This window comes from Boleophthalmus pectinirostris, unplaced genomic scaffold (assembly GCF_026225935.1).
Source record: "Boleophthalmus pectinirostris isolate CB_2022bp ecotype Guang Dong unplaced genomic scaffold, ASM2622593v1 HiC_scaffold_6, whole genome shotgun sequence".
NCBI lineage: Eukaryota > Metazoa > Chordata > Actinopteri > Gobiiformes > Gobiidae > Boleophthalmus > Boleophthalmus pectinirostris.
In genome coordinates, this window is record NW_026571447.1 from 2,519,825 (window position 1) to 2,650,937 (window position 131,113).

The window sequence follows — 131,113 nt, forward strand, 5'->3', positions numbered from 1 at the left end:
TACTCATTTTAAAGAACTGATAACACCCATCTCCTCTCAGTCACCTTTTGGAGAACAACTGGTGAGTACTGACCTCAACTTTATCTGCATAAACTTTCAGTAAGAGAATTATTTAGTCAAGGCAAAGCAATGCTATTTTCAGATTTGATCAAGACTAAACCTTGGTCATGTTTAGTCTGAGCAGCGCTGGTCTAGAGCAGCTCCTCAACTTCTGTTCAGTTTATGGTGAGGAGCATGACAGTAATAATGCACTAAAAAGGACACATGTATGAAAAGACCTTTTGCCTGTTCAATGTTGTGTTGAGTTACAACTAAAATAAAAAATAATCTCATATCATGACTGTGGACGTGACAGACCATGAGGAGACTTATAGACAATGTAGCATGTTGTATGGTCAGGCAAATGCACATATGCATGAGTTTGTTTCTTGTACTGATGGTGTAAATTTGACATTAAATTAAATTGTAAAAGTAAATTGGACATGTTGGACATGTTGTACTCAACTCACCTCTGGACTAATGACAGAGAAGCCAGTCTGCAAAGGCTGACCTATAATGATGCTGTGTGATTGCTCTTGATGAGGTTGTGGTGGACTAGACCAGGGGTGTCAAACTCATTTTGGTCCAACCGACTTTGATCTCAAAGGGGCCAGATCAGAAAACTCATGTCATATAAACCCCAAAAATAATAATAAGTTCAAATATTTGTGCAGAGAAACACAAATCTATTACAGAAATCTTTTTTAATTGATGAACTCTTTCTTTTCCAAAATATTATAATATTATGAACAACCTGAAACTTTAAGAAAAATACAATTTCAACACAATGTTTAACATGAACTTGTATGTAAATAGGAATAAGTCAATTTTTGTTGGAAAATCCTGCACTCGGCTCCACTTTTCTCATGTTGGACATTTTTCTGATGAGGGTGTCACGGTCAACAGTCAAAACGATCGTCCTTTAAGAGCGTTTGGAAAGAGACAAGTCTTCATTTGTGCTGCTCTGGTGGGAGGGGCCACGTACAGAGACGCTGGAGACGCTGCTGTGATAAACACCACAGAAAATTAACAATATTTTAATAGAAAATATAATTCAAATATTTTGGTAGAAAATCGTCCGAGGGCCAGATTAAAGGTCTTGGAGGGCCGGATCTGGCCCCCGGGCCGTATGTTTGACACCCCAGGACTAGAGCAAACAAGAAGTTGGTCACTGCACGACTGAACACAGCTGTATCAACTCTCATGAACAGTTTTATCTGCAGGCTGAGTATGTCAGACAATGACATCATCTCACAAATATAAGATTCAGTGTGATATACTATCAGTCTAAGGCTGCGTTCACACTGCAGCCTGAAGTGACCCAAATCCGATTTTTTGGCTTCTATGTGACCTGTATCTGATCTTTTAATGACAGTCTGAACGGCACAGATCCAAATTTTTCAAATGCGACCCAGGCCACTTGGATATGTGCTCCTGAAACCGATACATATCTGATCTTTTGACATGCGACTTCAGTGTGAACGGCCAAAGCGCATCCATCCGACCTACACGTCATTAACAAGCGACAAACGTCACTATTCTGCACTGAAGCAGGCGGAAACCGAAACTGTAAAATCGCCAAGTGCTCAATGCTCGCGACCATGTTTGGACAACTTCCATAAACACAGAGCACGCTCACTGCGGTTGAGGCATGGGGTTGACATCATCGTGTCTCCAGTGCGCATGCGGGACACATTCGGGCCGTTTACCGTTCACACTGAAGTCACAGACAAGTCGCATTTAATTGGAAATGTGAACGACCTCGCAAAAACATCGGATTTCACAAAAAAATTGGAATTGAGCATTAAGCCCTGCAGTCTGAACGTAGCCTAAGACAAGGCTCTCAAACCTGTAGGTCAGGAGCTGCCAATAGCTCTCCAACCCTTCCACCCCCTTCCAAGAAGCTGAATGACTCAAATTTGATGAACGACCATTGTACATGTATCATTTTGATGCCTAACTTTGTGCACTGATAAATGGAGAAAGGTTTCTGTTTTATTGGTATCCAACTGTCCCACATCTAAGGTTTTCCTGTGCTAAATTTTTTGTGTCCGCAAATATTTAGTAGCTCTTTGGAATTTTGTTTGTAAAAATAGCTCAACAGAAGAAAAAGGTTGGAGACACCTGGTGTAAGATGTGGAGACACTGGTGTGGATATCTTTAAAAATCACATTATTAAATCCTTTATTAGCACTTACAATGGCATGCCGGGAAGATGGCTGCGTGAATGAACTACGAGAGCTTAATGTCAAATGCAGACCAACATGGACTGCATGCACTTCAAATGGAAACACAAATGGATGTAAAAATAGACACTTTGCCTCGACTCTTTTGTTTTGTCCTCTTGTTTGTTTAGTGTTTTATTTTGTTTTGCTTTAATTTACTTTAATATGATGAAATAAAAACCCTCTAAATGATAGAACCTGAACCTGATTCTCTCACTTCATATACTTACCTGTGCGCATTTATATTTAGGTTAATTTCCCCAAGCTAGATTTGGGGTGGTGTTAGGCCAATGATGTTCATTATGTCTTCTTATATACTTTAACTTCTTCGGTTCTTTTTAAAGACAATGCAGTAAAGTGTATTTACCTTGTTGACATGTTTCCGCTGCTAGCTGCAAGCCATCTTCAGAAGTGTCACCGGTGTTGGTGGTGACGTGTCGTATATCAGCTGTTGTTACTTCCATTAACCGTGATGACGGAGCGTTCCTCCTTTCACACACCTGGGACACCCTCCTCCAGAGACACCGAGCGACGGGAGGCGTGGTCAGTCTGAGCGACCTGCAGGTCCATCAGGTCTGACCACGCCTACAGGAAGTAACAACAGCTGATATACGACACGTCACCACCAACACCGGTGACAGTTCTGAAGATGCAGCAGCAGCCAAAACATGTCAACAAGGTAAATACACTTTACTGCATAGTCTTTAAAAAGAACCTAAGAAGTTAAAGTTGGGGTGGTGTTGTTGCAACACTTAAATTTCTGTTAATATATCAAATTGTTAACCCCTCAATTGCCACAGGGGTGAAGAAAGAGCTGACTCCAAAGGCAAAGCTCTTGATTGGTCAATGGTCATGATACACAATTACATGAGGATTTCTAACAAGTTACTTTTTACTCCTGTTTATAGGTTTAATTCGTTCGTACATCTTATTGCATAATTTTTGTTGAAGTCATTTGAAGTACAGAGCTGTTTCTTGAGTATGATTTTGTCAACTTGACTCTTGTGTTTCTTTGGGTCTTACAGGAACTGGGGGCAGGATGTGGCCTGCGAGCACTTCTCTTCTCTCACTTCTGTTTCTGCTGCTTCTGTCTCGGCCTTCACTGTTTTACTCTTTAAGAAACTGCACCATAGACTTCCATGACAGCAGTAAAGTCAAGTGTGACTTTAGTAGGTTACACACAATTCCCAGAGGCATTCCCAAAACTGTAACTTATCTGTCAGCCTTCCGTAATCGCATTGTAACAATTAGAGAGTCAGATTTTAAAGGCTTTACAAAACTTGAGGCATTATTTCTTGGACAAAATGATATGGAACACATTGAAAATGGAGCCTTTTCAGATTTGTCTGCTTTAACTCAACTAAATTTGAAATCCAACTCACTTACAGAACTGACTGACAACATGTTTGAGGGACTGACCAATTTGAGGATTTTAAATTTATACAACAACAAAATTGATCATATTTCCCCGCTGGCCTTCAAGCCCTTAGGAAAGCTGCAGGAGCTTTATCTGGCATCAAATGAGCTGGTAAACAGTAGTAATGTTGTTAACATAGTTTCACATTGTCCATCGTTAAAGATTTTAGATCTGACAGACATTCGTTTGACTGTTTTTGAAACTGACTTTTTTCCTTTTCCACTACAGAACCTCACTAAGCTGCACCTGGGCTCAGATACTTTGACCAAATTTCGTGTTCACTCCGATGTTTTCCCTCAGTTAGAATCCCTCACTGTAGCCAGTAGAAAACGTGGATTTGAATGGGATGTTATTGACAAAGTTTTGACCAATCTGAAGACTTTCGGGATACAATTATCTGAATTAAAATTTGAAACATGCAAAAAGATTTTCCAAAGTTTTGCTTCACTTGAGAATCTTCATTTAAGTAGCTTTGACGAGATTTTTGATGAAAGAGTGTTTGATTTTGTTTGTGGAATTCCATCTTTACAGAAGTTTCATGTATCGCAAATACACATTTTTGTAATAAATGACACTCTTCTGCAGTCCTGTTCTCGCCTCACTGACCTGAAGCTCATCTACATTGTACTGGGTAACTTATCAGAGTCCGCACTCCAAACGATGACGCGACTCAGAAATTTAAACATAGAGCAGAATGTATTGAGCAGAATCCCACCAGCCATCCAAAACATGTCCACCCTCACACATCTGTCGTTTCAGTCCAACCTAATCCTAAAACTCCAGTGTTCTGACTTTTTAAATTTACAATCATTAACAGAACTCAACCTAAACCACAATCAAATTTCCACATTTAAGAGTTGTGTATTTAAGGATCTTACAAACTTAAAGGTACTTTTTATAGAACACAATCTTATTTCACAGTTAGATCATACCAGTGCCATCAGTTTGCCCAGTTTGAAAATGTTAAGCGTTAGTGAGAATAACCTTATATTAATTGAGAAAGACACGTTTTCTAATGTATCGTCTCTAACCGAATTAAACTTGAAATCCAAATCGGCCACAGAAGTAAAGAATGGGGCCTTTGAGGGACTTGTGGGTCTGAAGAGGATGACCTTCTCACTAAACTACCACAGCGGGAGTGTATTTGAAGGTCTACCACAACTGCAGCATCTCGTTGTGTATGTTTGGAATAACATGGAAATAACCGAACTCTCTGAGCACAGACCTTTACATTTAGAGGCTTTGCAGGAGTTATCCATTCAAGTTGACAAAAACGCATGTGTTTATCATGCACTCTATATACTTCATGGTTTGAAAAAATTGCAAGTGTTTTCGCTGGACACAGTCTGCTGTTCCACGCCTTCTGGCATATTCTGGGAAACTCCTAATTTAGTAAATCTTAAAATTATCAACTGTGCCGAGTTTAGTCCTAACCCTGAACTTTTCCAACCAATCGCAGGTTTAAAAATTCTCAATTTGTCCAATAACAAAATGAAATATTTAGATTTTCTCACTGAAGCCAATTTGACTAAACTAGAAATGATGATCTTAACAAACAATGATCTAACAGTTATAAATGAAACTGTGTTTGAGGCTCTCCCTTCACTTAAATACCTTGATTTATATGAAAATCCCTTTGTGTGTGACTGTTCAAATGCCGGGTTTATAGACTGGGTGATCAGAAACAAACAAGTTCAAGTGGTCCGAGCATATCAATACAGATGTTCCTCTCCTCCATCTGAACAAGGCCACTTTCTGCTGGACTTCAATGTGCAGTCGTGTTGGGAGTCTACTGGCTTCCTCTGCTTCATCTCCAGCTCTGCTTTGGTCCTTGTCACTCTTCTGTCTTCCTTTATTTATCACTTTCTGCGATGGCAGCTGGTCTACGGCTTCCATCTCTTCCTGGCATTTCTCTACGACAGTAAAAAGAGGAGACAGGGCTGTCCTCACATCTACGACGCATTTGTGTCCTACAACGTTCACGATGAGGACTGGGTTTACGGAGAGCTCCTGCCTGAACTGGAAGAAGTTCAGGGATGGAGACTGTGTCTGCACCACCGTGACTTCCAGCTAGGTACTGCGTCTCTTCACTCTCTGCTTCTGTCAGTCGCCCCTGATGGATTCTGACCATGTTTTCCTCTGGAGCTGTGCTAACCTCACATATTGTGCTGTGTTCAGGGAAACCCATCATTGAGAACATCACAGATGCCATCTACAGCAGCAGGAAGACTCTGTGTGTGATCAGCCGCCGCTACCTGCAGAGCGAGTGGTGTTCACGGGAGATACAGATGGCCAGGTACACACTCACTCGGGTTTAGTCCTAATCTAGTCTTGGTTTAGTTCAGATTTAGCCAAGGTTTAGTCCTCATTTAGTCCATGTCTAGTCTATGTCTCGTGCTGGTTCAGTCCTGGACTCTCACATGTCTCTCCTGTGTGCAGTTACCGTCTGTTCGATGAGCAGAAGGACGTGCTGATCCTGCTGTTTCTGGAGGAGATCTCGTCCAATCACCTGAGTCCGTTCTACCGCATGAGGAAGCTGGTGAAGAGCCGCACGTATCTGAGCTGGACCCAGGCCCGGAGCCACAAGGGTCTGTTCTGGGAGAACGTTCGCAGAGCGTTAGAGTGTGACAACAAACCTGCAGACAGCCACAACCCACTAACTGTTAATGTTTAACTGCAACCTGGTCACCGTAAAAGTTTGTGTGTCTATATGTGGTGTAAAACTCTGGAACAGTCTGGATACATGTCTCAAGCAATGCCAAAATATCCATACATTCAGGTGACATATATAAACATATGGTCTGGTCACAGGAAATAGAGAGTGGGTCATAATATTAGAACATACTTCCTTCTGTAGTGCTGCTTTATGCTTGTTGTTTCCTTACCTTTTCTGGTTTGTGCCGTCCATTACATTATTTGTATTTGTTGTCTGTTACCACATTTGGTATGTTTATGTACTATTATAATATGATGACAGTTATGTGACTGAGCAATAACAGTGATTATTTGTCTGCACTTGTAAATACTTCATATAGTTTAATGTAAAATGTCTGAAAAATGCAAAAGAAAGCTTATTGTGTTAGATTAGAAAAGGGGGGGGGGGGGGGGGGCTTCTTCTCACTTCTTTTTGGGCAGTTTTGTTGTTGTTGTTGTTATTTCTGCTATAATTTCATTAATGTTATATGTTCCATTGCAAAATAATGTAAATGTCTTACTTGCCCAAAATAAATACATAAATAATAATAATAAAAACTCACTGCTCATGAGTTTGATGTCATTGATGTCATTTGTTGGTTAAAAGGGGGCGTGGTGTGGATCGGTTAGTGTCAAACTTGATCTTGTTTAATTCTTACAAAAATAATCAATATCTTAACTTTAAACATAATAATGATCTTAATTTATGATTTACGCTGTGGGGACCGGATGTTTCTCCCCATAAAGGTTGAGGATAGGTACCACTGGTTCACACTCACATTATGGGGACCTCATTGTGCTGGACTTTTGCTTGGGGGAGATCTAAGGGTCTTAACATGTTCATTTAGAACCTTTTCACAGCATTGCTTTTGTCAGTCTTATTGAGAAGAGGGAGACTTTTTTTTTTAATAGAATAAATCACATTTCCAAGAACCTGATGCACTTTTGGAGTGTCCCATGTGGCTATGGCAATTTTGGTAATTATAGTCAAGTTTTAATGATGACTGAAAATGTGTGAAGAATTATCAGGCCATTCAGCTCATTGTTATGTAAAAACTGTAAAGCTCTTTTCAGATATCAGGCAATCGACTTTCAGCACCACCGGCTGTTATTTAAAGTTTAAAGACTTCTAAAAACTAATGGTGGTACGATGATGTGTACAGAGTTTAGGCCCCACTATGTTATAAACACCCACACACCACCAGGGCCAATGCAACTCTGCGTAAATTTGCTAATTTTCTTTCAGTTGATCTTTTATTAGTCTGTAAAATATTTGTAAACTAAATAAAAGAACTATGCAACTATATTCATGTTGTAGAAGGGGAAAAAGGGGGGTCTTCACTTTCATATATAATTAATTATAACAGAGGTAAGTCTGGCTAAAACATAGGACAAAGGCAGTAACTAGTGGAAAATACAATTCTTTATTTAATTAATAATATTAAAAAGAGTTCATTTACACATTTAAAAAGTATTTAACATAACAATTTGGAGCTAAAATCTGGGGCTCAACTAAACCACACAACAAACAAAATTAGCCCTGACCTTTGAACAAAATGTGAACAAAAAAAAAAAAAAGAAAACTTTGACCATTTTAGAAATAAAAAATGTATCTTATTAGATACGTTAGGCCTTTATGGCTGCGTTCAGACTGCAGCCTGAAGTGACCCAAATTCGATTTTTTGGCCTTTATGTGACCTGTATCCGATCTTTTAATGACAGTCTGAACCACACAGATTTTTTCAAATGTGACCCAGGACACTTGGATATGTGCTCCTAAAACCGATACATATCTGATCTTTTGACTTCAGTGTGAACAGCCAAAGTGCATTCATCCATCTACACGTTATCAACAAGACACAAACGTCACTATTCTGCACTGAAGTAGGAGAAAATTGTTAATGAACTCCGTGTCACTGAAGTGAAGCACATCACCACTCAACACTCTTGGCTCCGTCCACACGTTCCTTTCAACGGACGTCGCTGCCGCTGCCCCACAAAACACCACGACCAAAAACCTCGTCCTTCTCCTTCTCAGTCTCCTCCTTAAAACAAGTAAGTTGTTCATGTTCTGGCTCCGGTACGAGAGGAACTTTAAAATCTCCAGGTGCTCAATGCTGCGTCCATGTTTGGACAACTTCTGTAAACACAGAGACGCTCGCTGCGGTTGACGTCATCATGTCTCCAGTGCAAATGCGGGACATTTTCGGGCCGTTTATTGTTCACACTGGAGATCACATACAAGTCACATTTAATTGGAAATGTGAATGACGTCGAAAAAACATCGGATTTCACAAAAAAATCGGAATTGAGCATTAAGCCCTGCAGTCTGAACGTAGCCTATGTCAAATTTATTGAAACCAACCATGTTTATATTTAAAAATGTGTCTTCTGAGCCTGTTATTTACTGACAACCATGGAAAGCCCACTAAGGGGCAGCTGACAAGTATTTCATTGTATACAACAGGTTTTTCAGGAAAAATATTGATTATGTGTGTAGGCAGAGGTCTCAGAATGTTGTGTATCAAATATGATACAAATGGCTTTATAGGGTTAGTAATGCAAAAAAAAAGTTGCAAGGTGCTACTACATTGCACTATCCTCTATTGCACTACTCCCCCAATACCCCAATATTGCACTACTACCCCAATACCCCAATATTGCACTACTACCCCAGCCTATAAATATAAACACACTATAGCAACTACTACACTAGCTCTATAGATAAAGGAATTTATGGGTGAACTCTGAGATCAGACTTTGCAAGAGAATTTCTAAGGATTTAAGAGAATTTGAGAGCAGAAAAATACAGCAGCAGCGTAATCTGGATTCTAAAAGAAGAGTACCCTACATGGGGCCAGGAGCATGTTAGGAGCAGCCAGACAACACACGCACTGCGTTCATGAGCCACCGAAAGCCCTGACTGCCTCCACACGGCACGTGCAGCCTTTTCTAATCACTAATCAGTCACGCTGGGAGTCACACACAGCGACACACCGAAGGATGCATTCACGGACACCTTACGGTAGGACAAAAACTAGCGTCTGCTAACCACCCGGTTACATTCATAATAACTGAAATTCTACAGGGCCCTTTTTCTACAGTCATTCATTAACATTTTTGGTAAAACTGTGTTTTTGTGTTGTGCAAAACTGATCAAATCTGTGTATCAGTCATTCTAAAATGCTGTTGACACTAAAACTTGCATGTCTGCTTCCTGTTCTGTTTTCTAACTAAACGTATTTTATTTTTTATGAAAAGCAGTGAGGTGTTTCTCTCAGTTCCTCAAGACCGAACGGACAGCTCTGTTTTCTGAAACACTCCAGTGTGGTTAAAAGTCATAGACACTTTATGTCACTAACCTGTTAAGTGTACATTTTTTACTCCCACTCCCGGCCTGAGTGTGTGGAGGCCAGCGCACTGTATTTGGCTGTGCTCTGCTTTGGGCAGATTGACAAACTGATCTGTAAAGCTGCTCACATGATCAGTTGTGAGCTGGAGACATTTGTCACAGTGAGTGACACGGGGACACTGGACAAACTGCTGTCCATCATGGACACTCTGCTCATAGGCTCCGATTAGTTTTTTCAAGTCTGTGCTCAGAGCACACACACTCCAGGGGCACACACACATTTCACTTTTTCCTCGTGTTTCTCGTGAGCTCCCCTTCCGTATAGTAGCGGACACACCCTGTTCACTGACCCGCAGGTGCATGGAGTTTTACAGCTCTGTTAGAGTTTGTCACTGTGCTGACTCTTCACTTTCTCTGGTGTTCTCACTCTTCATGTCCCCAGTAGACTGTGCTGGTTCGTGTTTGAGTGAATAGTGTTTGGTGTGGCCTATAGGCTACTGAGTTCAGTTTTGTTAGTGATCCTGCACAGTGCTTTGTGGAAGATCTAATAATTATCACATGAAGGGAAACTCTAGTCCTCAGATCAGACTTACCACACAGAGAGAGACTAAGTGCTCCTATACATACATATATATATATATATATATATATATATATATATATATATATATATATATATATATATATATATATATATATATATATATATATATATATATATATATATATATATGTGTGTGTGTGTGTGTGTGTGTGTGTGTGTGATAAATAAAATTGACCTTTGACCCTTATTTGGGAGTTCCTGTTCTCTGTCTTTATATTATGAGCCAAAAATACGTTTTTGTGCAAAGGCCAAAGCAGAAACTGACATGATCATTATTTGCTTGATTTTGCCCAGACTTCCATCTATTATAAGAAAAACACTTCACCAAGCTCCAGTCATCATGGTGAGCTGTGAAACATATTTGACCAAATAAACTTTTGTTCAATTGACAAACTGAATTTCTCCTTTTGCTTTTCTGTCAGGTGAGCACCTCTCTCCTCGAGTATGTCTGGGTGGGAGTGGACGTGATTGTGAGGGTTAATTAAAAATAAACCAAAACCAAAAACAAACAAACAAAAAAGAACATACAAAATACAAGCTACGTACACTTAGATTTTATTTTATTAAGCCACAAGGAAACTTATTTGGACACACAATACAATACAATACAATATCCCAGTTGTTTTTGTCTTTTGTTCAGTGTTTATTAAAGGTGACAGCAATGCATTCCACTCTTCTGTTGCTTTGTAAATAAAAATGAATTTGAGATTGTTAGTATTTGAGAATAAATAGCACAAGATACAAACTGCATGAATCATAATAAAATCCAAAAACGTGATCTCAGCCCTAAAAGATTGTGGGATTGAGAGACAAAATGATACCCCTACCCCTGATACCAAAGATTAAAAAATTTACTTTATAGATACTTTGCAGTGATTTCATGCTGGGGGTGTTCTACATGTAAGTCTATGGTGGCATGTTCAGTAGTTACTATGGTGACTTAATACATGCATTAGGAACAGTGTCAAAAAAAGTGTTCAGGTTGTCTGCAAGATGGATTTAAACAACACATTTTCAGAAGCCTGTGATCAATACAAATGTTCATGGTTCTGTTTAGGGTTTATTTTATTTTATTTTATTTTTTTGAGTGATTAAGGTGAGTCTGACTAAACTGAAAAAGAGATGGCTGATGATAGTTTGTGAGTGCACCATATTTTTCAGACTATAAGTATCCGGAGTATAAGTTGCACCAAAAAATGAGTAATGAATACAAAAAAAACCCCAAAAAACAAAAGAACAATTCTGCAATTTTTTTGTATATCCAAGTAGCACTCCTGCCCCCAAAGCTTTGCAAAAAACATATATAAATCACACTGGACTATAAGTCACCCTTTGTGGGAGAAATTAATTTGATAAAATCAGAGACCAAGAACCGACATTTCATGTAGAAAGGCAAGTTACAGTAATAAAGAGAACAACAGACTGTTAACATCACATATGAACAGTTCTTCAGATAAACTATAACATAAACAACAGAACAGAACAAGTTTAACAAACTCTCCATCTCACTCCAAATCACTAAATCCATTCAATTCTTCATCCTCGGTGTCACTTCTGAACAACTCAACCTCGACCTCCGGAAGTAAACAGAGCGACCGCTTCCTCTTCTGTGTCGCTGTCGTCAGACTCAGCATCAGTTCCAGTTAGAATTATTCGGGTCTTTCTGAATCCCGACAGGATGGTTTCAGTGTCACTGAAGTCCAGACTTTGTCCATCCATCCAGTGAGTCCAGAAGAAGTCACATGGTGCATCCTCCCGATGTCACAAGTTTCTCGCTCACTCCAAGCTTTCTTTCTGCTGCTTGTTTACTGTTTTCTGCTGCAAACTTCACTACTTGAAGTTTGTAATCTGCAAAACATGATTTTTTTTTTGGGAGCATTTGTGTTCAGTCTTCTCAGTCATCTTTATAAAGGGTGAAGTATAGTTCTGCATCAACTCAACGCGCACTGCCGCCGTCGCCTTGTCGCTGTCGTTTTTGATTTATGGATCTGCATTGAGGTTTATGTACCGCTAAGTAATTCACCACCAAAACGCTAGGGGCTAGGATATATACCCATTCATATGTACGGTCTATGTGTATGACCAGCAGACGTATAATCTCTGAAAAGTTTAACATGAACTATCTCCAATGTGATAAAAGCACAGAACAGACTCAGCATTAGTACAACATCCCTCTATCACAGAAAGAACACACATATTACACTGAGTCGTGTCCTTTTTAAGTCCGACAGAAGCTGAACCGCATCAGCGCACAATAGCGAGCTGTTTTTTGAGCACTTTGTTTATGCAAGTTAGCCATGTGATTTTAAGTTTAGTTTTTGTAAAAAGTAAACAAATATGTGCAAATCTGCATTAAACACTACTATTTCTCAATGTATATGAAAGAAAAGAAAGCAAAGTACAGGAAATGTATGTAGTGCGGTGGTAGGGAGGACCAATCACAGCTCTTATTGTCTACGCCGCTTCCCCTGCTGTCTGCATCATTTCAACACATAGTTAGAAATAGTTAGTCGATGCAGACCCTCTGCGTCGTGACGCAGACGATTTGACGCTGGACCGTAAATTGGCCTTTAGTTTGTTTAAATGTTAAATTGTTCAGTGGTGCAGAAGTAATGGTTTAATCGACTGACATGATACAGACAGAACAGAGGCTCTTTCTGCAGGAGACATGCACAGTAGAGTGAAGTGACAGTGGTGCAGGAGGAACAGGAGCAGCAGATACTCACACACAAGACTAGAGCCTCTCGTGGCTTCAGTTTGAAATTTTTAATATATAAATTGCACTGAAGTTTAAATCACAGGAAACACCCAAACCGTGAAAAAAAGTGTGACTTATAGTCTGAAACATGATAATTTTATGTGTGAGAGACATAAATCAGTTCTTTCTGGTCAGATTATGTTCAAATAAAAACTCAGATTAAAGTGTAACTTGAGTATCAGAGCTTCAGAGCTGTTAGAGCCTCCAGTTAGATCCACACCCCCAGAGAATGTTGATGACATCAGCTGCAAAGTAAATAAAAGCAAAATAAAAAAGCGTTGTCTCTTTTACTTTGCTCTTTTATTTTGTTGTTTCCAGTTTGTAGACTTCCTCTTCTTCCCATCGTCTGTCCTTTTTCCATGTGTCTGTGCGAAGTTGAGCAGAGCACGGTAATCCTCTCCACTGCACAAGTTCCCCAGTCGCCCTGTCTTCATTTTGTGAAGCAGAACATGAAGCAGCGTTCCACTGTACAACCTGCACACAACAGAAGAAAGGGTGAAAAATGTGGAATTGGTATACTAGTATGTGGGATTAGGGTGGTGGAATAAAGTAAACATAACTAAATTAGAATAAGCGAAGGAGAAATTCAATTCTGTCAACTGGACAAAAGTTTATGATCAAAGATGTTTAGTAGCTCATCCAAGCTGCAAAACATATTCCTAAAGTTGACGTCATGGATTTCACCTATTGTGGGTTATTTTTAGAACGTAACCCCTGCGATAAACAAGGGACCACTGTAATTCTATCTTATCTTACTCTGCAATGGTCGGCTGTGGGAGAGGCTCTCCGAGCAGCTGATTCAGGAGAAAACTCTCTCTGAAACATGACTGCCATTCATTCAGCCAGTGACACCAGTCCAAGTCCAACCTCTGCCTCGAATCTGGGTCCTCGGCTGCAACAGAAAAAACAACACAGTAACACAGAGATCAGGAGTCTAACCCACAACCTCCTAACTCCTAGTAACTCTCCACTCAGAGAAATCAGTTATTTACCTGCTTTTGATCTGAGGTCACCACCTTTGCACCAGCCAATCAGCAGGGCCTTCAGCAGTGACAGGTGCGGAGGGGGCGTGGCCTCCTTTAGCCAATAGCAGGTGGCGGCCATCGGGAGTGTCAGGTGAGACAGGTGAGAGGGCAGTGACGTGTGGAACTGTGGGTCCAGTCCCAGGGCGTCCAGTAGCACCTGACGCCGCTGCTCCTCTGTTTTCTGTGGAACAGAGGATTTAATGTTGAACTATTTTGAGCTTTTTGACTTAAAAACATGAAAAACAGAATTAGTTCATTTTAAATGATTTGATGGTCTAAAGATCTTCCTCACTTCAGACTGATGTGTGTGCCACTCTGAACTGAGTTCTACACATTATTAATCTGGAGCAGCTCTTTCTGAAAGTGTTCGGAAAACACAGAACATCATGAAGACTGAATCTGATTGGTCGAAGCATCACAACAGCAGAACAAGCTGAAAAGTCAAACTTGTAACATCCAGTTAAGAGAAAGGCACAGACATCTTCCCTGTACACAAATGCACAAGTGCTTAACTTGTGCACATTTTTCACAAACTAAATATTCTATATTGAGCCTAAAATAGTTTGTTTTGTTTGGGAGCTTCAGCTTTTGACTAGTGGTCACTCCAGGTCCTGCAGCTCCCAGGAGCTTGGGCCCAGAAAGAATTATCCATCTGACACGACCTGCACTGCTCTCACAATGGTTGGATTTTGTAGTTCTTCTCTATTTTCATAACATGAACTCAAAACCTCTAAAAGTTCTAACAATGTTGTGTTATATTGACTCCACTAGGGGCAACCACGTGTTACTGTTACTTGTTACAATCACAGCATGTTGGGTGGTGCTAGCCCATGTTGAAGAAGTCATGTGAAAAAGAAAATTATTTTTAGGCCCACACAAAGCAGTGTTCACTCACCAATTCACTTCCCGAGGACAGAGTGCCGGTGCAGAGAAGAGCCAAAGTGGAGAGGTGGAGGGCTCTGAGGCCCCGTTTACACATACACGGGTATTTTTAAAAACGGACACATTTCCCTTCGTTTGTTTCCATTTTTTACACGCAAACGGCAAACTCACCTCTCAAAACAAATCTTTCTAAAAACTCCGGAGAGTGGAGATTCTGGAAAACTCCAGTTGCACGTTTGTAGGTAAAGTGAAATAAAGGGAGTTTTAGGAGCTGATGCACCGAAAGTGTGACCAATGTTTACCTTTTGCTATGATGATGACAGTGTGTGAAATACAGAGTATGCGGGGGTCCGACACCCCCGATTAACCCATCACACCCCCTAAAAAGCTTCAAAAGGAAAATTTTGAGGGGGCTAAAATTTTGTAAAAAAAAAAAATATATATATATATATATATATATATATATATATATATATATGTGTGTGTGTGTGTGTGTGTGTATGTATGTATGTATATTCCAGACACCGTCCCATACGGACCTGGACAGGGTCAGACCGATGTTCCCAATGTTCCTCCAGTTGCGAAAGGAATCCATGTTCCCCATTAACACCGCGGGTCATCCCCATCTCAAGTTTTCACCATAAACTCATAAAACAGCAGCATGTAGCCTAGAACTTTGTACGCAACTCACCGCACATCAGCGGAGCAGAAGCTCTGACTTTGGGCAACAGCGCTAAACACATGGGAGCAGTCAGCGTGCAGTCCCTCAAGACGGGGCTGCGGGTGCAGTGTTGGTCAGATCAGTCCGGAGGCTCCATCCTCCATGTCCTGGTTCCAGACGGGGGCAAACAAGACCAGCGCGCAAAGGACTGGGTCCGAGTGCTTCAGTGCCGTCATCTGCACCCTGGTTCCGTGTGAGGAAAGTGAGAATGCTCTGTGGTCTACAGGTCTGGGCGGGCTGCTCTGGTCCTCCGCACCTGACCGCGGCTGGTTCAAGGTGGTGCAAAGCATCTGGACAGAAGCGTGAATCATGAAGAGTTTGGTTCTTCATATGTTCTGAGCGGTCCGTCCGTGCACTTGTTGTTTTTCCGAGGGAAAGCGCTTCTCAGGTGGAGACACTGGACACTACTCCCCACTTCAACTCATCTCTTTCTTCTGGTGCAAACACGTTTCATGTGTTTGCATTTGCACACACAACTGATGGATCATATCCATGAGCAGAGATGAACAAGGGCTCAGAGGTCAGTGATTTTGCCACTTCTTTAACATATTTGTGGAGAGGCGAGCCCACTCACTAATGCATGTTTTTTAAGGTATTTTTGAGTAATCCTTACAACTGTAATGAAATAAATGCTACAGGTTTGAATCTAATCCAGAGGCTCGGTGTAGTTATGATGGCGCTCGATGGAGGATTTATGTGGATTGATGTAAAAGAAAACTTTTTTGAAAACGATGCTGTGTGCACGATGTTATTTTGGAAAATGGACGGAGGGAAATATTTATTTCTCAAAATACCTGAGTGTGAGTTTGTTTACCCTCTTTTGAGACTGAGCAGTCAGCGAGATAATCACTGTTCAGTTCTCCAGAACACTGCACTCCCTCAGTGGGGCTGAGGACCACCCTCACCAGCCTCTACTCTCTACTCGACCTTGAAGCTGTTGCTTTACCTGCTGTACACTGTGTGACTGGGCATTACCTGCTCTAGAGACTTGATGCAGAATGGGACCTCCTCTGGTTGGACGTTCTTGTATTGGACGTCCAGTCCATCTCTGTCACGTTCCTCCACAGTTGGGGGTCTGTCCGTCCCCAGCAGCAGCCCGTACATCACCCTCCTCAGGGGCAGAGAGACCAGGTTAACACTGGGTTTGTCCTTATGGTCCACCACCACGCTCAGACCCACTCGCTGTGAGGTCACCACATCCAGGAAGTCTGAGCTGAACTGGGCATTAGTCACTGGGACTCTCATCCAATCAGGAATCTTCCCCTCCATCTGTGAAAAGTAATCGTGCCTTTTAACCAGAGACTTACACTGGCTTTATTTTGAAAAACTGAAAAAATTTAATAAAAAATGATGCAGTGCTTGTCTGTTGCAGCTCTACGTTCAAACACAGAAAACCAGTATACTGGTGTATAGAGACATGCACATCCAACAAAAACTGTGACTGTGTGCTGGATCCAAAGACAAAAACTGTGCAAAAGAAGAAAAAGATCCACAACACAACGCCTCAGGTCAAGTCCCTCTTCAGACATGAAAAGGGGCAGGTCACTTTCTTCTTTTGCACAAACTTTTATTAATCCCAAAGAAAAAGTAATGTTCTGGTTGTGTAGCCCCCTGAGTGTAAAGTTGTCTCTGACCTGTGGGGGCAGTGGTGGGGTGATGCCCTCACTGAAGAACTCGATCAGAGGACTTGGGTCAGATGGAAGTTTGTAGTGATCGTTTGCCTCCTGGAGAGTCTTCAGCTTCTCCTCTGCCTGTGGTTGGCCCCTCAGAGCGGCCTTCATCACCTCCACAGGATCATCCTCACTCAGACCTCTGCTCAAACAAAACATTGAATACTTTTTATGGTATTTAGTGATCATCTATCATGTGGTGCAGTTCCAGTTCCAGCAAAAGTTGAGGTAGTTTTTCCACATGGTCATTCATGGTCATTGAAAGAGACTTGTTCTGCAAGGAGAAACAATCTTTAACTTCTCCACAAAGATTCTCCAAAAGCGCTACAAGATCTACAGAACAGAGTATTCCACAGAACATTCAAACAGACAGAGTTCCCTTTTTATGAGTTCTTAATCTATTACCTGATCCACTCAAGTAAAGCATGTAGTTTGGACTCCTTTTGTCTGGAGGCACCAGTCGGCAGTGGGATGTTTATGTAGTCATTTCCCGCCAAAACAGCAAAGACGGACAACAGCTGAGGGTGGATTTTATTGACGTCACAGAAGTGAGAGGAGTAGTATCTCTTACAGGGAATGCACTTCTTTCCATCACGCTGCTCCACCGCCTTCCACCTACAGGACACACCCAAAAATCTATAATAAGAACCAGATAAGACACTCCACAAGTGAGATCGATAAGTGACTGCTCTACATGTACTGCAGCTCCCTGCAGCTCTGGCCCAGAAAGAATATTCCCATAGAACACTGTTCATTTTTGTGAAATCAACCTGCCCCTGTGCGGCTGATAGGGCATCGACAGCTTTCATAAAAGCTCAGATTTTGTAGGGATTCTTCTGTATTTTTTTTTGTATTTTTACAATATAAACCAAAGTGCCCAAAAGTTTGTAAGATTTAGCCTGGCCCGGCTCTGAACCCGTGCTACCTCCGGTCTAGTAGCTAATGCTCTGATTGGTCAGAACTGCATGTTTTTCACGTTTAGTGACTGACCTTCAGTGGTGTAAGGCCAGTATTCATAAAGTAATGAAGAAGTAAGTTTAAAGAAATAGTTTGTACCATACAGCACCATCTTGGATTCATCATCCAGATCTTCTTATACTTCCCTGGACACAGCACACAGTTCACCTCTGTCACCGGTGGTCCTCCTCTCTTTTGGGATTGGATTTAGGTTCCACAATAGGATAAATTCCCAGTGGTTCAAGCCAGTTTCATAAACTGAAAATGATGTTTTGATGGAAGCTGAAACATCTTGACCACTGTTGAAACCTTCTATACATTCATGAAGCATGTGTTTATGCTTCTTTAAAGCTTGACCAGATCTCAGAAGCTAAGCCGCCCTGGGCCTGGTTAGTAGGTTTGGAACAATATTCAATATAATATTGAATCATTTGCTACTGATCTCATGATTCGATACACATGTTCATGTCCATGCACGTTGTGTTTCATTTCATGTGTGTCATTTCTTTTGGTCCGAAAGGAAGTTAATGTAGTGTCCTCCTCAGATGCAGCAGAAAACAGCTCCATAGAGACTTACAGCTGAAATATTCTAACAGAGGAGGGTTTGATCTTTCACTTCCTTTTTATTTTACGTTGATAGACTCAGGAATGACAAAGATATGAATTTTTAATACTTTAGAATTGCTTTTAGCTTCACATCAGCTTTAACCAAATGCACTCATACACACATCCACGACGCCACTCGCAATATACACGATCTATTTCTCATAAGTTTGAAAGAGGATGGGAGAGCGCAGTGTGTCTGTAATAGCACAGACTGCAGCAGGGCATTGTGGGAGGAGCTACGTACTGTCGCTGCTGGAGGAGGCAGAGCAGCTCCAACACAGACATGAGACGTGTGCACACAGAGGACTCAGGACAGAAATCATCACCTCATCATCAAAAAAGGAAACGTCTGATAGTGTAGCTCCCCTACACTCTATATTAAGAATCGATTGGCTATATTATAAAATATTAAATAGTCTGACAAAGCTCTGTTCTTATTTTCACTGAATAAAAATTCTGAGCTGTAAATCACTGAACCAAATCAACTAAAACAGATATAAAATACAACTGTTCTACTGTAATACATTGTATGTGTGTGTTTGTGGTATGTATCGTTTCATTAACATCAGTGTTATTATATTCAACTCATTAGCAGAAAAAAATAACATGAGTTTTTTTTCTGTGTGTCATAAAACGTAACGAATCAATATCAAGATACGTATCGAATCGTGGAAAAACTGTATCGTTGCATCTTTAGTTGTTACTTTAGATGGTGTCACAGCAGCACACCAGTGGCAAAAAGTTGTTTTGTCCTTAGGCAAGACACTTCAACCACATTGTCTAGTATGAATACGATGTGTGTAAGTGTCCCAGGGCAGCTGTGGCTACAATAGTAACACCACCATAGTCTGTATATATAAATGGACACAGCTAATGTGCTAGCCTCTTTGTTCCAAATGATAAATGATGATGGACGCACTTCCGACTCAGTCGACTCTGGCTCCACTACACTTCACAATGAAAAACTGTCAGCCTTCTGTCTGTAACTGCAGCAGTGAGTTTCATCATTCTGGTCTTAAAATGTTCATATTCATCTGTTCTACATGATCCTGTCTTTTTTGTGTGTGTTCATCAAGATATGAACATTAATAACAGACAAATCTGACACAGAGGTCTTACGCTCTACATATTATCAATCTGGAAAGGCTCTCACTGAAAGTGTTCAGAAACAGCGGAACGTCATGACGACTATTTGAATCTGATTGGTCAAAGCGTCACAACAGAGAGATGAGGCGAAAAATCTAACTTTTGTTCCATCCAGTTGTGAGAAAAGCACAGACCTCATCCCTGTCCACAAATGCACAAAGTACTTACATTCTGCATGTTTTTCACAAACTAAATAGTCTGTACTGACGCTAAAAGAGGCTAAAGTACGTCTGTCGGCGTTGTCATGTTTATTTTGGTTCATTTTGGCGCTTTGCCTTTTGGCTTCTGCACAAACCTCACTGCTGCTCTGTGATGATCCACCCTCCTGATTAACTGTACAGCAGGTGCACTCCAAGATGGATTCTTGTGAGTTTGTGAACTCACAAACATTGGAAGAATCCTTGCTATGCCAGGTTAGCTCGCACTAGCAACAAGTTTGATTGCAACGTTGCCAAGCATCCGCTCAATATTAAACCAGCGGTGCATGTGGGAAGGGGCGTTTCCTTCAACAGCCTCATTCTGGATTGGCTCTGGTTGTTGTCATACTCACAGTTGGAAATCCAAATATGGAGATTGGCTCCAGATTCTCCCCTATAACTGTAGCCTCGATGAGCTTCATTTGACTGGAGTTGAACACTATGGGTGATGTCACACTCATTTAGTCCACTTCTTTAACAGTCTATGATGAATGATTAATGCTGTAAAGCACTTTGGGTGTCTTGAAAAGCACTTTATAAATGTATAATTACTGTAACACATTATATTGTTCTATTCTAAAACAAAACACAATGTACTTGTATATTTCTAAGTTTTGTAAAAGGGAACTCCAGAGAAGCTGCCTTATCTTATAAAAGAGGCGCCTGACACAATAACAAATACATCGACATGGTTTACAATTTAATCTACTAATAATACTTACAAGTTTTTACAAAGTATTACTCTATACCTAACATCACCAACATCTACGGTGAACAGAGTGGTACAAATAACTCGAATAACTGGCCCTATGTTCCCCTGACCTAAGGCCAAAAGGACACCTCTGATGTTTGTCCTTCTGGTGCTACAGGTCAGACCTCAGAATGTCCAGGAGCTCAGTGATGTTCTGGTCCAAATTTGGTAGGACACACGTGTGTACAGAAGCACAGGGATTCATGTAAACTGTGATACCAGGTCCATAGATCTGTGTTCATTTAATCTCAAACTAAATTAGTGCATCTTTACTCCTTCTTTCCTGGAATGTAAAACTCTCTAAAGTGACTGACTAGTCCCTTTAAAAAGAAACACTGGTGCAGAGGAAGTGTTACCTGAAGTGTTCAGTGGGCAGCATTCCTCCTGTAAGGGGGAAGATGAAGAAGTCACTGTCGACGGAGAGCACAGGACAGGCCCACTCTTGAGCCAGTGCTGCCACCTAGAGGTGAGATTATCATTGTGAAAAAACATGTCAAATACATTAGTGGCACAAATCAGTCATTTTAAGACCGTAAAGTGCAAATTTAAGCAGAGAAAAGAACTGGTTTGAAAGAGAAGTAAAGGAAGCTATTTTTATGAAGATAGAGAATCCCTCTTGAACTCCTTTACGGATGACAGTGGCAGAAGTCCTCAGAGGTCAGAGTCCTTGCTTAGACTTTTTAAGTAAGTGTGCCTTGCTACACTGACATTTGAGGAGTGCGGGTGTGGGAGAGGCACAGGCCTCTGGAAAGAATGAGCATGAAGTCTATTTTTGCTGAAATTATAACGGCTTGAGGGTAAAAACTCTTCCGGAGTCTGGTGGTCCTGGCCTGTAGGTGGCGCAGTCTTCTGCCTGATGGAACAGCAGTATAAATGTCCTGTGCTGGATGAGTGGAGTCCTCCAGATGTTCTCTACAGAGCTTTCTTCTCTGCCACGGTGCTGCTGAAGCACACAGTCATGTTGTCATGTTGGAGGTGAGGATGTTCTCCACCACACAGACCGTCAGGACGGAGGGGCCGCTGTGACTGAACTATCAGTGTGGGTCTGCAGTGTGAATATGAACTTTGGGGTATATTTTGTTTTTGTACAAAGTTAAAAAGTTACACTGGCAGTGTTTCACACAATTTATGTATTTTGCTTTTTAAATTTATAAAAAATTGCAAAATGTTATTTATTAACTTTTCATTCTTTCCATTGACATGCTGAGTCCATTACCTCAGATAATTAACCCAGTCAGCCAGTGCATTCTCAATGCCACATACTGAAAATCTGAATATATGTGATCATTCAATAATTATATATTTTTTACTCTGATTATTATTTGTGTCACTGTCACTATCAGTGTGGATATATAATGGGAAGACTGACTTTGGTGCATTTTTTGGTTTTTTTTCACAAAGCTGGATTGTCCATAGACTCCCATTATAAAATGCCCATTTTGACAGTCCCCTTTTATTAAAAACCTAAAAAAGTTTAAGGAAACAAGTGTGGCGGGGTATTCTATTTGATTTTTTACTTTTTATAATTAAGACACTGCCATTAGATGCGCTGATAACATGGTATAAATTGTGACACTGAATAGACATTTGTTTGAGCCTCACCTAAATTATTGCAGTGTGCTATGATATAACACCTATCCTACAGAGACTCAAAACACCAAGTATTACAAAAGAAAGCCACGAGAGCAATCACCTGGTCCTGGTGAAATGTTTAAGTTTAATCCCATATTGTAAAACATTCCAGGCAAAGTGTAACATCTCCATGGAGATTATGCAGAGAACGTTGAAAACAATTTCATTTGTAGGGTGAACAAACAGTTTTACTGCAGCCTTTTATTATACCTGTGCCTAATAATAATCATGGCAATGAAAGCACATGATATTGTCAATACTAATCCCCCACCTGTTGATCGGCCTCGGTGTAGCAGCGAGCCAAAGGGATACGCAGGTCCTCCAGTGTCTGTCTGAACACCTCCCAGATGAGGGTTGGCAGGATGCCCGTGGCCTTCCCCGTCTCCACAGCGTTGTGGGCTCTCTCAATGCGCTGTTTCCCTCGCTCTCTCTCCGTGTCACATTTCTGTTTGTCCGAGCAGCCATCGAACACCACGTACGGAGAGATGTCGCACTCTTTCAGTGCCCCAAAAAACTGCTCCACCAGTTCCTTGAAGGCACCGTATTCCCCCCCATGGTTCTGATCCAAGCCTGAGCAAAGACACAGGACTGTTACATTAAGTAGGATATAGAATGCATATATAACATAAGATATTTAATGCATATATATTGTAGATTGCTCAAGAAAAAAAACCAAAAAAACTGGGACCCACAGGCGCTCGATGGCACGCATCTGGAGACCAGACCTTCCCTGAAGGGACCTCGCCAGGCACAGCCCAAACGAGTGACGTGGAGTTGGCCTATCATGGACTCACCACCTGTAGGAGGATCCGTAAGGGGCCACTGCAAGGAGATCTGTGTGACATTGGAAGGCAAGGGCCTCGGCAACCAGCTTTCCAGACTTGGAAACTATCTCTGGGGACATGGAATGTCACCTCACTGGGAGGGAAGGAGCGTCCAGCTTGAGTTCTGGAACCCAACTCCCTGAGAGGGGCTGGACTCTCCATTTCTCTGGCATTACCCGCGGGAAGTGGTGGAAAGCTGGCTCATTCCCTCTACAGCTCAGGCGCCATGTGTCTGAGTTGAGAGCCCAGTGAATGAGAGGGTCGGGGACAGGTCTCTTACTGTTGTGTCAGCGAGTCCACCTGGAGAGGGGTGAACGGCGTCCCTGATCTAAACCCAAGCCGTTACTGAACTTCTGTGCTCGTCACGGTTTGTCCATAACGAACACCCTGTTCAAGCAAAAGGGCGTCCATCAGTGTACGTGACACCAGGACACCTTTGACTGGAGACTGATTACTGACTTGGTCATCATATCATCTGGACTTCGGCAGCGTGTCTCGGGTGAAGAAAGGGGCAGAACTGTCAACCAATCACCACCTGGTGGTGAGTTAGGTCCACTGGCGGAGGAGGAAGATGGAAAGACCTGGCAGGCCCATGTGTATAATAAGGGTCTGTTGGGAACGTCTGGCAGAGCCCTCTGTCAGGGCGACCACAGCTCTCTCCCAGATTCTGGGGGAGTCCGAGTGAACTATTGCTGATGTGGCCTTTCGTAGCTCTGGTCGTAAGGTGCCTGTCGCAGTGGTGGTGGCTGCTGGAAGTAAGTGATGCAATCAGTCGAAGAAGAAGTCCTAGAAGAGAAGAAGGAGCCAAGCGTGCTGCGGCCCGTGTGGGCTGGGAGGAGTGCGAAGAGGTCGTGGAGGACTAGTAGTCGGCCTCAAAGGAGGCTGACGCCTCAGGAAGGGGAAGCAATGCTTCACCAACACTGTTCAACACAGTACAGTGCGGGGGCAGAGCTGTTGACTTCGACTGAGGATGTTGTCAGACAGTGAAAGGAATACTCAATCCTACTGTCACATCTTCTGAAGAGGAAGCAGAGGCTGGATTTGTCCATCACCTCTGGACTCACAGATTGGGGTGGTGGTCCCTCTGTATAAGAAGGGGACCGGAGGGTGTGTTCCAATTACAGGAGAATCACACTCCTCAGCCTTCCCGGTAAGGTCTATCCCAGGGTACTGGAAAGGAGAATCAGACCGACAGTCAAACCTCGGATTCAGGAGGAGCAGTGTGGTTTTTGTCCTGGCTGTGGAACACTGGAGCAGCTCTACACTCTCCATCGGGTGCTCGAGGGTTCATGGGAGTTTGCCCAACCAGTCCACATGTGCTTTGTGGATCTGGAGAAGGCATTCGACCGTGTCCCTCGTGGTGTCCTGTGGGGGGCGCTCTGGGAGTATGGGGTTGGGGCCCTTTGTTAAGAGCTGTCTGGTCCCTGTATGACCAAAGCAGGAGCTGTGTTCGCATTGCCGGCAGTAAGTCAGACCTGTTCCTGGTGCATGTTGGACTCCGCCAGGGCTGCCCTTTGTCACCGGTTCTGGTCATTGTATTTATGGACAGAATTTCTAGGTGCAGTCAGGGGCTGGAGGGGGTCCAGTTTGGGGACCACAGCATCTCATCTCTGCTGTTTGCAGATGTCATGATTGCTCTATCAAACCAGGACCTGCAGCATGCGCTGAGGAAGTTTGCAGCCAAATGTGAAGCGGCTGGGATGAAGATCAGCTCTTCCAAATCCAGGGCCATGGTTCTTGACCAGAAAAAGGTGTCTTGCCCTCTGCAGGTGGGTGGAGAGTCTTTGCCTCAAGTGGAGGAGTTCAAGTATCTCGGGGTCTTGTTCATGAGTGAGGGGAGGATGAAGCGGGAGATTGACAGGCGGATCGGTGCAGCATCTGCAGTGATGTGGTCGCTGTATCGGACCATTGTGGTGAAGAGGGAGCTGAGCCGAAAGGCAAAGCTCTTGATTTAACGCTCAATCTATGTTCCTCCCCTCGCCTATGGTCATGAGCTCTGGGTAATGACTGAAAGGACGAGATCGCTGATACAAGCCCTCAAAATGAGTTTCCTCTGCAGGGTGGCTGGGTGCTTCCTTAGAGACAGAGTGAGGAGCTCAGTCACACAGGAGGAGCTTCTCCACATCAAGAGGAGCAGCTGAGGTGCCTCAGGCATCTGCCCCCTCTTTTAATGGAAATAACATTTTCAGTTTACAGACGGCTTAATTTTATAGACACCCTGATGATCCAGTGTCCTGACTCTTGACTCATTACGAAACGATGAGAAGAACAAACAGCACAGAACTAAAGTCTAAAGTCTCGTTTCTGATCCAAACCAACTCTACTCTGTCCCAGCGAAGGACCAGCAGGTTTCATGTTTGCTTCATAAATTGTGCTGAGAGACACATGGGGTGTAGGCTGACCTGAGGAGCTCTGTGGAGATTCTCTGAATGTGGTCATGTCTATTAATGGGTGTGATTGGCACAAAAACAACAAATATGATTCTGCGTTAAGAACAAGTGGTTCTTAAAGTGTGAGTCAGGTCCCAGAGGAGAGTGAGTTAAACTCAAAATATATATTTTTCTTTGTTTGTTTTTGGCTCAAATAAAACTAAAATTTCATAGAACAGATGAAATGTGGAGAATTTTATAAAATGGCAGCCCCGATGGTGCAACATATTAATGTTGCGGCAGAGCGCAGTCTCCTGTGTGTGCGTGCGTGTGCGCGTGTGTGCGTGTGCGTGTGCGTGCGCGCGTGTGCGCGCGCGTGTGCGCGTGCGTGCGTCCTCTGCTCTGCTCCTCTGGTTCTGTCAGTCCTGCACCTGCGCCTTTCTTTTTATTTTCGCAAATAAACTCGCACCTGAGAACACACACTGTGCCACACACACACACACACACACACACACACACACACACACACACACACACACACACACACACCTGCATCCCTGACATTTTCACATCTCATCAAATGATCTTAAATGTAGCCTATTTATTATTACTTCTTTTTCTCTAAATAAACATTATTGTTTGTGCTGTGTATTTTTAGCTGAGAGTTTTAGTCAGTAATAGTTTTTTTGTTTTATTACCTCTGTGCTAAACATTCCTTCAGTACATCATTTCTCCCGAACCACCATCTCCATGAATCAAACATTTAACAGAATTAGCCACAAATCTCACACGCGCTCACCTGAAGTAAAATAAAGGTGATAAACCAGATTGGATCCGTCTATCACCAAACGTCCTGCGCAGAACCATTCCTCCTTGTAAATGTTCTGACTTTTTATCAATCCTGTCATGTTTCTGACCCCCATCTTCTCTTCTGTGGCCCGGGGATGAAGTGCCTGTAGTGCGTCTGATATCACATATTTATTAACACTGCCAACTTTAGGGCGCGTCTTTTCCTTCAGTTTCGTTTTTGAGAAACAGAGAGAGAGAGAGAGAGAGAGAGAGAGAGAGAGAGAGAGAGAGAGAGAGAGAGAGAGAGAGAGAGTTTCCAAATTATCTATTTAATAAACCAGGAAAAATACAAACAATCATGAGATTCTGTTTAGTGCAGGTTTGCGCACATTTGTCATTTATTGAAGTCAGCTACTGTTGATGAAAAGACTGAGAGGAGTAAATCAGTCAGCGCTGTAGTGGAGGATGGTGCGCTTGTTGTAGTCCTGTAGTCTTTTTGTAGTTTTCTGGGAGTTGTAGTTCTGACTGTTTGAGGAGGATCCGGGTTGATCTAGAGCAGCTCTTGAGCTCTTTCTCCTCACTGCTCCTTCCTCCTCCTCGGTCCCTAGACTTGACCTCACGTTGCTCTCAGAGGTCAGCGATAAGGAGAAGTAAGGACAAGGAAGAAGGAATTTTTGCACTTTTTCGGCTGGAGCTCGAGTTTTGCCGAAGCCTTTTTATTTTTATTTTTTTTTGGACGCATGCGCACTCAACTGTGTTGTGTTATGTTGTTGCACTCGGGACACTGCGTGTACACGCCACAGTATCCCGGTTACTATTGAATATCCCAGCTACAATCAGTGTTGGGAAGGCGACTTTTAAAATATATTCCCCTACAGATTACAGATTACATACCCCCAAATGTAGTTTGTAACGTAATCCATTAAATTACTTAAAGTGAGTAATGTAATCTGAATACTTTGGATTACTTGATTTGCTGTAGAGAAGCAAAGACTAGGATATCGTAACATAAGATGTTTTGTCTGATAAAAGAAAATAAAAAGCCCGAACTTTATTTAACCAAATTAAAAATATTATTGATAGAAGAAGAGGAGACACAACCACGCAGCATGATTTAATCCTGTTAAATCCTGGTTTAGTCCTGGTTTAGACCTGGTTTGAGATCTGGTTTTAGACCTGTTTTAGATCTGGTTTAGATCTAGTTTAGACCTGGTTTAGTTTGCGGCAATGAATGGAATTACCGAAAAAAGAAAAGGGAGATATAACCCAAAATGTGAAAACAGGAAAATACTGCATTGTAATCCATTTATTTCAACCAAGTAACTGTAATCCAATTACCACTCACTGAAACAGTAACTGTAACTGAATACAGTTACTCATAATTTGTACTCTGACTCCGGTACATGTAATCTGTTACTCCCCAACACTGGCTACAATATCCCAGTTTGTCATAACCGAGATACTGACTTATTCAGGATACTGTGTTTACATGCACCATGACGAAACCAGGATACTGAAAAAACAGGATCATAACCCAGATACTGATCGATGTGCATGTAAATACACAATGAGCCCAAATGAGCTGACAGACTGGACTTCAGATGGACCTGTTCAAACAGCTGTGTTTAGTCTGTTCAAACTGCACTCGTTCTAATAATGGAAATTCTAATTCAAGGGGAGAATAAAAAGAAGCAAAGTTAAGTGAGACACCGTTTTTATTTTGAAAATGTTTCTCAGCTGAGCAGATTCTGTTTGTCTTTTCATTTCCGCAGTGTTGAAGGTGTGAGATGAAAGCAGATACTGACACATGAACATCAGTATGGAGCCTGATGTAAAGAAGAAAAGCAGGTGATGTACAGGAAGTGATGCGTGCTCTGTCACACTCCTTTGAGTTGGACGAGTCAGCACGATGGAGTGGACAGTCTGGACTTTTTATGTAAACTTTTAGTGTGTTTCTCACTTGTGCTTTACCTGAGAAATGTTAAATGGTCAAATCTTGTTTTCTTTATATTCATGACATATTTTCATATTTTCAGAGCAACTCCAGAGGTAAGTGCCATTTCTGAATCAGCCTGAGCCGAGGTCCAGAGAAGTGTCCAGAGTAAACTGTGGATCGAGTACAACTTGTACTGCAGTATTTATTCATCAGGGCACATTCAAAATGAACCTGTTTGTTTAATACTTTGGTCTTTGTTGTAAAATGTATTTAGTTTAAAATAAAGTGAATTTATTTTTGTATCTGCCATAAGTGTTTGGCAATATTAGTATGACATTTAATAAAATACACAAAATAACCTAAAACACACAAGAGCCTGACTGTACTTCTAGGCTCACTTTCTCTTGGAGCCAATACACTGATCATTGACATTCAGTAAAACTAAAGTTGTACTTTTTATTCATCATGTAATGGTCGATAATACTGAGTGAGATTCAACTGAACAGATCTGATAGATTTTATAAACAGATTCTGTGATGTTTTATCTCACTACAGTCCATATAAACATACAGAGGAATATGTTTGTGTCTTCTTTGCACCACATTTGAGATGGATCACTGTTGAATTGTACTATAGTTTAACAATACAATAAGGTGAAAAAACACTGCAATGTTCTGGTGTTTTTAACTCAAATAAAAATTCAATATTGTAAAAAAAAAAAAATTGCTGCAATTTTCTGTCATTTGCTGTATAGTACTACTGTCAAATATTATAGTAACACCACTGTAATCGTTAGAGCTGAGGAATGGCTCTCGCACTGTGCCTGTATAAGACTCATGCTGCCTCTGGATCAGTCCACTCCCAGCCCTGCACCTGCATGCCCTCACATGACCTGACAGATACAAGTCATCTCTGTTCAAATAGCATGAAATAGTAACTGATGGAACATTCTAGACAATAAACATGATAGCAAATGAAATATTTAATGTTAGGTTAGGTCGCTTTATTCATACCCGTTGGTAAATTTATTTTGCAGATTCAAGAGGCAGGCTCCACATTTCACATTCATTCATCCACATTATGTACAATAAATATGTATAAAAAACACAATTCCAAAATAAAGTGTTACAGAGCTCCAGTGCAGAATGGTTTGTTCCATAAACAATTAGTTAAATTCATCCATCACGCTTGGCTAAAATGACAATAAATATGAAATATATTAAGAACACACAATCTTTAGATAAATAGATTACAATTTATTCTTAAGTATGATAGCAGCTGGAACAAATCAAATCATCTTTTAAAGCGATTCGTTCTAGATCTTGGGACTCTGACCAGAGGGAAGCAGCTGAAACTCTTGAGTTTAGTGGATGTTGCACGGCTTTTAAAATCCTCTGGGACATTCTCTGTAAGTGTCTTGAGAACAGAGAGTCCAGCGGCTCTGAGGATGAACAATCACTGAACTCGCCCATTTAACCAACTGATTCAGGGAGTTCTTGTTTTTAGCAGAAATGCTGCCAAACCACGAGACCAATGAAAACGTTAAAATTGATTGCATAAATGTTTTATAAAACAGTGTCATTATGGTTCTGTTTACACGGTAAAAGGAAATCGTTCTCAGACAATGAAGACGCTGGTGCCTCTTTTACATACAGCAGCAAAATTATCGTCAAAACTCAAGTTTGAATCAAAGATGTTCCAAGATATGAGTCCACACACTCAACTGACTGCCCCTTTATATGTGTGACATCACACTGAGGCGCTTGCTTTTGATGACACCATCTGGTCAGAAAGGACACCATTCACTCTTACTCTTTGTATCCCAGTGAGGTGCAATAAATAGAAGCAAAGAGTTAAAAAGAAGCAACAAAGAAAGAGAATTGAACTGAATGAATGAACTGAGCACCTTTTTGCTTAACCTTAATCCAAATGGAAATATAAGTATGAAATGTTCCTCTCCTCATGATCTGGATGTGTTAGATTGTTAGATGTTACATTTACAATGTGTCTCCATGTACTGGTGTTTCCAGTGCCTGTAGGAGTCTATGTTTTTGTTAAATGACACAACTGACATCTACGTACTTCCTGTTCTATTTGAGCATGTACAGCGGCCTCGTCTTTCATATGTACTTTTGCCTTATATGCATATTGTTTGTATGAAGTGTTCATGTGTACAGTCCCATTCTGCTCATCATAAACTATAAATGCTGATGGTCTCTTTTGTCTGTATGTATGTAACATGGAACATCATGATATTAAACTTCTTTCACACAACTATTCATCTGGCTATGGCGTCAGTTGTGATCAACCATATTCTCTCGATATCAGAAAATCCAGATTCATACTATCATAATATACTGATAATTAAGGCAGGTGTGTCAAACTCAAATTCACAGAGGCCAAAATTAAAAACTGTCGTGGGCCAAACTAAATATTTATTGAACATTTTCAACATCTGCATGTTTTCTCTTCTTTTGAGATATGTGATGTTAAACCTTTTCTTATTCAAACAAATGTTTAATAATAGTTTTGCTTAAACACTGAATCCAGAACAATCAGAATATAAAATAATAACATTTTAAATTAATAATATTTCTATAGTCGATATATCTGTAGCCAGCAGCCAGCTCTAATACATATTTGATATGATCTTATGGACCAAATATAGTGGGCAAAATTTGGCCCCCGGGCCTGAGTCTGACATGTCTGGCTTAAGGAGTATTCATAAGGTCACAACCAACCAGCTCTGAAAAGAGTACTGCACATTTGTACTAAAAGTATAGTTACACGACTAAAAATGTACTCATTTACAAGTTGGACTAAACCAGGACTAAACCAGGACTACACCAGGACTAAACCAAGACTTAAACCAGGACTACACCAGGACTACACCAGGACTAAACCAGGACTACACCAGGACTACACCAGGACTAACCAGGACTAGGACTAAACCAGGACTACACCAGGACTAAACTAGGACTAAACAGGACTACACCAGGACTAAACAGGACTACACACTAGGACTAAACCAGGACTACACCAGGACTAAACCAGGACTAAACCAGGACTACACCACCAGGACTAAACCAGGACTACACCAGGACTACACCAGGACTAAACAGGACTACAGGACTACACCAGGACTAAACCAGGACTACACCAGGACTACACCAGGACTAAACCAGGGACTACACCAGGACTAAACCAGGACTACACCAGGACTAAACCAGGACTAAACCAGGACTACACCAGGACTAAACCAGAGGCCTGTCGCTAGAATCTGGTTTAATTTACTCACAGTTGTGGAGTAACTTTTGAGTTATAAAGCCAAACTAAAGTCACTGGTGCGTGCAGCTGCTGCAGCACGGATCAGGAAGAGACGGGCAGGGCTCAGCCAATAGGAGTCATGCTCGAGGGAAGGAGGCGGAGCTATGTCAGAGGCACAGGTGGAGGTGAGTGCAGCAGCAGTATAACAAAAAAAAAAAAAAAGTGGTAGCATTTTTTTTTTATAAGTTCACACAAAATGAACATTACGTTATAGGTGCATTGTGTAATTTTTCTGGTGGAGGGTTCGTCACCTGCTTGTTTCCATGGAGATGTCATTGCTCTGTCTGGAATGTTCCACAGTATCACATTAAGCTGTTCTATGTTACATTTAATCAATTCCAGGTGGTTTTATAACTCAAAAATACCTAGAAAAACAAACATTCTGACTGTGAGCGAGGTCTCCTCTCCACAGATCTGACCTGTAACTCAGTCTGGTTTATTCTCCCTGAAGATAGAAAGGTTTAATGCCAGACTGTGAAACATTCCAGACAAAGCAATAACATCTCCATGGAGAAAAGGATTTGACCTATTTTGACTGTCTGCTCTATAGTTATAAAAGTTACACCCATGGATCATCATGTTATAGTTTGGACATTTTATATTGTCATATTGATCTTAAACAACTTCATCAAAAAAACAAAAAAACAAGTCCATGTATATTTCTGCAGAATCAACAATCAAAGCACCAAACTATAACTCTTCTGTCAGGTAGAAGATGTTGTATATTTTGATCTGAATGTTACAAGAGTTTGAGAGATTAAGAGACGTGTGATACAAACAAGCGGCTGTGGTTGGATCGTCCCAAGTTAGGACAAAGATTTTTATGCTCTATGGTTTGATTCCAGAGCACCAGAGCATCGGGGCGACCACACAGATCACAGAGCAGAAGGTGGATTGGAAAGTCGTCTGTGCTTTTGTTTGTGTTGTGACTCTTGGCCCAGTCGTCTTTATGTTTTCACTCACATGTTCCCAGTGTTTTTTAGGGAGAGATTACAGATTTATAAAATCTAGAACTCCTCTTCTGTAGGTGCTGTTGGTGATCACAATAAATGCACTGCACAATTTTTATCTAGATCTTTAATCTAGATTTATATACATCCAATTTTGTAGCATTATCTAAGGATCATCTTGACTTGACACAGTGAAACAGTTTGACACACGAGTGACTTTGCAGTATAGTGTGTACAGTATGAAGAAATACATGAAATACTTTCACTTTAAACATCATTGAAGTATAATTGAATACAAAGGTATGCAGTTACAGCATTCTGCCTTTAGAGGGCAGTATTGTGAAGGACTGGAAAACAACATCTGCACCGACCTTTACAAACTGACTGATGAACCTGTAAAATATCGATGGAAAAACAAATACCCTTAAACTCAGGAAATTTACTTCAATGAGAAAATCTTCTATTGGACTTTATAAACTTAAAAACATGAAACAGTGGATTTGGACTGAAATGTTCAATCTTTTTATTTTATTATCCTTTCTTTTTCTTTTTCTTGAGTTATTATTGCATTGATGTTGGTGGTGGGGGTGGTAACAGTTATTGCTGTTGTGGTTGGTCTGATCATTGTTTTATTTATCTATTTTATTTATTTGGGAATAAGAATAAGAATGTTGTTATTATTGTTATTAATCCTGTTGTCGTCATTATTATTTTATATGTATGTGTGTGTATGTATATGTATGTGTGCATATGTATATGTACATGTGTGTGTATATATACGTGTGTGTGTATTTGTGTATATGTACATGTGTGTATGCATGTATGTATATGTACGATATGTATGTGTGTGTGTGTATGTATGTATGTGTACATGTGTGTGTATATGTATGTATATGTTTGTGTGTGTGTGTGTGTGTTTATTTTCTTCTAAATTATTATGGATTTATTCATTAAGTGTCTTTTGTTTTAATGTTCTGTGTCATGTAGAAAAAAGATCTTGAAGCTTTACTTTTCTGTCCAGGTAGAATCGACGGCAAAAGGAGAAATTCACTTTGTCGACTGAACTAAAGCAAAACTGAAGAAGCAGCTTTGATGAGCTGCGAAACGTATTCGACCAAATAAACTCTCCTTTCTCCTTTTGCTTTTCTGTCAGGTGAGCACCTCTGTCCTCGAGTATGTCTGGGTGGGAGTGACCGTGAGGATGAACAAAAAAATAAAATAGAAAAAACATACAAAATATTATATAGACTTAGATTTTATTTTATTGGTCCACAAGGGAACTTATTTGGACACACAATGTAATATATAATATAATTGAACATAAGAACAAAGAGCAAAGATATAAATGGAAATAATAAATTCAAAGTAGCAAAACAAGTGACTGGAGTGATGATTGTATAAATGCATGTGTACAAGTCCAACTAAAATATAGAAATATAGTTGTAATACAAATATATATGTATGTGTGGCTGTTTACAAGAGGAGGGTAAATAGAAAAGACCAAACAGAGACTGACATGACATGAGTGAGTATTTAGAAATATCATATCATTTCAGTTGTTTTTGTCTTTTGTTCAGTGTTTATTAAAGGTGACAGCAATGCATTCCACTCTTCTGTTGCTTTGTAAATAAAAATGAATTTGAGATTGTTAGTATTTGAGAATAAATAGCACAAGATACAAACTGCATGAATCATAATAAAATCCAAAACTTGATCTCAGCCCTAAAAGATTGTGGGATTGACGACAAAACGATACCCCTACCCCTGATACCAAAGATTTAAAAACTGACTCTGTAGATACTTTGCAGTGATATTCATGCTGGGGGTGTTCTACATGTAAGTCTATAGTGGCATGTTCAGTAGTTACTATGGTGACTTAATACATGCATTAGGAACAGTGTCAAAAAAAGTGTTCAAGTTGTGTCATTTTCAGAAGCCTGTGATCAATCCATTATTTATTTATTTATTTATTTAATTTTATTTTTGAGTGATTGAGGTGAGTCTGACTAAACTGAAAAAGAGTTGGCTGTTGATAGTTTGTGAGTGCACCGTATTTTTCAGACTATAAATATCCGGAGTATAAGTCGGCCAAAAAATGAGTAATGAAGAAAAGAATAAATAAAAACCACTGGGACTTTGGCTTTGGAGCGCAGTATTGACAACATCTCTGAGAGACTTGAAGCTTTACAAAGGCTGGTGTGTAGACCTTGAGACCAAGAAACAATCAGATCTGCTGTGAAAAGAGCAGCTGCTCCTCCCAAAACCAAAACATGATGAATCTGATCTGTTGGCCTCCCCCAGCCAACACTGGCCTGGTCAAGATCTGGTCTGGTCTTCAACTCATCTGGGAGAGACTGGAGCAGGAGGGGGGGGGTTTCCTCCTCCCCAACTTTCTCTACGCCCTCGCAGCTTTTGTCTCACCCAGAATTGGCGGGTGGGTCTGTTGTATCCAGCGCCCCCTGGCTGCAGGATCTAGAGGCTGCCTGTCTAGATTTTGGGGTCGACTCCACTTCCCTCTCCTCCTGCTGCTTTAGTCTTCTCCTTATGTCTGTACTGTGTTTTTGTTGTATGTGCTGATGTTGCAGAGGGGTTTCTTTTTTCTTCATGTACTGGTTCCAGAGAGTTAGTGTCCCAGATTCCAGACAGTTAGTGTAAGTTTCCAGATTCCAGGTAGTTGTAAAAAAAAGATAATTATGTCACAGAAAGTCAAACTGTTCATCTTAGCTTTGTGTGGGGGGTGGAAGGAAATGTGGGATTATGTTTAATCACTGTAAAGCACTTTGTGTTGCATTTTTTTGTATGAAAAAGTGCTCTATACATAAAGTTTGATTGAGTGATTCATTGATATAAGTCACACTGGAGTATAAGTCGCAGGAGCATCCACACCATGAAAAAAGTGTGATTTATAATCTGAAAAATAAGGTAATTTTATGTGTGAGAGACATAAATCAACTCACCTGTTGTAGTTCCAACTAAGTCGGTTCTTTCTGTCAGATAGTGTCAAAATAAAACTCAGATTAAAGTGTAACTTGAGTATCAGAGCTTCAGAGCTGTTAGAGCCTCCAGTTAGATTCACACCCCCAGAGAATGTTGATGACATCAGCTGCAAAGTATCAATAAAAGCAAAATAAAAGAGCCTTATTCCACATCTTTCTCATTGTCTGGCCTTTCTGCATGTATCTGTGCGATGGCGAGCAGAGCACGGTGATCCTCTCCACTGTACGAGTCAAGTCTGACAAACTTCTCCAGTCGCCCTGTCTTCATTTTGTGAAGCAGAACATGAAGCAGTGTTCCACTGTACAACCTGCACACAACAGAAGAAAGGGTGAAAAATGTGGAATTGTTACACTTGGCATTAGAGTGGTGGATTAAAGTAAATATAACTAAATTGGAATAAGCTAAAAAAAAAAGAAAAAATCCATTAAATCCATTGGCATTTATTATGTTCCAAAATGTTTTGAAGTTGCTTCTGTTTCAGTTTGTTTATGGTTAAAAAATAGTTTCAGCTTCAGTTGGTCCCAACAGATTTCATATAAATCAGGGTCTGTGACATATTTCCTTTGTTACATCAATATCAAAAGAAAAACATAATTTAAAGAGCCCATCTCATGCAAAATCCACTTTTCAGAGCTTTCTACCTTCTAAGAGTGATGTGTGGGTCTTGTATTTGTCGCCCAAGTGTTTTTTAGATTGATTCTGCTTTTTTTTTTTTAAACAAATTGCAGCGTATTTCCCACCCTCCCACGTGACAACAAACTAAAGCTGCTACAACAGTAACGCGGCAGATTCACCTATGACGCGTCTGACGTAGCAGAAAACCCTTCGCACACGACCCCCTCCCCCGCTCCACCGCCTCGCCCCGCCTCCACCCACTCACACACCGTCCTACGTCTGCACCGTACAGGTCTGCTCTTCTGTGTTATTTATCTTTATTTTACACTTCAAACACGCTTTGTGTAACCATGTCCTCGTGGAGAAAATGTGTATTTGGCATGCTGACAAAAGCAGCAAGGTGTGCTACGTGTCTGGATTTTTTTCTGGGAACACAGACAAAAAGGTCCCCAAGAATATTTTTGTTTGCGAGAGACACTTCACCAAAGATGCTTCGAAAACTACGGGTATTTTAAAATTGGACTTACAACGAAGCAGAAGCGACACTTTGGAAAAGGATGCTGTTCCCACGATACCAGGGTCCAGTGATGGAGATCCTAGATCTGTAAGTTTACCGCTAGTAAACCTCTGAAGAGAACTAAAAGCAAACTGTAGTGTTTATTTTTGAAGATTATCCCACATATCATTTCAATCTGCATGTCGTCTCCCTTGTTCTACCTGTTTTAGTTTGACAAATGTTACGTAGTCCTACGATATTACATTGATACTAACAACAGACTCAGGGCATCATTTTATTCTAGTGAGTCATCTTCAATGCTTCTGCACGAGAACAAAATGGCGATTACACCTCAGTCATTACGACCACTGATGTTTAGTGGAGCCTGTACAGATTATGACCTCCTCATTTGATCGAACATTATTATAGGATTCAAGTTTTCTCGATTATACCTTCTGCCTTCTGCGGCTCACTCCTACGTCACGTTTGGAGGGCGGAGCCTGTGCTTTCTCAGGACGGGCGGGGGGAGGAGCAATAGTCGGCCTTTCATAGTTCCTGGTCTGTGATGCCTCCAAGAAATCAGTAAGATTTCAGAACTATTGTGTAGTGGATGTTCCAAAACCCAAATTGTGCTTGTACATGTGCAAATACAATGTGAAAAGAGTTATTTTGTATGAGATGGACCCTTTAACACAAGGCAAGACAATGGTAGAGTGCCCATGGCCTGTGGTGTTGAACCACGAAGCCTGACCAGTCCAGTTCCCAACTCAGCCAACTGTTCTTCTACAGGAGCTGGTACAGATGCATATCAACCCACACATTATAAAATGATGTGACTCATTATTCATGGAAAGACAATAGAAAGACAAAATCCAACTCTTTCTGTTCTTGTTGTTTTGAACACAGAGGGCTCACCTGTACTTTTCACCTGCAATACAAACGACTGCAGGAGTAAAAACTTTCTAAAAACTTCAGTGACCATCCAGTCGAAAACGTTCACATCAGAGGTCCAACATGTATGTGAGTGATGTGAACAGCACAGTCTAGAACTGAACATAACAAACAAAGAAGATGTTTTTGTTGCTTAACGGGCTGAGTGCTGTTACAATGAGTCATTACCTCTGTATGAAAATCAAAATGAAAATTTTTAAGTCAGCTGTGAGTCCAGGATGTAATGCTCCTTTTTCAGGACTATTATCAGGTATGGGGGGATAACAACGTGGTGTGGTATTTTATCTGTTAAATGAAGGTCGAAAAAGTAATAACTTAACCACGTGAGCTGGGAAAATTATAGGTGTCCCCCTCCACTCTCTACACGACATGTTTGAAGAGGCTCCGATTAAACAGGGCCAAAGAAGAACAAATGATTCCACCCACATGTTCTCTGTTTTCACTGTGCCCCTGATGTACAAGACAAATGTGGTGACAGTAAAAGTCATTCTATCTTATCTTACTCTGCAATGGTCGGCTGTGGGAGAGGCTCTCCGAGCAGCTGATTCAGGAGGAAACTCTCTCTGAAACATGACTGCCATTCATTCAGCCAGTGACACCAGTCCAAGTCCAACCTCTGCCTCGAATCTGGGTCCTCGGCTGCAACAGAAAAAACAACACAGTAACACAGAGATCAGGAGTCTAACCCACAACCTCCTAACTCCTAGTAACTCTCCACTCAGAGAAATCAGTTATTTACCTGCTTTTGATCTGAGGTCACCACCTTTGCACCAGCCAATCAGCAGGGCCTTCAGCAGTGACAGGTGCGGAGGGGGTGTGGCCTCCTTTAGCCAATAGCAGGTGGCGGCTATCGGGAGTGTCAGGTGAGACAGGTGAGAGGGCAGTGACGTGTGGAACTGTGGGTCCAGTCCCAGGGCGTCCAGTAGCACCTGACGCTGCTGCTCCTCTGTTTTCTGTGGAACAGAGGATTTAATGTTGAACTATTTTGAGCTTTTTGACTTAAAAACATGAAAAACAGAATTAGTTCATTTTAAATGATTTGATGGTCTAAAGATCTTCCTCACTTCAGACTGATGTGTGTGCCACTCTGAACTGAGTTCTACACATTATTAATCTGGAGCAGCTCTTTCTGAAAGTGTTCGGAAAACACAGAACATCATGAAGACTGAATCTGATTGGTCGAAGCATCACAACAGTGGAACAAGCTGAAAAGTCAAACTTGTAACATCCAGTTAAGAGAAAGGCACAGACATCTTCCCTGTACACAAATGCACATTTTTCACAAACTAAATATTCTATATTGAGCCTAAAATAGTTGATCTTGTTTGGGAGCTTCAGCTTTTGACTAGCAGAAAGAATTATCCAGCTGACACGGCCTGTACTGCTCTCACAAAGGTTAGATTTTGTAGTTCTTCTCTATTTTCACAACATGAAATCAAAACCTCTGAAAGTTGTAACAATGTTGTTGTATATTGACTCCACTAGGAGGAACCATGTGTTACTGTTACCTGTTACAACCATAGACTGTATAAGAATGGACATAGTTAACCTGTTAGCCGCCGCATTCCAAACAGGAAGTGCTCCAGGAGGCTTTTCCGGCTCCTTCTGGTCTGGCTCCAGTGACCTCCATTTGGATCTTGTGGCTTCTCTATCTGTACCTGCTGCTGTGGCCTCGTCATGTTGCTCTTAAATGTTCATATGAACCCGCTCTACATGATTCTGAATCTTTCATTTCAATATCCATCCATCCATTTTCTTCGGTTTATCCGGGGCCGAGTTGCAGGGCATCAGTCTAAGCAGGGACTCCCAGACTTCCTTCACCCCAGACATGTCCTCCAGCTCCTCCGGGGGAACCCCAAGGTGTTCCCAGGCCAGCCCAGAGACATAGTCCCTTCAGCGTGTCCTGGGTCTTCCCCGGGGCCTCCTCCTGGTGGGACATGCCCAGAACACCTCCCGAGGGAGGCGCCCAGGAGGCACCCGGAAACAGATGCCCGAGCCACCTCAACTGGCTCCTCCTCTACTCCGAGCTCCTCCCGTGTGACTGAGCTCCTCACCCTATCTCTAAGGGAGCGCCCAGCCACCCTGCAGAGGAAACTCATTTCCACCGCTTGTATCCACGATCTCATTTTAAAATTTTGTCCCAAAATCAAGATCTGCACATAAATAATGGACCAATCAGATGCCTTCATTCCCCAAGGTGTTAGCAACAGGTTTGATTGACAGCTTGTGTGTTTCGTTGCTAAGCCCCCTTCCCTCTCTCTGGTGAGGAGGGTGGGCACAATTAACCACCTCAGTCATGATTGGCTCTTCTGGTTGCTATGATACTCTTGGATTTCCAAATATGGAGCATGGCTCCAGATTTGTTCCTGTAACCATGGCAACAGGAGCTTCATCTGAGTGGAGCTGAACGCTGTGGAGACGTCACACTCACTTAGTCCACTCTTTATACAGTCTGTGGTTACAGTCGCCGCATGTTGGGCAGCGCTAGCCCATGTTGAAGAAGTAATGTGAAAAAGAAAATTATTTTTATTATTTTAATGAGCACAGGCCACTGAAAACAACATGACGCCTTCTTGGGTTCACCTTCCAGATTTTATTGTCCTGCCATGATCCATACTGATGAAGAGCACAACTGCACATGCTCAGTGGAAAGCACAACCCCAGATGTACCTCACTACTAAGGCTAAACTAGCACCACTGAGCTCAGCCCATTCATTCAAAATGAAGAGCATGTTCATGCACCGGGGCTTGGTGTAGCCACGTTCACTCACTAATTCACTTCCTGAGGACAGGGCCAAAGTGGAGAGGTGGAGGCCTCTGAGTGTGAGTATCTTTACCCTCTTTTGAGATTGAGCAATCAGAGAGATGATCACTGTTCATAGTGGAGCTGGTAGTTGAAATTAGTGCTGTAATGTGATTTTAAAAATTGAGAGATTAATTAATTATGATCTGTAATTAATTAATCTAATTAATCTCTTTTTAATCTCACCTAAAATTGCTGAGAAAAGCCTCAACTTGAGGTATTTTCATTTAAATTCATTATTACATTATTGTGGCAGATCAAAAGACTTCAGGGTGACTTTATAAAGTCATTTATTGTTTAATCAACTTTAATAGATGCAGTCACTTACATTCCACAGTATCATCATTATTATTACAATTACTAATCTGCAGTGTTGGGAAGGTTACTTTTAAAATGTATTCCCCTACAGATTACAGATTACATATCCCAAAATGTAGTTTGTAACGTAATCCATTTAATTACTTAAAGTGAGTAACGTAATTTGAATACTTTGGATTACTTGATATTGTCATGCTTTTTAAAACTACATGAATGTAGCAACCACATCCTGCAAATGTTGTTCTTGTTTGTTCTCTTCAAATTGGCTGTTGAGCCCAAGTCTCCATGAATAAGAAACTGTTTGCTGTAAAGTAGCAAAGACGAGGAAATCTGAACATAATAACTTTTGTCGACTTAAAGACAATAAAAAGTCCAGTCTTTCCTTAACCATATTAAAAATATTATTGATAGAGAAATGCTTTATATATGAGATCACTGGTTTTAGTCCTGGTTTAGACCTGCTTTAGTCCTACTTTAGTCCTAGTTTAGTCCTGGAATGGGTTAGTCCTGGTTTTAGTCCTGGTTTTAGTCCTGGTTTAGTCCTGGATTAGTCCTGGAATGGGTTAGTCCAACGTGGTCCGCGCGTTCTCAGGTTAATGACGATGATGAAGGTGTGTGTTTGTGTATGTTTGTGTTTGTATTTGTGTGTGTTTGTGTGTGTTTGTATTTGTGTGTGTTTGTATTTGTGTGTGTTTGTGTGTGTTTGCGTGTGTGTGTTTGTGTGTGTTTGTGTGTGTGTGTGTGTTTGTGTGTGTTTGTGTGTGTTTGTGTGTGTTTGTTTGTTTGTGTTTGTGTGTGTTTGCGTGTGTTTGTGTTTGTTTGCGTGTGTGTGTTTGTGTGTGTTTGTGTGTGTGTGTGTGTGTGTGTTTGTGTGTTTGTGTGTGTGTGTGTGTGTGTGTGTGTTTGTGTGTGTGTGTGTGTGTGTTTGTGTGTGTTTGTGTGTGTGTGTGTGTGTTTGTGTGTGTTTGTGTGTGTTTTGTGTGTGTGTGTGTGTGTGTTGTGTGTGTTGTGTGTGTGTGTGTTGTGTGTGTGTGTGTGTGTGTTTGTGTGTGTTTGTGTGTTTGTGTGTGTGTGTGTGTGTGTGTGTGTTTGTGTGTGTTTGTGTGTGTGTTTGTGTGTGTTGTGTGTGTTGTGTTGTGTTGTGTGTGTGTGTTTGTGTTTGTGTGTGTTTGTGTTTGTGTTTGTGTGTGTGTTTGTGTGTTTGTGTGTGTTTGTGTATAGGACGGTAGTGCAGACATCATGAGTCTATGCAGGTTGTTTTCACCAGTGACATTTAAGTTGTAGGTGATTTTATATTTGTTATTTTCTTTTATATTTCACGTCGGGAGAAGAATTTCAAAGACACAAATGTGTTTTTCCCTGTGCACTGCTGCTCTGTTCTACTGGCTCTTCCACCTCGTCCATTGTGCGACTGACACCGCCAACGTGAACATGACGTTTACATCGCTCTTACTGCGCACGTTTTGTGTGGGTTTCTGGCAATGAGTGGAATTACCGAAATAAAAAAAAATTTTAAGAAGTGTTTTTTTTGTGTGTGTGTGTGTGTCCCAACAACACATAAAAACAGATTTTATAATAAAGCAACTCACAAACAGAAACACTAAAGTTAGAGATTAAAAATGAGATTAACGCGATTAAAAAACATAACGCGCTAAATATGACTGTAATTAATTAATCGCAATTAACGCGATAATTTGACACCCCTAGTTGAAATAATTGTTCAGTTTGTGGTACAAGCATCAAATTTGGAGTGGAGATAGATAATAACATGGTCTTTTTGAAAAGCCTGTTAGCCACCCAAAATATCCAAGATGGCAGCCATTTTTCAAGTTGGCTGCCATAGTATATATGTATAATAACTATATATAACTATATATGTATAAATGTCAAAGCATAGGCTTGTTATTTAATTAATTATTTATATTTTTAGTGAAATTATACATCAAATCATTTTTGATGTTTATTTATCACCTTTCATTATATTTATAATATCTACAAATAAATGTCATTAAATAAAAACACACAGTAGAAAAACATCTCATGGACAAATCTTATTGAAACCTACCTGAAGAAATATTAAATATATGTAGTACCAATGTGCTAAAATATGTTTTTGTTAGAATATATATGTGTTTATTCTAGAAATGGGTGGGGTTGTAGCACAACCAGGGCACACTGGTGACTCCGCTGCTGTGAAACTCAGCATGGGGTTCAGTTTCGGCTATGTAGTGTTACTAACATTCTAATATTTAATGTAGTGTCCCAAATGCTCTCTAATTTGCCCTGTAAATACACCAGCGAGTAGTTTTAGTAAGTCTTTATTTATATAGCGCTTTTCACAAACATTTTTTGTCACAAAGACAGAGCATTACATTCAGCATTATTCATTCACTCTACACCTGGTGATGGTAAGCTACTGTTGTAGCCACAGCTGCCCTGGGGCAGACTGACAGAAGCACAGATTCATTGATTAATTGTATTTAACTGACCTTGACTATCAACTGTTCTGGAGACCTGTAGCATGTTTTGGGTTGATCAGGGAAACCAGAGAGCCCAGAGGAAACCTGTGCAAACCACACAGAAAGGCCCAGGCGACCCAGGGATCGAACCCGGAACCTTCTTGCTGTGAGGCATGAGTGCTAGCCACTCAGCCACAGTGCTGTATTAATAAGTGTTAGTTATATTAATATTAGTTGTAGTATTAAAGTTAGATAGCCGTATCTGAATTGACAGGATATGCCAGCGTGGGAGAGCCGAGGATGGAAGTTGGAAAAGTGCTATAGAAAAATGTGACCATTTACCATAGTATATATAGTAGTAGTATATATATATATATTAGTCAAAGGTGGTTGTAAAGGAGACTGTTGTAGTAGGTGTAAATGTTTTCGTCTGGGTTTAAATTGCACACATTTGTGGTTGCAATTGCAATGATTAAGGTCAATAAGCAAAGTTTAACAAAAAACAAAAAAAAACAACAACGTTATTGTGTTTTTTCGATAGTTCTTAAGCACATCCAGCACTATGAATGGTTCTATTTTAATGGCTCTATTTCTGAAATTAACCCATGTCAATATGTTGCATTTTATTAAAATTTTGCTCGTGTTTTTATTTCTACTTCCCAAATGGTTATTGGGATACTTTTGGTTTCAAATTGCGAGAAAATTGAATGAATTTTGTGCAAAATTAAATATATTTTGGTGTAAAATTTGCATTAGTGTATATGTATATATTTGCAAATTTGTTATTTATTCCATTAATTTTGATTAAGAACATGATGACTTATTGTCTTTTAGCTCATACTTATGTGAAATCAGTTATTTGGTCGGCCATCTTGAAAAATGGCCGCCATGTTGAATATTTCAGGTGGCTAACGAGTTTTTCTAAAAGAGCATGATGTTAGCTAAATATATGAGAATCTTGGTGCTTGTACCACTAACTGAACGATTCTTGTGGTTTGGAGACCTAATCTGCTCCACTGTCAGTTCTCCAGAACACTGCACTCCCTCAGTGGGGCTGAGGACCACCCTCACCAGCCTCTACTCTCTACTCGACCTTGAAGCTGTTGCTTTACCTGCTGTACACTGTGTGACTGGGCATTACCTGCTCTAGAGACTTGATGCAGAATGGGACCTCCTCTGGTTGGACGTTCTTGTATTGGACGTCCAGTCCATCTCTGTCACGTTCCTCCACAGTTGGGGGTCTGTCCGTCCCCAGCAGCAGCCCGTACATCACCCTCCTCAGGGGCAGAGAGACCAGGTTAGCACTGGGTTTGTCCTTATGGTCCACCACCACGCTCAGACCCACTCGCTGTGAGGTCACCACATCCAGGAAGTCTGAGCTGAACTGGGCATTAGTCACTGGGACTCTCATCCAATCAGGAATCTTCCCCTCCATCTGTGAAAAGTAATCGTGCCTTTTAACCAGAGACTTACACTGGCTTTATTTTGAAAAGCTGAAAAAATAAATAAATAAAAGTCAAATGATGCAGTGCTTGTCTGTTGCAGCTCTATGTTCAAACACAGAACCCCCCCCTCCTCCAGGCCAGTCTCTGTTCTGAGTGAGTGACAGGACCTTTTACCAATCACAGCGAACAGTAAAATTAAGTAGATTTTTTTACCTCTTAAATGGATCAAGTGCACATGAATCATACACTACATAATTTTATTTTTTGGCAAAGGCCTATTGTTTCACCTGTTATTATAATAATGGACATTGGATGGACAAACTTTTATTAATCCCAAAGAAAAAGTAATGTTCTGGTTGTGTAGCCCCCTGAGTGTAAAGTTGTCTCTGACCTGTGGGGGCAGTGGTGGGGTGATGCCCTCACTGAAGAACTCGATCAGAGGACTTGGGTCAGATGGAAGTTTGTAGTGATCGTTTACCTCCTGGAGAGTCTTCAGCTTCTCCTCTGCCTCTGGTTGGCCCCTCAGAGCGGCCTTCATCACCTCCACAGGATCATCCTCACTCTGACGACTGCTCAAGCAACACATTTTATGTTTTTTTATGGTATTTAGTGATCATGCTGCCTGAGTTATTGCTTAGATCATGTGGCTTCCGTCCGTCTCACACCTGAGGACTTCAGACCTTCAAACCATCTGACCTCTGTACCACACCGTGGTGAACATCTCCACTCTCTTGGTCGCATGTGCATCATATAAGACCAGCATGTCAAAGTAGCCAGGAATCCTTTTAATGTTTTACCTGATCCACTCAAGTATAGAGTGTAGTTTGGACTCCTTTTGTCTGGAGGCACCAGGTGGCAGTGGCATCTTTCCCGCCAAACCAGCAAAGACGGACAACAGCTGAGGGTGGATTTGATTGAACTCACAGAAGTCAGAGGAGTAGTATCTCTTACAGGGAATGCACTTCTTTCCATCACGCTGCTTCACCTTCTTCCACCTACAGGACACACCCAAAAATCTATAATAAGAACCAGATAAGACACTCCACAAGTGAGATCGATAAGTGACTGCTCTACATGTACTGCAGCTCCCTGCAGCTCTGGCCAGAAAAGAATATTCCCATAGAACACTGTTCATTTTTCTGAAATTAAATGATAGGGCATCGACAGCTTTCATAAAAGCTCAAGTTTTGTAGGGATTCTTTTATATTTTTACAATTTAAACTTTTTAGATTTTTTTAAAATTGCCAAAGTGCTTAGAAGTTTGTAAGATTTAGCCTGGCTCACCTCTGAGCCCAAACTCGCTCCAGTTTAGTAGCGACTGCTCTGATTGGTCAGAACTGCATGTTTCTGATATCACGTTTAGTGGCGTAAGGCCAGAATTCAGAAAGTAATGCAGAAGTAAGTTTTTACAATACATCATCCAGATCTTCTTATACTTCCATGGACACAGCAGACAGTTCACCTCTGTCACTGGTGGTCCTCCTCTCTTCAGCTGTGGCTACAATAGTAACACCACCATAGTCTGTATATATAAATGGACACAACTAATGTGCTAGCCTCTTTGTTCCAAATGATAAATGATGATGGACGCACTTCCGACTCAGTCGACTCTGGCTCCACTACACTTTACAATGAAAAAAATGCAGTGCATTGCAGTGAGTTTCATAATTTTGGTCTTAAAATGTTCATATTAATGCACTTAATCCTGGGTTTTTGTCTGTAAATCAAGATATGAACATCAATAACAGACAAATAAAATATTATCAATCTGGAAAGGCTTTCACTGAAAGTGTTCAGAAACAAAGTCATGACGACTATTTGAATCTGATTGGTCAAAGCGTCACAACAGAGAGATGGAACAGAATCTAACTTTTGTTCCATCCAGTTGTGAGAAAAGCACAGACCTCATCCCTGTCCACAAATGCACAAAGTACTTACATTCTGCATGTTTTTCACAAACTAAATAGTCTGTACTGACGCTAAAAGAGGCTGAAGTACGTCTGTCGGCGTTGCCATGTTTAATTTGGTTCATTTTGGCGCTTTGCCTTTTGGCTTCTGCACAAACCTCACTGCTGCTCTGTGATGATCCACCCTCCTGATTAACTGTACAGCAGGTGCACTCCAAGATGGATTCTTGTGAGTTTGTGAACTCACAAACATTGGAAGAATCCTTGCTATGCCAGGTTAGCTCGCACTAGCAACAAGTTTAAGTAACAATGTTGCCAAGCATCCGCTCAATATTAAACCAGCGGTGCATGTGGGAAGGGGCGTTTCCTTCAACAGCCTCATTCTGGATTGGCTCTGGTTGTTGTCATACTCACAGTTGGAAATCCAAATATGGAGCTTGGCTCCAGATTCTCCCCTATAACTGTAGCCTCAATGAGCTTCATTTGACTGGAGTTGAACACTATGGGTGACGTCACACTCATTCAGTCCACTTCTTTAACAGTCTATGATGAATGATTAATGCTGTAAAGCACTTTGGGTGTCTTGAAAAGCACTTTATAAATGTATAATTACTGTAACACATTATATTGTTCTATTCTAAAACAAAACACAATGTACTTGTATATTTCTAAGTTTTGTAAAAGGGAACTCCAGAGAAGCTGCCTTATCTTATAAAAGAGGCGCCTGACACAATAACAAATACATCGACATGGTTTACAATTTAATCTACTAATAATACTTACAAGTTTTTACAAAGTATTACTCTATACCTAACATCACCAACATCTACGGTGAACAGAGTGGTACAAATAACTCGAATAACTGGCCCTATGTTCCCCTGACCTAAGGCCAAAAGGACACCTCTGATGTTTGTCCTTCTGGTGCTACAGGTCAGACCTCAGAATGTCCAGGAGCTCAGTGATGTTCTGGTCCAAACGTGGTAGGACACACGTGTGTACAGAAGCACAGGGATTCATGTAAACTGTGATACCAGGTCCATAGATCTGTGTTCATTTAATCTCAAACTAAATTAGTGCATCTTTACTCCTTCTTTCCTGGAATGTAAAACTCTCTAAAGTGACTGACTAGTCCCTTTAAAAAGAAACACCGGTGCAGAGGAAGTGTTACCTGAAGTGTTCAGTGGGCAGCATTCCTCCTGTAAGGGGGAAGATGAAGAAGTCACTGTCGTCGGAGAGCACAGGACAGGCCCACTCTTGAGCCAGTGCTGCCACCTAGAGGTGAGATTATCATTGTGAAAAAAACATATCAAATACATTTGTTGCACAAATCACTCATTTTAAGACAGTTCGGTGCAGATTTAAGCAGAGAAAAGAACTGGTTTGCAAGGGCAGTAAAGGAAGCTATTTTTATGAAGATAGAGAATCCGTCTCTGAACTCCTTTACAGATGACAGTGTGGCAGGGCGCAGAGGTCCTCAGAGGTCAGGGTTGGAGAGGTCCGTGTAGCAGGGTGCCGGTGACAAAAACTCACGTATCTTTGCACAAAATTCAAGAACACCAAAATAGGAATTTACAAATACTCCACATCAAAAAACTAAAAAAATAAATAAAAATGGTGCAACAGCGCCCCCTGCAATATCAAAATCACAAACAATCATCTTTGTTGTAAACAAACGAAATTCAGGTGTTGGGTAGGTCTGGTGGTTTCAAACTAAATATATATATATATTATGCGGTGGCTAGGCAGCCCACAAGAAGTCCACCATACTGAACCGAATTTAGTACACCGATGCATCATGGGAATAGGAACAAAAAAGTATATTACGCAGTTGCTGGGCAACCAAGAGGAAGTCGGCCATATTGGATTGATCGTGCGACTCAGCGCCGAAGGCGCAATTTAATGTCCTCGTACTTGTTTGACCCAGCTTCACCAGAATCATTCTGTATCATCTAGACAAGTGGGACATTACAAGTTGTTAAAAGCATACTAAAAGATCAAGCGATGTTGTCGTGACAACGGTGCAACGGGTTCATTTTTGAGGCTCGCCATCAACTTCGATTTCACTCAAACTTTGATTGTTGGTGGATATCCCAGCCCTGAACAGATTTCTACAATAAAATTTAAAATGGATGCAATAGTGCCTCCTAGGGACATTGTATGGAACAATTAAATTTTACCTTTTTGTATACATACCAAATTTGATACACACATTCATGGCCTGGTCTTGATGAAAAAAGTCAATGACGCCCAAACTCCATCTCCCATCGTGTTTCCATGGCAACAGGCCAAAAATGTGTACTCACCAATGGGATGTCCCAACAAAAACTTTGACGTACTCAAACTAAATTTGGTACACTGATTCATTATGGGAGTAGGAACAAAAAAGTATATTGTGATCACACCCCCTCCCAAACTGGAAGTTCGCCATCTTGGATATAAAAAAAAAAAAATCAACACATACAGAAATTGAGAAAAATGGCTGAGTTCAGTTAAGATAAGGGGTTAGTGTTCGGTTAGGGGTTATGTTTGGGGTCGGGTTAGGGCTAGGATTAAGTTTAGGTCTAGGGTTAGGGCTACAGTTAAGAGTTCAGGTAGGGTTAGGGGTTAGTGTTAATTTAGGAGTTTGGGCAAGGGGTAAGGTGCATTCATGGGGCTTGGCATGTGCAAGGCTCAGCGTGGCCGAGGGGCAGCGTGGCGTGGGCGCGGCATAGGCTCGAGCAAGGGCCGATCATCGCAGCTTGCGATATTTGGATATATAATATTAATAATATTATTATTATTATTATTATTATTATTATTGTTGTTGTTATTGTTGTAGTTGTTGTTGTTGTTGTACTGTGTGGGCCACATTCTATAAGGCACAATATATATAGGGTCACAATAGCAGTGGGGAAAGGGAGGATTTTCACCTTGATTTTTAGAATTGGGATTAATAAATTTGTTTATAATGGAAGTCAGCGGATACGCAAATTTCTGATATACACACGCTGAGTGTATACAAAACTTCGTGCTGTTAGTCCTCCAGTGAGTATGAGGAGGTGTGTCTAGCCCTGCCCACCTCTGCCTGAACCTCTTGTACCTCGTACCTCTTGTGCCTCTATGGAAACAAGACTTTAGGAACTCAGAGTAGGATCAATTCGCCATGATTCAAAGCAGTTCCATCAATTTGAAAATGACCTCTGGATGGGAGGCAAAATGTCCAGAAGACCAGTTCTGAAAGTGTTTAAATGCTGCTCAGTATGGATCAAAACTTACCATCTATATGCAGGCCAACACGTCAGATCTGTGGATGGGCTGAATTGTTTAAATTTAATCCCATATTGTAAAACATTCCAGGCAAAATATAACATCTCCATGGAGACAAGCTGGTGCCAGATAAAATAATTATGCAGGGAACCTTGAAAACAATTTCATTTGTAGGGTGAACAAACAGTTTTACTGCAGCCTTTTATTATACCTGTGCCTAATAATAATCATGGCAATGAAAGCACATGATATTGTCAATACTAATCCCCCACCTGTCGACCGGCCTCGGTGTAGCAGCGAGCCAAAGGGATACGCAGGTCCTCCAGTGTCTGTCTGAACACCTCCCAGATGAGGGTTGGCAGGATGCCTGTGGTCTCTCCCGTCTCCACAGCGCTGTGGGCTCTCTCAATGCGTTGTGTCTCTCGCTCTCTCTCCGTGTTCCTTTTCTGTTTGTCCGAGCAGCCGTCGAACACCACATATGGAGATATGTCGCACTCCTTCAGTGCAGCAAAAAACTGCTCCACCAGTTCCTTGAAGGCACCGTACTCTCCCCCATGGTTCTGATCCAAGCCTGAGCAAAGACACAGGACTGTTACATTAAGCAGGATATAGAATGCATATATAACATAGGATATTAATGCATATAAAAGCCTTTATTATGAGCACAACAATGGGCCAGGTATGTCGCCCAGACTGACATCACTGGGGCCTCACCCTGGAGCCGGCCCTGGGGTGGGTGTTTGATGGCGAGAGTCTGGTGACTGGACCTTCCCTCACGGGGCTCAGCCAGGCGACTGACATGGGGTTGTCCTATCATGGAACCACCTCTAGCAGGATCTGTAAGGGGCCACTGCAAGGAGATCTGGGCAGCAGTCCAAGGCAGGGGCCTCAGCAACCAGATCTCCGGACATGGAAGCTGGCTCTGGGGACATGGAATGTCACCTCGATGGGAGGGAAGGAGCCCGAGCTTGTGCTGGAGGACAGTTTATAAAGAGGCGGCTGCAGAGCCGCTTCTCCTCGGCGCGCACTTAAAGATGTGAACTTTTACGCACTCGTTAACCTGACATGTCCACCACACTCTCACTGCAGGGAGGTCAGGCATATGCGGCCCCCTCTCATGCCAACAGAGCAGCGTGCGTAAAGCTCTAATGGCACGAGAGGTGCACTTACCATCCACCCGCCCTCCGGTGGGCGATTTTCCAATAAAAAATGTTCACTCTGTATATTCACCTTTATTATTGTTTTCACTACTGGCATGCCATACATCGTTTGAAAGCTTAATTTCTCAATAAAACAACCATATCATTCATTTTATGCCACACAACGAGCCCAAACGCGATAACTTAAAAATTCACATCATAATCAAAGAATAAGATACGCGTTTCTTACATTTGAGCCGGTTCTGTCGGTCCAAAACGCGTTCAATCGATGAAATGTTGTACTCTATAAGTCCGTAATAATCCACAGAAAAAGAATATCAAGTTGTTTTCCATAAAATAATTCCATGTGGGTAAATCCAGAAAATCCTCGTCCGTATGAATGGATGAAAGCATGAATAAAAAGATATGTTGCCTTTCCGAGCCTTCTCCCTCTCTGAGTTCCGTTTCTCTTGGCGCTCTTGGGTACGCTTGTTTTCCTCACACTCTTAGCTTCAAAATGAGACCCTCCCCGCTGTTGTCGGTGCCGTGGTTTAGGTGGGACAAGCCGCTGGAGAAGCTAACGCACTCACGTACTTCCTGGCTTTACGCACGCGTCATCAGTTTGTTTACGGGAAATCTCTTCAGTCATTGGATCTTCCAGAAAGTGATTGACATATTGTTTTAGCCTATCACCAGAGCTTTCAAACGGTGGGTGGGACGTGCAGATGGTCTTTGAAACGGGGGCGGTGTTTACAGGCGCCACAGAGAGGGACACAAGATGCGGAGCGGGAGGGGCCATATTGAGCAGATCTGCCACTTGGAGGACAATTTTGGCTACTTTTAGGTTTTTTTCTTGAGAAAACATGCCTAAAGCTCAGAAGAATTAGTATTATAATAATAACAATTATTATTATTATTATTATAATATTATTATTATTATTATTTTGGCACAAATTTGGCAATCTTGTGCCGAATTGTCATTTTGTTTACACAAAGGCTCACAGCATCAAAACCCTTTGTCCTAGAGATCTGAAATTCTACACAGTTGTTGCCAACAACTTGAACAATGAGTGTAGTGAGTCACAAATGCATGAAGTATGCCCAAGCTAAGGCCTTTATTTTTTTCAATTGTTTTTTCAAAGCAAAAAAATAAATTTTTTTAATTGACTGTACTGTAGGTTAGGCAGCACTGACAGTCTTCATGTACATATCTACAGAAACTAGAAGGCCTAAGCTTTAAAATGGTGCCTCACACAAGCATGTGGGTTCTAAGGTTTTCTTTTAATAAGCTATGGCACTTGGGTATGTAGTGCTATTGTGCACACGCCAAAATAGGTGGATGGTAACAGGTTAATGGCACCAGAGGCGGCCGCATACGGAACAGTGCCTACAGACCCGCATTCAGCACTAGAGCCATAGCGGGACATAAAGACAGTCTGCGGACAAAACAAGCTGTGCCGCAATGGAGGGATATTGAAAAAAAGGCTTAAGTGCCGTGACTCCGCCCAAAGAAAAAAAATGTCGGAGTGCAGGGACGTTTGATCAAAAATGGAAATGCCGCTACTCCGACAATAACAGATCAATGTAGGAGTGATGGTATGTTGGAATGGCAATGTGCAACCCGCGTTTAGATATAAATTTGCTTGTCAGATATGACGCCGCTTTTTATCACCTCAATAATGTTCTAAAACAATACGAGTATTTCACCCACGTTCAAATATGATAATAATGTCCATCCCTCTTTTCTGGTCACCAATAAATTATAAGTGTTTGCGCCCAATCGCAGATCAGGACACGCAGACCAATACCAAGAGATCTCCTTTGTGGCAAAGTTTGCTCTAATGTTGTAGTTTTAGACTGAGAATAATTCTAAGGAATAGTTTCAGAAAAAGTCCTGAGGACAAATTTGGGGAAAAGTCGGTAAACTTGCTATTTCCCATCATTTGAGGGTGCTGATTCCAAAAATTTTGTTTACCAATCAGAATTTTGAGTTTTAAGAATGCTAATTAGCATAATATCATAGACACAAGGCTAGTCAAATTAAAGTTCTCTTTAATTGAATGGATTTCATAAAAAGTCCAGAAAACAAATACCAGTATATCACCACATGACCCCTACTGCAGCGTTTTAAAGCTAGTGTCCTTCATTTCCTTCATTTGATGAGCAGAATTGAAAAAAAAAATCCTGATTCAGATTTCTATTAGGTTTGGATTCTAGGTGACTGCTCATTTTTATTCCTGGAAGTCATTTATCTCTGTTTGCTATCGACAGCTTTCATTCTTTATTGAGAATATAGACTACTGTTATGTTTTATATCACAACATTTCAGTAAATGTGACTGAGGGGGCGAGGCAGGCTAAGTGTCTTGCCCGACACTTGCCCAAGGGGATCTGACGCTCAACCAACGATATTTATGTCGAGAGCGGGATTCAAACCGCCAACCTTCAGATCAGTGGACGAACGCTCTGACCAACTGAACTACTGCCCCAAAAATGCAAGAGCCTCTCTTTTTTTCAGATGTCAGGGACCTGAGGCTCTGCCCCCTGAAGTGCTGCTGCTCATGGTCTATTAGAAGAAACATTACCAAGCTGGAGTACGGAGACAATCGAACAGAATAAATCCAGTCCTACCACTTGTAGAGGAAATGGGATGGAACGTAATCAATGGAAACCTGGAACCCAAACTGATGCATCCCAAAAACCTGCAACTTGATGGTTTCCTGCAGATGCAAATACGACTTTAGACAAACAAATGCAGCTGTCACAGTGCAGATCTGTTCTGTATAAGTGGCTACAAATGTAAAAGTGCTTCCAGATCAGCCATGCCAGAATGCTGCCAGTGCAGACTAAGAATACAGCCAGAATTAAAGGAAACTAGCACTTCTTTCTCTAAACTCCTTATCTCACACATTAAACACAACATAAAATCCTGATGTGTGACTTTTTGTGATTTTTGCAGTGACTCTAAGGAAAATGGTTAATGTTTAGTGTCTCCTAGAGTCAGAGAGGCAACTTTTGTTAAACTAAAAATGTTGTAAATAAATTTGATTTGTATTTGTTGGATTCATATCCTTTCTTAGTTTGATTTCCAGTTAAAGACTAATTAAAATGTATTTTTCATATGTGAGGTGCTTTGTTACCTTTATCCCATTTAGGGAAAAAAAATAAAAAATGTCAGGTGGTGGAAGGAATATTTTGCTTCCAGGGGGGGAGGGGGGGGACTCGTCCATCACCCTGGCTGAAGTCACTGAGGTTGTTGCCAAGCTGCGGATGTGGATGAGATGAGGTCCTGAGGATCTTAAGTCTCTGGATGTTGTGGGTCTTGGCTGACACGTCTCTGCAACATCGCGTCGTGGTCGGGGACATGGACAGACCGGGGTGGTGCTCCCTCTGTTTAAGAAGGGGGACTGGAGGGTGTGTTCCAACTACAGGGTTCGCAATTGGAAAAAGGCGTCTTGTCGTCTCCGAGTAGGTGGAGAGTTCCTGCCTCAAGTGGAGGAGTTCACGTATCTCGGGGTCTTGTTCTCGAGTGAGGGGAGGATGGAGCGTGAGATTGACAGGTGGATCGGAGCAGCGTCTGCAGTGATGCGGTCGCTGTATCGAATTGTTGTGGTGAAGAGGCAGGCATGAGCTCTGGGTAATGACCGAAAGGATGAGATCGCCGATACAAGAGGTCAAAATGAGTTTCCTCCACAGGGTGGCTTTGTGCTCCCTTAGACATAGGGTGAGTAGCTCAGTCACACGGGAGGAGCTCGGAGTAGAGCCGCTGCCCCTCCATGTGGAGAGGAGCAGCTGAGGGGAGGGCATCTTTCTGATGCCTCTTGGGCAATCCGTGTATCATTCGTTCATTCGTTTTTCAATATAAAACCAAAAATAAGAAAATGAAAAAACAACCGTTGTTTCCAAAACCAAAATGAAAAAACAGATCATGATTTGTTTTTTGCACCGGGACCAGCCCGGGACCAGTCTGAGATCAGAACTGAGATCGGGACCAGACCAAGACTGAGACCAGACTGGAACCAGAGCGGGACTGAGACCGAGACCAGACCAAAACCAGAACGGGTCCAGACCGGGACCAGTATGAGACTGAGATCAGAACTGAGATTGGGACCAGACTGGGACCAGAGGGAACTGAGACCAAGACCAGACCAGGACCAGGCTGGGACCAGACCGGGACTGAGACCGAGACCAGACTGGGACCAGGCTGGGACCAGACTGGGACTGAGACCGAGACCAGGCTGTGAACAGGCCGGGACCAGACCGGGACTGAGCCCGAGACCAGACTGGGACCAGGCTGGGACCAGCCCGAGACTGAGACCTGGACTGAGACCGAGACCACGCTGGGACCAGGCCGGGACCAGACCAGGACCAGACCGGAGGCTTAGAGCCCACGGCAGGGCCAGCGCTCGAAGCTGAGGCTCGGAGTCCGCTCTGGTCCTGCTCTGGTCCCGCTCTGTCCAGGTGTGGTCCCAGACCTGGATTAGTCCTGGTTCAGTCCGTATGCAGTGCAAAAGTTCGGCATCGCAGTCACAGAAGTCTTGTAAACTGGAAACAGCCGTTATCCTTTTTTTCCATTTTTCATTTAAACACAAAATCGAAAACTGAAAAAGCTAATCATTATCCGATTTGTTTTTTATTATTTTAGTTTTGGAGACAAATAATGAAGAAAACTGTTGTTTTTTCATTTTCTTATTTTTGGTTTTATATTGAAAAACAAATGAACAGATATACACAGAATACAAAAAATACACAGATTTTGGGCGTCTCCCCCGGGAGGTGTTCCGGGCATGTCCCACCGGGAGGAGGCCCCAGGGAAGACCCAGGACACACTGGAGGAATTATGTCTCTGGGCTGGCCCCCGGAGGAACTGGAGACTATATATATATATATATATATATATATATATATATATATATATATATATATGAAAATCAGAAGTCTTAGAACTCAAAATCCAGCTTGGTAAACAAAATATTCAGAATAAGCACCCTCAAATTATAAAAATAAATAAAATTGTTTACCGATTCTTCCTCAAATTTGCCCTTAGGACTTCTCTTCTGTGAAAATAATCCTAGTCTATTTCACATAGGTTTATATATATATATATATATATATATATATATATATATATATATATATATATATATATATATATAAACTTATTTATATTGATACATTTATTTATATATTTTTATTTAATTAAATAATTTAATCTTAATTCCTCTTCCATGCGTCGTATCATCTGAAACGCTATAATATAATAATCTTCATCACTGGCAGAGCTGTATATAGAGAGTTAGGACATAAGTCAGTAAAGCTTTCACATCTGCCAATAGAACAAAGTTGCAACACATTGTTCATTATCATCATAAACTGTTTGTTAATGTTAAAAGGTCTGTCATACTTTGCTAAAATAACACACCATCCCATCCACCATACCACTGCTAAAATACCTTACCAGCCACACCAGCATTATATATCGTGTGTGTGTGTGTGTGTGTATTCTGTATAATTGTTAATAACATGTGTATATTTGTCCCTTTTGTATATTAGTATGGACGTGTAGAATAAGTTAGTTACATCTGTATATTGCCCTCTGTTAATCATACCAAATTATACTCGTCTTTTTCCATTGTTCTACCTGTACATTCTGCTCCCGTCACTTATTTGTACATAAACTGCACAGAACTATTGCCCACACAGAATTTATCTGTACATATTCTACACACATATACCCACCTTTACTTGCACTAGCTGTAAATATTACATTTAATCTGTACATACTACATTTAATCTGTACATACTGCCCATTCACATGTTGCACTTCAGATATTTGCTCTTGTGATTAGGTGCTGAACTGCATTTCGTTACTCTGTTTTCATACATGTGTAATGACAGTAAAGTTGAATCTAATCAAATCTATTAAGACTTTGATAAATATGTCACTTTTAATGTGTAATTATTCTATTGTGTAATTATTCTATGGCTGTAAAAGGTATAATGGGGCTGTGAAAAGTCTATTCATTCATATTCAGAAAACATTCACAAGTCAGAGAATGGAATAGAAGTAAAAAAAAAAAAAAAAAAAAAAAGTGGCCACATTGGCTGAACTGTCTTGGTCTGCGTGTCCTGATCAGCGATGGGCGCAAACACTTCTAATGTATTGGTGACCAGAAAAGAGGGATGGACATTATTATCATATTAGTAGAACGCGCGTATTTTACGCGTTGTGTTTTGGCACCGACGCGCGTCAAAACAGCGCGTCTTAAACTACTCGCGTTGTTCTGGAACGTCATTGCGGCGTAAAAAGCGGCACATTTCGGTGAATTTTCGGCGAAAAAGGCCGCGTCATATCTGACAAACGGCGTATTTATATCGAAACGTGAGTGGCTAAGGCGTAAATGTGGCATTATTGGCTTGCCATACTACGCGAGCGTAAAAACTGCAACTTTTAGACGCGTAATTTTTGGAATGTATTAAAATATGGCAAAACGATAACTATAGAGTCTATAGAGATTTTTATTGTCCCACTACAGGTTTAGGCTGATCTGTGATGGCCTATCCACAGCACCAGAGACTCCAGCGGTGAACATGTGACACAGTCATGTGGCCTTCAATGAAAAAATGCTAATTAAACATAAATACAACTGGTTTATTAAAATCTAATAATGTTTCATATTCTCTTTTGACATTTGTATACGGACAGTTCAATAATCACATGTTTAATGAGCGACAGACTGAAAAGATAAACACGTTGAGATGCAGGACAGACGTTTTAAATTTAACAGATGCAGTTTACAAACATAAGGTTTATTTTGTAAGAGTAAAGAATGTGCAGAGGGAGATCGGTGCTGGACTGTTCTGGACTCTTTGTCTTGGTCAGTGATCGGCTGAAAACACTTTAAATTCATTGAGATCATCATCAAATGTCAAATAATCTTCGCGTTAACGGGTTAAAAATAGGCGTAAATGTGAACAGTTTGGTTTGCCATATTATATGTATTACGTGCAGTGGAGCCAGGCCCTAGAACACACACACACACACACACACACACACACACACACACACACACACACACACACACACACACACACACACACACACATACACACCTGTACCCCTGACATTTTCACATCTCATTAAATGATCTTAAATGTAGCCTATTTATTATTTTTCACAAAATAAACATTATTGTTTGCACTGTGTATTTTTAGCTGCGAGGTTTTGTTAGTAATAGTTTCTTGTTTTATTATTATTATTATTATTATTATTATTATTATTATTATTATTATTACCGAACCACCATCTACATGAATCAAATTTTAATTCCATTTTAATTTAATTACATTTTAATTACAGAATTATCCACAAATCTCACACGCGCTCACCTGAAGTAAAATAAAGGTGATAAACCAGATTGGATCCTATCACCAAACGTCCTGCGCAGAACCATTCCTCCTTGTAAATGTTCTGACTTTTCACCAGTGATGTCATGTTTCTGACCCCCATCTTCTCTTCTGTGGCCCGGGGATGAAGTGCCTGTAGTGCGTCTGATATCACATATTTATTAACACTGCCAACGTTTGGGCGCGTCCTTTCCCTCCGTTTAGTTTTTGAGAGAGAGAGAGAGAGAGAGAGAGAGAGAGAGAGAGAGAGACAGAGAGAGAGAGAGAGGGACAGAGAGAGAGAGAGAGAGAGTATCTCGGTTTCTTGACATAATGTTACATAATGCAGCTTTGTGTACATTTGTTTACGTTTTTACATAAACGAAACTTAAAACAGTCACGTTATTTTTGTCGTCTACTGTTGTGATGAAAAGACAGAGGTGGAGGATGGTGGAGGATGGTGGAGGATGGTGGAGGATGGTGCGCTTGTTGTGGTCAAGTTTTCTGGGAGTTGAAGTTTGGACTGTATGAGGAGGATTCACCTGTTCAGCTCTTCCTGTCTCGGTCCTCGGACCGTGGTCAGAGGACACTCGGAGTTTAACTGCCTGTTCTGATCCTCACCGTTGTCGTGAGTGCGTGAGCCCAATAATCCCCTTCAGTTTGTTGCTCAAGAGTTTTGTGGTTTTATTTGCACGTAAATAACAGGGCACTTGCGTCCAGACTCGCTCCGGTCGCTGTATTCTCAGTCACGTGACACATAAACACCACAGACACTGTGCGCTCCACGGCCTCATTCAAAAGCGCGTGCCCCAGGGGCGCGCACGCAGTCACACACACACACGCTCACGCCACACACTACTCTGCACAGAAGAGTTAGACACACATCTCACAACAGCCCGCCCTGATGGCGATGAACAATTCCACTCCAGCAGGAATAATACAGAACTGGTACAGGGACATGGCAAGAGACTGTTCACACTTCCGCCGAGTTCTGACGCACACCTGATATCGACGCATATTATAAGCGTCTTTCAAATTGTTATTTTACGCGTTAAATTCTTATTCGACGCGTCAAATAAGAATAATTTGTTGTGCCAAATTTTATCTTTAGTTGCAGGTACAAGCTGTTTTTAGATCGATGGATTTCTCTCATCAAACTCATTAAATACACAATCCAACAACTCCAAAACGCTCTGGGGGACAAGTTGTGACCTGTGTCGTTTGGAGTTGTTGGATTGTGTATTTGATGAGATTGATGAGAGAAACCAAGAAATCAGCCATAGCGGTGACTCTGAGCAGCTCAGTCTCTGCTCCACAGATGTGAAAACAGCTTGTACAGACAATTCAAGGTACAAACCTACTGCTATGACTATCAGGATTATGGCAATGGGCCAGTTTGCCAAAATGTTGAACTCTCCTAAAACAAGTCTGAATTGTAGTGGTTGTACTGTTGTACATTTGCTGTTGCACTTTTTAAATGTTTAATTTTTAACTGTTTGTAAAGGGTGTCCCATTTGTCATGAGCCCTCGATTCCATTTGCAGCCATTTTGATTTCATGTAAGAACCAAAAAAATCTATTTCCTGTGAGTGGTTTGACTGTTGCACATTTTGACAGTTGCACATGTTTGCTGTTGGACAGTTTATACTTTTATATGTTTTTAAAACTGGTATGCTTACAAATCATAAGCAGTACTGAATGTGTTGGGGGCATGTTTGCCCAGGAAACTGCCTATGAATGTTTCTGTTGAATGTTGCACTTTTCACTCATCGTACACTTGATTAAAACGTGAAAACAAATCATCATTTTGTTCTGTGTCCTTTTTTGGGCATAAAGCGAGAGGGTGCAGTAAAATTACAATTAAATATATGTTACAATGTATTACACTGTTAATTAATTATAAATTTACAGTCAATTATTGGTTAATAATTGCATTACTTTTACACTAATTCAACGTAAATATTTTCACAGCAATTTACTGTATTTATTTCACAGTTTACAGCAAGTCCTCGGCTAATTACTGTTACATCACAGTAATTCCTTGGGCATGGCAACCGTGAATTTACAGTCAAGTGTTGTTATTTACCTTAAATTACTGTGAAATAATTACAGTAAATTGCTGTGAAAATTAAAGCAATTATTAGCCAGTAATTTACTGTAATTTCACAGTGAAAATTCTTACAGTGTATGTATATGATCATGAACTCCTCCTACTGATTTTCCCAGTCAGTGAAAAGAGTCCAGAACTTTCCAACACCGACCTCCCTCTGTTCATTCTTTACTCTAATGTTGCTGCCTCCACAGACTGAGAGAAGATCAGACTAAAAGTTGTAAACTCATGATTTTACAAAAGCTTCTTTAGTAATGATTGTATCAGTGGTTCATGAAAAGGACCAGATCTGCTCTGTCTCACTGCACTGGAGTCTATTGACATCTTCATTGTCCCATTACAGCATTAGGCTGATCTGTGATGGCCTATCCACAGCACCAGAGAGACTCCAGCGGTGAACATGTGATACAGTCATGTGGCCTTCAATGAAAAAATGCTAATTAAACATAAATACAACTGGTTTATTAAAATCTAATAGCTCAACATGTGAAAGAATCAATAGCATAAAATGAAGCACCGACTGTTCTGTTACTCTTTGTCTTGGTCAGTGATCGGCTGAAAACACTTTAAATTCATTGACTGGGAAAATCAGTGGGAGGATCATTATCATATGTACAATAATTTGACACATCAAATAACAACATTTGGATGCGTCAAATAAGAATTTGACACATCAAATAAGCTTATAATATACGTTAAATAAGGTGTTGATGCGTTAAAACTAGGCGTGTGAACAATTTGGCTTGTCATACAGGTACACAATCCCTCTATATGCAGGCCTGACAATTACAAGGAGGTAGTAGTGTCCATTCCAAATTACTTTTAGTTAGGTAGGCTATAATGTAATATCTACTCAGTGACAAAAAGGTAGCTAATTTGAGGTGAACATGAGTGACAAACAAAATACATTGGAATGTAAATGCATCGAATTGAAAAGAAAACATGACACTAATAACTAATAGTTATTCTGTAACTTATTCAGTGGCGACCGGGAGCAACATCAACAGACTGATCTTTGTACTTACATTCAAAATGAATAAAGTGCATTTTGCATGTGAAAACATTGTGCTCTTCAGCTTTTTGTTTTTTTTTTTTCTTTTTTAATTCAATAATGAAAAACAGATGCATAGAACACTGTAAACAAGACTAGAGTCTCGAAATATGAACTGTCTCTAGTGCAACATTAATTGTAAGTTGTAACATTATTCAGTTAACCAGTCACCACATCGGTCAGGTGCTCTGTGCTGACGTCTGGAGGACTGATCTTCCTGGTGGCCTGACTGGCATGACCCTCCCATCGCACCCCCACCATGGTCAAGTATCACATGGGAAGGTGAGGACGGAAGAGATCCAACCACATTGCAATCAGCCATGAGCCAGCTCCAGCCACTTGTGTATTTGTTGCACATACTCAGGGGCTGAAGGCGCATGGTCAGAGTCCAGGGGCAAGCCAACCACAAGGTCCACTCGTTCACTTATTTCACGAACATTATGAAGTTTGGAGTGAACTCAGTTGCACTGTGCTTGGTTGCTCTGTATGCCATAACTGCATAAGGGATCATCAAGTCCCAATCCCAGTGACAGCGTTCCACCGTACAGGCAAGGATCTTTTGGAGTGTAGCATTGAAATGTTCAACTTGGCCCTCTGACTGGGGTCTGAATGGAGTAGTGTGGGTTTTGTCAATGCCCAACAAATGGCATATTTCCTGGAAGACCTCAGATTCAAAATTGCATCCCTGATCGCTGTGCAAAGAGTGAGGCATTCTGTGGTGGTACATCCATTCTGTTGCCACAATTTCTGCCACATTACTGCCTTTTCACCTGAATAGGAAACGCTTCAGTCCATTTTGTAAAATATTCTTGTATCACGAGCACATAGAGATTTTTGCGATCTGTCTCGTTGAGTGGTCCCATAATGTCCAGTTCCCATGGCAGCTTGTGGTGTCTTTTGGGGTCTGGCTCTGCGTGCACAGTTGGTACACGTACAGCACCAGAGGGCTACACCCTCTCTCATGCAGTACCAGTATCTGCTTCGAAGTCTGGCTACTGTATGTTCAACACCAAAATATCCTAGTCTACAGTATATACTGGTCCCTCGTGCATCTGGTGCGTAACATCAGGCTGTAGCTTGAGTGGCAGGATTATGTGAGGACAGTACTCAGTGTCGTCCAAACAGTAAAAGCGGTGGACCTTTTCCATTGTCTCCAATAGGTTTTAGTGGCTGAGCTGCATGGGGAGACTGTGGACCATGGGGAGTGCTCCGTGCTGGCCTCCAGCGAAGCTCAGATTGGTGCAATATCTGACTCTGAGGCTTGGGCCTCACACAGCTCCTCCATGGTCCAGCCAGAGAACAGTGTAGTCACATTTGTATTTGTCACATAAATTGTCTCTTTCAGTTTAAAAGTGTCAGTTTTAATCTGTGTTTGCACTTACCCCCACTGGGCTCACAGCTGTAGTAGTTGTAGGGCATATCTCTACCCCAACCAGACTCAGCGCCAGGGATCTGGAGTTGGAGTCCATTTAATAATAATAATAATAATAATAATAATAATAATAATAATAATAATAATAATAATAATAATAATAATACATTTTATTTATATTGGACTTTACATAAAATAATGTCAAAATGCTATGGGTAAAAACAGTGAATAAAAGTGCATCACCATAAAAGTCCATCAAGCTAAAACTATTACAGTACACAAAATAGAACCAATAAAATAAATTAAAATACAATGAGCAAAAGGCATCTGGTAAAAAGATACATTTTAAGATTTTGTTTAAAAACTCCAAGAGCCTTGGAGCTGCAGCAGAAAAGGCCCGATCACCCATGGTGCAGTTTGGTTCTGGGGGATTGGAGAGTGTTTGTGGATGCAGAGCCGAGGGAGCGTGAGGGGGTCTGGGGAGTGAGGAGTTCCTTAAGGTACTGGAGGGATTGTCCATGAATGTACTGCTGGGTGAGGGAGACCTTGTATTCAGTCCTGAGTGGGATAGGGAGTCAGGGAAGGGATTTCAGGATGGGGGTGATATGGTCAAATTTGGGATAGTTGGTATGCATCTTTTATGGTGCAGACGCTGAGTGCCCTGTAATCAATGCAGAGATGGTAAGTTCCATCTTTTTTACACACCATAATAATGGGTGAGGCCCAGCTCCTGTGGCTGTGGGTGGTGATGTCAGTGCGTGGGCTCTCACAGATCTGCTCTTCTGCACTCAGCTGTTTCGCTTCAGCCATCCGACGAGAGGGCTGCTTGAGTGGGGCTCTGGGCCGGGGTAAGATGTCGTGTTGGAAGAGGCCGGTCCAGGTCACTGGGTCCCCTGGTCCTACTGGACACAGTTTTATCAGTTGTTTCTTTTCATTATCATTAAGGTCATGAGAGCTCTGAGCATAGAGCTCCTGGAGGTGGTCTGGGACTGCAGGCGGGTTGATCAAAGAGTTAGACACACATTTCACAGCACACCTAAAGCAGCGATAGCTCCTCCTCCTCACTGCTCCTTCCTCCTCCTTGGTCCTTATAGTCTACCTCATCATGTCACTCTCAGAGATCAGCGTTAGGGAGAAGGAAGGACAAGGAAGGGGGAATTTTTGCACTTTTTTCGGATGAAGCCCGAGCTTCTCTTCGAATGTTTGTTTGTCTTTTGCATGCATGTTCACTCAACTTTATGTTGCAGTATTCAGGATATGCTGTATACATGTGCGCTCAGAAACCAGGACACTCATATCCCTGTGTACATGATCAAATGTAATATCCTGGTTTCCAGACATAATCTTACAAATAATCTTTGAGATAGTACTCTGTTTAATGCAGCTTTAGATTTTACAGAAGCAAAACTTAAAGCAAGTGTCTAATTTGCATAAACTATAAGTGCTGAAAAAGCAGTTCAGTCCTAGGACCCTGATGAGGTCAGCTTCTGTTGGACTAAAGGACACGACTCATCATCATCATCATCAAACTTCATTACAGTCTCCAGAGTTAAAAAAGACACACAGCAAACAAACTCTCTCAAAAACAAAATATTCACAGCAAACTGCTGTACCAGCGTCTCCACAGTTCAGACTGGAGCCTCGTGGTACTGAGTTTGCCATTGGTCAGGCTCAATCTTCTGTAACACTGTTCTCACAGGTGTTAAGACGACAGATGAACATGTACATTGGAATACATGTGTGTTCTTTCTGTGGCACAGGGACGTGCTGCTGATGGGGAGTATGTTTTGGTGTGTTTATCTCAGTGGAGTTGTTTTGTGTTTAACTTTTTAAAGGCCATACCTGTGCAGGTCATACGAAGGCAGACTGTCTCTGTGCAGGTCGTAAGAGTGCAGACTGTCTCTGCGTGAGCAGACTGTCTCTGTGCAGGTCATACATGTGCAGATTGTGTGTGTACAGGTTCAGCACAGCTCTTTATTTAACTTCATTTCACTCATGTACAGTCACTTTATTTATGTCATCTACTGTTGTGATGAAAAGACTGAGAGGTGTAAAAAATCTCATGAGACTCAGACTTTTTGTAGTCTGTTTTCTGGGAGCTGTAGTTTTCTCGCTGCTGGTTAGGAGGATCCAGTGCTCTGTCGATTTGAGCTTCCTAGCGCTACAGCACATGCACCTGACCATTTTCATTACATCATATTTTATTTTGTTTCCATGTGTAGAAAACGATGTAACTTTGTTTAGAAAGGCGATGTATACATAAAATATCATTATAATAGGAAATTCACAGTGTAGCCTATGATATATAGGAATATGTTTGTCTTCTTTGCACCACATTTGAGATGGATCTATGTTCTATGGTCTGATTCCAGAGCACCAGAGCATCGGGGGGACGGGACAGATCTCAGGGGATTGGAAAGTCGTCTTTGCTTTTCTCTCAGCTGGTTTGCATTGTGACTCTTGGCCCAGTCGTCTTTATGTTTTCACTCATATATTCCCAATGTTTTTAGGGATAGATTATAGATTTATAAAATATAGAGCTCCTCTTCTGTAGGTGCTGCTGATGATCACAATAAATGCACTGCAAAATATCTTCTTTTTATTTCTTTACCTCAAGGTCAAACCGATTTGGTACAGTTCAGTAAACATACACACACACAAATACACACAAAAAAGGTAATAAAAAGTACAATAAAAAGTTATGAGACATTTCTAAAAGCCTCATGTATGACCCTGAGTCTGAAATTTATAATTAATCACAAGTATGTACAGAGAAGTGGATTTTTTTGAGCGCTCAATTCTGAAATGCTGGACAATACAGGAATTCTCCAACATAGATGAATCAATGGATGATCAATACAACTATAAACAAATACAACAACATAGATAATGACGGACAACCATTATAACATGGCTAAAAGTACAAAGCTCAGTTTCATATAAATATGTCATAAGAACCTAACACACAAAGCCATTCTCTTTAGCAGTCCACAGTGCCATTCAAAACATGGTCATGTGTTGTTGTTTTAATGGTGATACCCCCAAACCCTGACACCAAAAATAAAATAAAATAAAAGCATAGAAAAAGGGCTGTCACAGTAACACAACTTGAAGTCCAAGAAATTATAATGTTGAACACAATAATCCTAAAGCAGCATTAATCACAAAAAGTATTCTAAATAATGAAATATATCAAATTTTGGTACTAAGGGACAGACTTGTGATACCGCAATAATAATAACATTTAGACCAGGGGTGTCAAACTCATTTTCACCAAGGGCCACATTTGGATCATGTTTGTCGTCAAAGGGTCCGTTGTAAATTTAAGACTGCAACTGTAACTGGGTCTGGTCAAGTGGTAACGGAGGGAAACAGGGTCAGATTTTTGACATTCAAATGTCTCTTTTTCAGAAACTAGAGGGACTATTGAAATAAGTAAAGTATCAGAATGTAGGAAAGAGTTACACTCCAACAGGGTCAAGTTAAACCTGTGATATTCTTTCAAGTTGTTGACAAAAAATTTAAAAAACTCATGTTGGTAACGGAGGGAATGAAATATGCAGCACTTTTTGGGCAATAAATCCAAACAGTGATAACTCTTGGTTCTCACTTCCATATCCTTAACAAACTGGTTTGAATATTTGCTTCATATAGTTTTCTACCATATGGTACAAGATTAGGTTGAAAAACCTCTTACTTTTTGACTCATGAGATTTTTTATTAAGAAAGGTCATGGTAACGGAGGGAAAAATGTCCAAGCAAGTAGACGGTGCATGATTTTAGATAATTTGTCGCTTTTTTCTTCCGAATACTTTAATATTACTTCAAAATGAAAGGAAACTATTTCTGTAAAATATGTCAGTCCTTCCAAGCAATTATTATTATTAATTATCATCATTTTAAATACATTTTTTTTGAAAAATCCTGTACCTTCATCAACAGTTCAAAGATGGAATAACACAAGATATGATGAAATACATCCATTTATTGACATGATTTGCAGATCTTTGAAATTTGGGAAATTATTTTTGTTCCATGTTTCATACATGGTTTGTTTAAAACGGATGGAACTTTAGAACCAAAAATGGTACAGAAAAAAGGTCAACAGTTTCATAAACTAGAGTACATATGTATCTGTTCAATACATTTTTATATCAGATGCATTAACTTGAATTTTTGAACTTGTTGACTTCTGCTTGACCAGGCCCAACTGTAATATCGGTATGTTACAAATCTGTAAAAGTCAATTTGATTTTTCATTTCATATTTATTCATTTTGTAAATTTTTATGTTTTTGACCTTTTTATTGATTTGACTAGTTTTATTGTCTTAATGAGGACGAGTAGAGTTAAGTAGAGCTTTATATTTCTATTGGACATGTTTTATCTGTACTGTGCAGCACTTGGGAAACTGTTTTGTTTATGAAATGTGCTGTAGAAATAAAGTAGATTGGATTTGATTTAAAGGTTTAAGTTAAAACATTCACATTACTCCTTCAGTAACATTCATGAAATAACTGTCCTTCTGCGTCAGTTTTTCTTTTCTTGGACATTTTTGGGGAGATTTGATGAGTTTTCTCGGCCTCTCTAGTGGCGAGATGCAGTCACTTCACGGGAGACAACTGTGGTGCATTGTGGGAGATGTAGTAGTGGCACAAAGTCACAACATAATAATAAATTATACCTTTTAACCCCTTGTGGGCCACATAAAATGGCTTGACGGGCCGGATGTGGCCCGCGGGCCTTGGCCTCGCCACATGTGATTTAGACAATAGAATGTGATTTTCAACATTAAATTCTAGTATTTTCTTGCCGTGTGTGTACTAGTCTATGTGTCTTCTACTTGTTCTGATCCAGATCAACATCATTCTAAAACTATTCAGGAAAGCTTCATTTCTGCCTGTCTCTGAATGTGACTTTTTTAGTATCAGTACTTGCTCAAATGAGGATCTACTTTTAGTTTTAGTATCGAACAGAACCTTTTCTAAATAAAATCATCTCGAGCTGTATCAGAACAAGTATAAGAGCACATATGCTACGTTTACATTAGAGCTTAAATTCCGAATAAAAATTATTTAATTCTGAATAAAGATTGATTCTGCTTTAAAAAGACCATGTAAACACTTAATTCCTAATAAAAAAGATTATTAAGTAAGTGGCTGGTTTATTCTGACCTTAAAGCCGAATGAATTTATTCCTGGATCATGTAACCGTTTATTCTTGTTAAAAATAATGTCGGTGGTTGAGTTCATGCTTGTTGTGTCGTCCTTCTCACATGATCCGGACGATCGGGCTCCACCAGTCCTGGCTTCGGACTTTGATCCAGGTCTCTTTGGATTTGTGAGCGGGATGCGGGAGTAGGCTGAGGTAGAGCAGCCTCACACTCAGTTTGTCTTCTTCCTCCCTTCTCCAACACTCTTCCCTTCTCCTCCTCAGCTGACAGTGTTGGGAGTAACGTGTTATAAAAGTTGTGAATTACTGTAATGCATTTCTTTTTGCTGTAACGCAGTAATGTTCGGCATTACAGGGAAAAAAAATGTAACATTTTACTTGGTACAAATGTGAATAACGTGCATTATAATGCATTTTTAACCTGGATTTAAGTGGTCATACAAATTCACTAAAATGACTGCGATATCAGCAGCGGTGAAATGCTGGAGACGCACCCACGTAGACCGTCAGGTAATTGTGGGTGAAAGGACCGAAGTAGAACTCTACGCTCCACGGGGCGAACCGCAGCCAACGCTCGATCGCACCTTGTAGACGCCCTGCTCCACGTACTCGGGGTTCTCTCAGGGGTGGTCTTAGATTCCAAGTCCTAGTCCCAGATTAGTCCAGATTTGGTCCTGGTTTAGACGTGGTTTAGTCCTGGTTCAGTTCTGGTTTAGATGTGGTTCAGTCCTGGTTCAGCTCTGGTTCAGTTTTGGTTTCGTCCTAATTTAGTCCTGGTTCAGTACTCGGTTCAGTCCTGGTTCAGTCCATTATACGGCACAAAAGTTTAGCATCTTCGCACAGTTATTTTGGTGAGAGTAACTTAAAAGTAATGTAATAGTAATGTAATGCTTTCCATTTTAAATGCAGTAATATTATAATGTAACGAATTACTGAAATGACAGTAATAATTCATAAATAACGCATTACAGTTTCAAAGTAACTTGCCCAACAGTGTCAGCTGACAGATGTAAGGCGTGATGAGAGAATTCTCCAGCTGCTGCACAATTATCATCGGAACCATTAAGAAAAAAGATTGGATCTTGTTTGTGTCCGTGGAGTAACGACAAACCGAGATGACAGAAAAGCCGGTAGCAGCTGAAGTGTGTGTTTTCTTCCGGTCGACGTCAATACGTTGGTATCTCTGTCCAATCAGAACCTTCCTCACCCCCAGACACTGAGAGGAATTTAATAAAGACAATTTAACGTTTTTTCCATATAAACCTCAATTTGGAATTATTATTTCCATGTAAACTCGAAGGAGAATATTTTAATTCAGAATAGTTAATTCGGAACTAAAAAACATCATGTAAACGTGGCTGGAGACTATACGCCCATGGACACTATGGAACCTACGTGGACCACTGAGGATTACACACATATAAGTCACATGGGAATAGAAAAGAAAGTATTACCATTTAATGTTGAAAATCACAGTATATTGTCTAAATACAGAGTGTGTTTTATTAGCAGTGTTGTATCAGAATCTGTATTGAGAATCGAGTCTATTCCTTAGTATTGAAATCGAGTTTGAAATTTTAGTATCGTAACACTAACTGTGACAGGCCTAAGCATAAATAAAAGACCTTCATTCCACTTCTGTGAGCCTCTTCTTCTTTGGCAGTTCAGAATGTTCCCATGGCAGAGACCTCTTCTGTGACCCTGCAGAGAGTTCGCATTGTGGCTGAGATGGTACTGGAGGTTGGTCTCCAGGAGAAGAAGCTCCATTGTACCCTCCATGTGCAGAAGGTCCACTGAATCCTCTGAAACTTCCAGGAGCAGCCGGTCCACCGAATCCTCTACGAATGTGACAGAAAGTTGTTGGAACAGGGGCTCCACTGATGTGTGCAGGAGGAGCAGGTCCATAGAAGCTTCTGAAACCTTGAGGAGCAGAGGGTCCAGTAGCAAAGGGTTCATTGATTGCCCTGGAATCTCCAGAAACACCTGCCATAGCATCGAGTCCATTCAGGTGTCCACGAGGAGAGGGTCCATTGAAGGTTCTGAAAACTCCAGAAACATTGTAGAAAAAAGGTGAAACAGTGGGTCCACAGAATTGTCGAGGAGCAGAATGTCCATTGAAGTGTCGTGGAGAAGCAGGACCTTTGAAATTTCTAGGAAAGGTGGCTCCACTGAAACCTCTGAAGATTCCAGGAGCACTGGGTCTATGAGGACCTAACCCTAACCCTCCATTCAAACATCCAGGAGCAGAGGTTCCCTTAAAGTGTCCAGGAGAAGCAGATCCAAGAGCAGCAGGTCTATTTAAGTCCTCAGAATAAATGAGTCCATTGAGGTGTCTAGGAGCAGAAGGTCCTAGAGCGATAGGTCTAAGAGCACAAGGTCTAGGAGAAGCAGGTCTAGATGAAGCAGGTCTGTTTAAGTCCTCAGGAGAAGTAGGTCCTTTGAAACCTCTGAGGCCCCCACGAGAGGCAGGTCCAAATGAAGCGGGTCTGTTCAAGTCCTCAAAAGAAGTGAGACCACTGAGGTGTCCAGGAGCAGACGATCTACGAGAAACGGGTCCAGATGAAGCTGATCTTTTTGAACCCTCAGGAGAAGCGGATCCATTGAAACTTCTGAATCCCCCAGGAGAAGCAGGTCCAGATGAAGCAGGTCTATTTAAGTCCTCAGGAGAAGTGAGTCCAGGAGCAATAGGTGCTGGCGCAGAAGGTCCATTGTCTGTCTTTTCTGCGTGCGTCTGTGCGATGGCGAGCAGAGCGCAGTAATCTTCTCCACTGCACGAGTCAGGAGGGACAAAGTTCTCCAGTCGCCCTGTCTTCATTTTGTGAAGCAGAACATGAAGCAGCGTTCCACTGTACAACCTGCACACAACAGAAGAAAGACTGAAAATGCATTTATGTATTTGAAGTAGAACAGTCAATACTAATCAGTGTATCAGCTAGTACTGTTGGGCAGGTGACTTCAAAACTGTAATGTGTTATTTATGACTTGTTACTGTCATTTCAAAGTCATTTGTTACATTGCAATATTACTGTATTTAAAATGTAAAACATTACAAGACTACTGCAGTATTTTAATTTATTCTCACCAAAATAACTGAGCAAAGATGCCGAACTTTTGCGCCATATATGGACTGAACTAGGACTAACCGAGGACTGAACCGAGGACTGAACCAGGTCTAAACCAGGACTAAACCAGGACTGAACCGAGGACTGAACCAGGACTAAACCAGGACTAAACCAGGACTGAACCGAGGACTAAACCAGGACTTAACCAGGACTGAACCAGGACTGAACAGAGGACTGAACCAGGACTTAACCAGGACTGAACCAGGACTGAACCAGGACTAAACCAGTAAAAACATTAAACATTAAATTGGGCAACACCACAGACATTACTTGAAATTACAAAACATCTACCTACATGTGAGAAGGCCTAAGAGCAAAACAATAACTAGAGGACAGGTCAGAATTCTCTGATGAAATGTCCTGTTACTTAACTAAGTGACTGCAGATTTGTTGACCTGGTTTATATCTCTGTAATTCCTCTCCACATGAAGCAAAAACTGGCACAAAGTTCAGCGTCTTTTCTGTCAGGAGAAATAAACTAAAGTCAAATGATTTTTTTCACAATCGCTTCAGAAAGTGGAGCCATTATTCAACCCCAAAGACGTGAGTGTTGTCAGCTGAAACGACTTTAAGCCATAAGAATAATATGACACGTTTGTGGAGCTGATCCCAAACAAATAATGAGAAGGTTTAACATTTGTGGATCAGAAGTTTGGAGATTTCCTCAAAAACACTGAATCTCCCATAGAGTTATATAGACCCTACCCTCGATCTGAAACTATGACAGCATCAAATTTTAGAACGTGAACGCAGCCTAGATACTAGTATTTATGTCTGTTCTCAATTCGGAGTAATAACATTTGGGAAAACAATCTAACATAAGAACCGCAAGCATTTCAGAACATTGTCAGAACATCTCTGTGTGCCACTCCCATATAAACCTCCTGCTCACTGATCCATAAGTGAGTCAGAGGAGATGTCCACACAACACAATATATAACACAATATACACTGTACATCATGTAACATGAGCCATTACCCAAGTCCATCAGTCATATGTTCTCACTGGGCAAGGAAATTACATAAAAAATAAATATAACATTATAAGAAGTGTTTAATTTTATATTCTTGATTCAAGCCACTAGGGGGCAGAGTTTTTAAGGAATAAATATCAGCACTTTCTCTTTGTAGGAGCAGCCTGTTAATATCCCCTCTTCTTCTTGGGGCTTCACCTGTTCTGTCCCAATATATTTAAGGGAGGAGACAGAGCTGCGCTTCTTTAAAATGAGCAGCTACTGGGTTTCTTAGGTCTCCATTTCTAATATTTATTCAATATTTTACCAGGTAAGTCAATTAAGATCCTTCTCATTTGCAATGACGACGTGGCCAAGAGGCAGGATGAAACAGAAGCACAAACAAAAAACACTCACACATCAACCATAACATGAAACAGTGAACAGAGACGTGAGACATTTGCAGATTAAAGATATAAAAGTGTTAAAATTATGTGTAATGTTCCTGTAAAATACTCTAGATGGAGTTTTTAAAAGTCTATGGAGGTAAAAATGAACAAAGTTTGAAAGTGGTTCCAGTCACAGCAGAGAACTGAAATGAGGAGCGACTTTCAACTGGAGCGTGTGTCCTGCCGCTGCCCCACAAAAACACCACGGCACAAAAACCTCGTCAGATCTTCTCCTTCTCAATCTCCTCCTTAAAACAAGTAAGTTGTTCATGTTCTGGCTCCGGTACGAGAGGAACTTTAAAATCTCCAGGTGCTCAATGCTGCGTCCATGTTTGGACAACTTCCGTAAACACAGAGCACACTCGCTGCGGTTGACGTCGTTGTGTCTCCAGTGCACATGCGGGACACTTTCGGGCCATTTAATGTTCACACTGGAGATCACATACAAGTCACATTTAACTGGAAATGTGAACGACCTCGAAAAAACATCGGATTTCACAAAAAATCAGAATTGAGCGTTAAGCCCTGCAGTCTGAACGTAGCCATATTGCTCCTATGTTTGGATTCAGATTTAAGTCTTAAGTGCTCTAGATGTTTTTCCTACATGGTCTACAGGGGCATTTTAAAAGGTAAACTACATTTTTGGCGGAGTATGTAACTGTCCCTTAGATTTTCATAATCTTCCCTTTGATTGGGTGTGAAATGTGTAAGTTTTACATTTCTAAGTAAAATGACACTGTGTACATGACTTGCAGCGATACTTTCCTGGTGGAGGGTCTAAAAATTTTCTGCTTTTGGGTGGAATCAGATTAGACTTTAGTAGCACTATTAACAGATAAGAATATACTGTATTTACTGTGCAATGGGCGGCTGTGGGAGAGGCGCTCTGAGCAGCTGATTCAGGAGAAAACTCTCTCTGAAACATGACTGCCATTCATTCAGCCAGTGACACCAGTCCAAGTCCAAACTCTGCCTCGAATCTGGGTCCTCGGCTGCAACAAAAAAAACAATACAGTAACACAGAGATCAGGAGTCTAACCCACAACCTCCTTACTGAGAAAACGGGACAGGGTAACCACTCTGCCGCACAGAGAGGACGGCACACTCCACTCAGAGAAATCAGTTATTTACCTGCTTTTGATCTGAGGTCACCACCTTTGCACCAGCCAATCAGCAGGGCCTTCAGCAGTGACAGGTGCGGAGGGGGCGTGGCCTTCTTTAGCCAATAGCAGGTGGCGGCCATCGGGAGCGTCAGGTGAGACAGGTGAGAGGGCAGTGACGTGTGGAACTGTGGGTCCAGTCCCAGGGCGTCCAGTAGCACCTGACGCCGCTGCTCCTCTGTTTTCTGTGGAGCAGAAAACTGTAGCGTTATTTTCACAGGGAGAGTTAATAGTCTGCACTGTTCACAGACAAGGCCAACTGCAAAGGCAACTACAGTGTGGGAATATAACACCATTTTTGGCGTTCATTTCTTACTAGTCTAACCTTATGGGTGAAGGCATTCTGTAAATATACTGTCCTGATATTTTGCAGTCACGCTTGAGTATGTACGAATGTATGGACATATGTATGTACGTATGTATGTATGTGTGTATGTATATATGTGTGTGTGTATGTACGTATGTACGTATGTGTGTTTATGTATGTATGTGTATGTATATGTATGTATGTAGTATGTATCTATGTATGTATGTATGTGTGTTTATGTATGTACGTATGTATGTATGTATGTATGTATGTATGTATGTATGTATGTACGTATGTGTGTTTATGTATGTATGTATGTATGTATGTATGTATGTATGTGTTGTGTATGTATATGTGTGTATGTATGTATGTATGTATGCGTATGTATATGTATGTATGTATGTATGTATGTATGTATGTGTGTTTATGTATGTACGTATGTATGTATGTATGTATGTGTGTATGTATGTACGTATGTATGTATGTATGTATGTATGCGTATGTATGTGTATGTATGTATTTATGTATGTATGTATGTATGTATGTATGTACGTATGTGTGTATGTACGTATGTATGTATGTATGTATGTATGTATGTGTATGTATGTATGTATGTATGTACGTATGTGTGTATGTACGTATGTATGTATGTGTATGTATGTATGTACGTATTTATGAATCTATGTGTGTGTGTATGTATGTACGTATGTGTGTATGTATGTATGTATGTATGTATGTATGTATGTAGGTATGTTTGTATGTATGTATGTATGTAAGTATGTATGTATGTATGTATGTATGTATGTATGTATGTATGTATGTATGTATGTATGTATGTACGTATGTATGTATGTATGTATGTATGTATGTAGGTATGTTTGTATATGTATGGCAAAATATTTATTTTCTACCATGGTGACACAATGCACACTTTAGCAAGAACCTGTCAAAACAAAACTCAGACTTAAGTTTAACTTGAGCAACTGAGCTTTAGATGGAGCAATGCCTGAAGTTAGCATCACACCCTAGAGAATGTTGATGATATCAGCTGCAGTATCAACACAGTCTATGTGTAGAGTCTATATCAGAGGTGTTCAATAGGTGAGGCCCGCCTCCCCTGGGGGGCGCCAAAGAGCCACTGGGGAGGTGCAACAGACATGCACAGAAAAAATAACAGCCCACATGTGTACACATCTGCAGCAGGATTGATATCGGTAAGTGTGCGTGTGTGTATTAGCTATAAAATGATGGCACCATTCTGACAACCGGAATCAGAACTAAAACCAGGACTCAAACAGAAATAAAACCTGGACCAAAACAGAAATAAAACAGAACAAAAAAAACAGGACTAAAACAGAACTAAAGCAGAACAAAAAACAGGACTAAAACCAGGACCAAAACAGAACTAAAACATAACTAAAACCAGGACCAAAACAGAACTAAAACATAACTAAAACCAGGACCAAAACAGAACTAAAAACAGGACTAAAACTGAACTAAAACCAGGACTAAACCAGTACTAAAACAGAACAAAAACCAGGACTAAATTAAAACATAAACAGGACTAAACCAGGACTAAAATCAGGAATAAAACTAGATCTAATCCAGGTCTAAACCAGAACTAAACCAGGACTAAAACCAGGACTAAACCAGGACTAAAACCAGGTCTAATCCAGGACTAAAACCACATCTAAACCAGGACTAAAATCAGGACTAAACCAGGTCTAAACCAGCTCGATCTTTACCTACTCTCGGGGGAGACTTACATTCACCTAATTTGAAAACTCCGGCTCTGTACACTGTGTGACTGGGCATTACCTGCTCTAGAGACTTGATGCAGAATGGGACCTCCTCTGGTTGGACCTTGTTGTATTGGACGTCCAGTCCATCTCTGTCACGTTCCTCCACAGTCAGGGGTCTGTCCCTCCCCAGCAGCAGCCCGTACATCACCCTCCTCAGGGGCAGAGAGACCAGGTTAGCACTGGGTTTGTCCTTATGGTCCACCACCACGCTCAGACCCACTCGCTGTGAGGTCACCACATCCAGGAAGTCTGAGCTGAACTGGGCGTTAGTCACTGGGACTCTCATCCAATCAGGGACCTTGCCCACCATCTGCAGAAAGTATTTGAAAATTACAAATATTATTTTGCAAAACTGACATACTTAAGGTGTCTCCCTGTAGTGCAGAGGTGTCTAAGCTATGGTCTGGCCCTATGTGGCCCTCAGACCTCCTGCTGAACTGGCCCAACTGGTCATAAGCAGAATGTTTTACTGAGTTTAAATAATACTACCACTATTACCTCAATAGAGTCACATTGCATTTGTGAAACACATCTAAAATGAATGTTCCAAGTGTTATACAAGTTTTCAGCTTATCCACAAATGGGTGGAAGTAAAAGGCTGGAGACCAACTGGACGTCTTAAGCAGGAGAAGTTTATTTATCATCAAGAATACAGCCCAGGGGACTTACAAAGTCAACATAGTATGATTTTAAAAGTCAACATAGTATGATCTTTGCGTGTTCAAGCCCATTTACTCTGCTTCCAAAGGAGGAGGTTGATAAAGCAAGTGTGGTGAGACTGTGAAGGCCAGTAGACAGCGGTGAGACAGAAATATGCCACAATATAGATACTGGTACCCCAACAAAAGATGATTGTGTTACTATCTGTGAGTCACTGATAAACTGAGAGATGTACGTGAAGGATAAATTACTTAAATTCTCTTACACCAGGGACTTAAAATGCAAAATAAAATGCAATGCCTCTGTCAAAGCTGTGCGGAGCACCCATCTCTATTTCTTTATTTCACTGATCTGTGGCCCTCCCATCTGACAATGTTTCAAAATGTGGCCTACAGTGAAAATGGCTTGGACAGCCCTTCTCTACTGAGCTCAAACTGTCAGTGCTCAAGTCTCCACTGTTTCAACTTTATCACAGAATAGGCAGAAACTACAATTATAATCAGCATGAAGAATTTCAGCCCCTGGTCCAAACATTCATCTGGGGCCTCTGCACATCTCTGTGTGTATGTTGTTAGCTGACGGTCTGGCAGTGCAGGGTAAAGCTACAGGAGTAATAATGGTAATCTATAGTAGCCAGCAGACTTTGGTAAAGGTGTCTTCACTTATAAACAGTCCCAACAGCATCATTACATAAAAATGTCAAAAACTAATGCACAATTTCTGATTTTGTCACTGTTTGTAAATATTCTCTATGTGGAAGCCTTCTGTCAAAATATTTTATTTGGTAAAGAATTATAAAAATTGCTACAATCGTTTGACTAGTCAACTAAGTGAAACATGTATCTCTGACTAGTCAACTGCTCAAACAATAGTTGCAGCCCTAGTTCTGACAGTAAAACTCTCCTCATGCAAAAGCCTTAGGTAGAGAAGTGTCATTCTGTGTCTGACCTGCGGGGGCAGCGGTGGTGTGGTGCCCTCACAGAAGTAGGCACTCAGAGGACTGGGGGGGAGGTCGTAGTGACGGGACACTTCCATGAGACTCCTCAGCTTCTCCTCCGACTGAAGCTTCCTCCTCACCTCCAGAGCTGCCTTCAACACCTCCTGAGGATCCACCACAGCCAGGTTCCTGTGCAAAGAACCAGATGTGAGATTCACATTTTAAAGAAGGCCAGTTGTGCTTGTGTCTGTTATATAGTTATATTCTATAACTGTGGATCATTATGTTGTCATTTGGACATTTAATCTAAAATTACGAACTAAAAGAAGCAAGTCTCCTTATTATAATAGAAGACTGCGGGGCCCAGTGGGAGCTGACGTCACCATAAACATCATCACAACAAAGCGCCACATGCTTTGTGTCGCTACCATACAGACATGGACAAAACTGTTGGTACTCCTCTGGCAATGAAAGAAAAATCAAGAGTTGTCACTGAAATAAATGAAATAAATATGATAAAAGCAATGATAAATTAAAATGTACTGAAAATTGCCCAACACAAACATTGCTTTTCACCTGTGGTTCAACAGAATCATTTGAAAAAACAAAATAATAATGAATAATAATAATGTACCTGGCCTGGACAAAAATTAGTTAACTTAATATTTAGTTGCACAACCTTTTGAGGCAAACTCTGCACACAAACGATTTCTGTAACTGTCAGTGACACTTCTGCTCTGGTCAACTGGTATTTTAACCCACTCCACGTGAGCAAAGTGTTCTAGTGTCTCTGGTTTGAAGGATGTCTTCTCCAGATGCATGTCTCAGCTCATTTCACAGATGTACAACAGAACTGAGATCTGGACTCACAGAAGAACACTCCAGAACAGTCCAGTGTTTTGTTCTTAACCATTTAGCTGTTTTTTTGTTGTTGTTTTTTTCAGTTTCAGTTTATTTTTTTATTTTATTTTTTTTTATAATTCTGTTGAACAACAAATCAAAAACAGTGTCTGATTTTCATTGGTTATTTGTCAGGAATTTTTTTGTTTAGTATTTCTTTACTCGGTTTCAGGTTATTTCAGTGACCATTGGTGATTTTTCTTTCATTATAAGAGGGGTACCAACAATTTTGTCCATGTCTGCACATCACAATAGTGGGTAGTGATTTTATTTTATTTTTTCAAAATCGCTACATGAAGGAAGTCTGGAAGTATAAGGAACAGTGTGACTGATCTAACAGTTTTCAACACTTCAAACTCCAGGTGTTTGTGGTCAGAAACACCAGGCTGTGATCACAGCAGTTCTGTGTGATGTCACCAACTACTGCAAATCACAGAAGCCACTTAAAATTTATATTTTTTTTAATTAAAATTTAACCATGCTTAACAATTCTACAAACAGGCCCAATAATAAGTTGTAGAAACAGGTGGTCCTCAGAGCTCTGACCTGATCCACTGGAGCAGAGAGCTCAAGTCTCCAGTCCACACCGGCTTCTTCAGGTAGTCGTTTCCTGCTAAAACTGCAAAGACGGGCAGGAGCTGAGGGCTCATCTGGTTCACCTCACAGAACCAAGAGGAGAAGTACCTCTTACAGGGAATGTATCTCCTAGCACCACACTGCAGCACCTGACGCCACCTGCAGGACACAACACACACTGCATCTATTACACCTTTTCATTAGGATTATGTTCAGCCCTGTGAACTGTTCACCTGCAGTCAACTGTGAAACCTCTGAGAAAATGAATGGGAAAGGTATGTTCTGTACCATTAAAGTGACAGTATGGATCTTTCTGCAGGTGAATGATTCCATTTAAAAATAAAGAGTTAAAAAAGTATTTGGGTACATACATAAATATGTTAAATGCCATACTGTGGAACATTATAGTCAAAGAAAAAACATTTCCATGGAAACAACTAGAGATGCACCGATCTTTTTCAGTTCCAATACGGATTTTGACAGTAAAAAGAGTATCTGCTGATGCCCACTATCTACTGATAAAAGTGCAGAGACTGAAAATAGTCTGTATTTCAAAAACAAAATAAGACAAACCTGATTCAAATGTGTTCTGGAGCTGTTCTTTCTCCCTCAGGTAACTGCAGAACAACTTTCTATAAATACAAATTCATACATTATGGGACTATGACCAGTAAGTCTTATTACATCACTTTCTTAGTTCAACCAGGATAATGGCTGAACTGTTATTTAGAAGCTGATATCTGATCCTGCACATTTTTCTGTATCGGTCAATCCAGTATCAGCACTGGATCAGTGCATCTCTAGAAACAAGCAGGAGGCAGCTCTCCTCCAGGTCTAATAAGAGTCAGGTTTGTGGAGAATAGAGACACAAGTCCGCTCACAGTAAGGACATGATTTTTTATGTTTTTCAGTGTTATAAAAACATCAATAACAAAAAAACATTGCAAGGCTTTGGGGGCAGGAGTGCTACTTGGATATGCAAAAATTTAGCAGAATTGTTCTTTTGGTGCTCTTCAGTGTAGTGACCAACGCAGGAAAAAACTGAGGCACTCAAAAAGTACTAAATAATTAAAAGCCTTTAATAGCACATGGCAGATAAAGTTAAAATACGCCAATGCGTTTTGGCCCTTCGGCTTCATCAGGGCAAACTCCAGATGGAGATCACAGTGCAGATTAAAAGTCATAGGTGTAGGTCACATGTTCACAGTGGGCTGGCCCACAGTCCCCTGGTGCATGATGGGACATGTAGGCCTAACAAATTTTAATTACAGGCTATACAAGTTCAAATACAATAATACAAGACATAAATGGTGCAAATCCAAACAACCAATACATAGAAAGATACATTATATGAAAATAGTATAAAATAGTATAAAAAAAACTCATATAAAAAGATACATAGTGTAAGGATATATATAGTGTGATGGGAAAAACATTTTTCGTATATTTATTTGACAAGAAAGTTACATACCATAACTTGTCCTACATTATGCACAAAACTTCTTGTGAACTTCAACCATGTTATAATATCGTTACCTCTGCAAACGGTGTTCTTTTGTTACAGTCACACTTGCTTGAGTAATCCTGGTTCAATAGTCTGCAGGTTTTGTGCGTTAAATATGTGAATGAAACAAAACACAACTCCAGGTCTGTTTGTGATGAGGAAACGACATTAGAACAGATCAGCAAACAGTGTAATACAGGCCCTTAAACAGGCTCAAAAACATCCTACCACAACTGAGCACTGCTGGGCAAGTGACTTTAAAACTGTAATGTGTTATTTATGACTTATTACTGTCATTTAAAAGTAATTTTAAAAGTAATTCATTACATTACAATATTACTGGATTTAAAATGTAAGGCATTACATGACTATTGCAGCACTTTAAGTTACTCTCACCAAAATAACTACGAAGATGCTGAACTTCTGCGCCGTATATGGACTGAACCAGGACTAAACCAGAACTAAAGCAGAGCTGAACCAGAACTGAACGAGACTAAAACAGGACTCACTGTCGGGACGGGCTCGAAGGTGATCGCAGGAGAAAGGAGCGTCTTTGCTCCACACCTCACAGAGGTAAGAGCGGCTGTCGCCTGATCACACTTTACAGACACCCTGCTGCGGGGGCTCATGGTCCTGATTTCAGTAACTATTTGCAGATACCCGACCCGTTACAAGACTCTGCTACAGGGCGTAACTTCTCCCTTCCTTCAGCGTGTCCAGAAGTCCAACTTTTTGTGCAATGGTTACATCGTTCTCTGCCTTTTGGGTGCGAGTGCAGGAGCCTTTGTCAGTGCAGACATTTTGTCGACGTTGTGGATTTTGTCAGGGAGAGAACTTACAAACATACAGCACTTCAGGATCACAGTGATACAGATCCAACATGTATGTACATTTGGCAGCTGAACACATTCTGCACTGTACTGTAGAGGAGACAGGAGTCCCTCAGCCAATCAGGACGCAGCGGGAGGAACGCAATACATGTTCATACACTGTAAAAACAAAAGGCATGCAAAAGTGCACTAAAAAAATCCACAAAATAGCGAGACCACGAAAGGTGAAAACGCGATAGAGCGAGGGACGACTATAAACCAGGTCTAAACCAGAACTGACCCAGATCTAAACCAGGTCTAAACAGTGTGGTTCTGCATCCGTCCTTTCTCCCACGGCATCTCCGACGTTTCACTACTGCTGATATCGCTGTGATTTTAGCGAATTTCTATGAAGAAAAACCCACCACTTCAATCCAGGTAAAAAAGGATTGTAACACGCGTTACTCACATTTGTACCGAGTAAAATATTACAAATTTTTTCCCCTGTAATGCCGAACATTACTGCGTTACAGCAAAAAGTAATGCATTACTGTCACTTGTTACTTTTATAACGTGTTACTCCCAACACTGCAACCGAGTGTATAAACCTCACGCACATCTATGACCAGGAGAACATGGACCAGTGCAGCGCTTCTCAAACGAACAAATCCATTCATGTTTTTGAATAGAGGAGCAGAGGAGCAGAGGAGAAGGTTAAAGGATGCAGAGGAGAGGATGAGATGGTGCAGAGGATGCGTTGTACCTGAAGTGTGTAGTGGGCAGCATTCCTCCGCTCAGGGGGAAGATGAAGAAGTCGGTGTCGTCAGAGAGCACGGGACAGAGCCACATGTGAGCCAGTGCTGCCGCCTGGAGGGGAGAATGTAACAAAACTGAAGCTCAGTGACATTATTCAAATAACAGCCTATTTTAATACACTGCTTTTACTATTGTGGTGTTAAAATAAACCCATATGGCACAGTTTGACTCTCTTTGGTATCGGTCCGGTTTGGAGCTCTTCGGCAAGGATCTTTTCAATATCTCTGTAGTAAGTAAGTCTATAACTGACAAAAGCTTTCTGTAGTGAAGGCTGTATCAAGTGGTGAAGTTTCCTGAGTGCACCACATGTGTATATCAAACACTGAATTTAAATATTTGGTTGAATATTGTTTAATGAAGTTACACATTGAGTTTTTAAACACTGAATCTGTTATATATGTTTAAAGGTTCTACTGTGTGTCCTGCATAATGGGAAACATGTGCTTTTAAGGACATTGATTTGCAGAGACAAGGCTGTGGAGACATCCCGGGCTGGTGTTACACAAACAGACTTGGAGGTGATTTAAAGATGGTCTGGTGGGGGTTGTCATCTGTTCACAGAGAAGAAATGCAGAGATGCTTGAAGAAGGATCCAAGGCGTGAACCTGCTCAACATATTCTGCAAAGCTTTCTTAACTGATCGAAATACAATTTTAAAAGCAGACAGCTTTCACCCCCCATGGTTACTTCAGAATATCCCTTATGGTCAGTTTCAAAGACTACGGCGGATTTGTGATACTGAATCGAACTTTGAAAAAAATGCTCAAGATATGAGCTGTAGATTCAAAAACAGAGGCTACACAGACAGTACTTTGTCTTTAGCCTACAATCGAGCCAAAAGTCTTAATAGAGAAGAACTATTGACTCAGAAACCAAAGAAAAATGTGCATACTAACCAAATGTATTTTGTAACTGCATATGGCACTGAAGCAAACCGAATCAAACAAATAATCAATAATAATATATATATATATATATATATATCTATATATCTATATCTATATCTATATATATATATATATATATATATATATATATATATATATATATATATATATATATATATATATATATATCAAATAATCAGAACTGGAGTATATTAAGAAGTAACAGTATCCTAAGAGACGCTCTCCCAGAGACCCAACATCAGCTTTAGAAAAGCCCCAACGCTCAGTGATAGACGAGTGAACAGTTCTCTCCCTCCATCCAAACAAAAGACATGGTTGGACACTAAGGCTGCTACAGATGTGGTAACTGTACCTATTGTGAACATGTACTACAGACTAACTCATTCATGGACATTCACTCAGGTCAACGTTTTTATATTAGAACATTCATTAATTGTAACACCACTTATGTAGTATACAGACTCAAACGCCCATGTGGTCGTTTCTACATAGGCTGAACAAAATGAAAATCTGTGCAATTGAACATATTAAAGAAACAATAAGAGGAGGAGACAGACTGAAAAAACTATTACAGAGAGAGACCTACTGGATCTACACTCTCAAGGCTACACAGTTTCCAGGACTCAGTGGAGAGTTAGATTTCTCCCCTTTCCTTTAAAACCACAAGCTTTAAATGTGTAATCAATCCTTGCTCTATATCCCTGTCTTCATGAAATTATTTAAGACTAGCCCTTAAATATATTATGCAAACTACAGTCATAGCTGAAGCACTTTTGAATTATCACACTATATAAATATCCTTACACTATATATCTTAAGTTTTTAATACTATTTTATACTATTTTCATATAATGTATCTTTCTATGTATTGGTTGTTGGGATTTGTACCATTTATGTCTTGTATTATTGTATTTGAACTTGTATAGCCTGTAATTAAAATCTGTTCAGTCTACATGTCCCATCATGCACCAGGGGACTGTGGGCCAGCCCACTGTGAACATGTGACCTACACCTATGACTTTAAATCTGCACTGTGATCTCCATCTGGAGTTTGCCCTGATGAAGCCGAAGGGCCGAAACGCGTTGGCGTATTTTAACTTCATGTGCTATTAAAGGCTTTTAATTATTTTGTACTTTTTGAGTGCCTCATTTTTTCCCTGCTCTGCTCAACATATTATTTGCATATTCATACTGTTTTTTTTCTATGTCTGGGTTGAGGGACACACAGGCGTTCAGATCGTCTGATGTCAGTCCTCTGTAGATGTAGACCGTCAGGGGCAGTGATTTGACCCAGAGCTCTGTATTAGAATTGTATTGGAAAGGAAATACATTTTTTGTGATTTAAATTGATTGAGTCTAGTCATTTTTGGTAGTAGACAGTAATGATGAAATGATATGAACATTTGGCTTCTTGCACCGCTACTTCAAATATGATTTTGTGTATTATTTTTATATGTTTATATGATGTTTTGTCATATTATAAATCAGATGTTACTCTTTAAGTTACATTTAACTGAGTAGTAGTTTTCCTAAATACTTGAGTAATTTCTCGGACCACTATGTGATTGTACTTGAGTAATATTATTTTAAAGTGATGTGAGTTTAAGAGGATGTAAAACAGGCACATCACATGAGAGGCAGTTTTTACAAAACAGCTCATTTCTTCAAAACGCTTAAAGACGATTTCTGGTCATTTTCTGGCTGTTAATCTGTAGACTTTGGGCTTTTAAAGGAGCCCTGGATTGTTCAGCTACTCTGTCCAGCAGCTTTGTGACAAGCTGCAAAAAAAAAAAGAAAGGAAAATTGGAGGACAAACCTCCTCCAGCAACATAGTAGCATATCACAGTCCACTGATAGACAGATCAGACAGATCAACACTGTTGACTGTGAAGGAAATTCAAAACTCGACAGCAGCAAAATAGAAAATGTTTCTTCTTCATTGTAGATTTGCAGGCCAGTCTCTAGCACTCGTCAGGTACAGGGATGCACTGTACACACATACGGCAGGTGGAGGAGCCTCTGTGTGGAGCAGGACAGGAGGCTCCCTGTCTGCTGCTGATGCTGTGCACACTGTGTACTGGGGCTTATCTACAATGGACAGGACTTTCTTCTGAGCCACAGATGGACTTTAACTTTTGTTAAAATCCTTTCTGAGAAAGTACAGCCCACCAGTTTCTATGCTGGCAGAGCAAACTGAAAAACAATATCAAAAAAGGTTTTGCAGGTGGAATCTGGTCTTGTTTTCTGGTCTTTTTACGCTTTTGTGAAAGAAAAAAAATACAAAAATGGGCCAAGGCCAAGGGCTCATTGAATCAAACCGGAGACCTTTTGATTACAAGTCAGAAGTTCTACCACTGAGCTACAGCCTCAGCAGAGCTGTTTGAACAAAAAACTTTGGTATTTATCTCTATAACATACGATTCTACTGTGATCCATTGTTGGACTATGCACATTTAACTCCACGTCTGTTGAAGCACAACTGCAAAACAAATGTTTTTTTGTTTTTTCTGAACTAGGCTCTTGAAGCTTTCAACAAGCCTTCACACAACTCTTCAGCACAAACACACAGTTGACTGTTGTGTCCTGAAGAGGTGTTCTTCTTACTTGAGTACAATCTCTGGCTACTCCACCACCTCTGCCGATAGAAAAGTGCCCGCAGCTCCCCTTTACCCCGCCCTGAGCGCGCACCTGCCGATCGGCCTCGGTGAAGCAGCGGGCCAAAGGGACCCCCAGCCGGTCCAGTGTCTGTCTGAACACTTCCCAGATGAGGGTGGGCAGGACGTGCATGGAGCGGCCCCTCTCGGCGGCGCTGTGGGCTCTCCGCACCTTCTTCATGGCCCTCTTCCTCTGCAGGTCCCATTTCTCCTTAAAGTCAGCGCAGCCGTCGAAAACCACGAACGGAGAGATGTCGCAGCTCCAGAGAACGCCAAAGAAATGCACAACCAGGTCCACGAACGCACCGTACTCGCCCCCGCGATTCTGCTCCAAACCTGAACAAAGAGCCGGATCATTACAGTGTGATTGTAGAAGAGAAGTGTCAGTGCAGAGGCATAAGAAAAAGAAAAAAAAATACACAAAAAAACCCTACAATTTAAGCTGTAATTTCCCCTGTACTTTTCCACATTTTGCTTGATATAAATGCTTAAGTTAATACGGGTGAAGAGCAGTAAGGTGCACACACACACACACACACACACACAACAGAAAACACTGCTGCTCAGACTCAAGGACACGACTGTGACGCATGAAGATAAAGCTCTACTCAACAGAAGATCCTCTGTCACACACACACACACATACACACATACACACACACACACACACACACACACACACGGGGATGGGCATTCGATAAAATTTTCTTAAATGATCATCGGGAGAATTAATGATTATCGATTAATCATTAATGTTTTTATATTAGTATTATCATCATTATTATTACTATCTGCACTACTAATCTGCATAAATAAATTCAACTTTACAACATATAAACATAAACACTCTAGAGCCACATCAGACCGTTTGACATGATCATGTGTTTAATGCAGATTTGCGCAACTCTCACAAAAACAAAATTTAAAACCACATGGCTAATTTACATAAACTAAGCAAAGAAAAAAAATCAGCTCTTGTGTCGCTGATGTGGTTCAACTTCTGTTGGATTAAAGGACATGACTCAGGTGAATACAGGTTAGTCTGACCAGATTTGTGTTTGTCAAAACCAGGACACCGTACGGGGGGAGGGGGGCGGGGCCTCGTCATCCACATTGTGCTTCTCTCACCTGGAAAAGCGTTTTCATGTTTTTCAGTGTCCTGGTGAACTTTTTCCCACTGGACACTGAAACATATGTGCTGCTTTATACACTGTGCACATGGACTCACACTTGTCCCGACTGGAATGGAAAGCCTGGAATTTCTTGTACAAGTCATCGTTAAATCCGCATTTGTGCTTCGACGTGTTGCAGACTGACCCACTGTTTGTGTCTCGCTCCTTCTGATGCAGAGACACATGTACACACCTGTTTGGTCACACTACACTAGGCACAGCAACATACATTTACGTTTGGCGATTAAAAATGAACGTAATCGATGAAATTCTTAACGATCAATTATCGATTAATCAACTAATCATGTTAAGTCCTGTGTAGATGTAGGTCGTCAGGGGCAGCGATTTGACCCAGAGCTCTGTATTAGAATTGTACTGGAAGGGGAATCAATTCTTTGTGCTTTTAATCATTCGATTCCAGTCGTTATTTTGATCGAACACTCCTAACAGTCTCCAGAGCACAGGGACGTGGACTCATGATCATGTAAGAGCATTATCATGTGTGGATGGGACAAGAGACAGTTTTTTTTTTCCTTTTGATCACGTTGTACTTTTGCTCAGACTTACTTTGGTCAGAATTCGCCTCATCAAAACCTCGTCTCTTTGATTTCTTAAGCGTAAACCCCGCCCACAGATGAGAACGGCCAATAGGAAACAGCCTCTGCCCTCCTCGCTCACACACGATCAACACTTTTGCCTCGGCGTCTTGAATCTTTGCTGTGGATTTTACGCTCTGAATTTTAAAGAGTGAGAACTTCGCACATCAGTTACTTGAGACGGGGGTGTCGGAGGAGCGGGAGCGGCCCAAGAACATGGAGAAAAATCCCACACTACATCTTACTTGCAAACTGTGAGATTTATTAGGACAAACTGTCCAACGTTTCGGCACTGGGCCTTCGTCACGCAAACAAAATGAGAGCTCAGGTGGCCATCTTAAATTGGGTATGGCAAGCACCCAAGGGTGACAGGTCCTAAAGAAACAGTGTAACAAAACACCATAATTCAAAAAACAAAGACAATCAACATATAGTGTAATAATAATAATAGTACAAAAATCATAGAATCATATTTATTATTATTATTATTATTATTATTATTATTATTATTACACTATATGTTGATTGTCTTTGTTTTTTGAATTATGGTGTTTTGGTACACTGTTTCTTTAGGCACCCTTGGGTGCTTGCCACACCCTAGGCGATATCTCAATATTTTAAATATATCGAGATATTTTTTAAACTTGATATGGATTCTGACATATCATATATATCGATATAATGCTTATATTCAATTCTGATTTCGCTGCTTCACTTGTTTGTCTTCTCTGTCGTCGCCCCCGACTCCCTGATTTTCTCGCTTGTGTCTCATTCATTCGTCACTAACGCCGTGAATGCGAAAGTTTGTGCCAATGAAAAGCTTCTAGCACCATGAACCTGTTACAGACAAGAACATCAGCAGCAGATCCTCACAGACAGAACACTTGTTGTGGAAAAAGACTGATGAATGTTGAAGCAAAGATGCAGAGTTTATTTCTTGCAAGAAATAAGTCTGACAGAACAACAAGCAGCATGTCCCCTCGACGTCAGATACACGCACCAAGTTTATACAGGTTGAGATGACCAGAGGACAAACATTTCAATGTGAGAAGTGACGACTCCTACTGAGGTGTGGCCAGATGTGTTTCTATTGGCACGATGTCACATGTGGAGTTCAAACAATAGGAGAGACAAAGGTCTGAAACCCAACTGCTTGATCGGATTTGCATCCATATTCACCGGCCGTGATCACTTCCTGATCAGCTTGCTTCCAGATAAGATTAGCAAGCAAAATCAAACAGGAGCATTTACATTGAAGGGTCTTTCCCAGCTTAATGAGCTTCAGTTACAAGACCAAATGTTGTTTCTAAAAGACAAATAATCACACAAGAGAGAGAAGCAGAGAGAGAGAGAGGGGGGGGGGGTCAGAGGAATAAGAGAGAGAGAGAAAGAGCAGGGAGATTAAGGGCAGAGAGAGAGAGAGAGAGAGAGGAGAGAGGAGGGGGTTGAGAGAGGGAGAGGGAAGGGAGAAAGAGAGGAGGGGGAGAGAGATCAGAGGAAGAAGAGAGAGAAAGAGGGGAGAGAGGGGGGGTCAGAGGAATAAGAGAGAGAGAGGGAAGAGAGAGGAGGGGGGAGGTCAGAGGAAGAAGAGAGATAAGAAGAGAGGGAGGGAGAGAGAAAGAGAGATAGAGAGAGAGGAGGGGGTGAGAGGTCAGAGGAAGGAGAAAGAGAGAGAGGAGGGTAGAGGGAGGGGAGAGAGTAAAGGGGGAGAGAGAGAGAAGGAAGAAGAGCGAGGGAGGAGGGAGAGAGAGATAGAGAGAGAGGAGGGGGTGAGAGGTCAGAGGGAAAAGACAGAGAGAAGCAGAGAGAGGGAGAGGAGAGAGAGGAGGGAGAAAGGTCAGAGGAAGAAGAGAGAGAGAGAGAGAGGAGGGGGAGAGAGGTCAGAGGAGACAGAGAAGAGAGAGAGAGAGAGAGAGAGAGAGGAGGAGAAAGGTCAGAGGAAGAAGAGAGAGAGAGAGAGAGGAGGGGGTGAGAGGTCAGAGGGAAAAGACAGAGAGAAGCAGAGAGAGAGGAGGGAGAGGAGAGAGAGAGGAGAAAGGTCAGAGGAGAAGAGAGAGAGAGAGAGAGGAGGGGGTGAGAGGTCAGAGGGAAAAGACAGAGAGAAGCAGAGAGAGGGAGAGGAGAGAGAGGAGGGAGAAAGGTCAGAGGAAGAAGAGAGAGAGAGAGAGAGAGAGGGGAGAGAGAGTCAGAGAAGAGAGAGAGAGAGAGAGAGAGGAGGGGGAGAGAGGTCAGAGGAAGAAGAGAGAGAGAGCAGAGAGTGGTGGGGAAGAGAGAGGAGGAGGGAGATCAGAGAAAGAAGAGAGAGAGTGGAGAGAAAGGAAGGGGAGAGAGAGAGAGAGAGATGGGGAGAAGAGAGAGAGAGAGAGAGAGAGAGAGAGAGAGAGAGAGAGAGAGAGAGAGAGAGAGAGAGAGAGAGAGAGAGAGAGAGAGAGAGAGAGAGAGAGAGAGAGAGAGAAGCTTTTTCTTTTGTTCTTTGTTCATTATTATAATGTTAGTTTCTCTTTTCCTCATTTTCTTTCTTCTGACTGTCCTAACTCCGCTGTGTCCCATTTTTTAGGAGTTTGAAATCCCGGTCACGCTCTGAAAACGTCATCGTGCGTATCTCACCTGACGTAAAGTAAAGGTGATAGACCAGACCGGAGCCGTCAATCACCAGCCGTCCCGCGCCGAACAGCTCGTCCCGGTGCACGTCCTGAGCCCGCACCAGTGCGTTCAGGCCCCGCACTCCCATCGCTCCGTTATCCGCCGCGCGCTCTCGTGTTGCGCCTCCGTTCCTCCGCTTCCGGTGACGGCGGCGGCGGCGGGCATCACCAAACCGGTTCACCGAGACCACAGTGACTCCCAAGTGACTCCCAAGTGACTCCCAGGCAGAGGTTAAGGGTTCGTCTGAGCTGAGTTTAAAGAGCGGGAGCGGTGTCAAAGATAACGCGGAAAGGGGCGGGGAGGGCGAGCTGCGTGTCACGTGACCCAGCCCGTTTCTCCTTAAAACAACTTCTCAAATATCATCAGTGTTGGGAAGGTGACTTTTAAAATGAATTCCCCTACAGATTACAGATTACATACCTCAAAATGTAGTTTGTAACGTAATCCATTAAATTACTTAAAGTGAGTAATGTAATCTGAATACTTTGGATTACTTGATTTGCTGTAGAGAAGTAAAGACCAGGAAACCATAACCTAAGATGTTTTATCTGCTAAAAGAAAATAAAAAGACCAGACTTTACTGAACCAAATTAAAAATATTATTGATAGAAGAAGAGGAGACACGTCCACACAGCAGGATTCTGTTAAATCTTGTTTTAGTCCAGTTTTAGTCCTGGTTCAGTCCTGGTTCAGTCCTGGATTAGTCCTGGTTTAGAACTTGTTTAGATCTAGTTTAGACCTGGTTTTAGTCCTGGATTAGTCCTGATTTAGTTCTGTTTTAGTCCTGGTTTAGTCCTGGTTTAGACCTGGTTTAGATCTAGTTTAGATCTAGTTTAGTCCTGGTTTAGTCCTGGTTTAGACCTGGTTTATTTTCCAGCAATGAGTGGAATTACTGAAAAAAAAGAAAAAGGATATAGCCCAAAATGTGAAAACAGGAAAATACTCCTGTGTATTCCATTTATTTCAACAAAGTAACTGTAATCCAATTACCACTCACTGAAACAGTAACTGTAACTGAATACAGTTACTCATAATTTGTACTCTGATTACGTAACTCCAGTACATGTAATCTGTTACTCCAACACTGAATAAGACGTGAAACTTAAAGACTCTGCCACGACCAAACATGTGATTTATAATTTAAAGTGAATGTAATTTCAACAACAAAATGTGACATTATTGCATAAAATCTGGTGTTTTTTCAAAGAACAGACACAAAAATGACAAATTAAATCAAATTAAATCAGACCTGAAGCAGCGCTGCAAGAAAAAAACACAAATCATTTCATTTCTTCACATAAAACTTTTGTCACTTGTGAACTTTCCTCCCAGAGACAAGAGGAACCACAACTTTTACTCAGCTAAGAGTAATCTGCTACTTCCCTTAAAAATATTAGGTTAGTGAAGTGGTAATAACAGCATGCTGCAAGAAAAACACTCTGAAAAGTACAAAGTATCTTCAGAGTTACTGAAGTGGATGTAACTGAGTATAAGTACACTCCTCTGTTAGTTTGTAGTGAGTTTTTAGTCCAGTTCGTCCCACAGGAGCAGGAGAGGAGGAGGAGACAGTCAGAAGTACAGTACGTGGGCTTAACTTTCCTTTTCACAGTACGGACTGTAAGCATGAATGCTCATGCGCCAGAAACGTCAAAGTTAAACATTATATAAAGGGAAATTTGTCTTTGTTTGGCTGAAAAGATCCTACATTTACGCAAAACTGATCAAAAAACAGAGCTGGAGTTGGGTTTGGTTCATTCACATGTTTGAGTAACTTTTTATTCTCAGTCTGACTTAGACTTAGACAAATTTTATAATCCATAAGAGAAATGATCTGGACACAGGAGCTCACACACAGTGTTGGAGTAACAGATTACATGTACTGGAGTTATGTAATCAGAGTACAAATTATGAGTAACTGTATTCAGTTACAGTTACTGTTTCACTGAGTGGTAATTGTAATAATAACTGTAATAATCACAGTTACTTTGTTGAAATAAATGGATTACACAGAGGTATTTTCCTGTTTTCACATTTGGGGCTACATCCCCCCCACCCCTCTTTTTTTCTCTTTCTGTAATTCCACTCATTGCCAGACACTAAACCAGATTTAAATCAGGACTAAACCAGGTCTAAACCAAAACTGAACCAGGACTAAACCAGAACTGAACCAGGACTAAATCAGGTCTAAACCAGGTCTAAACCAAGATTTAACAGGACCAGGCTGTGTGTCTGCTTTATTAGTTCTAGTTTAGTTGTGGTTCATTTCTGGTTTAGTCCTGGTTTAGTCCTGGTTCAGTTCTGGTTTAGTCCTGGTTCAGTTTTGGTTTAGTCCTGGTTTAGGTCTGATTTAGTCCTGGTTTAGTCCTGGTTTAGTCCTGGTTCAGTCCTGGTTCAGTTCTGATTTAGTCCTGGTTCAGTTTTGGTTTAGTCCTGGTTTAGTCCTGGTTTAGTCCTGATTTAGTCCTGGTTCAGTTTTGGTTTAGTCCTGGTTTAGTCCTGATTTAGTCCTGGTTTAGTCCTGGTTTAGTCCTGGTTCAGTCCATTATACGGCGCAAAAGTTCAGCATCTTCACAGTTATTTTGATGAGAGTAACTTAAAGTCATGTAATAGAAATGTAACGCCTTACACTTTAAATACAGTAATATTGTAATGTAACACATTACTTTGACAGTAATAAGTCATAAATAACACATAACAGTTTTAAAGTCACTTGCCTATCAGTGCGTACTAATAACACAAACTTATCCTCAGCCCAAAATGAACCACGTTGAACTACCTCAGTTTGTTATAACAGTAGCCGCTAGGTGACGCCATTGCTGCGTAAAAACACCCGCAGTGCTCGGCCAGCGTGGCACAGGCTGCATCCCACTGAACAGATGATTTCAGAGGACGAAGCGTGGCTCGTTGGTCTAGGGGTATGATTCTCGCTTAGGGTGCGAGAGGTCCCGGGTTCAAATCCCGGACGAGCCCATATTTTGTTCAAATAGATAAAATATCACTTTAAGAGACTTGAGCAGGATTAATCTGTCAAAAATATCACAGCAAATGCGCCTTGAAAATGAATGTGAGAACAGTTTGTAGACTGTTATAGGCTCTATCCCAAATATCCTTAAACAGCTACTTTAATTTGTTTTGAGTTTAATTGTTGCCCTATAATAGATAATTAGATCAACTTTAATGAAAAGATAATTAGATAAATTTTATTGATCCATGAGGGAAATGATTTAGACACAGGAGCGCGCACGTCACAATATAATAAAATAACAAACAGTAAAAAATATAAATGGTAATAATAAGCAGAGGTGGGACCAAGTCGTTGTTTTGCAAGTCTCCAGTAAGTCTCAAGTCTTTAACCTCAAGTCCGAGTCAAGTCCCAAGTCAAATACAGGCAAGTCCAAGTCAAGTCTCTAGTCACTGGCCCGTAAGTCCAAGTCAAGTCCAAGTCGTCTGCGTCTGCCAAGTCTTTAAACCAAAAATGTACCAAATACAGCTTAGATTTTTGCAATTTATATGAATTTTAAACTAAATTGTACTTAAAAAGTGTTAGGTATCCTCAAAAAACCATTCAGCGTGTTCTCTTAAAAATAACCACTGGAATCGATCGATTAAAATCAAAAAGAATTTATTCTCGATACAATACAATTCTAATACAGAGCTCTGGGTCAGATTGTTACCCCTGACCGCCTACGGCTACACAGGTCTTGAATCAGGCAAATCTGGACGCCTCTGAATACCTCAAATCAGATTTTATAAACATCCATATGAATATGCAAATAATATGTTGAACAGGTAATGCCTTGAATCTTCCTTGGAGTATCTCTGCATTCCTTTAGGTTTAGGGAGTTGACATCAGCCCAATGTAAATCACCAGTTTGTTTATTTTCGCACCAACCTTTAAACTTAATGCCGAACCATCCCCACTGCTGCTGCTTTACAATGAAATTCCTTAAAAGGACACAACCTATATCTGCAAAGGATTACCTCAAAAACATACATGTTTCACACAGTGGTACCTTTAAACATACATACGATTTCAGTGGTTAAACAACTCAATGTGTAATAGTCAAACAAATATATAAATTCAATGTTTAATATGCACATGTGATGCACTCAAGAAACTTCACCATTTGGTACAGCCTTCATTTCCCCCTTTTGACCTCTCTTAAGAGGTCACTCCTCCAAGTAGGGTAACATTATGTGGTTTCTGTTTCTCTCCAACATCTTTCACACTCAACTGGGGATACTGTCCTCTTATATCAGAGCGAATTTCACTGTTAATGACCCTGAAACACAAAACACAACACAAGACACACAACAACATTCCACCAATGTAGAAAACTATTATTTCCCCCTATGGACAGGGGAAACTCAACCTAAAAAGAAACATGATCATGTGTGTATACTCAACCTTCAACCAATGCATATTAACCAACCATGTGCAGGAAGGAGAGAACACAGTCTAACACCACACCTGGAGTTTAAAACCCTCATATGTCACTGGAGCAAACAAAAGACTCCTATGAAAACATATAAAAAGAAAACACAAACAAACACAAAAAATGCAGAAATTCACAGCTTTGTCTGTGTTAGATGAAACCATCTATCTTTTCCCATCCAACTGAACAGCCATAGTCGTACAAGCAGTCACTCCGTATGATCTAATCCAACAGAGTTCAGAGCACTTCCAAGACAAAACCTGCAAATAAACTTCAGAAGGTGGAGATATAACAGCCTCCTCTCTGGAAGCTGGGAAGAAAATTAGACACTAGTTGCCTCAGTTGATTCCAATATGACTTAAACTGAAGATTTAAGAACGGCACCTCTTCCTGCGGTACCAATGTGGCCCCTAGACCTGGCATCAATCGTCCAGTGAGCAACTCAAAAGAAGAAAAAAAACACAACCTAATTAATAGTTTGTCTCACTGCCAAAAGAACCAGGGGTAGGGCTTGAAGCCAATTAAGCCCTAAAGTAGAACAAATCTTAGCCAGTTTATCTTTTAGACTGCAGTTCATGCGTTCAACCATCCTTGGCATTGAAGATGATACACAGAATCAAACATAAAATATTACATAATATTTCTCAACTTTTAATAGAACGTGATAATTGAAAGATGTACCATTATCAGACCTAATCAAAGTTAGAAAGCCATGAGTAGGACTATAATGATTAATCATTACCTTAATCACAGAAGAAGCATCCTCACGGTTCACGGGATAGGCTTCAGACCAACCTGTGAAGGAATCTACAAACACCAAAAAATATCTCTTACCTTGGACACAATGTAACATATCCGTGAAGTCAATGGTCACTTCTGCGTCTGGCCAAAGGGTTAGATGGAACTTACCAGGTGCTGGCTTAAGGATGGACTTAACATAAAAATATTAACATGTGTTACAGTTATTACAATGGTCCCTGACCAAGTCAGACATGAATAAGTGCCACCACATATGTAAATTTACCATCATAGTCTGAATTCCTACATGGGAGGGGTCATAAGCCTCCTCCAGAACAGCCTTAGAAAGAGGGCCCATGGGCAACACTGTTTGGCCCCTAGGGCCTATCCATAGGCCATGACTGTCCCTGACAGCTCCCTTATCACACCACAAAGACTTTTCCAGCGGAGAAGCTCCCAAAGCATCTAACAACGCATCCATGTCATGAGGCACTGAAGAAAGATCCTGGCAGACTTTGGTCAAATTGTAAACCTGCATTTCACAAATATGAAATTTCCCAGAGCTATTAATATTATCTGCCACATTAGTGCCATCAGTCAGACAGGTCAGATGTAGTTGAGCGAGCACATTCAGCAGTCTAATCTGCCTGAGTGAGGTGAGAGTAAAGTGACATTAGTGTACATTAAAACTGTCCTTGAACCCTTACATTTTTGAGTAGTATCATCAATAGCTACATAATGTCCTCAGTCTCTATAGTCCAGTCAAATGTGACATTTAAATTTCTCATGCCTTTTCTTTCACTAAAGTGCACAACTGAGATGTTTAGTCTACATATGCTAGATATAATTTCTAAAGTAGCTACAAAGTCCCAAAAAGGACAACATTTCACGCACAATAGTTGGTTTTGGGTGTGACAAAATAGACAAATGAAGTTCTGCAGACATTGCATTACCTGTTTCAGATATAATTCGTCCTAAGAAGGTCACAGCAGGTCTGCAACACTGCAGCTTCTTCCTGCTCACCTTGAAACCTAAGAAGGCTAACTTACTCAATTCATTTTAGTAGCCTCCAAACAAACCAAGGGAGTGGGTGACGCCAGATGGACATCATCCACATACTGGATCAACACTACGCCACTGGGAAGAGCCAAATCCTGTAACAGGGTTTTTAGAGTTTGATTAAACAATCCTAAACTTATCTTAAAACCTCAAGATAACCTCGTGTACTGTAATTTACAGCCTTTATAAGTAAATGCAAAACAGTGTCTGCACTCCTTCACTAAAGAGAGACAGAAAAAGCATAAACTAGATCTAATACCATGAACCCTTAATATTATAGTCCAAGGGTCGTCAGAATCCTGTATGGATCTGGAACAGGCAAGCAAAATGTTATTGTCACATCATTAACAACTTTCAAATCATATGCCACACGACAATATTAAATGTCATGTTTTTGTTTAGGTAGGATGGGAGTGTTCCTATCAGAACCAGATTTTCCAATACCTCTGCATCTCATAGCCCACATATTATCTTTTCAATTTATTCTACTACTTCTTGTTTAATTTTATACTGTAAAACATATACAACCTAATCTTCCTTGATGTCAGTTTTAAAGGTGCACATCCAGAGCAGAATGCCACATCTGTTGGGCCTCCAGACCATATATGGTCAGGGTGAATCTCCAGTATTTGAGTAGCATCGTCATGATCAGTATAATCTCCACAATAAGTTCTGGTCAATATTTCATACTGTAAAAGAGTAGAATGAATCATAAAAGTCAAAATACAGTAAACCTTTTTGAGATGAGAAATATTAAACTGAAGGTAAATCAGAATTTTGCCAATCAACAAATTAAAAAAGTCTATGGACTATGGAGCCTAAATCTCACGCTTCCTTGCTTGGAGCCAAAGCTTAGTGATACATGATGAAGAGCAACTTCTCCCATGTGTAACCAGAGTAACTGGTCAGGTGCTAAATCACAGTGAACCACTACTACCTCCTCCCCCACATAGATTACAATAGATGTTAATTCCCAATTTTCTCCCTCAATTTGATAAAATGCCTCACTATGAACATCATCATAGTCTCTATCATAAAATAAAATAAAATACAATGTAGTGGGTCAATAGGAGGGTGGTATCGTGCAAGAGAACATATCCAAAGCTTCCACGCTAAGAAAGTGGACAACACCCCCTTTGTATGTCCAAGTAACTCTGGATTCAGCAAAACCCAGTAGATGTCCACACATGATGTTGGATCAGTAGGAGCCATCAGCCATTGTCCCTTAGAAGATTGAAAACAGTTAGGAGAGAGCCTGTCCATCAGGCACAGTCACCATAATCCCATTAGGTCCATATGCAATCAGCAAGTCTCCCCAGTAAATTCACCAGAGTCTGTGGAGAATGCACAAATTGGTGAAAAAGTGTTTGTCCATCAATATGAGTATTCAGGGGTTGAGTAAAAGCAGAGTTTGTGTGGTCCCAGCGAGATAGAAGCATTTGATAGAGGATAACAAAGGCACATTAAGAGAGGAGTAGCACCTGTATCCACCAGGGCACTCACTTTCTGTCCATTCAGTAGAGTATTAGCCATCATGTGGTGCTTGCCATTCATCAGAATAGCCTCCATGTCCACCAGGTTGTTGCCATGGCCTGGGAGGCGTCCCCTGCTGCAGTTGGGGTGGGCTCTGTTCAGAAGATTGAGGCCGTCCTCTACCAGCTGGAGGTGGACTTAGGGGAGGGCCCTTGAATTGGGTGGACCACAACCAGTGTTTGACCTCTTCCATGTTCTCTGCCCCCACCACCTCACCATAAACCCTACCACATCATAGCAGATAAATCTGTCTGAGTAGCTTTTTAAAGTCCCTTTCTCTCTTTTGTAGCCTCATCTCTAGCCTTACTCAGTTGTAATTTTAGCAATTTGAATTTGCATTTTCTGATTTTCAGCATTAAGTTTATCCTCTATGTATACACATTATATAGTAATGCCCAATGCCCCTGATTCAAGCATTTTTACACATTTAGAATACTACTCCCCAGAATCTAATCCAGGAGTCCTTGACAGGACAGTTAGAGCTGTATCTACAGGTTTTGGAAACAACTCTTTTACAGCCTGAAACATAAAAAAATTCAGATAGTCATAGAGCCTCACCCTTGTAAGTTTTAGCAATTTATCAACTAGGGCTGTGGGGTCTCTCACTCCAAATGGAACATAGTCTCCCAGCCCCCATCCACTGGTCTAAGTGATAACACATGGTGACTACGTATGCTCCCTGCATCAATCATTTTACGATTTGCCTGTGCAGTGACAGGAGTGTCATTATCGCATACAATAATCTCATTATCCTCATCACAGTCTTCGTCAGTGTTCTCCTTGTCCCATTCAGTCACATTATAGACTCCTTTCGGTCTTACACCTTTCTCAGAGCCTACAGTCACCTTTTGGTCTTGTCTTTAGTCTCTAGTCCCTGTTGTTGTATTAGTTTTCTCATGACCTTTTCCTGACACTTCATAGTATCACAGACATTCATTCCATTTTAATTTCTTCTTCTGTACTTTTTTTTTTTGGATACTTCCTTCCTCTATGTCTTCATCCTGTCGGTCACCTTCTCCCTTCTATCCTCTAAACTCTTTTTCAAGATATTGGTCTCTATTTGTGATATTCTAATTTAGACAAGTTCATAGGAGTGTGTCCTACACTCAATAAGCCAAAATGCTCACTCAGTCCCACTCATCTGAGCCAGAGTCTGATGGACTGCATGGTCTCTGTCGCCTTCCCCCATGTCTAGTCAAGCTTTGGCAGTCCTCTCTAATGTTGTATCTAACTTTTCCTAACATTTCCTTTACAGGCGCCATTATCCCCACAGGAGGCCTCAGTGTACACTGGGGATTTCAATTGTATGTGTTTGTTAGTCACTCAAAAATTTCTTAGTACATGTTTGTTTATCTGCCTTCTGTGTCTTTCTGTATAAAACTAATTGCACCTGGGCTGCAGCCACCTTTGCCAATACATGTATTATCTCCTCACCTACCACTTATCATATCATACTATACCATATGTATTTATCATTATCATTCATAATTATTATTACTTATAATTATTAATTATTTATACAGCTGGCCACAGTGCTGTACACACAGGACAAACAATGACAACACAATACAAACGCAATACACCTACTAAACACATAGTACACTGGAAAATAATCAATACCAAAAAATATACATTTACACTCAACCAATTTCTACTCTGGTTCTTTCTTTAATTCTAACTTTCTCCTCCATCAACAACCCTGACAATTTCATCCATGACACTATCTGTTCAGGTTCCAGGCCTTCTGTTTTACCTCTTTTTGTAGTTTCGTGCATCCTCTCATACAAATCACTCACTGGCAGACACCCCCTCTCCTTACATTCGCTGCCACACTCTACATCCATATCCAGAATGTACTTTCAACTTTCAACTTAATTAGACAAAGCAAAATTAATTCTCACAAAAAATAAATACCTTACCTGTTTCTGGGGGACCCAAACTCCCCAAGGTATACAGGAACCTCACAATGTTACACCACGTCTGGTGTAACGCCAGTCTACGGCAAGTCAACCTTTCCTTAGTACCTTTCACTGGGCAGTACTTCTCTCCTCAATTTAATATATCCAATAGTAGAAATTCGGTTCCGTAGAACAACAGGTTGTCTGCTTACCTTTCAAAAGTGGCAGCCGCTCTTGGAGAGAAATCCCGTCAAGTGGAGGGTGCGGAGTCCTACTCCGTCTTGCGCAATCATTTTATGGGACTCTAACCCAATGGGACTCTAACCCAACTTTACAATGGGACTCTATCCCAGAGTGGGACTCTAACCCAACTTTACAATATTAACTTAAAAATCACAACATACCTTTAAATCACAACATCAACTTAAATCACGTCGGAGGTCACCAAAAAGTGTTAGGTATCCTCAAAAAAACATTCAGCGTGTTCTCTTAAAAATAACCACTGGAATCGAACGATTAAAATCAACAAGAATTTATTCCCGATACAATACAATTCTAATACAGAGCTCTGGGTCAGATTGTTACCCCTGACCGCCTACGGCTACACAGGTCTTAAATCAGGCAAATCTGGACGCCTCTGAATACCTCAAATCAGATTTTATAGACATCCATATGAATATGCAAATAATATGTTGAACAGGTAACGCCTTGAATCTTCCTTGGAGTATCTCTGCATTCCTTTAGGTTTAGGGAGTTGACATCAGCCCAATGTAAATCACCAGTTTGTTTATTTTCGCACCAACCTTTAAACTTAATGCCGAACCATCCCCACTGCTGCTGCTTTACAATGAAATTCCTTAAAAGGACACAACCTATATCTGCAAAGGATTACCTCAAAAACATACATGTTTCACACAGTGGTACCTTTAAACATACATACGATTTCAGTGGTTAAACAACTCAATGTGTAATAGTCAAACAAATATATAAATTCAATGTTTAACATGCACATGGGATGCACTCAAGAAACTTCACCATTTGGTACAGCCTTCAAAAGTCATGGTGTATTTATATATGAATATATATGAGTTGTAAAAATGCAGATTTTTCCTTTTTAAATGTTTGGATAAGATCGTAGTGTGAATCATTACAGTCAGAACAGAAAGAATTCAGATTTAAAAGTGCAAAATAAGAGTTATTTTGTCCTGTGTCTGCACTGAAACAGAAGGATCATGTTCTATGTAGTTCTACCTAGTACTGTATATTACTGTATATTACTGTATTGTACTGTATATTATTATATTGTACTGTATATTATTATATTGTACTATATATTACTGTATTGTACTGTATATTACTGTATTGTACTATATATTACTGTAGTGCATTTGATGACATTTGACTTCCATCCAAAGTAACAAACAGAGAAGTTGGACAAACATGTTTCAGTTTGTTCCTGTAAAAATCAGCTCTGCATGTGTCAGCTGTAAACAGAACATATCTATTTTTAGAAGAAGTATTGAGTCTTTTCAAGTCACAGGCTTCAAGTCCAAGTCAAGTCCCAAGTCTTAGTCCATTTTATCAAGTCAAGTCTTAAGTCCTAAAAATACTGACTCAAATCTGACTCGAGTCCAAGTCACGACTTGCAAGTCCCCAAATCTGGTAATAAGTGATTTGTATAAATTATCAATGAATCTATTTTATTTGTAGAGTTGCTTTCATGCACACAGACAACTCAAGTGCTTTACACAGAATTAAAATCACAATAATTAGTAAAAAATAAAAGTTCACTTAATGATCAAAATGAGTTCACATATTGTACACATGAGTAATACAAAAGATCACTTCAACACTTCAGTAAGTCACTAAATAAATGAATTCATGCATAGCTTGGACATTTGTTATTTATAGGCAATCTTAAAAATCTTTCATTTTGATGTCAAAATATTAAACCTTGTTTGAAGAATTTTACATTTGAGATTTACAGACACCTGAGGCGTGTTTGGTCTGAACTCGAAGAACCACCAGGAGAACTGTCCCAGCTGATCTGAGGAGCCTCCAAGTTCATGACCAGAGGTGGATGATGTACTCAACTTTGTTACTTAAGTAAAAGTACAGATACAGGGGCAAAAAGTTACTCAAGTACAAGTAAAAGTATCACATGAAAAAATCGGCTTAAGTAAAATTCCTGAAGTACCTCTGTAAAAATGTACTTTAAGAGTAGAAAGTGAAAGTATTTTGCTGACATTTTTAACAATTAAAGCATCAAATGTAGTGATTTTGATAAAGAATTTGTCTGATTTTAAGTTATTCAAGTGATTTCATTTTTTAGCTGTTTTTGTGTATTTGTGTGTTTGGTTTGCTTAAACCTGGGACGTTAACTCAGATTAAATGTGCTAAAAATAAGTCTCAGCCATTTCATCAGATCTCAAAAAACAAAACAAAAAAGAACTTTTTACTTTTCAGTTCAGATCTAAAATGTAGTGTAGAGTAGAAAATACAGATACCTGCTCTCAAATGTAGTGAAGTAAAAGTAAAAAGTACTCAGTGTAAAATGTACTTAAATGGAGATATCAGGTCTGTCACTTTCAGTGTTGGGAAAGATACTTTTAAAATGTATTCCCCTACAGATTACAGATTACATCCCCCAAAATGTAGTTTGTAACGTAAAGTGAGTAATGTAATCTGAATACTTTGGATTACCTGATTTGCTGTAGAGAAGCAAAGACGAGGATATTGTAACATAAAATGTTTTGTTTGCTAAAAGAAAATGAAAAGCCCAGATTTCACTGAACCAAATAAAAAATATTCTTAATAGAAGAGGAGGAGACGCGTTCACGCAACATGATTTAGCCCTGTTAAATCCTGATTTTGACCTGGTTTAGTCCTGGTTTAGTCCTAGTTTAGACCTGATTTTAGACCCGGTTTAGACCTGGTTTAGTTTCCAGCAATGAGTGGAATTACTGGGGAAAAAAAAAAAAGGGATATAGCCCGAAATGTGAAAACAGGAAAATCCCGCCATGTAATCCATTTATTTCAACAAAGTAACTGTAATTCAATTACAGTTGAATTACAGTTACTGAAACAGTAACTGTAACTGAATACAGTTACTCATAATTTGTACTCTGATTACATAATGCCGGTACATGTAATCTGTTACTCCCCGACACTGGTCACTTTTGACCTTGTTTAGAGATTTATGGACCAGTTAAAGAACTGATCGGTTGGGCACTATGGCGTCTTTTTTTGAGTTTTCGTGACCGCCCTAGCAGCAGTATTTTGTATCACTTGTAGCTTCTTTGTGAGACGAGTGAACAGAGCGTTACAATGACTGTTAAATACTTATATACAAGTACTACTCGATACTGCAGTAGTTCTGATTTAAAAACTTTCCAAACCTATTCAGGCAAGACTCAGTTTTGTCAGTTTTTGTCTGTTTATGAACTTTTATCATTTTTTGTTCAAAGCAATTTGTATCTGGATGTTGATTTTTTTTGGCAAGTATTTTTCAAAAAACATTTTTTCAATAAAACAATACAAATCATTCAGATTTGAAATTACAAAAAATTTATTGCATATTTCATTTGTCAATTTGTCCAATCCCAGCCGCTGGTCTTAGTTTACAAAATACATGTTTAAAAAAGTTTAAAAAGTACAAATCCATTGTAGAAAGTCATTCATGATTCAGATTTAAAAATAAATTCCATACAATTTCATACAATATTTTGGTCTCTTAAACAAAGCACCTGAACAATAAGACATTAAAAACATGTTTCTAAAAATGTTAAACTAGAAATTGAGGCACTGGTCCAGTCAAAAGTTCAGTTGACTGAATATTTTGTTCTTCAAATTACATAAACTTTTAATCATAAATCTCATGTTACTCTTTAAGTTATTCTTTGGTTTTAGCTTTATGTATTTTAACACTTTTTATATATTGTTTTTATTCCTGATTGACTGTCTTTTATTTTATTCATTTGTCTGTGCAGCACTTTGGAAACTGTTTATAAAATATGCTATAAAAATAAAGTGGATTCTTATTTGAATAGTGGTTTTCCCAAATGTAATTTCTTGAACCACTACATTGTACTTCTGCTTGAGTAATATTATTTTGATATATATACTCTCTCTTGCATCTTCCAGAGCAGACAGGAGCTGACAGGTGCTGACAGGAGCAGGTCTAGCCCTCTCTCTCCTCCAGATCCTTGATCAGATATATTTCATGCGCCCTGAGTGCAGACAGGAACACGTCTTTGCTGCGTTCTCCTCCAGATGTCAGAGGTCCTTGGTACAAAAACCTCATCTGCTCCTGTCTGGTTCTGATGCTTCTGATCTCGGTGTACTGCTCAGGGGTCAGGACTCTCTCTTGTAGGAGCAGGTCCAGAACAGGGTTGATGTTGCTCACTCGCTCGGTCAGCTGAATGCGATGTCTGTCCACAAAGTGTTCATCTGAGGAGAGACAGAGACAGAGAGACGGAGAGAGAAATGGTTAAAACATGGACTGCAGCAGCTTCCATCACCGCCACACCCTCTGGAACTCACTACCTCAGCAAATCTGCGACTGTACTCAACTAACTCCTCAAGGCCATTTATTTAGAACCACTATTAAAGGTCCCATCTCATGCAGAATAACTCTTTTCACATTGTATCTTCTGCACATAAACAAGCACAATTTGGTTTTTGGAACATCCATTACACAATAGTTCTGAAATCTTATTGATTTCTTGGAGACAGTCACAGACCAGGAACTATGAAGGTCCGACTATTGCTCCTCCCCCCGCCCGTCCTGAGAAAGCACAGGCTCCGCCCTCCAAACGTGACGTAGGCGACGAGTGAGACGCCCTTCCTCCACCCATCTCAGGGAGGGAGGGGGAGATCTTAATCGATCGTCGGGAGAATTAACGATCGATTATCGATTAATCATTAACGTTTTGATATAAAAAATATCATCATTATTATTACTATCTGCACTACTAATCTACATAAATAAATTCAACTTTACGACATATAAACCGTAAGGACTCTAGAGCCACATCAGCCCGTTTGACATTATAATGTGTTTAATGCAGCTTTGTGCAAGTCTCACAGAAAGAAAACTTAAAACGGCAGGGCTCATTTACATAAACTAAGCGAAGAAAAAAAAAACAGCTCTTGTGTCGCTGATGTGGTCCATTTCTGTCGGATTAAAAGACATGACTCAGGTGAATACAGGTTAGTGTGACGAGATTTGCGTTTGTCAAAATCAGGACATCGTACGGGGGTTGGGGGGTGGGGCCTTGTCATCGACACTGAGCGACTCTCACCTGGCAAAGCGTTTTCATGTTTTCAGTGTCCTGGTGAACTTTTTCCCACTGGACACTGAAACATATGTGCTGCTTTGTACACTGTGCACATGGACTCACACTTGTCCCGACTGGAATGGAAAGTGTGGAATTTCTTGTACAAGTCATCGTTAAATTTGCATTTGTGCTTCAGCACGTTACAGACTGACCGACTGTTTGTGTCTCGCTCCTTCTGATGCAGAGACACATGTACGGACCTGTTTGGTCACACTACACACAGAAACCTACATTCGGTTTGTCAATTAAAAATGACCATAATCAATGAAATTTGTAATGATCAATTATGGATTAATCGAGGAATTTTATTAATTGAGGAATAAACTTTTATTCATCGTGGAGATACAGCGCGTTCAGCCGCATGTGCCTGCCCAGAATCAGACGAGGACTTTGAGGAGAACGAAGCTCAAGCACCACGTCCACATCAGCTGAACATTACTGATTGGTAACGTTTTAATAAACACTAGTAGATAAACTTATATCGTGTTCACTGCAGTGTAGAACAATGAGCTTATGCTGTCGCTTTTGTTTAGATGTTTATGTGGGAATTGTCAGACGATGTGGGGTGGAGATGGGGTGGAGGTGGGGTGGAGGCGGTGGAGCAGGGGGAGGGGAGCGGGTGTGAAGCTCTTTCTGCTACGTCAAACACGTCATAGGTGTATCTGCCGCATCATCGTCATCATCAGCTTTAGTTCATTGTCACGTGGGAGGGTGGCAGAAATACACTGCAATTTGTTTAAAAAAGGCCGAATCAATCTAAAAACCACTTCAGTGACAAATACAAGACCCACACATCACTCTCAGAAGGTAGAAAACTCTGAAAAGTTAATTTTCCATGAGATGGGCCCTTTAATGTTTAACCTGCTTTTATAACATGTATAATATGTCTATACTTTGTCCGATAACCAGGCTTTTGTACTCTCTGTAACTGTTTTCATTCTGCAGTTGTTTAGAAAAGTGTTATCTTAATAAAATGTATTATTATTATTATCATTATTATCATTATTATTATTATTAAGGAGGATGGCCACAGAATGATTAGGTATCTATTAGGAGTGCAACGATATCCAAGCCTCACGATACGATATCGTCATGGTACGATATTTATTGTGATATCGTGGGAAAGCTCACAATACGATGGGGAGGCTCACGATTATGGATGTAACAATAACCAAATCTCTCTGTACGATATTTTCACAATATACATCTCACTATACGATGTTTATTGTGGTATTTTGTGGAGGTGAATAAAACTGTGAATATGCGACTTTTTCCTCTTAAAATGCCTTGACAAGACTTAATCCAAAGAACTAAGACTTAAAAGTGTTAGAACTCTTATTTCTTCTTGTAGTCTGCACTGAAATGGAGCAAAGGATCATGGTCTATGTAGTTCCCTCTGTCTTTTTTAACTACTGCTGCACCATAACTCTTCATTTAAGCAAAGAGACTTGTAATTCGATATATTGTGATGTTCCACGATATTATTGTGAGAACTTTGATGATACAATATTACGGTATTTCAGTTATTGTTACATCCCTAGTAGCTCTAGAATTGAATGATCTTCAGTAGCTTCTGTTGTGGCTCTGTGTGTGTGTCTGAAATACATTTACCTCTGGCAGGTGCAGCAGACGCTCCAGGGGCTGAAACACATGAAGAACATTTATTATATTTACAACAATATGATTCTGATGTGGAAATGACGTCCTAGTTCACAGATCGCAGCGTCACTCTATATGTTTTTACTTAGACACGTGTAGTGGAGGTACTTTTATTACTACAACTGTTATTAGGAAAACTGGGGACTGTAGTTTTAGGGATGCACTGATTCATCTTCTCCAGTTCATTGACCAGTAATACTACAAGACCTGATATGAACCGATACCAGTGTAGGGATCACACATATTTTCTTATAACACAGTTAACCTGTTACACCTGAAATCCTTTTGTGTTATGAGACTGTTTTTTATTCTACATCAGTATCAGTGTATATGGTTATATTCAGGGCCGTGGTGGGTTTCTCCTGTGTGTTAGATCAGGTGATGTTACAGTAAAAGTACTTGGAGAAAACTCACCCGGAGCTGGAGGGTTTTGCCTCGTCTGTGCAGGTTGCAGCAGTTTGTTTGCCTCTTCAGCTGAAAAAGGAGAACAAAAAGGAGAAAAAAGTGTGGTTTAATGACACATAGTCATCTAATGTTAAAGTCAGGATTTGTTTTTTCTTGTTGACCCTAAGTTCAGAATTCAATACAAAAAATATGATTTATATATCATGTAAAGCACTACATTTGAGTCGATGTGCTTACTTTACTTAATTTATAAAAATTCATTACTTAAATTAATATCCTATTATTTTAAAGAGTGAGAACTTTGAACATCAATTTCTTGAGACGGATGCGTTAGAGGAGAGGGAGCAGCCCAAGAACATAGAGAAAAATCCTATATTTATTTAATAAATCTCACATTTTGCAAGTAAGACGGTGTGCAGGATTTTTCTCAATATTCTGTCCTTTGAAAAAGTATGAATTTCAAGTGGGATTAACCAGTCTCACCAATGGTAAAAGATTTAACTTTAAAAAGAAATCAGGAAAGTCTGAGCCGCCAAACCAGAACTGAACGAGGACTGCGCCTTTGTTCACATTAGGACACACTAGGGTTAAAATGGCAGCAACAGCACGAACTCGAAAGTGAAAGTAAATACAGCCTGTCTGGAGAGACGTCCCACGCGTAAAAGCGCTCACCCAGTTCCTCTGCTACCCTGGTACAGCCGATGGCCCGGAGCAGCTCCACCGTCACCTGCACGGCCCTGTTCTCACAGAACGTCTCCACCAGGAGGTCTGCCAACTGCAGGGGGTTCTTCCCGTCCACCTGGGCTCGTCTGACGCGCGGTCCGTCGCTCTTCCTCTCCCGCAGCCACAGACGGAATTTGGCGAGGTCATCCTGACTCAGGTCTTCGAGCGCACCAGCGATGACAGTTTTAGTCGTCATGTCTCAGGACGAGCGAGCAGATTTAATAAAGTCTATGGTTCTTCCGTAATATTTTGCAGTCAGGCTCCGCCCACGGCACCGCCTACATGGCCCCGCGAAAACTGAATCTGTGTGTGCGCCGCAGAGACCGTGGAGTGCGTAAACAACAGACCCAAGTATCCCCTGAAACTCGTCAGGAAACAGAGAATGTCTCAACACGACATCAACACGCAGATTTTGGATATACTGAACGACTTGGAGGACAATAACTTTGAGAAATTCTGCTTTTTGCTCCGGGACCGCCGTGAGAAGCCGCGGATCAGACTCGGAGAGGTGGAGAACAAATCCCGCGTACAGATCACCAAGCTCCTGGTGTCCCGGTGCACAGAGGAAGGAGCTGTGCTTAAAACCATCAATACTCTGGAGAACATCGGCTGCAACGAGGAGGCGCAGGAACTAAGTGAGCCGTGGTTATATTAAAAAACATTAGAAAAGTACTTAACGTGATTCTCTGCATTAGAAGTCTGCGTAAACAACGTGCATGCGTCAAAGCAACGACGTAAAAGTGTGCATTGATTAAGAAAGAATATTTAACACAGTTATGCATCCTCTTTTGTTATTACAGTTGTATCAATGCTGGCTGTTCATTCTTCAACTATAATCCCATTTTATCAGTACAGCAGCCATCCCTATGGCAACTACATGTTCACACAAGTAGTAGTAGTCACAGCAGTAATAATGCAGTATTAAGTCACTTCTGTAGCCACTGTTACCTGGGGCATTTTGACCACAATGATTCAGGCCTGGTTCATTTGTCAGTGTATTGTCAAGACCAAACCTCCAGCCTCACAGATCCAAAGGTCCACCAGCAGTGATCAAGAAGCCTTTATTTCAGTTCAATTCTACTGTATTTTGTACTTTTTGTACTTTGTAAAAGTGCAAAAGAAAAAAAAAAACTATTTATGGAAGAAAAAGTGCTACAAATCAATGTATTTATATAAATACAGATTAATTTATGTTTAATTTGCCCAAAAATGACCATCTCTTCAGCGTCCTCACTCACCCTTTCCACTGTTGTCCCACAGAACTCCTCATAATCAAAATAAAAGTAATAAAGTAAAGAAATAAAACTAATACACATTTTGGTGGATTAAGACTCCATCAACCGATTAATCGACTAAACAAAAGGACTACAGCACTAATGTGTATAAAGCAAGTTATTACAAGGGCGTAACAAACACGTGACTGTAGGAGATAAGGTGACGTGTGTTCAGTGTCGGGAACTGAATACATGTACTGAAAATACATATTCAGAATATAAATACTACTGTACTGTACTGTGGTGCAGTTACTCTTTCATCTGGTGGTGTTCAGAATAGTTACTTTGCTTAATTAAAAAGAATACATAGTTGTACTTCTGTAATTTTAACTTTAAACTGCACAGTATTAATGAGATGAATTCATGATTAATGAGAACAGCTCTTGCAGTGTGTGATTTATTCCTCTAAATTAAAGCTTAACAACAACAACAAAAGTAAAGCTTTTTTAGAATTCCATGTCATGTTTTTTCACTATAATATAATGTAAAAGTATTGAGTATAATGTATTTAAAATGCAGTACTCTGATTGGCCCATGTATGACAAAACATTATATAATACATTTGAAGGCAGGTTTTGAGTAACTCAATCTACTTTTGTCTTCTCCTCACGGTTTGATTTGGTTTGTTACAGAACAGTGGAACAAAGCTCGTCTAGAGGTAAGTTTATAACAACATGTTTCATTTGTGTAAATACCTTTATTGACTGTTTGATGTTATGTTTGTGTCAGAAGCTCCGCCCCTCTCTGCAGCCCAGCGCAGAGGCTCAGGCTGTGGTGGCTGCCCGCAAACCCCTGGAGAAGATGACTCCAGAGCCTCAGCTGGACTATCCCAGAGACGAGCTTCTGCCACTGGGCCGCTCCGTCCTCGTGTTCGGCCAGTACAGAGGCCAGAGCTTTGAGTGGCTCCTGCTGAACGATGTGGGCTACGCTGTGTACGTGGTCGCTACGCACCAGGAAGAGAGAGAGACGAGCGGAAAGCAGAGCCATGACTCGTGGCACATGAAAAACAAGGTACACTGAAAAAAGGACAGGAATGAGCTGACATGAATTCACTTCACAATCTCTGAGTCATTTCAGTTTTCAGCACATTTCTTTTCTTATCTGTGGAGTTTTGACTTGTCATGGGCTGCTGGCCACATTCGCTCACAGGGCAGGTGTGGCCATTTCTCCTCCTGTTCTGTCTCTATGAGGTTTTTGCCGAGTTGCGGTAAAATCACTAAATTCTGACAGATCAGGCAGTGGACAGGAAGCTGCAGGTGGATGTCAATGACAACAAGTTATAAACTTTACAGATGCAGGGAGAACTTCACCAGAGGACACTTCTGCTCTCACAGTGGTAATTTGAGTCTCATTGCTAATGCTCACTTTTATTCAAATGTTAAATCTCCCATAACAACATTTGTAGTCGTAGTAAAGTTTAGAAACAATTATTTGTAAATTATTTCAGTTTGTGGGGTTATTTAATTATTTATTAGGTCCCAAGATATACTTTTCTAAAAGCTGAAGTATCCTCCGGTGACGTTTTCTCCTCATTTGTAAACTGTTTACTTGTTGTCAGTGACATTCACCTGCAGCTCACTGTCCACTCACTGTCCACTCAGTGTCCACTCACCACTGTCCCCTCACTGTCCATTCACTGTCCACTCACCACTGTCCCCTCACTGTCCGCTGTGTGACTTGGCAACAACCTCATAGAGATTGAATGGCAGTGAAAATGCCCACACCAACTCTCTGACCGGAAGAAGCCAGCTGTACACAGAGACGATTTCATTACTCCTTTATTACTAGAAAAGTATGTATAATATTATTAAGGGATTGGACACGTCTTATCCCCTTAGTAACTTAAACCTTGATTTTCCATTTGGAAATTTAAAAATGATTGAGCTTCTTAAAATGAAAACAGCGTAATGATAATAGGTGACAGATTTGAGGTCTAGTTGCTGGAGGTGAGGAAGAGGAGTACACTGTTGTGTTTTTAAACACACATCAGTTAAAATATTACAAATGTGTGTTCTTTGTCAGGACGCTCTGGCAGAGTATGTGAGCTCTTTCCCAGAGATTGTGGAAGAAGTGCACTTTCATCGTGAAGGCCTGGCTCCTCTTGGATTTGGAAAATTTAAAAAATCAACTCGCAAGGATTTGTACAACTCCAATGATGAGGATAAGAAGAGGTAAGAGACCCATTCATGGCAAACTCAATAAAAAAAGATAATCCAGAATGAAGTGAACTGTCAAGTACTTGGAAAAATCAGGTGCCACAGTGGGGCACCAGTGGCAAAACCTGCCATTGTGCCCTTAGGCAAGACACTTCACCTTGCCTAGTATGAAACTGATGTGTGTGAGTGTTGACAGTAGTTGGAGGGAAGCCTCACTTCTGTCAGTCTGCCCCAGACTTGATTATGATGATGATGATGATGATGATGATGATTATTATTATTATTATTATTAGTATTAGGGCCCGGTCAAGCAGAAGAAAACAACAAGGCCAAAAATTCAAGTTAATGCATCTGATATAAAAATGTATTGAACAGATACATATGTCCTCTAGTTTATGAAACTGTTGACCTTTTTTCTGGACCATTTTTGGTTCTAAAGTTCCATCCGTTTTAAACAGACCATGTATGAAACATGGAATAAAAATGATTTCCCAAATTTCAAAGACCTGAAAATCATGTCAATAAATGGATGTATTTCATCATATCTTGTGTTATTCCATCTTTGAACTGTTGATGAAGGAACATGATTTTTTAAATCTATTTAAAATGATCAAAATTTGCTTGGAAGGACTGACATATTTTATAGAAATAGTTTCCTTTCATTTTGAAGTAATATTAAAGTATTTGGAAGAAAAAAGCGACAAATTTTGTAAAAATCATGCACCTTCTACTTGCTTGAACAATTTTCCCTCCGTTACTTTTACCATGACCTTTCTTAATAAAAAATCTCATGAGTCAAAAAGTAAGAGGTTTTTCAACCTAATCTTGTACCATATGGTAGAAAACTATATGAAGCAAATATTCAAACCAGTTTGTTAAGGATATGGAAGTGAGAACCAAGAGTTATCACTGTTTGGATTTATTGCCCAAAAAGTGCTGCATATTTCATTCCCTCCGTTACCGACATGAGTTTTTAAATGTTTTGTCAACAACTTGAAAGAATATCACAGGTTTAACTTTCCCCTGTTGGAGTGTAACTCTTTCCTACATTCTGATACTTTACTTATTTCAATAGTCCCTCTAGTTTCTGAATAAGAGACATTTGAATGTCAAAAATCTGCCCCTGTTTCCCTCCGTTACCACTTGACCCATTAATATTAATATTAGTATTAATATTAGTATTAGTATTATTATGCATAGTCCTGACCCACACACTAAGCAAGATTTCTGATGCAGTTGTTAGTAGTCAAAATCTGATAGGCATTAGTCCATTAATTATAAATAATAATTAGGGGGCCTAAATGAAATTTTTAGGCTAATTGTTTTGTAACAGGTAAATTTAAAGGTCTGAGGTCACACCAGGACATTTTTGAACAAAATAGAAGTAATTTCCTTTAACTAATGCTTTTCTTACATAGTTTATTTCTGTCTATCATCATACATGATGATTACAGGCTGCTTCTCTTAAATGGGGAATTAGATTTTATTCGAACACTTGTGGCACAGTTGGGGTTAACCTCTATTTTACACTGGGTCACTGTACTTTGGACACATGTGGGACTATGTATGTTCAAACATGAGTGCTGTTGTGCTATTGTTTTGTGCAGAGCGCAGTGGTGACACATGAGTATCTGCGCTGCTCTTGTGTGTGGTGGATGTATTGGCTCATTCACACAAGCATTTAAAGCCAAGGAGCCGATAGTTAGCACAGAATGAATGTTATTTTTTCGGTGATGGTATGTAGGCTACCAAATCTTTTCGGTTGGTTCCTGCTTGGAACTAGAAGTCTGCGCGGGACAGAATTTTGAGTCCCGCTCCCGCACTGTAGAGTCCTGTGCCCGCCCGCTCCCGCAAAGAATTGTAATTTTCAGTCCCGCTCCTGCCCGCATCTGCAATATTTTGTCCCGCACCCACCCGCAAGTCCCGCAGGATGGGAACCTTTGCTTTCTTAAACTCTATCAAACATGGAGAAGTGAAAGAAATTAGGCTACGTATGAGAGGAGGCGCGGTGGGCGATCTGGCGGCATGGTTAAGTCCTGGCTAAATCCTGTTTTAGTCCTGGTTTTAGAGCTGTTTTTAGACCTGGTTTAGTCCTGATTTAGTTCTGGTTGAGTTCTGGTTTTGTTGCACAGGCAGCTCGACATACGGAAGGAAGGACTGTCCACGTGGCGTAAGGGACGCGGGGGGACTGTTGGCGCGGCGCACGGGAAGGGGGACGGGTCTGCTGCTTAAAATGTTTTTATTAATGCCAAATAAAATCTCCAGCACAAATTCTGCATGATATGCTTACATTCATCTTTTTTATATTTTACTTTATACTCATATTTAGTTTGCGGGACTACAGTTTATCATCCCTCCCGCCCACTCCCGCCCGCTCCCGCGTTGTTTAGCCCCACTCCCGCCCGCGCCCGCAGCCAGCTTTTAAAATGTGTCCCGCGTCGCAGTATGCAGCCCTAATGTTACTTGTGTCCAAACAGTAGTGGTTCTGTGTGGAGCCCCAACCCTCTGTTGTGCCCTGTCCCCTGAACTGCAGCAGACTGAGCACACTCTGAACTGCAGCCTCACACTGCACTGTGGACAGAGTTCAGATGAGGTAGTTCAAACCCTAAAACATTTGTTCAAACTAGGGATGGGCATTTGATGAAATTAATGGAGAATTAACAATCGATTTTTGATTAATCATTAATGTTTTTATATAATAAGCATCATCATTATTATGACTACTGCATAAATAAACTCAACTTTACAACATATAAACCATAAAGACTCTAGAGCCACATCAGCCACATTTGACATTAGAATGTGTTTAAGCAGCTTTGCACAAGTCTCACAGAAACGAAACTTAGAACTGCATGGCTCATTTGCATAAACTAAGCAGAGAAAAAAAAAACAAAAAAACGCTCTTGTGCGCTGATGCGGTTCAGCTTCTGTTTGACTAAAGGACATGACTCAGTGGAATATGAGTGTTCTTTCTGTGACAGAGGGATGTTGATGCTGGAGGTGAGTCTGTTCTGTGTCGCAATATTTTCAGAGATCGTGTGCAGGTTTCGCACAGCTCTTTATGTTGCAGTAACCGGGATACTGCGTAAACATGCACCATGATGAAACCGGGATACAGATGTGCATGTAAACACACTCACTGAGAGGTACAGTGTCTCCAAGGAGGTGTCAGATCCCAAACGTGGGACTGAGGCTGCAACTCCAGTGTTTGTGTCAGACGCAGCTTCATATCTACACACAGAAACCTACATTTGGTTTGTTGATTAGAAATGAACGTAATCGACGAAATTCTTAATGATCAATTATTGATTAGTCGACTAATCGTGCCCATCCCTAGTTCAAACTCCTGATCACCTCTTATTCATGCCGCTGAATAGGAGGTGGATTGACCAAACACTTTTAGACTCTAAACTGTTTCCAGACTCTTTGATTTGGTGCTGTACTGTTAACGGGGCAGCGGCTGGTGCATTTGTCTATACTGCCTATGCCACATGCAGAGGCAGTATAGACAAATGCTATTCTGAGTCTGCAGGTCAATATGTCTAATTTAGCTATAATTAGACATATTCACCTGGTAACAAATTATGTTGGCCAAACAATTCCCCTGGAGAAGCTAGAGGAAGTGTCTAGGGAGAGGGAAGTCTGACAGTCTCTGCTTACACTGATGCCTCTGTGACCCAGCCCTGAATAATCACAAGACAGTGGTTTGATGGATGTGCCAGACTTTGGATGATTTATTCCTGCTTTTATTTCTTGTAGAAACTGTAAAAAAAAAACATGATTCTGTTGTTTAGATATATGAAGTATCTCCGAGGAAAGGCAGAAAATTATACAAAAGGATCTCAAATGGAGGCAATGATAAAGTACATCCTGCACCGCGATAAACACGACCAGGGCACCTCCCACCACCTGGGCACCTCCCACCAACCGGGCACCTCCCACCAACCAGGCACCTCCCACCAACCGGATACTTCCAGACAAATCAAACGACCAATGAGAAGCTACAACAGGAATAAATTCTTCAGAGGGAAAAGGTGAGAGGAGTCGCTGTGTTTTTTATTCTCACCATTTTCAATCTTGAGTCGTGGACTGTGTTGGAGGTCGTCCAGATTTTTAAAAACTCTGATCATTACTTACTTACTGCAATAACTTTTTTGATATTTACAGAAGCCCTGAGAGGCAAGAGGGGAAAAAAAAGAGGCAGGTCATTTGGACCCTATTTTCTAAGTGTTTTTTTTTTTTTTTTTTTTTTTCACCAACTCAAAATTTTTGAGCAGGTGTATTTTGAACCCCAGTCTCCCACATCCTAACCAAGCACCTAACACCATGAGCTAATCTACCAATTGTTCACCAGCACTTAGGTTTGGTATTTACAGGAATATACTGGAAAAACACTTGTGTTTTTTTGTTTGTTTTTTTCACTGTTGATGTGGCTGATGAAGGAAAAAAAAAAAAGCGGAAAAAATTTGAATTTTTTTTTTTTTTTGTAGATTTTATTATTAAAAAAAAAAAACAAAAAAACACACACACGCACGCACACACACACACACACACACACTTAGAAAATAGAGCCCAAATGACCTGCCTCTTTTTTTTTTCTCTTGCCTCTCAGGGCTTCCGTAGGTATTTCACTTAATTATCACACTTAAAAAAATGATGTGAAATACAACACCATTAGAATAAATCATCTTCAGGCGCTGTACCTGACTTTGACTGTCAAAACACTAGAAGTAGTTCATTAGTTCATCTGTTTGCAGTGGCCCAGAGTTCTTCCTCACTGAGTTTATACACACTGGTCACAGAGCAGACTGGAGTGGAGCTTTACCTTCATAAAGCTGATAATAACAAGCATGCTAACATGTACTTCCTGATGATCAGATAATAACATGTTTTGTGCTTAGGTGCAGATGGGACAAAGCAGACTAATGATTTTGGTTTTAATGATATTAATGTATTATTTCTTAATTTTCCCTTTTTCTTTTTCCAGATTCAAGTCAGAAGCCTCTAAACAAAGACGCCAAAGATACAGATAGGCCACCAAAGAGCCACCGGAGGATCCTCATCGTTTTTATGTCAAATGTATGAAAACAGGAAATTATTGATTGATTTAAAGTTTTACTAATCATACACAAATGTGGGTGAAGCAGCAACAACTGAACCACAAATTTTTATATTATTAAATTCTTAGTATATATATTATAGATTTTAAATCTTTCTAAACCCATTATGTAATGTACATGTGCAGATCATGATTAAAGAGGGCGTATTGTGCAAACACTTTTTTTTTTCTTTCTACCCTGTTATAACTTTACCTCATCAAAATCATGTCTGAGGAGGTTTTAGATATTATCCAAGCATCGCTCTTCTTACGGTTAGCTGTAAGATTCTGTGCCCACTGTTCCCACATGACAATTCTCCATAAAGATACAACAACATGATACAAAACTGTACACAACAACAACATGATACAAAACTCTACACAACAACAACATGATACAAAACTCTACACAACAACAACATGATACAAAACTCTACACAACAACAACATGATACAAAACTGTACACAACAACAACATGATACAAAACTCACACAACAACAACATGATACAAAACTATACACAACAAACCTGATGTGATGTGCAGTAGTTTCATTAGCAGGATGCATGCTGATTGTGTTGTGATAGTGCTCTGAAGGGGGAGTGACTTAACACGGGGAGCCAGGACAGGGCAGACTCAGACCAAGTGAAACTGATAAAACATGTTAATACTTTGTTTTTTGTGAATATACCATTATCAAGACAATAAAATGTAACATGGTGTCATATGTTCTGTGGTATCAGGTCATATAAAACACGCCTCTTTAACAGTGCTCAGAAATATGTCACTTTTTTGTCTGCCCCCAGCTCCATGCAGATGCTATTGCTTTGTCTGAAATGTCCCATAGACTATGTATCTATCTCCATGGAGACAGTACAATAATAATAATAATAATGCCTTACACTTGTAAAGCATTTTTGAGGCTTGTCGAAGCCCCTCCAAGCTCCACACTGTACACTCACTCCACTCACACACATGGTCAGATACAACTGAAGAGAGGCTGCCAATCTGTGCCATCAGCCCCTTCAACCACCACACACACACACACAGACACTCACAGACACACACACACACACAGACACTCACAGACACACACACACCATTTTCATTTATTACCTGGTCTCTGAAGGGTTGACCAGGTTTTGCACTCACCCTGTGTGTGTGTCTGTCCACCTGCGATTATTCCGCCATTTATGGACCGATTATCACCAAATTTGGTACGTGGGTCAAGCCCTTGTGCTCATTGCCGCAAAAAAAGTTTGGTCACAAGCTAAGGTCATTTGATGTCACACGGGTCAATTGAAATGTCACGCCATTATAAAGGCAATTTCTGCAATTTCTGAACCATCTGCGGACTAAAATATTCACCCAATCATCACACATAACCGAGGTACACTGGATGTTACAGGTTGAAACCGGTCAAGGTCACTTGAAGGTCAAGGTAACCAAGGTCAAATATGTGTAAGGATGGAGCTCGAGCAACGGGAGTGTCTCAAAATCTCAGAAAAATTATTATCTATTTATAATTCTATGCATTTGTAGAATAAAATATTAATAGTTTTCGAGATAATCACTAATTCTTACAGTTCCTTTCTCTTTCATTTTAAAATTCTAACTGGAACTGGTGACACACAACACACTGATCTACAGTCACACAACTAACATACACACAACTCATGAAAAATGACATTTTGGTTCCACACTAGTAAACACAGACATTCTCATGTGTGACCAACATCACACTAATGTTCATGATCCTGTACACATACACACATTGTATTGTGGATATAATGATCATGTGATATGGGCTGGACTCCTCATAATCTGCTTCTGTGCTGATGATCTGACCACCGACGCCTCATGGGACCAGGCTGATATCTCTGATTGCACTTGTTTTATTTATTTATTTGATTGGGACCGAGCGTGTTAATGAACAAACATGACACAACATGAACAGGAAAAGTGCGTTTGGACAACTCTCTCTTGCTTATCGAGCAAGTCAGACATGGAATACAGTGCCTGCTCATGTATGAGAACTTTCAACACTGGCAGCATTTTCTAAAGCTTTACAACAGTGGTTACTCAATGGTCAAATATGTCTCCATGTTTAACCAATTTACATTTTCTTTTATATTGAGGGGTTCTTGGTTTAACTCTTAAACTCTTGACTTTGAACTTCAAATGAACTGTTTGAAACTAACTGTATGTATAGTGAGTGTGTTGTGTGTACAGTGAGTGTGCTGGTGTTGTGTACTTTTGTGTGATTGTTGCTGTACTTTTCCTTTGTCCTGTAGATGATTTTACATCAACCTGTCGAGGGACTGAAGATGGAAATTAGCCACGTTGGCTATAATCTTTACATATTTACATTTTTAATGTTCATTAATATGTGCTGTACCTTTACAAATAAATTAAATAAGAAGAAATAAGAATGTAAATACACCAGATTGTAGCTTAACGCTCATTTCCGTCTGTGGTCCCAAGGGGCTGGGCTCACAGGGGGCCAAACTAGACAGGATGCAGTTACAGAACTTGGTTGGGGGCCCACTGCTCTAACCACTGAGCCACTGTTGCCCCAGAGCTGATACCACCACACCAAGTTACAAGATCTGCAACCCCACATCTTGTAACGTGTGTAATTGTACAAACGCAAGACATGTTTGTGGAACATTCCAAGCCGAACTGTAACATCTCCGGAGACAAGCAGGTGCAGAAAAGTTACATAGTGCACCTTTAAATTAGAATAGTAAATAATTATGTGTTTTAATTTATGATGATTATATTTTTAGCAGCTGTGGGGTTGGTAATATATTTGCTCAGTGTATATTTTTAAATAAAATGTCCAATCCAGGTTTTATTTGGTGTGTTTCCATTTGCTGTTGTGTGTTTCTGTGTCTCCTGACCACACCGGGCCAGTAGATGCTCTTTATTCTGTCATGGTGAACATTTTATAATTCCCACAGCATCTGCTCACCTGACTGTGATGCTTCCTGCGTTGGTGTGGAGTGTTCAGAGAAGAATCCAAAAACAAGCTCTGATAGTTTAGTATTATTTATTACAAAAACAAAGTAAAATATCTTAATTACAGACACAGGTTCAGGCGAGCTCTGGCCAATATGAGACACACCTCTAAATCAGATATTCTCAGATTTAATAGTTTCTATAAGCAACCTGATCACTTATTGTCCAAGGTTTTAAGGTTTTCCAGATATTACTTATTATATGCAGTGTTGGGGAGTACAGATTACATGTACCGGAGTTACGTAATCAGAGTACAAATTATGAGTAACTGTATTCAGTTACAATTACTGTTTTAATGAGTGGTAATTGGATTACAGTTACTTTGTTGAAATAAATGGATTACACAGAGGGATTTTCCTGTTTTCACATTTCGGGCTATATCCCTTTTCTTTCTTTTTTTCAGATCCTAACCAGGACTAAAACAGGTCTAAACCAGGACTAAAACAGGTCTAAACCAGGACTAAAACAGGTTTAAAACCAGGTCTAAAACCAGGACTAAACCAGGTCTAAAACCAGGTCTAAACCAGGACTAAACCAAGACTAAAACAGGTCTAAACCAGGTCTAAAACCAGGTTTAAACCCAGATCTAAAACCAGGTCTAAACCAGGTCTAAATCAGGATTTAACAGGACTAAACCATGTTTCGTGGACGTGTCTCCTCTTCTTCTATGAGTAATATTTTTTAATATTTGGTTCAGTAAAATCTGGTCTTTTTTTATTTTCTTTTAACAGACAAAATATTTTATGTTATGATTTCCTCGTCTTTGCTTCTCTGCAGCAAATCAAGTAATCCAAAGTATTCAGATTACGTTACTCACTTTAAGTAATTTAATGGATTCCGTTACAAACTACATTTTGGGGTATGTAATCTGTAGGGGATTACATTTTAAAAGTCACCTTCCCAACACTGACTATATGTTTATCTTACAGTTGTTGGGATATGGACCCCCTGGACTTAACTCCTCCACCTGTAAAGACCTTCTGGGGGCTATGAAGCTCACAGACCTCAAATGGAGAATATCAGACGCCACAGTTCTTTTCTTTTACTTGACTTTTTGTTGTCCCCCTGCGTCCCTCTTTCACACTATTGCACTTGGCCTCACCAGCTGTAAACGCCTCCGCACTCCACCGCTTAGTCCCTCCCACAGACCACACTTCCTCCCTCTCTTCCTCCTTTCTCTTTCTCACAGGCCACTGCGCGCTTGGTGCCGTGCCGCGGGAAAAACAAACCAACGACAGGAGCTCAGAGAACTAGACATCCGCGCAGAAGTGCAGAAAAGCGTGCGTCATGGCTCTTAAAAGCGTAAAAACAGAAATCCTTCGTACTCTCAGGGAACTGGAGGACGACGATTTCGACACGTTCTGTTTTCATTTACACGCCATCTCTGTGGAGCCGCGCATCGGAGTCGGAGAAGTGGCGAAGAAGAACCGCGAGCAGATCACGAAACTGCTCGTGTCCAGGTGCACGGAGGCTGGAGCTCTGCGCAGGACCGTCGACACTCTGCGGGAGATCGGCTGCAACAACGAGGCTCTGGAACTGGGTGAGGATGGGTGCATTAAAGGTGCATTAAAGGTGCATTAAAGGTGCATTGCGTTGAAAAATCACGGACGCTGTTTTAGCTCAACAACGTAGTTTGGTCGGTGCGCCATTTTGGAGACGCAGATGCAGCTGGAATGACCCGAGTTCGGTTTATAGTAGGTCGTTCTAGTTTTTGGTCTATTCCACTATTAAACTAATCTGTAACACTTTATTTTAGGGTACACTAATTAATATCTAACTGCGTGCTAATTCACATTGTTGTAGACGGTTAATTTGTCATTAATTATTATTTATTCAGCCCTTATTAATGTCTCCTCATTCCTCATAAGTTTATTCTGTTATTAGTTAAACATTTACAAACACTTTCCTATTAATACACTCCTTATTACTGCTTATTATTATGATACTAAGACATTTGTGTCCATGAATTATGATTCTAATAAACTTTTGATAATAAATGTGTAGCACAAGAAATGTAGTTATTACTTATTTACACTTAATAAATGTAACTTACTCTTGTGTAATAAAACACTCTCTATTAGGAGTTAATAGAGTCCAACTAACCATGAGTTAAGTCATTAAACTCTGATTATGTTCCTCGTTATAAAGTGATGCTTTGATTGTTGTTAATAAATTACAAGTTCATAGTCACTACACGTTCGTAGTTAATAAATGACGAGCAGTGTTGGGAAGGTGACTTTTAAAATGTATTCCCCTACAAATTACAGATTACATACCTCAAAATGTAGTTTGTAACATAATCCATTAAATTACTTAAATTGAGTAACATAATCTGAATACTTTGGATTACTTGATATTGTCTTGCTTTTTTTAAAACGACATGATTGTAGGAACCACATCCTGAAAATACTTGTTTGTTCTCTTCAAATTGTCTGTTGAGCCCAAATCTCCATGAACAGGTAATTTTTTGCTGTAGAGCACAGGTGTCAAACATGCGGCCCGGGGGCCAGATCCGGCCCTACAAGACCTTTAATCTGGCTCTTGGCTGGTTTTCTTCTAAAATATTTAATTATAGTTTCTATTAAAATATTGTTAATTTTCTGTGGTGTTTATCACAGCAGCGTCTCCAGCGTCTCTGTACGTGGCCCCTCCCACCAGAGCAGCACAAATGAAGACTTGTCTCTTTCCAAACGCTCTTAAAGGACGATCGTTTTGACTGTTGACCGTGACACCCTCATCAGAAAAATGTCTAAAATGAGAAAAGTGGAGTCGAGTGCAGGATTTTACAAGAAAAATTTACTTATTCCTGTTTACAGACAAGTTCATGTTAAACATTGTGTTGAAATAGAATTTTCCTTAAAGTTTCAGGTTGTTCATAATATTATAATATTTTGTAAAAAAAAAAAAAAAAAGAGTTAATCAATTAAAAAATATGTCTGTAATAGATTTGTGTTTCTCTGTACAAATATTTGAACTTATTGTTATTTTTGGAGGTTATATGTCATGAGTTTTCTGATCCGGCCCCTTTGGGATCAAAGTCGGTTGGATATGGCCCCTGGACCAAAATGAGTTTGACACCCCTGCTGTAGAGAATTAAAGACGAGGAAATCTGAACATAAATTGTTTTATCTGCTAAAAGAAAATAAAAAGTCCAGTCTGTTCTTAACCATATTAAAAATATTACTGATGGAGAAAAGATTTTTATATGAAATCACTGCTGCCTTCAATTATGTCCACCCTAATGTCAGTGTCATACTGTTTATTTAAAAAAAAAATTTAAAAAAATAATAAATCACTTTCAATACAAACAGAAAGGCACCAGCCCAGTAAAAATCTGTAATATTTGATGTTTTTTACTCAAAATGATGCAGAATCAGATTCTTAACAATGACAATTATTAACGACCTGGTCCACTGTGTGACTGACGCCACCAACGTTAACAAGACGTTTACGTGGCTCTTACTGCCGCGTTCTGTTTCTGACAATAAGAGGAATTATCAAAATAAAACTAAGAAAATGGGATATAGCCCAAAATGTGAAAACAGGAAAATACCACCATGTAATCCATTTATTTGAACAAAGTAACTGTAATCCAATTCCCACTCATTGAAACAGTAACTGTAACTGAATACTGTTACTCATAATTTGTACTCTGATTATGTAACTCCAGTACATGTAATCTGTTACTCCCCAACACTGATGATGAGTTTGACACAAATTGAAATGCATATAGTCTCTATTCTGAAGTGCTCTCCTCTTCACACTTAATCCACGTGTTGTGACATTAATACTAATAGTTCATGTATGAATAAAATAAATATGAACACTTACATAGTTTTCAAGTATATTCTAGTCTAGGTCACCTTTACCTTTATCAAATGTGTTATAATGTGCTGTGAACTGATTTATGTCCAGTGTTGGGGAGTAACAGATTACATGTACTGGAGTTACGTAATCAGAGTACAAATTATGAGTAACTGTATTCAGTTACAGTTACTGTTTCAGTGAGTGGTAATTGGATTACAGTTACTTTACTGAAATAAATGGATTACATGGCAGTATTTTCCTGTTTTCACATTTTAGGCTAAATCCCCCCTTTTTTTTTTTTTTTTTTAAATTCCACTCATTGCCGGAAACTAAACCAGGTCTAAACCAGGTCTAAACTAGATCTAAACCAGGACTAAACCAGGTCTAAACCAGGTCTAAACTAGATCTAAACCAGGTCTAAACCAGGTCTAAACCAGGACTAAACCAGGACTAAACCAGGTCTAAACCAGATAAAGCAGATAAAACTTCTTATGTGAAGATTTCCTCGTCTTTGTTTCTCTACAGCAAATCAAGTAATCCAAAGTATTCAGATTACATTACTCACTTTAAGTAATTTAATGTATTATGTTACAAACTACATTTTGGGGGATGTAATCTGTAATCTGTAGGGGAATACATTTTAAAAATCACCATCCCAACACTGTTTATTTGCCATAAAGAAAATAAAAGCTTTAACTGAAACAATCTGTAATCAGTACGTTTAAGACAAATGAACTCTTTTTTGTGCTGCTGTAACTGTGTAACTGAGGGATTCACTGGGGGTGTACATTCTTCAATGTTCTAGATCAGGGGTGTCAAACTCATTTTGGTCCAGGGGCTGTGTCCAACCGACTTTATCCCAAAGGGGCCGGATCAGAAAACTCAAAAATAACAATAAATTCAAATATTTGTGCAGAGAAACGCCAATCTTTTCCAGAAATCTTTTTTTAATTGATGAACTCTTTCTTTTACAAAATATTATAATATTATGAACCTGAAACTTTAAGAAAAATTTAATTTCAACACATTGTTTAACATGAACTTGTATGTAAATAGGAATAAGTCAGTTTTTGTTGTAAAATCCTGCACTCGGCTCCACTTTTCTCATGTTGGACATTTTTCTGATGAGGGTGTCACGGTCAACAGTCAAAACGATCGTCCTTTAAGAGCGTTTGGAAAGAGACAAGTCTTCATTTGTGCTGCTCTGGTGGGAGGGGCCACGTACAGAGACGCTGGAGACGCTGCTGTGATAAACACCACAGAAAATTAACAATATTTTAATAGAAAATATAATTCAAATATTTGAGTAGAAAATCAGCCGAGGGTCAGATTAAAGGTCTTGGAGGGTGTGGGTACAGAAAAAACATGTTATGTAGACCTATAGATAGTCATACGTGTTTTTCACCCTGTTGTCATTCCAAAGTCCATAATATTGGGTGAATTAGCATGAACAACACATAATATTACCCACAGTATTCCCCCTTTTGATTACATCAAACATGTAATCACCACCTAAAATAAGAGGAGCAAGACGCTACCTCCACATAATAAATCCCCATATATGAACAAAATAAAATAAAATAAAAAATTTGTTAGCTTTAGCTTTTTTATAACATTTCCCAGATTCTTGTTAACACAATATACTTGAATAACATAGTACATAATCAATACATGACACTCGGACAGCGAAAATAAGAGACCAGGAGCACATACTCAGGAAGGTTTTATCTCTATTTAATCAATGGATAAATTTGTAGGGTTTCAATCAAACCCAATTATTGGAGTCAGAACGTGAGAGCTGAGAATCAGCAGAGAGTAACACAATTTGGGAGACGGGAGCATTTCGTGTTAAGGCAGTAGTAATTAATCGTTCTACTAGTGATCTGAGACATGGAATAATGCAACATCCAATTACAACTAAAACAGCTAATATAATCAGTATAGTGGTACATATGGATATTATAGTAGCCGTCCAAGGGCCAAATATTTTGTAGAGCCAGTTAAACCAAGTATCTTCAGATACGCCAGAATTCCTACCCAGTTCCTCAGACAAGGATTTGAGTTTGGACAAAGCTTTAATAATCTTTCCATCAGGGGATGTGTTGTTTGGTATATAGGTACAGCATTCAGTTCCAAACATGCTGCATACAGATGATTCTTTGGCAAGTAGCATATCAAGGGCAATTTGATTTTGCCAAGCCATAAGTGAGGTAGGACCTAACTGTTCAACGATACCTTCCAATGCTTCAATCGTATAATAACAACAGAGGATTGCATCGTTGAGTAATTGATTTACGCCCTCTACAATGTTTTAAATCTGCTTGAAAAGCTGCATCATCTTTTCTATTTTTTATTAGAGTAATTCTTTGTGGGTCAATTTTAAAAGTATTTTCTGCTGGTTTTTGCTGTCCATCGGTACTGGCTATAACTCTGGCGATCTCTGTTGCATAATTGTTTTCTTTTGACAGGCAAGTGTCTTTACAGACAACTTGTACATTTAATGCATGGTCTATAGCTGGTATAACCGAGCATGCAATCTAATACTTCACATACATCAAATACTATATTACAAGTTTGTCCTTCGTAGCAAAGTTTTACTATTTTTGGTGCTCCCCTTTTTACCCTTTTCTGTGCTCCTTGTGTCTTACTGTTTTTGTCGTCTGCCAACTCCATGTCGTGGCTTGTCATTTTGCTTGTTGACTGTCCGAGGTCAGTAGTGGTTTCAAAGCTTCTATTGATAGGGACTATAACAAAACAAATAAAGCAAAAAGAAATTAGCATAATCAAAGATAGACATAGAAAATTTCTCATAAAGCATGGCCTGTACTCTCCTTTTAAATTATTTCCCCCTTTTCTTCCCCTCCTCTGCTGGAGCCCCAGTAGCGGACGGCGGTCGAGGTGCGTCTTCAGGTCCTCTGCATTCAGCGACATCTGGATTCGATTGATCTTCTCCATCTTCATCTTGGATGGTATACAGATTTGCTTGGGCTCTTTGGGTCAGCTTCTTCTTCCAGCACCTTGTTGTTCCAGAAAGCCTTCAACTGGTTCAATGTAACAAACTGAGACATTGCGATACCTCTGGGACTTCTGTGTTATCAATTATAGTGTTATCTTTTTCAGCTGCTGTTGTTATCAATTGGTTATTGTTTTAATTTTTTTTGGATTGAGTCTTATTATTTTAGTATGGTGAATCACTATTTTGGTTTTGCTCGAAATTTGGTCCGTGTTAAACTGGTCGATAATTGTTTTGGAATGCTTTGTTTCCTTGAGATTCCTCTTCTTAGTTTTTGTTTTATGAGTTATTTTATTTCGCAGACGACCTGTGGACACTAAGGCTATTTTGATCTCGCTGGGCGGCTTCCACATCCTTAGTTGGATTTCTTAAGAGAAGAAGAAATGTATCTTAGATAATTTTGAAGTATTATTTTAGGAGCCAGCATTATCTTTTTATAGTTTTGTTTGAGATTATTTAATTACAAATTATTTTAACAATTTTAGTTTGTTTTTGAAATAACAGTGTTATTTCGCAATCATTAATCAATTTTCTGTCTAACCATTTTATTTCAATGCAAGAGTATTAACCTCAAGTTTCAACCTCAAGTATAATCTGAGACTAAGTCATGGGTCAACTTAAACATTTTAATTTCCATTTTTATTTTAGTTTTCCTAATAATAATTTTTAGTGATAACCCTGTTTTAGATACTAGATTTGGGACAAGCCAGAAACAGAATATGAACTTCAGAATGAAAAAACCTTTTAACTATTATTGCAATTTTGTCAAGATACTCGGCATAAATTGATAATACACGTTGAACTATTTAAAGTGGACTTATAAGAGAATGCATAATTGTACGGATAATACTGAGATCAAAAATTAAAATGTGAGCGAAATTCAGGCTTGGAGAGGCAGAGTGGATCAAACCAGAACTAAACTAAGACTACTTCTGAAACAGAACTAGGCCAGGATCTAATTAGGCCTAAAGCTGAACTAAAATAGAACTACCCCTGGACTAAAATTAAACTAAGGCTAGACCAGATTAAACCACACCTGGACATGAACAGTGCTAAACTCAAACTGAATGGAATAGAACCAAAACTGGACCAGAATAGGACCAAGTCCGGACCAAAGCTGGACCAAGTCAGGTGCAGACCAGGTCTAAACCAGATCTGAGCCTGAACCCAACCAAGTCCAAAACTGGTCCACGCAAGGCCCAAACAAAACTAAACCAGGACCAAATCAGGTCTGAAATATCGACACCATCTGCTCCTCCAAAACCAGAATTCACAACACCTAAATCTAAACATTATAAACAACGCAATTTTATTTTATAGATCAACATTAAGAGACGGTATTCAAACAAGTAAACTTATTTTGTATCATGTCAACTAAAAACAGGTTTAAGGTCCAGGGATAAACACTAATATCAGGTCTATATAACAACCATAAGCGCAACAAGAGAATGTTGTATATGACTTTTTAACTAAACATCGCAATTTTAAACTGTACGGATTATAAGTTTTAAGAATGTTTTCAAATTTTAACACAAAATGATCAGCTACATTTGGTAACCTTATAATCCAGGGCACATTCATCAATTTTTTAATAACCTTCAACAGTTACGAATTGTTAACCATCAGCACCCGCTCAGCCCGACACCGCTGAGAAATGAAATGCTGTATTTAATCAAAAAATGCTCCGTTTACTGTGTTATTACACGGATTTATTATTTCAACATGGAACAACAGGCCATTACCAAGCTTAAAGTCACAGCATTAATTGAATCAAGCCGACAAAGCTTTCAACAATTAACCACGCTGTTTCAGAAACTTCAGCAATAGCCCATCATTTTATTTAAACCATAAATAAGCATCTTCAATCAAGCAAATTGGTAGACTTACTCTTTACCATAAACACAATTGAACATGCTTAGTTAAATTTAAAACGGAGCACTTTTGAACAAATCTAAAGCAAATATACAATGCAGTTTAAGCAGTTTAAGCAACATCAGCATTTCACCTCCCACAGCGCGAACCAGCGTAAAAAACCCACAAACCCACTCCGCCATCAGCCGGACACCAGCACATACGCCCCCTGCACACGCCTCCCACCACCGCTCATCAACACGACACCAAACCGCTCCCGCAGATGAACTGAACTCACATACGAGGAGCCAGTATCGCATCGAAAAGTAGCGGCAAGTAACGCCCACAGGTGAGCGCACGCAAAATGCCCAGCCAACAAGCGAAACAACCTCATGGGGAATCAGACACTGACAAAAGCCGAGCAAACGCCAATGGACAACAAATCAATCATTTACCATCATCCCAACCAGCGGGCAGCCATAACAACAATGTACCCCAGAATAAAATGCCACCAATACTTCAAATGTAGCCTGATTAAACTTCTGAACTGTCCTCTCAAACAATCCTAATCCATTTGTATTATTCTTTAATCCGCTAATAATCTCCTCTGATTTATTAGGCATAGGCGTGGCTTTAGATACGGTTCGCGCAGGTGGGGCAGTTACAGGTCCAAAGGTTATTGCTGATAACTTTACGGAGTCGACAGCTATAGGTAAGGTAAATATCTTTTCTTTAGTTTGATGTTTTATATTTGTTTCCTTTGTGCTTAATTTTATGGCAGTCGTCATGCTATTTATTCTAAACGCTCTTACGTCCTTGATTGTTTCTGGCGTTTTTACGGTGCTTATCTCTATCGGGGGACTTTCTCTGTCCGTAGTATTAAAGGTGCTCAATTGTGGTTTATTTCCACATGGTTTTCGAGTAACCAACTCTGTAAAGCCATGGGGAAAGGATACGCACCCACATCCCATATTTGACCAAATCGGTTTTGTTTCCACGTGCATTGAATTGTAACGTCTGTATTAAAATAGTTTGTAATGTTTAGGGATTGACATACGTTTGAAAATGTTTTGTTGTTTTGGGTTGAATATGCTGCGATTTCTTGTTTTTCTTGTGTTACATTTACTAAGCCGATATTTTCTGCTTTGCATGGAATAAATAACACCCCTATTTGTTCAATAGAGCCGTAATCAATTTTACAATGACACGTAATCTTGAAGTTAAACTCAGAATATTTTAGTTCTGGTCTGTTTTTTGCCATTAACACCTGAACAAGTGCTAATATTAATAAACATAGTTTTTGCCTCATCTTTAATTTGTTTTTTACAACACTGCTTTTTAATCAGTTTTCCTCTTTTGGTTTTACTTTTTTGTTCGTATTCTAGGTTAGTTTTTTATCTTTTTCTTTTTTACTCTATTTTACTTTTTGTGCGCAACTTGTTTTATTATTTTTATTATAAACTTCATTAAAAGTTTAGTTTTTTCTCTGCGTAAAAAAGTTTAACCGCAAATAAATTTCCTTATAAAATTCCTTTCTTGTCTCTCGTGAAGGTTAACACGGTATCTCAAGGAATCAATAACTTTCTTAATTACGCTTTATGTGATTAAAGCCTAAAACATACTATTGGTTTTGTTTTCAATCTCAATTAACAATTAACAATTAACTTCTGGCTTATTTTCTACGTGAAGCCTTTTAACACGGATTCGAGCTTTTGCTTTTTTCTTTTCCATGAAGCATAACATGCGATAATTAGTTTTCCATTACTTTTTAAATTGATCACACAAAAGTCCCAAGAAGTAAACCACAATTTCTAGTTTTTATACATTTAGCCAATCTGACAGGAATTCTGAAACAACAAAGGTCGCTGTCATACCTTCTTTTGGGAACGCGTTCTTCGTGTCTTTACTTCCAGGATTTCGTGGGAGGCATCGTTTGCAGACATTACTCTGTCAAATCACGTCGGGGTCACCACTTGTGGGTTTTTTCGGAAGGTTCAATGCGTGTCCTAAAAAGAAGCACAGGAGATGGAGAATCCGAGAGAACAGGCCACTTTATTTCGTCATTTTCCATTGAGAGGGATTCAAGTTGATTACCAAGTACAACTGTCACCCCGGAACGACGTCTCTGACCAACTCAAAATCAGGGGTAGCTTTATACTACATCTTGACAAAACATTAACTTGTTGATTTAGCATATACAGCAAGAAAATGAACAATACTGCTGACCCAGTGCACCTTATCATGGGTGGGAACATGCCACGGGGACCACATATGTCAGTTTTGCTGCTTCGTGGCATCTCAAAGTCCAGAAAAACATGTTCTTTATGGCACTTAAAGTACAGAAAAAACATGTTATGTAGACCTATAGATAGTCATACGTGTTTTCCACCCTGTTGTCATTCCAAAGTCCATAATATTAGGTGAATTAGCATGACCACCACATAATATTACCCACAAGGGCCGGATCTGGCCCCCGGGCCGTATGTGTGACACCTGTGCTCTAGACTGAGACAGAGATGAGCTGTTATTTCTTTATGTGCTGCATTTTGAAATGTTTTCAATCAAATACAAGTGTTGATATTTATGTCTATATATTTATGATCAACAGTGACAGTTCAAGTAAAATTGGATATATTCCATAAAATATAATTGTTCATTTAGCATTGTTTTGTACAACTACCTGTTCATACATGAACTATGAATATGAATGTCACAAAACATGAATTAAGTGTGAAGAAGAGAACACTTTAGAACGAGGAACATAATCAGAGTTTAATGACTTAACTCATGGTTAGTTGGAC

General features: G+C 40.3%; 6 protein-coding genes, 1 non-coding gene and 1 pseudogene across 12 annotated transcripts in view; 4 read left to right on the top strand and 4 right to left on the bottom strand.

The window, feature by feature from the left end:
- Positions 1-5,405: 5,405 nt before the first annotated feature.
- Positions 5,406-6,947, top strand: LOC110161318 (toll-like receptor 13; annotated as a pseudogene).
- A 3,923-nt stretch (positions 6,948-10,870) lies between these two features.
- Positions 10,871-26,885, bottom strand: LOC110161312 (protein asteroid homolog 1-like). The gene is made up of 9 exons (XM_020926045.2): positions 26,669-26,885; positions 22,948-23,246; positions 21,401-21,504; positions 17,793-18,002; positions 17,352-17,529; positions 16,693-16,986; positions 14,082-14,295; positions 13,846-13,981; positions 10,871-13,563 (listed from the first exon to the last, which is right to left on the bottom strand). Exons 1-9 carry the CDS (start codon positions 26,790-26,792, stop codon positions 13,377-13,379), a joined length of 1,746 nt encoding a protein of 581 aa, XP_020781704.2. The 5' UTR covers positions 26,793-26,885; the 3' UTR covers positions 10,871-13,376.
- A 7,225-nt stretch (positions 26,886-34,110) lies between these two features.
- On the bottom strand, positions 34,111-58,801 carry LOC110161317 (protein asteroid homolog 1-like). Its single transcript, XM_020926050.2, has 9 exons — positions 58,636-58,801; positions 50,381-50,679; positions 48,031-48,134; positions 45,753-45,950; positions 45,347-45,524; positions 44,652-44,945; positions 38,670-38,883; positions 38,434-38,569; positions 34,111-36,175 (listed from the first exon to the last, which is right to left on the bottom strand). Exons 1-9 carry the CDS (start codon positions 58,754-58,756, stop codon positions 36,010-36,012), a joined length of 1,710 nt encoding a protein of 569 aa, XP_020781709.2. The 5' UTR covers positions 58,757-58,801; the 3' UTR covers positions 34,111-36,009.
- A 7,000-nt stretch (positions 58,802-65,801) lies between these two features.
- Positions 65,802-90,591, bottom strand: LOC129411735 (protein asteroid homolog 1-like). Of its 4 annotated transcripts, none has more exons than XM_055163421.1 (9): positions 90,268-90,591; positions 85,927-86,228; positions 82,278-82,381; positions 79,172-79,360; positions 77,737-77,914; positions 76,145-76,438; positions 73,991-74,204; positions 73,716-73,851; positions 65,802-71,190 (listed from the first exon to the last, which is right to left on the bottom strand). In XM_055163421.1, the coding sequence occupies exons 1-9, from the start codon at positions 90,389-90,391 to the stop codon at positions 69,963-69,965; spliced, it is 2,769 nt and encodes a 922-aa protein (XP_055019396.1). In that variant the 5' UTR covers positions 90,392-90,591; the 3' UTR covers positions 65,802-69,962. The 4 variants fall into 4 exon arrangements, with proteins under 4 accessions (XP_055019396.1, XP_055019395.1, XP_055019398.1 ...); XM_055163420.1 differs by having other exon boundaries at positions 85,843-86,228; XM_055163423.1 differs by lacking the exon at positions 85,927-86,228 and having other exon boundaries at positions 90,268-90,403.
- Positions 90,592-93,201: 2,610 nt separating this feature from the next.
- trnap-agg (transfer RNA proline (anticodon AGG)) lies at positions 93,202-93,273 on the top strand. The gene has a single exon. It is a non-coding gene; the product is annotated as a tRNA-Pro (tRNA).
- A 10,238-nt stretch (positions 93,274-103,511) lies between these two features.
- Positions 103,512-108,289, bottom strand: pycard (PYD and CARD domain containing). Its single transcript, XM_020926044.2, has 4 exons — positions 108,043-108,289; positions 107,380-107,439; positions 106,918-106,947; positions 103,512-104,416 (listed from the first exon to the last, which is right to left on the bottom strand). Exons 1-4 carry the CDS (start codon positions 108,287-108,289, stop codon positions 104,148-104,150), a joined length of 606 nt encoding a protein of 201 aa, XP_020781703.1. The 3' UTR covers positions 103,512-104,147.
- Positions 108,290-108,475: 186 nt separating this feature from the next.
- LOC129411737 (uncharacterized) lies at positions 108,476-116,798 on the top strand. 2 transcript variants are annotated; one of them, XM_055163425.1, is made up of 6 exons: positions 108,476-108,728; positions 110,000-110,025; positions 110,097-110,378; positions 111,390-111,538; positions 115,318-115,557; positions 116,511-116,798. In XM_055163425.1, the coding sequence occupies exons 1-6, from the start codon at positions 108,476-108,478 to the stop codon at positions 116,554-116,556; spliced, it is 996 nt and encodes a 331-aa protein (XP_055019400.1). In that variant the 3' UTR covers positions 116,557-116,798. The 2 variants fall into 2 exon arrangements, with proteins under 2 accessions (XP_055019400.1, XP_055019401.1); XM_055163426.1 differs by having other exon boundaries at positions 110,100-110,378.
- A 4,032-nt stretch (positions 116,799-120,830) lies between these two features.
- The window catches only part of LOC110161316 (uncharacterized), a 22,479-nt gene continuing 12,196 nt past the window's right edge, over positions 120,831-131,113 (top strand). The window contains exon 1 of one of the 2 annotated variants that reach the window (XM_055163428.1): positions 120,831-121,181. In XM_055163428.1, the coding sequence (XP_055019403.1) occupies positions 120,929-121,181 (253 nt within the window). In that variant the 5' untranslated portion in view covers positions 120,831-120,928. Of the gene's footprint in view, positions 121,182-124,774; positions 126,418-131,113 lie in introns of those variants that run through there. The other variant, XM_055163427.1, reaches the window with a different exon arrangement.

Excerpts from the sequence above, each read along its gene's own strand:
- LOC110161312 (XM_020926045.2), bottom strand. The coding sequence starts at position 26,792 with ATGGGGGTCAGAAACATGACAGGATTGATAAAAAGTCAGAACATTTAC. Across the intron at positions 23,247-26,668 it reads TCACCTTTATTTTACTTCAG|GCTTGGATCAGAACCATGGG; the intron begins GTGAGCGCGTGT and ends GTCTTTGCTCAG. Across the intron at positions 17,530-17,792 it reads GCTTTACTTGAGTGGATCAG|AGGTCTGAGTGAGGATGATC; the intron begins GTAATAGATTAA and ends TTGTTTGAGCAG.
- LOC110161317 (XM_020926050.2), bottom strand. The coding sequence starts at position 58,756 with ATGGGGGTCAGAAACATGACATCACTGGTGAAAAGTCAGAACATTTAC. Across the intron at positions 44,946-45,346 it reads CCCCACCACTGCCCCCACAG|ATGGAGGGGAAGATTCCTGA; the intron begins GTCAGAGACAAC and ends TACTTTTCACAG. Across the intron at positions 38,884-44,651 it reads GCATCAAGTCTCTAGAGCAG|AAAACAGAGGAGCAGCAGCG; the intron begins GTAATGCCCAGT and ends TCTGTTCCACAG.
- LOC129411735 (XM_055163420.1), bottom strand. The coding sequence starts at position 90,391 with ATGGGAGTGCGGGGCCTGAACGCACTGGTGCGGGCTCAGGACGTGCAC. Across the intron at positions 79,361-82,277 it reads CTGCCCACTACACACTTCAG|GTGGCGTCAGGTGCTGCAGT; the intron begins GTACAACGCATC and ends TGTGTCCTGCAG. Across the intron at positions 77,915-79,171 it reads TCTCTGCTCCAGTGGATCAG|GAACCTGGCTGTGGTGGATC; the intron begins GTCAGAGCTCTG and ends TTCTTTGCACAG.
- pycard (XM_020926044.2), bottom strand. The coding sequence starts at position 108,289 with ATGACGACTAAAACTGTCATCGCTGGTGCGCTCGAAGACCTGAGTCAG. Across the intron at positions 107,440-108,042 it reads CAGGGTAGCAGAGGAACTGG|CTGAAGAGGCAAACAAACTG; the intron begins GTGAGCGCTTTT and ends CTCCTTTTTCAG. Across the intron at positions 106,948-107,379 it reads GCAAAACCCTCCAGCTCCGG|CCCCTGGAGCGTCTGCTGCA; the intron begins GTGAGTTTTCTC and ends CATGTGTTTCAG.
- LOC129411737 (XM_055163425.1), top strand. The coding sequence starts at position 108,476 with ATGTCTCAACACGACATCAACACGCAGATTTTGGATATACTGAACGAC. Across the intron at positions 108,729-109,999 it reads CGAGGAGGCGCAGGAACTAA|AACAGTGGAACAAAGCTCGT; the intron begins GTGAGCCGTGGT and ends GGTTTGTTACAG. Across the intron at positions 110,026-110,096 it reads GGAACAAAGCTCGTCTAGAG|AAGCTCCGCCCCTCTCTGCA; the intron begins GTAAGTTTATAA and ends TGTTTGTGTCAG.